The sequence below is a fragment of the Leuresthes tenuis genome, unplaced genomic scaffold (assembly GCF_036924035.1).
Source record: "Leuresthes tenuis unplaced genomic scaffold, fLeuTen1.0.hap1 SCAF_24, whole genome shotgun sequence".
Lineage (NCBI taxonomy): Eukaryota > Metazoa > Chordata > Actinopteri > Atheriniformes > Atherinopsidae > Leuresthes > Leuresthes tenuis.
The window spans coordinates 23912304-24041053 of NW_027325378.1; the positions used below are offsets into that span (position 1 = coordinate 23912304).

The following is a 128750-nucleotide window of genomic DNA, read 5'->3' on the forward strand; positions in this document are numbered from 1 at the left end:
GAGGTAATACAGATGTAGGTTGTTTGATCATAGGAGGGGTAAAAGTATACAGGAAGGGGGTTTTATGATATGCTCCAAGATCCTTCAATCAAAAATATCATTTTATGCACAAAAGTCTTAACTTTAGATGTATCATTCTGACATATGTAATTTAATTGCATGATTTATTACATTAGTCTATAACAGGGGTGGGCAAACTACGGCCCGCGGGCCACATCCGGCCCGTTGGTCTTTTTAATCCGGCCCGCCGAAGATTGGTACAGAATTAAGGTTTAATGTGAATGATTGCATTTATTTCATTTTGACTTGTAATGACAGGCATTTCAACACCAGGGAGCCTCATGCCCATATAAGTAGAATCCGTGTTCATTTTTTCCCGGTATGCACCTGAAATTTTCAAGATGGCGCTGCCTAGATTCAATACTATTGGCTTCCGAGCAGCAGTCCACAAACCAATGGATGAAGTCACGGATGTTTTATGATTTCCAGTGATCGTTCTTCTACTGGTCAGATCAGAACCCATCTACAGCAATGTCAAAGAAAAGAAAAGTCGACAGTGCCAAGAAACCGTAGTGGTTTTAAAAGAATACAACATCAGCCGTCACTTTTCCACCAAGCATGCTAATTACGCTAGCAACCTTTCACCACAAGAACGTACAGCTACCGCTGACAGGTTGGTAGCTAGCTTGCAGACTCAGCAAAACACATTTATTCGAGCAACTTCCATCCAAGAAGCAAGCACGAAGACAAGTTACTTACTGGCATTCAAACTAGCAAAGGCCAGCAAGCCTTTCTCAGAGTTTTTGGATATGGAATCCCTGAAAGGAAAAACACGTGGAGAGGATTTATTTAACAGCGTGTCAGCGGTCATACTGAAGCACAAGTTACCTTGGAGTACGCTCGCCAACGTTACCACAGATGGATCACCAAATCTGACAGGAAAAAACGTTGGGATGCTTAAGAGAATTCAGGACAGGGTGAAAGAGGAAAACCCTGAGCAGGAGGTAATTTTCCTACACTGCATAATTCACTAAGAGGCACTGTGTAAATCTGTGTTGCAGCTTGACCACGTAGTGAAGCCCGTTGTGAAACTCGTGAACTTTATTCGAGCAAGGGGACTTCACCATCGACAATTTATTCATTTTCTTGAAGAAACTGATGCTGATCACACGGACTTACTTTACTATTCTAATGTCCGCTGGTTAAGTTTGGGGAAAGTATGCCAACGTGTGTGGGAGCTCAAACAGGATATTATTTCATTTTTGGAGCTACTTGACAATACTGACAATTTTCCTGAGCTGAATGACACAGATTGGCTTTGTGATTTAGCTTTTACTGTGGACATACTGACACACATGAACGAGCTGAATGTGAAGCTACAAGGAAAAAAACAGTTTGTTCATGAAATGCAAGCAAACGTCAGAGCCTTCAAAACCAAGCTGGTTTTATTTTCGAAGCAAATGTCAGACAAGTCATTTGCTCATTTCCCCACACTAGCTACGTTAAAAGAGGCCCCGCACCATGTGAAATAATTTGGGAAATCACTGGATGACCTGCATGAGGAATTCTGCCGTCGGTTTCGTGATTTTGGAAAAATTGACAGGGCACTTCAGCTGGTGTCATGTCCCTTCTCACACGACCCGGAAACGGTGCCTCAGGAGTTTCAGTTGGAACTGATTGATCTCCAATGTGACATGGTGTTAAAGGACAAGTTCAACGCCCTGAAACTGGATGAGTTTTATGCTTCATTAAGTGCAGCCAAATTTTCAAACATTAAGAAGATAGCACAGAGGATGATGGTGTTGTTTGGCTCTACATATGTGTGTGAACAAACTTTTAGTGTGATGAACACCAATAAAGCACCCCACAGATCCCAGATGAGTGATGAACACCTCAGATCTGTTCTGAGAATTGCCACAACAGAATCACCACCAGACTTCAATGCACTAGCTAAAATGGGTGATCAACAACACTGTTCTCACTAAAAAAGTATGTTAATACTTCAATGCTTTTTTCTGTTAATGTTTGATGCAGTTTTTTTATATGTATTGTATCTTGTGCTGACCTGGCCCGTCTGTCAAATTTTAAAAGTCAATGTGGCCCCCAAGACAAAAAGTTTGCCCATCCCTGGTCTATAAGAAAGGTCAAAGCAGAATCTATCTGCTAAGGAGGTGGTCCCCTTTGCTGCACTCTGCAACCCCCTGCCCTTGTTTTAGTTACACCTTAGACATTACTACTTATGAGACACACACACACACATTAGGTCTTGGTAGCGCTAAGTGGTATCTGGTGGATGGGGCTCTCTGGGTATATAGGCTGCCCGGAGGGCCACGCTCCCAGTTCTACAAGGTTGCCTGCCCCTCAATTTTAATCGCTCACTATTAGAAAATATTGAAGAGCCAGAGGGGCGAGGGGAGGGGTCTTCCCACATCCCTGTTGCCTAGTTGCTGCCCGGGGCACGAGGGGCCAGGAGGAGGAGTTCTCTTGGTTTGGGGTCTGTGGTGGCTGGGGGGCTGCTGGCTGGACGTGTCCACTTCGCCACACCCCAGCGGAGCTGGGGGAGGGGGAACATGAGCGGATGCGTGTGCTGTGTGAGTGTGTTTATTTTTGTATATATATTTTTATTTATTGTCCTTATCTGATTTATGGGGTAACTGGTTCTGGGTCAGGGACTGGGACTTGCTGTCCTCAGGGCACTTGGCCAGGGGCACTGGGGCATGTGCTGGCCCACTGTGCTTGGCTGTCTGGGGCGCCTGGCCCTTTTGGATATTGGGCGCGGCCTCTGCCGGGGGGTTTGGGGGCAGAAAATAATAACGAAATACTGTGAAATAAGATAAAATGTGCAATGATTAATGTGCAATAATTAATGTGCAATAACCACTATTCCACTGCAATTCACTAGCCCATGTACAACCGCTGCTATTGTTTATGCTATCTGCGGTTGTGTGTTTCTATTGTTTTTCTTTATCTTTATCTTTCTCCTGGGCTAAGGATCTTTCTTGCTGCTGTAACAATGTGAACTTCCCTATTGTGGGACAATAAAGGGAAATCTAATCTAATATCTCAAATCTTTCCAGCTTTGTTTCATCAAGCTCTGGATCTGAGTAGAAGTGTAGTTATGAAAGTAGGTTAGAAAAGGCTGGCCACATTGAGTTGCTGTCATATCTCAGTCCATTAAAACTGCAGTAGCAAGATCTTGTTGTTTACTCAGAGGGAAACAAGTCAAATAAGTTATTTCTGGAAGAAGGCTTTTTATCCTTGGGCATTTGATCCTCTGCCTCAGGATTGCATAAAATTGTCTTGTCATGTTACTTCTATATCTTCCACAATATCTCTGAGGTTCATGAGAAAGACGAGGATCTTTGAGATTCAACAAATCCTTGTACGTGCTAAAAATAAGCAACAGGAAACTTCTCATGCAAGTCAAAATAAATGTTAGGACATACCTCCATTGAACTGAAAAACTAAATATAGTTAGAAGAATAAGAGAATTATTGATCCGTCAGAATTTGAAAAAAAGTCCTTTCATTGCTGATTCAGCAAAAATGGATCATTCTCCTGTTCAACTTCCTTATCAAAAAAGAAATAAAATAAAAAGAGATAAACTTATGGTGTGCCTCAGGAGAATGTAATTCATACTTATACTTACGTTGCACTTACGTTCTTCTATCGAATTTCTCAATAGTCTGTCATACATGAACCTTAAACCAGTAGCAATCATGTATTACCCTGATCCATGCATTTTCTGTACTTGTTTAATCATGTTCAGGCATAATGAGGAAAACCATGTCCATTAACCTACAGCTGCAGGATGTTTAGAATTGGTCTGACAAGCTCGTCTTTGGACTATGGAAGAAACCTGGAGCCCCTGGAGAGAACATGCAAACCCATGCAGAGACCAGAGAACCATTTAGATGTGAAGTTAGCAGTCTTTCAGCTGTGATCCCAGACAAACTGAGCTTCTCTCGAACTTTTCTGGGCAAATTATCTGCATAAAGGGCAAGTTACTTGTTGTTGCCCATGTTTGTTTTGGTATGTTACAAGTTTTCCAGAACTCATCTGGTTACTGTCAAGTGGTTATGTGAGTTGTGCTTTTTTCATTACTTGGATGTAAAGTTTACTATGTACTATGGAGCGTGTGAGTAAATTGGGGTTAACCTTTTATTTGTATTTTAATCTGAGGGTTTCAGCTGATTGTCAGATTTGTTGTCACATCACATGGAACGTATCGTTCCATCCATTTTTATATACCCGTTAAATCCAATTTAGGGTCATGGGGGAGCTGGAGCCTATCCCAGCTGTCATTGGGCGAGAAGCAGGGAACTCCCTGGACAGGTCACCAGTCCATCACAGGGCCACACAGAGACAAACGACCGCACGCTCACACTCACTCCAAGGGACAATTTAGTGTCATCAATTAATCTGACATGCATGTTTTTCGGTGGTGGGAGGAAGCCAGAGTACCCAGAGAGAACCCACGCATACACAGGAATAACATGCAACCTCCACACAGAAAGGTCTCAGCCGGAACCTGGAACCCTCTTGCTGTGAGGTGACGGTGCTTACCACCACACCACCGTGCAGCAGAACTTATCAATATGGGTAAAATTTCTTTCACATGCTGTTCTCTGGCTGAGATACAGTTTTTCCCAAACATCATTTGAAAAGGAGCTGCTGTAAAATGGTTAAAAATCTTTTTTCTGAGTGTTACAAACTGCAAATTACCCAGATCAGAATGTGAGTCCAAGAACATTTTTAAAATCAAGACAAAGTCTTTACTTGACATGAGATAGCATGAATGAGATATAAAGGCAATAATGATGATTTCTTAGGTGTCTACTTTAAAAAAGAAAGCCTAAACCTAGAAATGGAAAAATACCAATGTGCTCATTGTAATTATGATTTAAACAAGTTAACAAAAAGCTTATTTTCTTTTGTTTCATTAAAATATTAACTCAATTACTCTTATTATTGAAAAAAATGCAAGTGGGCAGAACAAAAATTATCTTTTACAAAGAAATAGTGCAAAATTTTTTTATAATTTAAGCCAGTATTGATGGGAAACATTTAATCCTGCGCATATTTTCAAGAGCAATGAAATGCTTAAAAAATAGATTATACCTGCACTAATAAGACAAGTGTTTGTTAGCTGCAGCTGAGAGTCACACAGAAAAGGCAGTTACCTTGAAATAAGTTTGAAAACTAAGTGTGTTTGAAGCATGACAAAGCTAGCAAAAATAGGATTTAATCACCCTGAAATGACATATTGCAAATTGTGTAACAGTTTTTATTTTTTGTTAATCAGTTTGTGCCTTTAAAATGACAATAAGGCCCTCACTTCAGGTCTGAACGTTAAAAGCATGCAGTGGATCAGGTCTGAGTGGGTTTATACAGGATTGTATTAGCATCACATACTGTGAAAAACAGTGGCTGGTCTCTTTGAATCAGGTATTCACTTCTTCAACTGTCTGGCATTTAGAAAAAAAACAATGAATCCCTGCAGCACTGTGTTACACCTATTGTGTAAGGTATTATTTTGCATTTAGCAGCGTATTTTAGCCTTGTCGAACAAACTGTTAAAACAAGAAGACACTCACTGGAACACACTCATACTCACATCGTTCTTGGCACAGGCATGCCAAAAGGGCATACAGCATAGGATATGTTCATAGACATCTTCACCTGTCAAGCAAACATTTATCAGACTGATAAATGCTCGCTTTCTCTATAAATACAGTCATAGATGGATATACCGAAATCACTAGCATCAACCCCCCCAAACAAAGAGGCTGGGGGTTGGGGTTACCTCTCCCATCTCCTCCTTAGTGAGCCATTTCTTTCATTGCTTCCCATCCTAATCGAGGATGTAATTAGTGCCTGTCAGACAAGTGGTTTGTGCTTTAACAGAAACAATAGCTAACGGTGATGTGAATGGACACTGGGTGAATGCTCTTCTCATCATGCATGTGGAGGTACAGAATAGGGGTCAAAGTGACAAGTAATTGGAATGCCAAGCAAAATACAGCATATCAGTGATTTTGGAAGCATGAGACAGGTATATAGTATGGCCTTTAACCACATCAATGTACAGCTGCATTACTATAAATTGTATACTTCACTGGAACATTTCTGTCTAATCAATATACCTGTGACTGATACTGGTGAGGAGTTACTCCCTATATGGAGCAAACTGCACTTTTTTTAAGGTATGTCCTGATTTTTAATGGGATGAAGATCCCAGTCACATTTTGTTAACTGTGTCCAGGATTCTATCTGATGAATATTTAACTTTTTCCTAAATCTTCATTCAATGTGTAATGAACCAGTTTAGATGAATGTGATTCATCATCCGTCTAATTGTTATGATGGTATGTGGTGATAGTGGTTGTAGTACTGTTGTATATCCTCCGATATGTGAATAATAAAACCTTGCTGTTGCAAAGACAGATTCCATTATTTTTTTATATAATTTTTATGAGTAGTTATGTGACCGACACGGTCTCTCTCTAAACAAAACCGAACATCACAAAAATAGCTGAAATTGCCAGGAATAATCTCAAGTTACTCTGTCACAAAATAAGAATAAACACGGTCTTTTTCAGGACAAAAATACATTCTATCCACATAACTGACCAATTCCAATAAATGGATCAAAGCAAACGGTAGACACCAATTTTTGTCTTTCCATCCTGTCATGCTTTTCAGCACTGCTGAGCTATTTCTTTGTGTATAAAGGCTTCCTTAGACCCTACCTCAGTGAGGGCAGTATCGGAGAGATTAAATGACTCAGTAAGTCATCAAGGCTGCTTCTTATAAAATTGATCTGGTATGCAGAGTGAAATAGGGTGATCATTGGAGAAGTAATTATAAAGGGCCTGGGCCCCTGTCCCCCTCCTTGTTGTTTATCAGCATGCTCATTAGAAGACATTGGAAGACAGCCGAGACCTATCTTTCCATTTGCCAGTCGACCACACCATAAAAGTCGGTGGGTCATGGCTCCCGGTGGTGCGATAAAAGCTAAGCACCAAATTGGAGGAGGACTGATTACATCCCTCAGGAGATATGTGATGAAGCTCTGAGCTCCATCAGAGCTGTCTACTCCTATTTCATCGAACACTCCATCTCTTTTAGCCCTCATTTATCACTGCTTAGTTAACAGCACCTTCTTCCTGTCTGCAGCTGGGTTTGGACATCAGTGTGACGTCTCTGTTCTAAACTGATTTGTTGCTTGATTAATTAAACTTGTGGCTGTGAATCAGTAGGACAAGTGCCAACATTTGCACTTGTTTGAGAGTTTTTAGAAACTACTTAGGGTATGATGAAAATTTACAACAGAAATCTATAAACACTCATAATTATTTTTTGTATGATTTTATGTAAGTCCACATGTGGAAGGTAGTCCGAGTAAACAGGTGAGCCACAGGATCACAATTTTTATTTTATTTCAACAGTCAATGATGTTTAGAATTGTGACATGATGGCTCTGTAACCATGCCGAAATACATTTTGTTTCATTTTTGTGTTCTTAGCATAATCACAGCCACAATTCTAACTGCATTGTTTCATGTCTAAACCTAACATGACTTTAACCACAACATTATTCTATCATGAAGAAAGGTATTTCCTTCAAAAAAAAAAAAGAAAAAAGCATGATGAAAACCATAATCATGAGTTATAATAATACATTTTATTTGTAAGCACCTTTCTGGACACTCAAGGACACTGTACACAATAATCAATCAAACAAACATGATAAAAATCTGCAAACAATAAGAGAAAAAAAGAAAATGTAGGACAGAGTAGTAACATCTACAATGGTTACAGTGGGTGATCTTGAACAGATGGGCTTTGAGTCTGGATTTGAAGACAGGGAGAAAGTCAATGTTTCGGAGGTGTGGTGATAGGGAATTCCAGAGCTGGGGAGCAGAGCAGCTGAAAGTCATCTGCAAAGCAATGGAAGTAGATATTGAATTTATGGAAAATATATTGCCAAGTGGGAGAAGGTAGATGATGAAGAGGAGGGGCCTCAGGACAGAGCCCTGGGGCACACCTGTAGTGACTGGGGAGGGATCGGATTTGATGTCAGATATATGAACTGAGTGCAGTGAAAGATAAGAATAGAGCTATGTGCACGTAATTTCTTTGATTTGTTGAGCTGTTAGATTTGTCAGTGTATAATTAGAGTGAAATATTGTATAACTAAACTGAAATTACTGTTTTGCTATCCTGAGCACTGACATCAGCTGTAAAACTCCACCTTCTTTCTTCAGAGCCCAGATTTTGCCACACTGATATGGTGTTTCCCTTGTGCATCTGATTCAACAATAGATGGCATGAGCAAATGCTCCATTGTCAATTTTTTTGCATATGAACAAAGTCACAATGAGGTTGGAGAGCAGGTAGCAGAAAATCTCAAGACTTAGAATCCTGAATTAAGGACCAGTTTTGTTTAGGCATTTAGCAGATGCTTTTATCCAAAGCAACTTACAGGTAGGGTAAGGGGGTCTTGCCTAAGGACCCCTACTGGAGGTAAGGTACCTTTCATCAGGTTTTGAACCCAGGTCTCCCACATGAAAGGTGGGAATAATACCACTACGCTATCCAATGCAATTTAAACAATGCCATTTTCCAGTTAGATTAAGGAATCAGACTGCATGGTTCGGTTAGAGCTGTTGTTGGTTTTATAATAAATTACACTTTACTTAGATCTGAAGCATTGGATAATTATGTAGAAATATAGACTTTCACAACATTTTGCTTCTGAATTAGTCATTATTGGCCCTGATTTACTGGTCTGTCAAGTAACTGGTGGGAAGTACACTTACAAAAAATTAAATGAGAGCTCAAAGCTGATATTTATAAATGCCACAGGTAACATAAAAGATTTTATCATGGCAGACTGATGTGCACTGATTAAGATATGTAGCTATTACTGAGTTAGTATAGATGTTGGTTTACATTGTATAACTGAATATTAAAACCTCACCCATGCCTAAAGCAAAGCCATTTTTGCTTCAATGGGTCATATTTACAATGGGTCATATTTAGTGGGTAGCGGCAAAAAATACTTTGTGTCACGGAGCAAAGTAGGACCCAAAAAGCAGAATGAGGAGTAAAAAGCCAACAGGTTTATTGGAACTTATGTATTTCTCTGAGTGTCCAAAGAAGGTTTCAAACAGAGTTCTCTCTTGTACGTTTTTTCTGGCGAGCAGGTAAATGGTAGAAGACAAGGATCAGAGGCAGGTCCGGTTGCGTGAGTGGCTACGGCAGGTACTGCAGAGTTCACGATAGTCAGGTTCACAGGAATGAGTTCTTCAGTGTGAGTGGGGGGTAGATAAGCAGTCAGGTGATGAGCCTTGATAGAAGACAGCTGTGCCGGGAGAACCTGCAGAAGCCCAGAGCAGCCACACCCACACCACTCATCACAGAGACTCACCAGCACAACAACAAATACACACACAGGAGGGAAAAGGGGAAAATGACACAAAAGGGAAAAAACACACCGGAACCCAGAGACGCATGACATTTTGGTTCCTCAGAAGGGGAGAAGCGTACAAAATGGATCTTGAATTGAGATTTGTTACATTAAAAACATATCTATATCTTTGAAACAAGATATATGGTCATGGAATGTGAAACTACATTCAGCCTCAGGAGGAGAAGTAAATGAGATTGGGGAGGACATCATACCAGGGCAGTAAAGGACAACAACAGCCATCTGAGCAAAGATGTATATTGAGATGTACAGTAAATAAATGACAAGGAATACGCATGATTGATCAGCACATTATGTTCATAGAACTTGAGCATACTGCAGTCATTTCCAATCCATTTCTCATCTGTCTCTAATAAAGAAGGCTAAGAAATCTTACCCTTACTAAACTTTCCTCAATGTGATTTGGGAAAAAAACACTTAAGCTTTATTCTCAGCTATAATCTATTTAGCCCATGAAATATACCTATCATTCTTTCTCTGTGCTCACTGTATTCTTTACAGAACTGGCCTCCCATAGAGTGCTACTTTTTTTCTTCCTTAAGTGCTTTGTTCTATAATGAGCCAAGTGAAAGACAATAGTCAGCTACACTTGTTTTCTATTCATAATATTAGTACAAACAATGTTCTCCTGGCTTGAGAGCACAGTGCAAACTGTGATACGGTCTATTTCAATTAAACAATCAATGTTTGTCACATCACTCCAGCTGAAAGGAAGCTGTGATCCGAAAAGGTTTGGCTGATTATAAGCAATCAGTGTTAATAATCTGAATTTTAATATGGACTTATGTGTTCAAAATATTGGCACTGATCCTTCTAGCCATCCAACCACCAATTTAATTTCCGCCACTTATCCAAGGTTGGGATGCAGAAACAACAGGTCCAGGAGGGAAAGCCAGACTTCTACCCAGCGACACTCTCCAACTTCTCCTGGAGGAGTGCAATGAAGTGCACATTGTATATATTATCGTTATGTTATCACTTACTAACAGCAACAGCGAAGCTATCTGTATGTCATTCTGTTTTTTCTCTGAGCTCTCTCTGGCAGTAAGATCCTCTATCATGTTTATTCTTGTCCAGTGTCTTGCTTGTACAATTCATCTCTTATTCCTCCCTTCCTCTTATAGTGTAGTCTTTGGTGTTGCTGCAACTGTTTTTTTACAACTTTATTTGTTGCAACATAGTCTTTTTTCTATCCCAAACTGTGTCTTTTTTTAAATTTTATTTATTTGTCATGGCAAAATTGTGTTGTTATTTACTTGCTGGTGTGTTATGTGTTACCGTAAACCAAAACAGCGTTGTCCCAGGCAATAAACCAAAGTTGCTTAGTGTGATATCTCAGCCCCCGGGTGCTCCAGGACAGTTTCAGGTGCTGAAATCTGCATAACAAAGGTTGGTGTAATTTAAAATGAGTCAGAAGAGCATAGTTCAAAGGTTCACAAATTTCTCCCGTGTTGCTTTATTGCAAGGAATGTAACACTTTTCATAGACATGTATTTAATCTGCAGCTAATTTTGATTTCTGCAATTAAATAAAAGCTTTCTTGTTTACTTATCTACTTCCACAGCAGCTTGTCACTTTTTGCTATTTCTTATAGTCCAACTGTTTCACCTTGAACATTTATAAGAAAATCAATAGAAATGATAATATCTCCTTATTATGATAAAAACAATTATCAGTAAATAACAGTAAAGTATTCGTAAAAATAGAAATAAAACAATACAAACGGGCAAAAATTTGTGAAAGAACATATAAAAGACCAAAAAATGACCTATTAAAACAAGTACTGTACAAAAGTTCAGTGAGTTAAGCAAAAGCTCTTTTGAATTGATGTTTTAAGCTTAGTCTTCAAAACAGACATGCTGTCGGTGTTTCTTATCCAGACTCACAGTTCGTGAAACCAGAGAAGAACTTTAGAATTGAAAGCTCTGCCTCCCATTTTGGATCTGGAAACCAATAAGTATGTAGTCAGAGTTCTTGAGAGGTTGTAGGAAACTTTGATATGAGATGAAGCAATGCTATTTAGAGGTTTATGTTAAGAGGGATTTAAAATAAAAAAGTATTCTAAATTTCACTGGGAGCCAAGTGAGAGACAGCAAAACAGGGGAAATAATCTCTCCTGAAGGTACAAATAAGTACCAGTAAGTCCGTAAATAATTTGTTGAGTGTGTTCACAGCATTGTCAGAAAGACACCTATGGACTTAAAAAGTATTTGTTTTCCAGATTCCAAATAGTCCTTGATTTTCATTTAAAATCTTTGTAAAAAAAATTGATTAGGTACTGTTGAGGAAAGTCCACCAATGACCTATTCTATTTCTAGGTTAAGACCAGATCAAATGTGAGTTTATGGCAGTGGGTAGTTTGTTTTTTTTTACTATTTGACAGAAAGTGCTAGATTCCAGTAAGGAATTAAATGCAGTACTGAGGTTGTCACTAAACATGAATGTTGAAATCACCAACTATAATGACTTTGTCCGCGTTTGTGGTCTTTGTCTGTGATTAAAACTAATTCAAATAAGAAATAAAAGAAGTCAGATAAAAGCTCAGTGCAAGGGCCAGGTGGAGGATAGAATACAATGAACAGGAGTAGTTCTGGGGTTTTCTGAGAGGTTGACTGTGACACTTTCTTGTGAGTTGCAACTGTTTTTGGCTTTTTCTATTTCCTGAGATGTTTGAATTAGCCATGGGTGCTACTCCTCCTCCTCTGAGTGTGGAGGGGGTGGAGTTATTCAAAGTGTCAAGGTCATCTTGGTGTAGCCAGGTGATGAGATTATTAAAGTAATGAGATTATTAAACAGTGCAGACATAGAAGAACAAGATCTTTTATTTAGGAGTCCACTTTTCATTATCTTTGAAGTTAGCTGCAAGTAAGTAGTGAGGGTGAATATTCACACTAATGACATTTTGAGAACATTTACTAAATTGTTAAGCTGGATGTTCTGGTGTCTCACAGAGGTTAAGACAGGAATATGGTAACTTTTAATGAGATGAGACAAGGCAAGTTTCTTTGAATCGTCAATAAATGGTTAGGATTTGCAACCACAGAGGAGGAAGAGGGCGTATCTTAATGATATGTGCAGGATGTAAATGGTTAGTCATGTGAGTAAATCATTACAGCATGCCTCAAATGAACAATTAACAATTATCAATCGGATTTATTGTGATGCATACCATCTCTGCTAAAAAAAACAAGGATAGGATTTCAAAAAAGGTTAGAATTATCAATGCAACCTTTTGTTCAAACTTGTAGATGGACTGCAACCAAGTGTTAAGACTAAGATGCCTGTTAATACAATCAGAACTAATTTAGGAGTATATTACCTTGACAGAATTACTGTTAGGCTGGACTATGACACGGACACTTAGAGATATAGTAAAACATAAATCATCCATCCATCCATCCATCCATCCATCATCTGCCGCTTATCCGGGGGTCGGGTCGCGGGGGCAGCAGCTTGAGCAGAGAAACCCAGACGTCTCTGTCCCCGGCCACTTCCTCCAGCTCTTCCGGGGGGACCCCGAGGCGTTCCCAGGCCAGCCGAGAGACATAGTCTCTCCAACGTGTCCTGGGTCTTCCCCGGGGTCTCCTCCCAGTGGGACGTGCCCGGAACACCTCCCCAGGGAGGCGTCCAGGAGGCATCCTAACCAGATGCCCGAGCCACCTCATCTGACTCCTCTCAATGCGGAGGAGCAGCGGTTCTACTCCGAGCCCCTCCCGGATGACTGAGCTTCTCACCCTATCTCTAAGGGAGAGCCCAGACACCCTGCGGAGGAAACCCATTTCAGCCGCTTGTATTCGTGATCTCGTTCTTTCGGTCACTACCCACAACTCGTGACCATAGGTGAGGATGGGAACGTAGATTGACCAGTAAATAGAGAGCTTCGCCTTCTGGCTCAGCTCCCTCTTCACAACGACGGGTCGGTGCAGAGCCCGCAATACTGCAGACGCCGCACCGATCCGCCCGTCAATCTCCCGCTCCATTCGTCCCTCACTCGTGAACAAGACCCCGAGATACTTGAACTCCTCCACTTGGGGAAGGATCTCATTCCCGACCCGGAGAGAGCATTCCACCCTTTTCCGGCTGAGAACCATGGTCTCGGATTTGGAGGAGCTGATTCTCATCCCAGCCGCTTCACACTCGGCTGCGAATCGCTCCAGTGAGAGCTGAAGGTCACGGCCTGACGACGCTAACAGAACCACATCGTCTGCAAAAAGCAGAGACCCGATTCTGAGGTCGCCAAATCGGACACCCTCAACGCCCTGGCTCCGCCTAGAAATTCTGTCCATAAAAGTTAGGAAAAGAATCGGTGACAAAGGGCAGCCCTGACGGAGTCCAACTCTCACCGGAAACGTATCCGACTTACTGCCGGCAATGCGGACCAAACTCTGGCACCGGTCATACAGAGACCGAACGGCCCCTATCAAGGGGTCCGGCATTCCATATTCCCGGAGCACCCCCCACAGGACTCCACGAGGGACACGGTCGAACGCTTTCTCCAAGTCCACAAAACACATGTAGACTGGTTGGGCGAACTCCCATGCACCCTCCAAGATCCTGCCGAGGGTATAGAGCTGGTCCACTGTTCCACGGCCAGGACGAAAGCCACACTGCATCTCCTGAATCCGAGGCTCGATTATCCGACGGATCCTCCTCTCCAATACCCCCGAATAGACCTTACCAGGGAGGCTGAGGAGTGTGATACCCCTATAGTTGGAACACACCCTCCGGTCCCCCTTTTTAAAGAGGGGGACCACCACCCCAATCTGCCAGTCCAGAGGCACTGTCCCCGATGTCCACGCGATGCTGCAGAGGCGTGTCAGCCAAGACAGCCCTACAACATCCAGAGCCTTGAGAAACTCAGGACGGACCTCATCCACCCCCGGGGCCTTGCCACCGAGGAGCTTTTTGACCACCTCGGCAACCTCAGCCCCAGAAATGGGAGGCCCCGTCTCCGAGCTCTCCGACTCTACCTCTTCCGAGCACGTGTTGGTAGGATTGAGGAGTTCCTCGAAGTACTCCCCCCACCGACACACAACATCCCTAGTTGAGGTCAGCAAAGCTCCGTCCCCACTGTAAACAGTGTTGACTGTGAGCCGCTTCCCCCCCCTGAGACGCCGGATGGTGGACCAGAATCTCTTCGAGGCCGTCCGGAAATCGTTCTCCATGGTCTCACCGAACTCCTCCCAGGTCCGAGTTTTTGCCTCAGCAACCGCCGAAGCCGCGGCCCGTCTGGCCTGTCGGTACCTATCAGCTGCTTCCAGGGTCCCACTGGCCAAAAAGGCCCGATAGGACTCCTTCTTCAGCTTGACGGCTTCCCTCACCACTGGTGTCCACCAGCAGGTTCGAGGGTTGCCGCCACGACAGGCACCGACCACCTTACGGCCACAACTCCGATCAGCTGCCTCGGCAATGGAGTCACGGAACATGGCCCATTCAGACTCAATGTCCCCCACCTCCCCCGGGATATGGTTGAAGCTCTGCCGGAGGTGGGAGTTAAAGCTCCTTCTGACGGGGGATGCTGACAAACGCTCCCAGCAGACCCTCACAATACGTTTGGGCCTGCCAGGTCTGATCGGCATCCTCCCCCACCAGCGGAGCCAACTCACCACCAGGTGGTGATCAGTTGACAGCTCCGCCCCTCTCTTCACCCGAGTGTCCAGGACATACGGCCGCAAGTCCGATGATACAACCACAAAGTCGATCATCGAACTGCGGCCAAGGGTGTCCTGGTGCCAAGTGCACATATGGACACCCTTATGCCTGAACACGGTGTTCGTTATGGACAGTCCATGACTGGCACAGAAGTCCAACAACATAACACCACTCTGGTTCAGATCGGGGGGGCCGTTCCTCCCAATCACACCCCTCCAGGTCTCACTGTCATTGCCCACGTGAGCATTGAAGTCCCCCAGCAGAACGAGGGAGTCTCCGGTAGGAGCACTCTCCAGTGCCTCCCCCAGAGACTCCAAAAAGGGTGGGTACTCTGAACTGCTGTTTGGCGCATAGGCACAAACAACAGTCAGGACTCGTCCCCCCACCCGAAGGCGGAGGGAGGCTACCCTCTCGTTCACTGGGGTAAACCCCAATGTACTGGCACACAGCCGGGGGGCAATAAGTATGCCCACACCTGCTCTGCGCCTCTCACCACGGGCAACTCCAGAGTGGAAGAGAGTCCAACCCCTCTCAAGAGGACTGGTTCCAGAGCCCAAGCCGTGCGTCGAGGTGAGTCCGACTATATCTAGCCGGAACCGCTCAGCCTCGCGCACCATCTCTGGCTCCTTCCCCAACAGAGAGGTGACATTCCACGTCCCAAGAGCTAGCTTCAGTAGCCGAGGATCAGACCGCCAAGGCCTCCGCCTTTGGCTGCTACCCAGCTCACATAGCACCCGACCCCCTTGGCCCCTCCCACGGGTGGTGAGCCCGTCGGAAGGGGGACCCACGTCATCATTTCGGGCTATGCCCGACCGAACCCCATGGGCACAGGCCCGGCCACCAGGCGCCCGCTGCCGGGCCCCACCCCCGGGCCTGGCTCCGGGGGGAGGCCCCGGTGTCCCATATCCGGGCAAGGGATCACGAGGTCCAAATTTTTTGTTCATCATGGGGGGTCTTTTGAGCTGTTCTTTGTCTGGTCCCTCATCTAGGATCTGTTTGCCTTGGGTGACCCTACCAGGGGCTTGAAGCCCCGGGCAACATAGCTCCCAGACTCATTGGGGCACGCAAACTCCCCCACCACGATAAGGTGACAGCTCAGGGGGGAGTAAAACATAAATCAATTAATAATAATAGTTTGTTAATAACTTCACAATAAGTAACTGTTGTCAGCCAATAAAAATTTGCTTTGTGAAGCTATAGGCAGTGTAGAAGGAACCTCCATGAAATAAGTTACACTATTTGGCAAAAAAGCCTCAAAGCCTAAAGAGAGGTATCAGACCCAAATCCATTCTGCTCTGTTTTTCTTGAAGTAATGTGCTGTAGGAGTTGTTGAAGGGCTCCAAGTTAGGTTTCACTTCCAATTGTGGCTCTTGTTTTGAACTGAGAGGAGACTGCTGCTCTAGTACCACCACAGATTTCACTTCAAAGACGAAAAAAGTGTGAAAAACAGTAAAGAAAAAGAAGCAAGGGTGAAAAACACTGCACTAATAAAAAACACACTCCTAATTATCTTTAATTCTAAGTGTCACTCCAGCGCAAAACAGCTCTTTGTCCCCTAAAGCCACTTTCACATATGCCCTGCTTCCATGCCTCCATTTGTGAAATACGTATGTGTGAAATACCTTCATGATGTTTTTCTGTCAGTAAGTAATGTAGATACATTACTCGATCTGACCTTTCAACATGGCACAAGTGTGAACTGCCACAGTCACACTAAGACAGATACGCATGAAAGAGGTTAATTTAACATATCATCATCTGACAGGTTGCAATATTAAATCAATAAATGACAGCGCTATTCAAATCTTCTCAGCCATGATTTGATCTACAGTAATTTAGCTACAGCTCATAGAATTTTTTTCAGTATATTGTAAAAAGAATTTAAGTTTTGACTTTCTGTTTGACTATATTCAATTCAGTTTTATTTATATAGTGCCAAAAAAAATCACAACAAATGAAAAAACTCACTTTTGACAGGAAGAACCCAACTCAGAAAAGGGCATCTGCCATCTGTCTCAACTGGTTGGGGGTTAAGAGGACAGGAAAGAGGGGACAACAAGCATCATAACACCAAAACAAGGTCATAAGAACATGGAGAGTTAGGAAAGGTGCATCATGGGAGGTTCCCCAGCAGTCTTGGCCTATAATGTCACGCTCATGCTTGGCTGTGCGGTTGTTGTGGTTTCTGGGCCTTGGGTGGGGGCTGAGCAGGTTTCCAGGAAGTCCGGGGCGGAGTCTGGATTGCTCCTGCTAGCACACTTGTTCCTTCTTTATCCTCATCAAGACACAGTCTTAAGGAGCTGCAGGAGCAACCAACCTTCGCCAGATTGTCTTACTTCACCAGTGGTAATTAGGCTGGCTCCTGTGTTCCATAGAGAGTTATTTTGTAGTACTTCCCTTGCCCTCTTGTTTATCTTCAGTGCCACTTCTGTCTTCTATTCTCCTATTTCTGGATTTCCATGCTAAGGACTTAGCATTCATTGTTGGATTCCTGTTTCCCCTGCTGCCGACTCACAACCACAGCACCACAGCCAGTATCCTCCCCTTACATTCTGGATTCCAACCTGGACCTACTAAGAACTGATCATTACCTTTGGCTGGACAAATAACCTTATCGGCTCCTCACTAACTGTATCCCTCTCTGAGTCCCAAGTTTACTCTTTCTTCTGGCTTCCAACACCACGCACCTGTAAATAAACTCTGTTCTAACTCTTAATCTCCCAGTGTTCTGCATCTGCTCTTGGGTCCCTTTTGGAAGTTGGCTAGGCAGCTAGCCGTGACATATAGCAGCATAACTATGGGATGTTTCAGGGTGACCTGAGCCATCCCTAACTAATGTCATTATCATTATCAAAAAGAAGGATTTTAAGCCTAATCTTAAAGGTAGAGAGGGTGTCTGCTTCCTGAACACAAACTGGAACCTGGTTACACAGCAAATGGCCTGATAACTGAAGGCCCTGCCTCCCATTCTACTTTTTAGAAACTCTAGAAACACAAGTAAACCTGCAGTTTGAAAGTGCTCCATCGGGAAAATATCGCACTTTGAGATCTTTAAGATATGATGGAGCTTGGTCATTAAGAGCTTTATATGTGAAAATAATTTAAAATTCTATTCTGAATTTAACAGGGAGCATCCCGCTTGTTCTCATCAGAACACGTGCCTTTATTTGATGTCTGATTTTTGGATCAGCTGGAGGCATTTCAGAGAATTTTTCGGACGGCCCAGTAATAAAGAATTACAGTCCAATCTTGAAGTAACAAATGCATGCAATTGTTTTTCTGCATCACTCTGAGACAGGATGCTAATAATTGTGGCAATAAAATGAAGGTGAAAGAAGGCAGTCCTAGAAACCTGTTTTATTATAGAGTCAAAGGACAGATCCTGGTCAAATGCAAGTCAAATTCAAGGTTCCTCACTGTAGCACTAGAAGCCAAGGAAATGCCATCTCAAGTAAGTATATTGGTACACAATTTCATCCTGAAGTGCTCAGGTCCAAAGACAACAAATTCAGTTTTTTCATCTGGTTTGATAGATAAGAACAGCTGAGTATCATCAGCATAGCAATATTAATTTATGCCATACAAGTCTAATAATATTACCTAATTAATCGGTCCAAGCACAGAACCCTGTGGAACTCCTTGACTTAATCTGGTGTGTGAGAAAGATTCTTCGTTTACAATAATAAACTGGAATCTATCAAACAAATATGACTTAAACCAGCCAAATGCAATTCCTTAAATCCCAATAACATGTTGAAGCCTCTGTAATAAAATGCTGTGATCGACCATATGAAATGCAGCACTGAGATCCAACAGGACAAGCACAGACACAAGTCTGCTACCAGAGGCTAAGAGGAGATCATTGGTAACTTTCACCAGTGCTATTTCTGTGCTATGCTGCATTTTGAATCCTGACTGAAACTGTTAAAAATAGATTATTTCTGTGTAAATGATCACAAAGTTGACCTGCAACATTTTTTCATAATTTTAAAGATAATAGGAAGCTCAAATGTAGGTCCATAATTAGCTAACACTCGTGAATCAATAGTATTTTTTTTAAGTCAGGGTTTCTTACAGCAACCTTAACAGTCTGCGGTACATAGTACGGATGTGTGCGGCTTATCGATTAGTCAATTAGTCAGAACGGCGCACACAGTCGACTACTTTTTTTAAGAGTTGACTAATTTTTGTTGGGGCAGGAGGAGACTTATGTTTCTCTATGTCGAGAACTAATGTTGACAGCGCTGTTACTGTCGGAGTTTGCAAGTCGAATGCACATTATGCAGGATGAAGCTAGTTTACCACGTTTCTACCAGCACGGTGATTGCTCAGTTACTCAACCATCACATCTTCAGGAGAAGAACAGCTAAAAGCTTGTGATAGCAAACAACAGGAATATATAGCTGCTTTGGTGATTGATGTTAGTTTAATGATGACGTCACAACTAATTGACTTTAATTGGCTTGATTAGTCGACCTCAAAATCACTTCAAATGTCCATCCCTAGTACATAGCCTGTCACTAAAGTAGATTGATTAAATCAAATATGGAAGTGTTGATTACAGTCCTTACAGATCCTTACAGTCGGTTGGGATTGGGTCTAAAAATACGTCAAAATCAGGTTCTAAAGATACTTTTAAAGCTGCTATACTTTATGATAGATCTGTGACAATAATGGGAAGGTATTCCATGAATTTTCTTTCTGATAGCCATATGAGTAGATTTGAAATGCTCCCATCCACCACTGTTTTGTTGAACAGAATGCTCAATGTTTGTTAGCTTGATAGGAATTTTAGTGTAATGTAAAGGGACTTAAAGAGTTATTTGTGATGATACAGATTCTCTTCTGACAGTGTGCTGTGATGGTGCATAGATGATGTCCTCAAGTTAATCAAACATCCCGTTTTTCTCCAGCTGATAATAGCTACACTGTTTATCAAGTGCAAGAAAACCTTAACGGGTATAACACTTACTTTTTCAACAATCCTAAACATGTGGAAGTATGGAAAGTGATATCTTCAGCTGGTTCTATCCGCAACATTTGGTACGCTAATATTCATTTGTTTTGTATGAAAACTGTTTATAGGACTATTATAGCATTATGGCCATAGTCAAAACACTTAATGAACAGTCTAATTTTATGTAAAACAGAAATATTGTGCTCTCACCGTTACTCTTTTCATCATTTTCACAGACAGATGTCTGAATGAAAAGTGAGGAAGATTTAGAGAAGTGACCAAGGACTGAATGCCATCGCCTTAACAGACTGATACAGCCAATGTTGCTATGTATCTCAAGTTTGAAAGGGGCTTAGGACTAGTTTTTGTGCAAAATACTAATTTATAATTTTACATCAGGTTGTTCCGCATTTCTGACACTGCCTCAATGGAACAGGCTAAAAAAAAAGGGTAATAGTACTAATGCAGACTGGAAGCACAGCCATGCTGGGACCCTCACTTAAAGGACAGTAGCGTGGTACTCACCAGAGCCAATAGCAGGCACTCAACACAATGCTTGTGGCTCAACCATGCACTTTGCTGGATCATCCTTTTTGAAAAAAAAAAAAACAAGATTATACTATTGCACAGTTCCCTATTGTATATTTTCATGCTTTCTAAATATACACTTAGTTATTTTCACTCAATCGCATAAATTGGGATGTGTGTCGGTAATCGTGAGGACAGGACAATGTGCACAACCATTCTTAAAGGAGACTTCTACCCTTTCTCACAAGCTGACACAATTTATTGAGGTCTTAAAATGTCTGTGGCATACAAAATAGCACACAGAGGCACTACAGACGCTCCATTTTCATCCCCTAATTGAAAAACTGAAACTTAAATTCGAAAGGATCTTTTTTAGGGTGTAGATTTCTGCGACCCGACCTTGGATAAGCGGATGAAAATGGATGGATGGATTTCACTCTACTCTGCTCCTCTTCTTCATGGTCTGACTCTTTTGAGATAGGTATTACTTAATAATCCTTGGAACACAATATTGTCGTATGAGAGAGAATATAGTAAATACCCTGAGAGCTTAGACTATGCACCAAACTGAAATAAGAAAAAAAGATACTTGACTGGCAAATTTATACTCAGATACTTAGAATTTGCACTTAGAGTGCATGACAGTTTACCTCTGTAAAGTGCTAGGCTCTAGCACTTCAGTATTTCCAACTAGATAGAAGAACTGTTAGTATTAATCTGCTAAATTCAAGTAAGCACAAAATTATAGGATTTCATGAATGAAATGTACAGCATGAGTTTACATCCAAAAATCATCAGACCCAGCAGAATCACACTGTCCCATATATTCACTAATGACATTGAAAACAAAACTCTAAGCAAACTATCAAGCAGTGACACCTGTAACCACCAGACAGTTTTTTTAAGTATATAACAGTATTTAGAAAAGAAATCAAGGAGATGAAACACTAGAGCATAGACTAATGAGGACTGAGGAACCCACAGAAGCATTGAAGAATGACTTGCTAGCACAAAATTATGCAACTGTGTGCAAAGAAATTGATATTGATATTGAACATATGCAATATAAAATGCCTGTAAAATACACAATAGCAGTCATACAATATACTGTAAAAATACACTACATGTGATAGCACTTGACAGACTCACTCTCTTTGTCACTAAGTGGCTAATAGAATGCTGGCTCAATATCCACAGACTGTTTGACCAGCTGGGAGCAACTGCAATCCAGGCTTGGAAACATGGATTTGCAATAAATACTCCTTTTTATAAGATTTCTGAGTAAATATGATAATTGTACAGTATTATGACAAAACAAAGATGTGAAAAGCTATTAAGCTTCCTCATTTATAGGCTGTGTAACTGAAATGTTTTTGCATTTGATGGGGAAAAGAGTGGGCAACAACACTTGCTTTGGTTTTCATTCTGGATAAGATTGATATGTTAGCAATTGAGTTTGGAGGAACAATAAAAGATCTATTCAGGAAGTTAATTTTGTACAGAAAGTGCCTTATTTGTGTATTCTCATTTCTGTGTCACCACAGCAATTGATCCTGCCCATGTTGAAGGATTACTATAAGAGCCGTTCAAAGTCAAACTGTATTCTGTGGTACTTCTAACGTGCAACTTAATGGAAAAATACCTTAGTCTCCAGTGTAAAGTTACGGAGCCCCCTAAGGAACAGGCTTTTCCCTTGCAATACTTTTGTGTTCCCTCGCATCAACTTTGTGTTACCTTGCTCTACATTTTATATTATCCTGCAATAATTATGTATTTCCTGGATCAGTTCAAATGGCTTCTGATTCACAGCTTCCAATTCGAAAATTAAAGGGTTATGGGCTACTACTGATGGGAGCCACCACGGACAATATTCAGGAATAGCTTACACATCAAACTCTCTAACATGCTATGCTGAAAACTTTACACACAGACTAATAAAATGCTCTCGTACATGTAACCGAAAAAAATTCGGCTCTCACACTGGTGAAAACATTTCATATAAACTACTGAAAACCTTTCAAATAAACTAGTAAAAAGCTATTGTATATACTTGTAAATACAAAAACTTTCATACACACCAGGGAAATTGCTTTGACATACTAATGAAATATTTTCAGATTATTTCATTTAAAATGGAAGGCATTTAAGTTCAATAGGAGGGCATTTCACCTAAACCGGATGATATTGTTTGAAACAGAAGTTGGTATGGTTAGTTAAGCGCATGCTTTATATTAAAGAGTCACGGCGTGTTTTTCCAATCAGAATACTGATGACTGCTCAGCAATCTGCAGATGTGCTTTTCCAATCAGAGCACAGAAGACGATGTTTAGTGAGCAGTATGTCCACAGTTGGAGCTGTAGTGGTCAGTTGCTGTCAGACTGCTGTTGCATTTGACAGGGCTCTGATAATCTCTGCTGAAGCCAAAATATTATTGCGTAAGGCCGCTGCTTCTGTAACACACTGCTGAGCAGCATAGCTAACCATACCACCTTCCAATTCAACATACGCATTACAGATTGTTGCTTGGACAACTAAATACAGTCAAAAAATGTTTGTGGAACTACAGCAACTGATTTCTTATCATGAAAATGTGGGCTAGATCATCTTATTAAAGTTTTTCCTGTTTGTGTATGAAAACATTTGAGAGCTGACCTTGGGAAGCAACACTCCCGAGGTCAGTGTTGGGAGTGGTAATTAATCATCTAATTGGTGTACCACAATGTGGCCACTGCTGTAACACTTTTCCCTTTTTCAGGGTTCCAAGTGGTCCACACACCATTGTGAGGCCATTAGCTTAATGTACGCACACACACACACACTTACACAGACCTCTGAAAGATTACATGCTACACAGTGAAAAGCTGATATGCCTTTCAATTCAGACAGAGCAGTATTCTCTAACAAGATGATTACTGATAGCTGGTGGACATGTGGACAGAGCTGGGTAATGGGTGGGTTAGTGGGTGGCTGGTGGCAGACAGAGAGGTAGAAAGGCCCTACTTTGGTATGGAAATGGAAACTGCTGAGAGAGGATATGATAAAATATCTGACTTTCACGCAGATAGCCAGGGGCTGTTTGGGCATCTGCTGCGCGTTGTGCTGCTACCTGGCCTCCCTGAAACACATGGGAAATCAACATGCACACATTACTTCTGGCAGCATACACAGTTTCACTGCGGTGAATTTACACATTTATGTATTTAAAGGGCAGAATTCCATCAAAAAAAGCATGTCATTGATCCCAGATCCATTTTGTTCATATTTCTTCATATGACTGTCCAATTACAGCCAAAGAGACATGGCGTTGAACCACCATGTTGCCTTCAACATAAATCGCAAGGATGTCAGGTGTCAGTCTGATTTATTTTTAACGAAGGCTGCTGACATTTAACAATAATACAGACAAGAATTAATCAGTCAGTCAGAAGGCAGAAAGACTAACTTCTCCGCTGACATGAGCCTTAATAGATGGGAATAAAATTCAGCAACCAAAAGTCATGTTGTGTTCACCACACGCTGTGCTTGAAGCTCTTGCTCTATCCGCCCACATGAATGACCCAGAGGTGATCAAAAATACACCATGGCCATATGTTCACTGTGGACTGAAAGCATTAAGTGGGTGCTCATTTCATATATTCAAGAGTTGTCTTAAGGCATTGGAGGACAGAGAGAAATGCATTTGATGTAGAAATGCACTAAAAAAGATGGTGAATAGTTAAGAGCAGTTAAGAATTCTGCACACCGCCAAATGGTTTGAATTTCATTCACTTTTCATTTTGAAGAATTTCATCATTTAAAGGTCACAGAAGCATCAGTGAATAGATTTTCTATGTTTTTATTTTTGAAAAGCAATAAAAGCAAGACACAAGTGATGCAGAAGCTTTTCATTAATTCAATATTCAATACTGTGACTCTGGCTCCGTTCACTGTCTCTGCCCTCACAACCAGATATCTGTCTGTCAGAAGCTGAGAGGAGAGCAGCTGAACAAACTGTGTTCATCAGGATGACTGACATACTCTGAATAAAAGCAGCCTCGTTGCAATGTACCTTCAGCAGTAGAAAAAAAAATTAATTGATTTCACTGCCTGCCTCAGTTATACCAGAACTCAGAATTCCCTAGATATGAGCAGCATTAGTTTTGTGTGATTTACATGTTTATCTTATATAAACAACTGCACGGTTACAATCACAGTGACAAGCGACAAAGTCACACAAATATTTATGAAAGTTCGAATTTAATGGTAATACTCTCAGAAGTTCTAGTTGATTGGATAGTTCAATATGAAATGGTGAATGGCATCTGAAAGATATACACAGTGAAATGTGTCTCTATATTCTTGCAAAACAGCTGCAGGAAGCTTGTTGATGTCTCTTGTAAAAGGCAGGGTTTTGTATTCTTTGACGGTGATATTTCCATCAGCCTCTCCTTTTTTTAATCCATAAAAAATTGAGCAAAAAGCATAAATATCTATTTCTTATTTCTGTGATGCACAGAGCGAAGCTATCACTGACCAGTTGGCAGTAGAAACTCCTTCAACCTGCCCCTTTGCTAAAATGTCTGCAAGTCAGATCACATTCCAACTCTTTTGAAACACCTCCCTCTTGTGTCTAGCTTGAGAACTGCACTGCAAAAAGGTAGGAAAAAGTCATCTAATTGGTGGTTTACCAGAATGTCGCCACTGCTGCACACTTCCCTTAGAAAAAATCTTCTTTTTCTGGGTTCCAAGTGGTCCACGCCGCCATTGTGAGGCTTTTGGCCTAATATACAGGTCTGATAATCCAACAGTTTCTGTCTCTCCACTGGCTGTCTTAAGACAAGGTCACAGTTCAGTATCATCTGAATGTTGTGTTGTTCATGCTCCATGTTGTGTTTTATGGAAAGCCAAAAGATTCTCATTTCAATTACTTTTCCACACCGCCTTGTTTCTATTTATGGCCTCTTGGCTTTAAATAAACACTGTGACAGTTTCCATTAGCCATTAAATAAGTGCGACCATCTGGTGAAAGACCTAGTGGTAATTTTGAAATGCCAGGTGGCACTCATTTAATGCCTGATTGCATTTGTAACAACACTTTTGATAAACACCAAGTGGCCTTAAGGTGGAGGAAAGAGAGGACTAAGAGGCATAGGGTGCCATTTGAATGAATACATGACAAATATAGACACACAACTAGAGTTCTGGATCTTGCCGAGTAAAATTAAAAAGGAAAAAATCCTCACTGCATTGTTGAACAAAACCAAAAAACATCAACAAGTAGCACTCTTAAACCTAGAATTTCTCAACAGTAACACTGGTTTTCTGTTGAGATATAAGAGGAGAAATACAAATACAAATGCAAAGTAAACTAAACTAAATTCTGGTCGATCTAGTCAACATTACCTTCAGTTTGAGAGAACTATACAAACTAAACATGAACAAAAGGGCAGATATATTTCTCAGAATGACTAAGAAAAGGCAACTGCTCTAAAACTCATTACAGAGAACAAAGCAAGGTTATTATAGATACGAGCTGCAGCGTTATACACCGACAGAGAGCTTACAGAGGTGAACCGCACAAACCAATTCACAGCTGCCCCAAATGATGATTTTGCTGAGCAGGAGACGGCTCAGCAGCCACTGTTTCAAATGGGACCTGAGAGCTGGATACCTGTCCAGTCAGTCTTGAAGTGCTATAGGCTGAAGGAAGAAAGCACTCCAGATGCCAGGCCAGTAATTAGTCTCAGCCGAGCAGTCAACTGCTCGTCCTTAAGTATCAAGAAAACACAATAACTGTACGGACAGTGGTCACTATGAAGAAGCGAGAGAAGGTAAGAAGGAGGACTGAAAGCTGCTTAAACCAAGTCAGTTTCAATTCAGATAGCTGGAATAATGAAATCACTACTGTAATTTCATATGTTCATATCTCAGCATATTGCCTTCATGGACCACTGTGCTTTACATTATTTAAACGCTACATATCTCTTTGTACAGTACTTTATGTTTCATGTAGCTGTGTGTGAACTTGTCTGCTTTGATTCCAAGCTACTAAATAATAATTTATACTGCAGCAATATAAGCTCCCTACAGGATTTATTAAAGTAATGTAATGTAAAGTAAAGTAAAAATTATGCTTTGACAGCAATTTTTTAGGTCATATTAAGTTGAGTCAAGTTTATTGCTAAAGCACATTTAAAAACCCAAGACATCATTGCTCAAAGTGATGAGCAAGCATCATATCACACAAACAGAACACATTTAAAACAATTAATAAAGAAAAGAGAAGAACATTTTTTAAAAAACAGTGTCAAAACAGATAATAATGCCAAAGAGCTGAAGAGAACTCACAGGTAACAGCATAACGTAAGACTAACATCATATTTCTCCAGTTTTAGCTTCTCTTCACTGGTTCTCTGTTAAATTAAGAATAAAGATTGAAATTCTTCTCCTCACATATATAGCTCTTAATGACCAAGCTCCATCAAATCTTAAAGATTTCGTAGCTGGATCTTTTCCCAACAGAGCGCTTTGTTCTCGGTCTGTAGGTTTACTTTTGGTACTTTCCTAGAATTTCTAAAATCTGTTGGATTGAAATCGGACAGGAAAGAAAGGCAACACTTCTGTTTAGATCTACAGGTAGTAGCTGTGGGGCTTTGGACCTCACAGAGTAAGATCACAAATTTTTCATAATCATTGCTGTCACTTATTATCATGAAATCCTAAACAAGGTGAAATGCCCTTCAATAAAGGCAAGAGACTTCAATGTTCATGATTGCAAAAATAACAGAAGATGGGTTGGATAAGTATTATTTGGTTATAATTAATGATGGAGGACAAACAAGGTATAGTTAGTTAAAAATCTAACTAAGTCTGGGTTGGAGAATGGGATACGATGGATGGAAACACACTTATAAGTGACCATCCTCTAATCTTAAAGCACGTTTGGAAAACATGTAAGAATAGAGATAGAGAAGAAACCAAATAGATATAACTTTGCCCCCGATAAATGGGCTGAATCTACAGAGAAATGATTATGTTTGGCTGATATGCTTGTTTTCTTCATTGGAAGGAAATCAAATTCATTCAAAAAAATTTGGGAAATTATTTATTCATTCCAAAGGAAAATTATATTGTTGCAGTATTTATTTTTTTCTCCACTGTCATTATAAGCTGCCGTTGCATGTGGTGGTTCCTGCTGGCAGGAGTGACCAGAAACTGTTCTTTAGACAAAGGAACAGAAAGAATTAGAGAGAGGAAGGAATTATCATCACAGGTAAAGTGGAAATTAGATGCGTATTTGGATATTGACCTAGTAAACGTGTTTTTTTTGGTTTCTATCTAAGATGTTAAGGATGCTGTTTTATGGTCTATCTTATGAGCTCTTTAAAAAAGTAGATGATATGGTGTTATTCTTTATTGTTATCTTTATCAATACATCTATCCATTTTCTACACACACTTAATCCAATTTAAGTCCCAAACAGGCTTGTTTAGTTTCATTAGTGTCATTAATATCTAACAGGAGGGAGATCCTCATGTCGATCTGACCTTATTCGTGAGATTTTCATTCTTTGTTCAGAATCGTTAGAATGGGTGGTTGTTCGGTTCTGTGGGTATCTGGGTGCTCTGCAGTTCAAGGAAATTAACTGGCAGACAGTATTGCAAAATTTAGTTTGAAAAAGTTGATGTAGATATTAATATTTCATGGGAAAGTTGTATCCCAGTGAGAATTAAAAAAAATATAGCTGCAAGCAGCGATACGGGGTCTAGCAGAATAGCAGGTAAGCTTATTGCTGCTCAGGAAGGCATCATGAGTCCTTACACCCAGTTTGGTGTTTCAGATTAACTCGTCTTCATCCAGGGATTCCAACGGTAACTCATTTGTCCAATTTGAACCAACAGCTCCAAAGCTATGAGCAAAATGCAGTTTTTGTACTTATAGCGTGCCCTCTGGGTGGAAGTTCCCCAGACTTCTTGGGCCTCTTACAGAGTTGGTCATGAGTCCTTGTTATAAGTTTGATGTCAAACGATCAAATGGTTGCTGAGATATGGCTTACGTCCTGTTTGGCGCGTCATCGCTGAGTTTGATTGGCTGCTACGGCAAAAAGGAAGCAAATTTAATAATACCACTTGATAACTTTTATGAGGCTTGCTCTGAAGATTCTGTGTGTCAAGTCCCGTGGAAATCAGACAATCCGGGTGACCTGTAATGCGTTTTGAAGGTTTTTGATATAATTCAAAATGGCGAAAAATCCAAGATGGCGCGAATGACGTCATGACGTTGCTTGACATCGGCTATATCCAGGGATTCCAACGATACCCCATTTGTGAAATTTGAACCAAGGGGTCGACAGATATGATTAAAAATGCATTTTTGCTAATTATAGCGCCCCCTACAGGTCAATAATCACCAATATTCTTGGGCCTGTTAGGGATTGAGTTATGAGTCCATGGTATAAGTTTGATGTCAAAAGACCAACCGGTTGCTGAGATATGGCCTCACGTCCTTTTTGGCGTGGTCGCCGCTGACTTTGATTGGTTGTAGTGGGTGAACAAAGTCGAAATTGAAGAAAAAAACGAGCAACTTTTGTGCGGATTGGTCCAAAGATACTCTGTGCCAATTTTCATGAGAATTGGTCAAAATTTGTGACCAACCTTTTTTAAGGTTTTCAACAAAATCCAAAATGGCGGAAAATCTAGTTAGACGGAAAATGACGTCATAGGGCGCGTTCGACTCGTCGTGATCCAAGGATTCCAAGGATACCTTGTTCTGCAGCTTCGCTGCTAGACCCCTAATAAGAAAAGCTACTAAAACAATAGGGTTCTGCAGCTTCGCTGCTAGACCCCTAATTAAAAAACTTTCCAGCATTGTGGATTATATTAATAGTTAAAGACATAGATTAAAGTTACTGTTTTATTCTGTTAAATCTGTGTTCGGGCAACATCAGAACCACCAGAGGATTGCAAATGCAATAATTCAACTTCTGAGGCAGAGTTATTTCCAAGACCATAATATGTGAACTAGTTTTTCTTCTTCTTCACCTGCAGAGGGCGGTAATGCGCCGTGATGCGTTCAAAGTGCCTTAACTCAAAGAAGAAGAAGATTCAGAATTGAACTTGAAATAGGATGGTTACAACTATGTGTTCTATTATTTTGTGTACAGGGATCAACCACACCAACTCCAGTCTCATATGAACACACATTACTACTCCTCATAACCAATGGATAAACATTTCTGTGAGAAAACAAAAGAATGACAACTTTGAATGTGTTTGAAGATGATAGTAGATGGTTGTGACCGGTACAGCAGCTCATAGAACCCACTGTTTACAGCTCCATTATGGACACACTGTTGAACGGATTTGGGACTGTTGTCATCATCATTAGAAAGGGCCAAAGAAGGAGCATGTGCTCAGGTTGTGTGTTCTCTGGTGTATGAACTACATTCTTGTGCCTTCATCCTACACTTAGACACACAGGACTGGATTCAGTGTGCTGTCGCTCATGACTGCAGAGCAATTTGACCTCTTGCTCGGTCTGGTTGAACCTCACATCAGAAGGCGGAACACCAAACTGAGACTGCCGATCACCCCAAGGGTTATCCCAATAAATAATTTTAAGCGTCTGCCTTTGTATATTTTCTCATTTCTATCCCTTGCGTAGGAAAAACATTCAGGTTCCTCAGGTCTCAATATAAAATTGGAGAAAGCACAATTTCACAGATAGTTATGGAGACCTGTGCTGTTCGTCATGACAAAAGCCTTCCTGAAAGTAAGGCGTTATGGCGAGATGTAAATATTAATAATAATCATGTTTTAATATCATACAGATGATAAATGATATGATCCACAATTTAGATGACGAGTAGAAACAACTCTTAATGCTAACCTCTAACCTTTCTGTTGTCAGACACCATCAACAGAGGCAGATTGGAGCACGATAGCTCGGGGCTTTCAGTTGAAGGGGTAATTCCCTCACTGTGTCGGGGTGCTAGATGGCCGGCGTATTGACATTCAGCCTCTTGTAAAGAGTTCAAGCCTTTACCACAAAGACAAAGGAAGGTCCTCTGTGGTTGTGATGGTTTCTGTTGACGCAAGCTACAAGTTCACCTATGCCAGTGTTGGATAGCGTTTCAGATGCTGGACCGTTTGCCCACTTAGACCTGCGCAAAGCAATGGACCGGAGACTGTTGAACTTCCCTCCACCTGAACCGCTTGCCAATTCCATCATAACGGTGCCATACATGTTTGTGGGTGATAAGACTTCCCTTTGAGACACATGGACCGCGGTTACAGGGTGCTCAATGACCGTCTCCCCAGGTCTCGGAGGGTGGCAGAAAATGCATTTGGCTCTCTGGCAAACAGACTCAGAGTTTTCAGGTCCACCATATGAATGCACTGCTTTCCATTAGTCTAGTGACAACTGAATGCCTCAGTGTCACGTCTGAATGAGCATCCTGGTGCATTTCCGACCCTTGGGTCTAGTAACACACTTCATTTGACAGATCACATTAAAAAACAAATGGGTAGCAAAGGTGTTCACATGTTGCCCCATCATGATCCACCTGTGATGATAAAAACAGTATTTTCTCGTCTTTTCTCATTATATTTGTGCCAAATAAACAAGAGAACTGTGTCAAAGTCACAGTCTGATTTAAATAATATATTTCAAATGCTCCCATCTACTGCAGTTCTCATTATTGCTAAATATAGTGGACTTACATCTATATATGAGAGATGTTGTACTATAGACAGTGTTGTATTAATCGGTTATGTGAAATTTTATGTGACATGACAAGTGTCAGCAGTGAAGTGTTGAAGAGAAGATGTCAAGGATGCAGAGCAGGAACCAAATAGAGAAAAATGTGAAGGAAGTTCAAACCATTTCTTCCCTTGATCATCATGGGAAGAGTGAGCTCACTGGCAGATGAAAATGGATAATGGATGTGTTTGGAGCCCTGATGGGGACACAGCAGGAGTTTCAGGAAGGCCTTTTTTTTTTTTTTACACACCAGGAACAACTTAAAACCTCTCTGCTCATCTCTGTTAACAGTGAAGAAGGAAGGATTTCGGTGCTCGTTAACAACAGGTGTAATCCTGGACGTAGCATTTCTGCACCCTGGTTGTTGAATTGTTGGCAGAGTTCACCTGTGTTACCTGCTGATGCTGTGTATGACATCATCAGCTAAGTTGTTGCCACCATAACAACACCCCAACCACACCTCTCTTCCGTACTTCGACTTTCTTTATCAGCTGGTTTTATTTTTTGTGTATCCATAACAACAGCACATCTCCTATAACAATTTACACGGCAGCAATATTATAATTTCCTTCTGAAATTAATAAAGTATTTTTGAATTGCTGAACCGAGTGTTTAGGAGACTGATGGCCTGAATAAAAACACGTGGTGTGGTCCTTGCAACCGCTCATCGGCTGCCAGACAATTCGTCGATGATTAAACATTTCCAGAACGACAAGATATTTAGATGTTTTTAATTGAATTCAAAACTTTATTTGAAAAGAATTCAAACAAAAAATACACAATGTGAAGAGAGGACTGATGAAAACATTTTTTAGTCTTCACACAATGGGCAGCATGTGGTCAGGCCTTTCAGGAGGCTGCCTCAGATGCTCAAAGGGGACCGTGGGAAGCTTTTGATTTATGCGATTTCATCTGTCATTAAGAAATTCTTAAGTGATCCCCATCAAATTAACACATTTATAAAGCATCTTAAACTTTTCCACCAGCTGGGATCAGACGTGCTCACCGTTCACCTTTTGTCAAGTGTACCTAAAGAATGTAAATCTCCAGGAAAGACATTATTCAGAGGCAGAAAAGGACCAGCTTTATTAATCAACTTAAAACCAGTTAGATATTGCCACTTCACACAAGAATGTTTTCTGGGAACAGAAGCATGGAGGCTGTGTCAGTGCACAGAAACTGCACACTTCATCACACATTCAAACAATAAATAAAACTGAGCACATGCAGAAAGTTCGAAGAGGATGATGCTGAAATGTGACGCTAAATATTTTTTAAAAATCCAACTAAATGCAGGACTTTTATCAGAGATTAAGTGTAATCTCTGGGCTCATACAGTACGATAACTATGATGGTACTCTACTTACAGGGTTGTGTAATGAACTTTGTCAGGGTATAACTGCAGAGCTGACTTCCATCCTGATGCCTTTTAAGTTAAATACCCCCCCATTACAGAGCTCCAACAAAAAGCCGTCTGCCCCATCTCACCAACATGCAGCTTACACGGCAAGTCATTACAACGGCTCAGATGACGGCTGGATCGCTGCATTGCACGCCGACTTTATGCCTACAGAGAAAAAACATGTTCACGTAATAACCACCAGTGGGATTCTGAATTTTGGTTAGGGACCAATGTTGAGGAGGTCAACGGGTTCAAAGCCTGTTAGAGGGAGCAACAATCTAAACACGAATCGCTGCGATTAAAAACCTCTTTAGACACCAAAACCTCTTTGTCTTTACTGGTGCACTTTAAGGGGTCTGCAATTCATTTCAAAATTAATCTTAGTCAATGAAAAAAGTTTTAAAAAGTCTCCAGTACACATTCCCAAAGCCCTACATTTCCCATAATGCAACCTGACAGATCTTTCAGAATGCTCAGTCTTCGTCAAGACACCTGCGGTTTATACAGTCAAATTCCCCGTTTGTCATCTAACTGGTTTCAATCACAGACTGTGGTACACTAGGATCAATAGTTCTGGTCCTGGCAGGTCAACCAGTAAGAGCTGCGTGAACAAGGTGATCGCAGACAGATGATTTTAATCCACTCAATGCGACAAAAACCCACTTTAGACATAGAAAGCCAATTAAAAGACTGGAGTGCATTCTTTAAATCCTTTGACATCAGTGCTATTAGGATTCTGCCATTAACCCTGATTATGTCACTGTGACATCACCAGCATCGTCTCTTAAAACTCGAGGACACTCCTTCCAATACAAACAGGATATTTCAGTAGCAGCGAGTGATTATTGTTGAGATTTTTTAATAAGAAAGCTGTTTTTGCATGTGAGCCTCACTGAACTGAGTCACACAGGACGAGGCATGTGACCGGTGGGACAAACACTAACCTATGACGCGTTGCGAAGAGCTAACGACTGCAAAGCATGAAATTACATGAGCACATTACATGAGTTTCATACAGTATAACTGAGATTCTGCTAAAGTTAATCGTTTAGATTTTTCCTCTTTTTGCTGACTTTTTTCACAGCATCCGACATGATGCTCCCAGTTTGCAGTCCTTGTATGTTTGAGTTTATGAGCTCTGTATATATCTGTCAGTCTTAGGAGGTCCAACGCCACCAGGTCACCTTCATGCGGTCCCACACAGCATCTAAAGAGTCAAAGGCGGGGCGCACATCCAGGATGGAGAACTGGTAGTTTTCTTTGTTGATTTCGCCATCATAGTAGTCGATGACATAGCGCACCTCTTTCCCACAGCGGTCAATGATCCAGTCGTGACGGTCAAATGGAAGCTCATACCTACAAAGAAGAGACATTCAGTTACCAAGGTTTAGGCAGCTCTGTACACTGAAACACTGAGACTTAAGCACAAACCACCTTCCAACTACTGAGTTGAATGGGTGCAACTCTGGTAGAGACATTGTCTTGTTTAATCCATGCATTTTTCTTCCTTCTAAAAAGCTGGGGCTCACAATCGATGCACTGCGACTCAACCTCCAACTTATAATAATCTCACTTCCTTCTAATTCTCCAACTTGCAGACACTGACATTCTGGTTTTGTTCAGGTACTCCTGCTCTGATAGGAGTCATGAGCTAAATGGAATACCCCACAAATCTAAAAGCTGCAACATTTCACACTCTAATGGTATTTTGGGGTTGATACTTTCACTTTCCTTCTTTATTGATGAATCCCACATGATCTTTATCCTCTACCTTCAACACCAACGCACAAAGCAGTGACAAAGCATAGCCAGCTTACCCCATCCAGTGACGGAAGCGGGCCCTGGGTGAGTACTCTTTGGCCTTCCCCCCAAACCGCTTCAATGCGGGCCCACATGGACACTCACTGCCAGAGAACCGGAAGCAAAATATTCAAGCAACTTTCCAAGACCGACTAAAATTCATCAAGAATTTGTTTGATGCTAATGTTGCAGTCATCGTCACTTACCCAGCATGCAAAGCCTCCCACTTCAGGATCTCCTGCCACGCCTGCTCATTGTTCTTATTGTGGATTTTAATGATGTTGGTCATGTCATCAGCGGCGAGGTCATCATCACGCCAGCGCCACCTGGTACACATGAAAATACACGCATGTAAGAGATCTATAAGTGACAACACCTAGTTTTCTACTGACATCAAACCTGTGAGCTCTCAGGGTAGTTACGGTATACTCTCATACAGGAATAACACACTTCAGGGGTTATTGGATGTACCTTGAGTTGACATTTACATGTACAAGCTGGAGCTAATCTGTTGAGTGGCTCACTCAACTCCCTAAAACAGGCTGCTATGAACAGAGCTGTGTTTTCGTGGTTCAGAAAAGTGCTGGAGTACTTTAATCCTGCATTTTTACCAAAGGATGTCAAAGACAGCTCAGAACAACAGGACACTGGACATCAGCTCGGTGTGCACTGACCCCTTTCGCAGCATGGCATTCCAGAACATCTGCTCAGATGGATAAACCCAGTTCTTCTCTGTACCATGTCGGGGAATGGTAGACTCCTCCCTGGAGATGGACAGTCTAAAGGGCTGATCTGCAGCTGGCACTTGGTTAGGAGGCGGCATCTTTCCACAGAGAGAAAGGGGATAAAAGCAAAAGTCAACCGTGAATATTTCAAAAATTAGAACAGAGTGAATTTATGACAAAAACAGAAAAAATACATCAGCTGCAGAGTGTGAAACAGTGAATAACAGCTCTAAGTCTGTATACAACACACTGACAGTCAGCCATCACTCTTAAGACAGACAGCCAACTTTACCATATCGCAACCAATCTCTTTTCATTTGTAATGGTCTACAACTATGCCCCCCCCACACCCTTCTTTAAATTGATCTGGTTTTTCTCACTGTATTGTGTACTTCTTACTGTCTTCTTGAGCAGACTCAGACAGTACATCCTGCCCAGCACTTGGTGGTCGCCTTTGTGATGTGTCATTGTGCTAATTTGCTTGTTTAGATGCAAATAGGTGCCTCTCATTGATGGTGGCTTGGTATGCAAGACTTTTACAATGACAAGTGGCATTTTACACTGCTCGTTTTGAGGTTCTAGAATCAATAAATGCATTTCTAAAATAAAAAGGTCTTATTTGTTGTTCCCATCGTAGGCAGAAGGTGGAACCGTTTCATCTGAGATAGAAACTGTTTTAACTTCAACTCTAAATATTTCTGATAATTTCTTCTATGTCTTCATCACATCAACGATGTAAATGTTCTCTCTTTGCTTGTTTTGTGAAGCTAGCTGTCAATTTTGGATTTTTTTTATTTTTTAAAGAGGCCTTTACGACTTCTTTTAACCATCTAAATTCACATGACTTCCTCACTCCCTTTATCCTACATGTCGAAGAGTCCTTGGGCAAGACACTGAACCCCACGTTGCCTCCCAGTGTATATGAATGTGTATGAATGATTAGAAAAAGCACGTAGTTAAGTAGTTAAGACGCGCTGTATGAATGTGTGTGAGTGCGGTGAATGCGGCATGTAGTGAAGCGCTTTGAGCGGTCAGTTAGACTAGAAAAGCGCTATACAAGTACAAGTTACCATCTTTTCTCTCTAAAGTGTTGCTGATACCATGTTTGCTGGATCAATGTCACTTTTCATGCCGGCTGCAGCTTTCATGGGACATTCCACAAACTCGTAGGCCCGGTCCTGGTGGACTGGACCTGCCTGTGCTTGCTGCTTCGGGAAGTCTGACGAAGGAGCCACTGGAGACAAAAACAGATAATTGAGGTTTGTTGCACGATACTCATACACTTCCACTCCACAATTACTGGCGTACCTTTGACAGGTTGAGCTTGATGCATGGGACACTCCGAGGGTGGAGACACTAGAAGAAGATTTAGCCAAATTACAATATGTGGACACAGTTCCACAACATAGTTCAAACACGGCATTCCATAATGATAATTATAATAGTGCATTACATACCCTTGACAGGCTGGACTTCCTGGTGCATAGGACAGCCTTGAGGTGGGGCCATCATGGCCTCTGCCTTGACTGTCGGAGCAGTAGGTGTAGACATGGAGGCTCCCATCCTGCCCTTTCTAGACGAATAAGACAGCCAGAAAATTACACCTCACAAGCCTACGCCTCTTTCCAAACAAGTCAACCTATCACGTGCACCGCAGCTCAGCCACTTCAGAGGAAGAGTAGAACTAAAACTTTTGTTCGTTTTTGCCATAGAACACTTAAGCAAACTAATGTCAGCCCAAGATTTACAAATGAAATATTGTCTGTTTTAATATCGGGACTACACTCACTCCCCCCCTCATTTACTTCTGTACAGTAAACTGAAGAACTTCGTTGAAGAAAGTCTTTATTTACATGACTAACAGCACAGAGCAGAAGTCTAACAGGGGGCACTTTTCCCTGTGCACTAAAACCGTCCTCGGTTCTTTTAGAATGCAGAAGAACCGGTTTTTAGTTTGGGGCGTTGTCCATTTTACCCGTAGCTTTGTGTGGGTCTTTATGTTAGTGATCTGACCTCGGTGGGTTGTGCTTCATCCTGTTCCTAGTAATGACTTTCCTACATGTGACTAAGAATCCTGAAGATGCACCGATCCCCTCTTTAAAGAATACTGCCAATCCAAGTAGCACTATTCTCGGGTCCTTTTGGGATCGTGTATCCTAAAATGCCATCCAGATTTAAAATGTTATATCATCCCAAAATGTTTTAAGCGTTCCACATGACCAAAAGATGTAAAAGTTATTGGCATTCTCCTGAGTACGTTGCCTCCAGCACTGTTGCAGAGTATCCAAACATTTAGATTTAATTTGAGGCGTGATAAAGAAACGTATTACGGTCTTCCGGACTAATTCTGTCCATCTTTTGGAGCGGATCAAGAACAGCCGTGTCCTGCACGCAGAATGCTAATCCCCTCTGACATTTCAAGGTTTAGCTCTTTTTCCCCACAGCAGTTTAACATGCAGTGTATTGTAGCCAATGGAGAAGTTTAGAAGCAGTTTTACTGCAATAACCGTGTCTATAGCGTCATTACCTCCTTAATTTCGGTACTGTGGAAATGTCTTAACAGCAGATATCTACCCAGATCCTTCTGTGCGCAGCTATCATTTCTTTTTCTTCTCATCTTATGGATGCATTATCTACTCCAGGTTTAAATTTTGCATGATAAGATGACCACATCAGAAGTTAACCAACAAACCAAAACCAGTGATTTTTCATGCAGTGGTCAATTTTGAGAGTTTGGGCCAGTTTACTCCTTCAATGTGTTCTTTCCACCTGCTATAAAGAAAACATTGAAAACATACATTAAAATGTTTATTTTATTGCATCTTGTTTTCTCGCACCAGTAAGTTTCTTCCGAATTTACCAAGAAGTTAGAATTCCAACACTCCATGCCGATCTTCGTCTATTTACTAAAGTCTGTCACGAGTCTCCTGCATAATGATGTGTTACACAAATAATGGCACTTTCTTTCTATCAGTAACCAATCGTGAATGTCTAAAGGCGGATTTATAGGTAACGACGAGATCTCATTAGCTACTGCTGGTTTCGCTCAGACGCATCACGTGGTGGACACTTCTGTGTTTAGCTTTCGTGGAATCTCCGAAAATGCCCTTTACACCGCAACTTTCAAAGGAAAGAAAGCAACAATTGCACTTTGCAAGATGCAATAAAAGAAAATCTATTAGATTAGCTGATGAACCAAGGAAGCAGCACATCTGACCGCAAACTGTCGTTAGGAAACCGAGGGGGGGTTAATGACAGTGCCACTGACTGTCATACAGGTCTCAATGAATTGATACGCAATCTTGTATTGAGCCTGATTTCTATATTATTATTATTATTATTATTATTATTATTATTAAGGGCCTGAGCATTTATTCTGTTTTTGAGCAATTGTTTCCAAAACAAATGTATTAAATTCCCCTATTTAAATCTTTAAATGCCGTTTTTGTCTAAATCAGTTTTTTGTATTTTCCAGTATCAATGTCTCAGCCTATGTAGCACCTACTCACTCAGAAAAATACACTTGGCATTCTGAAGATATTTACAGAAGGATGTGTTAATAAATAATTTCTGGTCTGATTTATGTGACTATATATTTAGAAAATATGGCGAAAATCTATGTTTTTAAGGCTATGGACGGTATATTTTGATTTCCTTGCAGATATTCTGAAATCTTCCTGTAATTTTCTTTTCATCTTGTGTGTAAACAAAACTAAACTGCACCTGGCTTTATCATGTGTTCAGATCTATCTACCAGAAATATATGCACATTTGCTCATATTTAATGAGATAATGCCTAATTTGCATAATTAAACATGCAAATTGAATTTTTAAAAATAATTTTATTTTTCATACTTGCGTAAGTCATTAACTGCAGAAGTTTCATGGTGATATCTATTGTTATAAAATGTTCACCTGTAGTGTCTAGCCTTAAGTTGCAAACTTTTTTCATCTCGAGCGCATTACTCAAGTGATTTGGTCATAAACGTACAACAAAGAAAGCGTGACACTTCTTATTATTATTTATTTTAGAGAGAAAATGTTAAAGTTTTACTTTACAAGACAAAAAAAAAGTTTAAGTTTGTTTCTTTTTAAACACATACCATTTAAATACACAGATCAGTTCCTGAAAAATCTGGGGTAATTCTTGTAGTGTCTTTTTCTTTTCAAAAAACAGAAATCGTGTTAAGATGAAATAAATAACGTCTTATACTGCATGCTGACTTCAGTGTTTGGCTTTCAATAAGCTGCACAAACGCTGTGTTCTTTCTTAAGAGTCAGATATCTACTTGAGTTTGTCGTTTGTTTGTTTTAAACTTTGCATAATTAAATCTGACCTGTATGCCTTCAATGGCAGCTCTTCCTTTACAACCAAGCTACTTAACTTAATGTTCACTCGGCAGACCGATGAGTAAATCCCTGCCTTTACAATGCTGTACAGACCACCTGCAGTTCAGAGCATCGCTTTCTGCAGTTTACAGACATTTGTTGTCGAACCACCAAATGAGTTATTCCCTGCAGATGTTGGGGCAACACCAACAGCAGAACACGAAATTTGCAAAGCTTTGCTTCTTTGCATTATTTTTTACCTTTTAACTGTAGGAAGAAACTGATCTACTTGTCTGCTGATTCAACATCTTGTCCTCATCATTAACTTGCCCCCCTCCATAATTCAAAGGACCAAGTGAGGCTCGGACAGTGACTGAACACTTGCTTTATTACTGTACGACTGTTTTTTATTTATTTAATTAAATGTGTTTGTGCAGAGGGGCGTAAATGCTCCTTAGGTGCAACTAATGTAAGATGTTTCAGTGTAGTTAGATGTCGGTTAAACTAAGTGACAGATTTTAGTATCTGTACTCACTGAAGATCTCTCCTCTACATCTTAGCTTTCACTGGGTGCATTGGAAATTAAAGGTGTTTCGCGCTTTTATCGTTTCAATTTCAAGATAACATGATTGTAAGTGTTATCAGACAAAAAAAAGGGATTCTGGCTGGGGTTTAAATTAACGTGGGATCCGAAATAGCCGTTAGCGTCAGAACACATAACAGTTACAGAGCCGGGCACACACAGGCATTTCAAGGTGCCTTACGTAATGATAGCTGGACCAGTTGGAAGAAAATACAGTAACATTTGCAATGTAGATTTGTGCAAAGAAAACAATGTTAGTAGAACAGGTGTATTATTAAGGAATGACAGCAGCCAGAGCAGCTGACTGTTAAGCTGACATAACACTAGACCATAGTGAAACTAACCTTCAGCTGGCTACGCTAACATAGCCTGACCCCAGAGCTCCGTATCGATGTCACGTCTACCGTTTATTCTCCGACTGTACCAGAACTAAAAGACTACAATGAAACGCAATAGAAGTGTCTGGTACATGTTTTCTACATATTAACATAGTGCTACTTTCCGCAACTACCTCCGTTAAACGTTAGCTAAGCCACCTAGCTTTTCAGGGGATGTGACCACTTTCTAGAAACTTCCTTTTAACGCATTCTTATCGAGGCATGTATTCATCTCTCAGAGCGCCTCTTTTGGTTTCAGGACAAACAAACAAACAAACAAACAAATAAATAAATAAATAATATGCGATACAAGAGAAATAACTAACCTGTGGATGTCAGCTCAGATGCGCTCTCTCGTCTTATCTGGTTTGTTTCCCAATGTCAGCGTGCTGGACGCAGCCAGACCAGTTGTGCAACTATGCACGTGCTTTACGCATATCATTCACGTCATGACGCAATTATACGCCGCTGCATTCGAAGGCAACTACGAACTCTGAAATTCAGTTCTTCGTTAATAAAAAAGAAAGAACAAAAAAATATTCGACAATAACATGGGTAAACTTTCTCAGCTACGAGTTTTGGAATGTGCGGAATTCCAAAAAGAGGGGGACATAAACTGTAAACGTAAATAATGTATTTTTCAATTAAATTTTTCAAATATTTTTCAATACAGCGATGAAATACCATAATTGTCAGAACTGTTGTTGATTATCATCATTAGCTAAGCATCAAAGCAAACCCGGAGGCGGCCACATGAATTTTTACACTTTGTGAAGGAAAGTACGGAGCTCGAAAATGATTTAATTAAATTTCTCAATTCCGAGGTTCTTCGAATACAATCTAGAGATGCACCATTAAATTGCAATGAATTACCGTTCTTTTTGTAATGCAGCCGGTTGCATGTCAGTGGGGTTTGTTTACGAAAGCAGTAATTTCAGATTATCTCAAACATGTCCCCAGCAACTAACAACGGGGCTATTAAAATTGAAATATTGATTACTTGAATTTAACGGCTCATACTTGCTATTTTTTAATGCATATCAATCTAAAAGTTTGTTATCAAAAGTTTGTTGTCAAAATGCCATAATTCAACAGCCCTAATCTTTTAAAATGAACATGTAAGTTTTTTATCAGTCACGACAGGACATAAAGTTGTGACTGACCAGTAGAAGGCAGCAAAGGGCCATCTATGTCTTGTGATCATTTCATAATTGTAAACAGCTCAGAAAATTCATACAAAATGGCCAAATCTTCATTCACTGCACTATAGAAGTTTTTAATTCACCCGAGTAGTTATGACTCATAGAGGACAATCCACAAATGTAATATACAAAATATGTAACAATCCAAAAACATTTATGTTGGTTTGTTTTTCAGTTTCTGGGCCACTTAATTCTTTTTTTAATTTTGTATTTGACTTTTTGGTACACATATATTCCACAGCTGATCGTTACAGAATCTTCACAAACGCCAGGTGCAGTTACTAGCTGCACCATCAGGTGACGACGTCGTCTCTCAAGAGCCGAGGAATTACTGTCTGCGGTTGGAAGGGAAGAGGAGCTTCCTCCATCCTTACAAGATGTACAAAAACGAAGGACAGCTTCAACCAGTAAGTGACACATAAAAGTGGTGCATTTTTGTTTCAGGGGATAGTTCTCTATCTCTTTGTGAACACTATTATCATTATTATTTCTCTTTATTTATTCATTCTTTTATCATACACAGACACACACACGCATGGTGGACCTTGCGTCTACGAGGGCCCTGCATCGGGTGCTATTGATGCTGCAGCTCATATACACACAAGTCATGAGCTCGCCCCAGATGGCTAAGTTATGTAGCTGTGAAAATGGAGGTGGACATGGTCAGGGGTGACTATTCTTATTGTGCCACCCCGTCTTAGTTTAACATCAGCTGGAGAAATGGACTTATCGTGGACTCCCCACATCTATAACATCCCTCCCTGTCAGGGGTGCACCAGCGGCTGACAGTTTACCTCTTCATTATCACTCTCCTCATAGTCTGCTTGACGGGCTCTGCGTCTCACACTGGGAGGCCGCTCGCTCTGGAACTGGAACACTTGCTCTGAAACCTCCCGCAGTGATCACACACTGCTGACTGAGGATCAACGGCTCCATCACAGAAAGGCTGTCTGGTCCTTCTCTGAGGGGCTTCCTCATCATCAGCCCATCTAAATTCTTTTTCGCCAAAGCTTTAACTTTGCATAACACAATCTTAAACTGAACACCAAGTACCCAGAATAAGGCCGGGCACTAACTAACTGGATTTATCATGGTGCGATTGTTTTCTCCCGTAAAATCAACAGTAATCTAACAAAACAGGTATGAAACAGTCTAACAATTTATCGGCTGTGCCGCTGAACATTTCAACATCATATGTTTCATGAGAAGACTGCTGTGGTGCTTGAAAGTTTGTGAAACTGTTGGATTTTTACACAAGCCTTTGTTTTCCTCTCATTTGATTAGGTGTCTTTTTCTCCGATGGTTAGATCCTAGATTTCAGTGGATACCAAAAATAATTCCTTGATGCTCATCAGGCTGAGAGAAGCCAATAAAAAACATCTGAAACATTTAGACTCCAGCAATTTACAGTTAGACAAACGGAGTAAAAATTTAGAAAATTCAAAAGCATCTTTATCTTTACCAACAGTGCCCGACAGGTTATGTTAATGAAATTCTATAGCTCTCCTGTTTTAAAATGTGATCATACATCTACAGTAGTTACCACTAATAGAATTACTAATCAAATTAAATATTTTCATATTTTCACGAGTCTTCATTTTCTTGCAACCACACATTAAAATTATCTTGACCTACATAACGAAAAATAGATGAAATAATAATTCAAAGCCTCAAATCTTAATGAATATGACCCAACAATAAAACATTTTTAAAAAACAGCTTTTAAAGATTGATACCTTGACTATATATTTATCCAAAAAAAGATTATCTTAAGTTTCTGGAGATATTTGATGACAAAAGGTTGTCCTTCATGTAAAAAGTAAAAGGTCTTGCGTTGCTCCATTACTTTTCAGCTTTAGTGTTGGGAAATAAGTGTTTCTTTGCTGAGACTGCCGCTGCCGGGATGCTGTCCCAGGTCCTCAGACAAACCTCAGTTGACAGGGCAGCCGTCCACTGACAGCATTCAAACTGTAATTTAGCTAAAATGGGATCATACAAACCAAAGAGGAAAAAAACTTCATTTGTGGCGTGAAGTTGTTTCCAGACTGCGCTATCCCTGAACTAACGCAAAGACTCCTTCTGAACTCGGTTTTTTTGTCGGCTAAGAGAATTTCATTCGATCAGCTCACAGCCTTTAAATTGCTTTGCCTTTTTTAAGGCAGCCAGGGGTTTCTGTTTCTGGCCCCAACACAGAGGTTCAGCCCAAACAGCAGCTTTACTGCTAGCTACAGGTGGAAATAGGTGTGATGATGGTCGACAATGTCGGCTACTATTTATTGATTAGTTCTGCTTGTTATACTTTGTTCTTGCAGATGGTCTAAAGTGTCATTTGATCACATGCTAAAAAGAAAGATAAAAAAGTACCTTCTCTCTCCAAAGATTTCTTTAGAGGTCACCCCTGATGGTGATGGTGTCAACTGTTTCACTCTTCAGGTGAGCATTTAGATAAAACCATGATTGCCTCTTGCAACAGAGGAATTGTTGTGGGAAGAAACAGTTGGTATTAAACTCCATATGCATCTCCATTGTACTCTGAGAAAACTAAAACAAATGTCTGCCTCTGACCGTGGACTTCATGCTGTTGTCACAGAGCTGTATTTATGCTGATTTTGTCCAAAAACATCAAAATCCAGCAAGTTAATTTGGTAAACTGGGCTGTCTGTCCTCACCAGATGCTGCCTGTGATACAATCTGGCTGAAGGGAAGGCAAAGAAAGATCTAAAATAAATACAAATAAATAACAGACATGGAAACGCACACATATGGACACAAAGATAACATTTAGTTCAAGCTACAATCCACACGCTGTAATGAGTTTGAATGGTTTCCACATAGACATACAGCATCTGCATCCCTCTATTTATACAGTGGCAAGTTAAATATAGCCACACACAGAGCAGAAAACTGGTAATTGTGGTCTTAGAAGTGAGTTTTTTTTAGATGTTTTTCAAGCAGAGGGTAAAGACTGTGGCTAAATGTATGATTTACAGAGCTGAACAGATTTAACAGACAGGCTGCTAAAGTAATTTTTCATTAACTACATTTTATCCTTCTATGAACAGCCTGTATTGTTTACTGCTGGCAGTAAAGATTAACTGATGGGGGATTTTTCGTTAGTTACTATTGGAAACTGAATTCCTATTTAGAGGCAGCTGTCAGTGTCTGTTTGCTTTTGTTTCGGTTATATCAAATTGGCAACAATAGAATTTTGGCCTGTATTGGGGTAATAGAAGATGTGAACACTTTACCACCTCAGACATTTATTTGGGGGAAGTTGTTGGCTAATGGTTGCTTATTTAGACAGACTGGTATTATGGACTGCGTTTTTAAAGCACATTTCTAATCTTGTTGACCACTCAAAGTGCTTTATTGTACACATTAGATTCACTCACTCACACAAACTACCTTACCTTACCTTTACCTTACATTGAGCATATATCCCCATCATGCACATAAACGTACAAACTTGCACACAAATTGACAAGTTTCTCATGTAATATGTTGTACTTTTGTTTCATTTTGGTTATTGATCTTCAGTCTTCTTGTTTCCTGTCTTCCTGTTTTTTTCCTGAGTAATTTGTTACTTTGCTTCCACTCTTCTATGTTGCACCTGGGTTTAGTTACTGATGATACTCACCTGTTTTCCATTCCCTCATTACGCCCTCTGTGTGTTTATACTCCTGGTTTTCTGTTACTCATTGTTGGATCATTGCCTGTAGTTTCTTTTCCACGCCGTTGCCATCGTACGCTCTTTATTCTTGGACTTAGTAAAATCTCTAGATAAGCCAGCCTTGGTCTTGTCTCTTTTAGTCTGCATTTGGGTCCACTTTCTCCACGCTTTCTCATGACAGTTTCACTATAGATGTACTTGAGCAAGATTAAGTTATTGACTGAATTAAGTGTGATGCTGCACTGTCATGGACATTGTGAGAAAATGTTCAAGACGTTTTGATACTTCTAACTTTCTCTATGGGAGGTCATTGTATATGTATGTATAACCAAATTCACTGCAGAAGTTACTATAATGGGATTGCTGTTGGATTAAGCTGTGTTTATAAAATTGGGATTTTATTAGAGCAGAGTGACAGTCTGGAAATGCTTTAAATGACCATGAGTTGACTCAGTTTCTGACATGTTTAGCTGTCTGACAAAAGAAACAGAAAAATATGTGAATGAGAGCAGCTTTACTGGTAATTCAGTTGTATGAATATACATATCCTTTTTAGCATTTTTAATAAAAAACATGGTACTTTGGGGAATATGCAGGGTACCCATTTGAGTCTTGTGTGTACATGTGAGAGTGATGCTTTTCAAGTGCTTTGGTTACAGTAATACAATATGTCTTTATTTTTGTGTTGTGTAAACATCTTTGCTGTGGCATCAGTTGACCTTCAGGCTTCCAGATCCTCATCTTGAGACAGAGCAGAGTAAATGGGAGAGTATTGGGAAGATTCCTCAAATGACGGGGAACACAGAATACTTCTTGACCTATAACTTGTCAGGGGCCGTTTTGGCAAATTCAGAATTGTAGACAGTAATAGCATTTGTTCTTGAATATGGTAATTGAGGCAATTGTAGTAGGCACAAGGATGATTCGAGGAAGTAGGTCAGGCTACAGGAAGGTTTTCTCTGATTAGACCGAGTATTTTCTGTATTAAGCGTCCATGAGGAGTGGAATTATAAAGAATCTTCGAGGTGCTGGAGGTACTGGTCCTTAAAAGTGACTGGTTATGAGGCCCCCCCCCCAGGAGGTGGAGAAACGCCTGCCAACCCCTACCTGAACTCAAGGTGTTAATGTTTCAGACAACAAAACAAACCTGTTCCAGACTATGACAATAGGTTTACAGTTTGGCCTGCCATGTAGCTGGGTTGAACTGGCACACTGGCAATGAGCGTAGAGGAGCCCTCCTTTCTGGAAAAAAAATTATACTTGAATCTACAAAAATTTTCCAAATTAGTGAAGTGAAATGAAAAACTGGATGAATAAAAAATTCAAGAAATGAAACTAACTGAAAATGGTGCTGTATTTTGTAGAACCACCTTTTTGCAGCAACTGTAAGTTTCTTAAAGTATCTTTCTCTAGCCTCTTTTATGTAAGCCTTTTCAAGCCAAGACCGATGTATCCTTATTGTGTCATATGTGAGCGTACAGAGGCGGAGTGGACATGGAAACTGATCTGTTGCTGATACACCTCTGAGGGAGGCAGTAACCGAGGCGAAACTTCCACATAAAGCCAGCATTGTGGAACTCGCCACTCTAGACATTGGTGCTATCGTCACTCAGCTGATTCTGCATCGCTGGCTTGATGTGTGGAAGGACACATTGATGTGGGACTGATCCGCCTCTGTTTCTCATGTGTGAACTATGAGGAGAAACAGCAGCGGGTGAACGTGCACGTCTTTTTTGCACTGATATGGCACAACAGATGTGGCTTATGACATTGTCACATTGAGCCTCTGGGATTTTTTTCCCATTCCTCAAAGCGAAGAGGCTTCAGCTCCTTCAAATTGGATGGTTCCCGCCGGTTTACGGCAATCTTTAAGTTATGCCACAAATTCTTAATTAGATTGAGGTCTGGGCTTAGGCTGAGCCATTCCAACACATTTAAACATCCCAGCAACAGACTGCGATTAAGATGGGCAGTCGGTGGTGGAGACATGATTTGGATGTCCAGCTCTCTGTGGCTAATGAACAGAGTGTGGTTGTAAGCAACAATATTACTGCTTAAGACAAAGTGTCCACTTCTGAGGTAAGTTTGCACTTTTTGGTACCTGTCATGCTGTTGTGATCCTTAGTCTTTGGTCCTAAAGTATATTGTAGCTTCATGATGAATGGCCAGCATTCACAGCCAACAAACTCGTGATTAAAACAAAGTCAAAGAGGCTAAACTTTAACTAAAGTTTTGATATGTTTGAAAATAAAAAGCAAGCAACCAGTCACTATTAGATATGGCCATGTAGTTACTCGTAGTAAATCTGTCTTTAAGCTGCATGATTTACTTGAAATTGTCTCTACATGCTGTGTGTGAAAGGTTGTCATGCTGTGTGGATGTTATCAACAAACTGTGAGATTTACCATCTCTTGTACAAAACTCGCATGCAAAAAGACAAACAAACTGTGGAGTGTCTGATCCCAGGACTGGCTGCAGTATGACTGTGTGTAAACGTATGCATGTCTGCATTGTTGTTATGGTGTACTGCACGACATGTGAGGAGGAATTTGTCAAGCGTGCATACCACACACACGCAGCAGATGTGGGCCTCAGAACATTCAATCCATCTACATCATGTTCTGCGTGCCATGAGGTTTCCTGACACTTCTAATATCTTAGACCTTCTGGAACCACTCAAAAGTGTCTTTAATTTTTCTGTATCGTGTGGATTTTAGGGCTCCTTCTGCCACCGTTGAGCCCACAGAACTGTAAGCTGTGATCCGTTTGTTTTACTTGAAGCTGAATGAAACAATGTTTTGTGTAATGTGATGGCTGCCATATTAGTTCAATGATTAATTTATCTCGCTAAATTGTTGCTGCTGCCTCCAAGTTGTCTCAACACAACAAATACATGTTTAACTAATATCTGTTTTTTTTTTTATAGCTATTTGCTATATATTTAAAGGTGCCTACAAAAAGTTTTGCTGCATGATTCCTTGTTAATCAGTTCTCAACATATAACAAATGCTTACGAACCAAACCAAATGTCCATACAAATATCTGCTGTATTATAAATATATTTTATACTAGAGGGGTGCTGTGGTATAAGCCACATCTTTCCTTTCTTTGGTCAGTGCATTGCATTTATAGTTGATGTCAGTTTTGATTGATGTCCCGCTATTGATATAAATTATTTAAGCTGGTGAAACCAGGTAGGTTTGACTGCTTCATGTAAAAAATAAAAATAAAAAAACACCATTTTGGAAAGTTTGAAACATACATTACAGACACAAAATTAAGATGTGAAAAAGTGGGTTGTAAATGGAGACAGATCTCGCTGTGTTTTTTCTCTGTGATCAGCTAAATGTGAACTGACAAGTCACACAAAGAAAGTGGACTTGTTTGTCTGTTCCTAGTTAATATAAAACATGGTTTGAATTTTGCATGGCGTTTAAGAGTCTGTGGTATTCTCTGGTACCCAGCCTGGTGGTTTAAAAAAAACAAACAAGAAAAATAACATATCTGACAGACTTACAATTGTTTAGTATCTGCAACATTATGTCCTGTTTAATATATGAAATTCTGTTTGTTTGATGATTATTACAACATAAACGGACATCCTTGCATCACTAATATATTTCGAGGAAGGTGTTAACCGCCCGTTGGGATGTCACAGCAGGTGTTTAATGGAAAACTTTTGCTGCAACATCATGAACTGGCACATTGCCAGAAATAAAGGCCTCTGGCTTTTTATAGGGAGCAGTGCAACAGCACTTATAAACTGAGCTTTAGGCAGCTGCCGTGGGTAAAAGTCACATTTGTGAGCAGCTTCTTCCTTTCATGTCAGTGCCATAGATATTCAGGAGAAAAGAAGACATGAAACGAAACCTTTTTTTATGGAAGACATTTTGCTGTGTCACAGCTGAGGCAAACCGAAATGATGGCTTGGCTCTATTACATAGGCCAGTAAGGCTCCGATTACATAATACATGGATCTTTGGGGTTGCTCATGCACACTGAGTACAATTGTTTCAAACAGTACGAATAACACTTGACAAGTCAAAATGATAAGTCATTATGCCTGCTGTGAAGAAAGGTCTATATGGCTGATGATAAAAACCATTCCCTGTAAACAAATGACAGTCGTAGCCATTGCACCTGAAAGATAGGCTTTAAGGCAATGTGCAAGAGCTGCTTTTCTAAAATGCTTTTGTCACTTCCTGGTTTCTTTTCTCAACATGACCGTCACCATCATGGACGTGTGTGGTTGTTCCCTTGACCACTAGAGGTCACATGTGCTTTGAATGTAATTGTTGCCACTATAAACGTCACAGAGGCACATTTTGGGAAGAACAATCTCCTGTCTTACTACTTCTGTGCCAGGTGGTTGTTTCTGGGCTTAACTGAAAAAGCAAGTATAAAAATGCAGGAAATTGGTTTTTGGGAGGATTTCCAGACACCACTCCTCACCAATATTAACCAATCTTTCCAAGTTTGTGTTCCACGTTTTAAAGCATAAAGCAATCTCAAAATCTTGCTTTAAAGAACATGCAGATCAGGCTTGTTTCCATGACTTGGTTTAAAGTGAATATACTTCGCCACTTCATACTGTCTATGAGATAAATGCCAGATAAACTGTACATGTTTAAACCACAGCCAACAAGATAACACTATAAATTCAAATATAGGAGAGTTTATGACTTCATGCTACATTTCAGGCATCAGGTTTCCATGAAAGGGTAATAGTATTTAAAAAACTTTATATTTCGAAGGTGTGCTATCAAGCAATGCTGATCATTTACCCAGCTGCGTGATACATCAAGTAATGGTACCAAATTTGTACTGTCAAGTAGTGCTTTCTTGTGCCAATCTTATGAACTTTTCCTCCAGCCAGGAATAACTGCACCCCTGGCAGAGCATATTTATATGGTTGAAAGTAACAGAAGACTCATGTCAGTTTTATCTTATACAATCCCAAGAGAAACATCACATACTTTGGTATTCAGATGTAATGCAAATATGGCAAGATAGACCTAGAGGCCAGAATCCTTTTTTAGAGGGTATTTCTTCAACAAAGACTTTTCTTTGATGTTTTTTCATGCGCTGCTTTGTTGTACTGATTGATGGTGTTTGTGAATGATAAATAGTGAAAGACAAATGGGTTATTACCTGGTTCTGTGTATCAAACTGTGCTGCGTCAGGTTACAGCTGACTTTGAAAATCCCCCCCAAGATAACAGAAGCCAAGCAAGATGCCTTGTGAAACTTACAGCCAATGGCAGGATTATACCAACCTCTGGTAAATCAGGCTCCTGCTCCCCAATCTGTTGAGGCCTCTGGTGGGCCTCCTGGGTCCCCTGTTCCCCAGCAGTCAAGTTTCCCTTTAACTCCTCCTTCCTCAGTCACATGATTATTTATTATATGGTTCTTCCTTTGCACATGCCTCTCATATACCACTCCACCAAGATTAATGAAATTTGACCAGAAAGTTTTGATATAATCTGGCTGATGCCTGACACGACTTCACAGATGCTGGATCAAAGAGTGTCATTCCAGTGTGAGCCTTCAAATGTAACTGCTAATCAGCATGTTGCTTTGGAATGCTTTGGAAGCAAAGAGAAGAAACAGAGATTGATCCATAGACTCGCATAAGCCAACGAAGAGGAAGTTGGAGCATCTGTGAGTAGACCTCAACTTACTCTGATGTCAAATTAAATGAGACTTAGTCACGTAGTTTAACCTCATTTATTGACATCCTGTTAGCACAGAAGTGTAGTTATGGTCTGTGGTTTAAGTTTTACTTGTTTGCTTGTGTGAGAAAGTTGTTTTTTTTTCCTCTTTCTTTTCATGTGGTGTGCCTGAACGCATTCGTTTCACATGTGGCCTCAAGGTGCATTTTACTGTGACACAACCCACCAAATGCCCTCTCACTTTACTCCCCTCCTACACACACACACACACACGCACACACACACACACACACATACACACACACACACACACACACATCTCTGAAAATAAACCCTTTTCAGTCGCTTGCAATCACAAACTCAATAAGCCTATTTCTAACTTAAAAGAACCTTTATTAATACCTTGTTAGGAATAGGGAAAAGTTTTTTGTTTGCGCAGTTATTTAGATGCACCCGCAGCCAGTACACTTGTGTGAGCAGTAAATTGCTTAGAATCAGAACCAGAGAGACTTTTTTTTCCCCAAATGTTCAATACCGGATCCAAAAACCTTGTTGAAAAGCTGCAGAACCCAATTTAGAGATGGAAAACGGAAGAAGCAAAGGACTGATTACTGAAATGACACCCATGAGGGACCAGGACATCTGACTCTTATTGAGTAAAAAGTTGCATCATGTCTGCTGGATATGTAATGAACAAACAAGCATGTGCACCATAGCCACATTAGAAATTCCAACTATATGAATATGCTGCGTGTCAAGATGTGAATCGTGTCAATCATTTTGAGAACCAGATGGCGACTTTGTGCAAACTTAACTTGTGACCACTTGTTATTTCAGGCATGAATACGAGCTCACTTTGTTTGTTCAGCTCGTTAACACAGGTTTTCACTGTCACTGTTGCCTAAAAGCTGCATGCGTGCAGGTAAGGACTGCACACAGTTCTAAAGAAATAATGAGGGCAATGTTTGAATACGAATAATTCTATTAATTTTCATCTATGAAAATAGTTGTGCAAGTTACAAGCTGAACAAAAGAAGATGAATGAGGTTTCCTGTAAATGCTTTAGCAACCCCACCAGTAGTCTCCACCAGCATCAGACACTTGCAGGAAAAAAACAGAGGCTGACCGTGTCAACAAAGTGCATTTTATCTACAGACGAGCTAATGTAGATGCAGAGGCCACTTGCTGAGTTGCACAGCAGAAGTACAACATCTAATTAGATTATGCAACGATCAGTCACAGCGCTGTCTAATTAAAAGTAGGTTGTCCTCATTCTGTCCAAAGATCAGTCAGGGTGTGGACAGAGAACATCTAATGGTGTCCTGAAGTGTGTGGTACTGGGATGTCAGCATGAACCTTTGAGAACTGTGGGTTGTGAAGTGGGGTCTTTGTGGATTGGGCTTGCTTCCTGTAAATCCCATCATATCCCATCAGACTGGTCATTTGTGAAGTTCGGAGACGCTGCGAATATCTCAGACTCTGCTGTGCTCTTTAAGGCCTTCATGAGCAGTTTTTTGCAGGGCCTACTGTTGTCTTGCTGGGGGAGGGTGCTACTGTAAATTAGTGCTGTGGTCAACTTGGCTGTTCTGCAAAAATGCTTCACTGTCATTACTGATCTGTGTACTCTTAAAATGCATTCATTAGATGTGCTTTCTTTACTACCTTGTTGAAATCATTTGCATGAATTTTTTGCACTGAAATGGCTGAAAACAGCTACTGCCACAAGGTCAAATTACAGAATGGCTGAGGTCAGTCCCATAAGCATTGAATGAAGGACATCAGTCTGGGGGCCAAATTTTGTACACCACATAATCTCTCTGTGGATTTTAATCCTAACTTAATTGTTTGTCAATCTGAAAATGAACCGTAACTCTAATGTTTTACTGTCATTATGAGAGTATTTGGGTTTCATTTTTCATTTTTCCATTTACCTGGATATTGAGTGCAATGGAAAAGTGTTTAGTGGCGTTCAGTCTGGCATCAGTTGACTGCAGTAGTTGTGTGCATCTATCACTGATATATGAATACAGTCCATTTACCATTTAAATTTGTTGCCATCATGTTGTCGTAACTTACAGGACTGTACACTGAGAAGGAAGAGTAGTTACTGGAAATAATCCTGGTTCTGTGAGGGCAGTGTAGCCCTCTGGAGTAAACGTGCCATGCTATTGCAGGTAATGGAAACTGGGTTCAACCAGCTTCTTATTGCAGGTGGAGCCACATTAAACTTTACTCTCAGTGGAAAAACAATATGAGAAGAGAAACAACAGCACACGAAGTGGTTTCAGTTGACAGTGCAGGCTCCAGCAGACCATGACATGAGACTCATGATATTTTCATGATATTTGGCTCATGATGGCTCATGATATTTTCTTTTATTCCACTTGCAGCAGTTAGGTGAGGGATGGCGTTTCTCAAGTCATGTCAGACTGAGCACCTGGAGAACAAGCAAATAGCTCAAAAGTAAAAGAGGGATTTACCGGCTGACAATAGCAAACCATATGTTTCTGTTCACCATCCATCATGGCTGACACCAAACACTAACCCCACCATCTCTTTTTCTTTCTGTCTGACACACACATGGTACAATGCAGGGAACATAGGGGTTTGTGTATGTATGTGTGCATGCGTCATGTTAACTACCAAGCTTGTACAAACATATAGTACATGAGTAGCTAGTGTGGACTTGATCGCTGTTGTTTGCTTTGAGAAATGCAGGGTTTTCATTCACACCTTCACTGTAACCTCAGACAGAGTCCAACCATGTGTGTTTCCACACGCTGACAGGTGGTGAAAGGCCATGGAGTGCTGCCTGAGGGACATGTACAAAGAAATTATATGGTGGTCTACACGCGCACACACATCGATACTTCCAATCATCTTGCTGACTGCATAGTGGAAAAACTCATACAAACAAGTCACGTGTCATGTCTCATGTCATGGCATCTCTTTTAGCTCAGACAAGCCTTCACTAGTCTTGGACTCTGTTTTAACCAATCACAAGTAGTACTGACAAAGGGCGTTCGACTTTACCAATAGATTTGCTTACAACAGTGTTTCCTTTCACAGGCCATATTTGAGAATTTCAGCTTTGTATGTATATCTATATAACATAATGCATCTGTTTCACGGGCAGAATAATGTTCGAAGTTTGAATTGCACTTTGTCTGAGTTACCGGCACCCTGATTAGTGGGTACATAATTAGGACTATGCTACTGTTTAAAATAGCATTAATCCAATGTGGCATATTTTTCTCAGTGTGTTGCTTTATACCCAGAATTAAAATGGATTTTTTTTTATCATTTGATGAATACAACATCAACAAGAAAAAACAAAAATTTTATGCATCTTGTCTAAATTCATACATCTCAGTTCAATGCCTTTCTTTCCTGGTCCATTATTTTCAGCGGTCTGTCCTTTCTTGGCAGGTTTCACATGGTGCCATATTTATGCCAAATACATACATATATATATTTATATAATATAGTGCATACTGAGATGATGCAACTCTTTTTGACTGCTCACAAATGAACTTAATTGAACTAATTGTTTGACTTCTGACAGTAATTGGCATTGTCAGATAATAATTTAGGACTTCAAAGCGAATGGGGGTGAATACACATGCATTCAATGCTTTTTAGGTTTCAGATAACGTTTGTTTTTTTCCTCTTAATTCCACTTCACCATCTTGGGATGTTTTTTGTTGTTTCATAGAAGACTCGAAGCATATTGATGTTGCAAGTTAGTAAGTCGAGTGAATTCTTTTTCAAGGCAATGTATTCAAGTAACTCTGCTGCGTCTCAGTATTTTGACTTAAGGTCAAATGTTATTAGACGTTAAGAACAAAAGAGAGCTGTCAGATAGTAAAATGTTTTTAGAGAATTGACAAGTCCAAAAATAAAACATGAAGGAATAATCACGGTTCTTTATTGAGAGTAATTCCTGAAATTTTCCTTCCCGCCTTATTGATCATATTCTGATATTATTTAACGACTTCAACTCTGTTTTTATAGCCATATGTCAAGTAACTTATACTGCCACCTGCTGACAACACTATAAAGACAAAGTGTTTCAAAATATATCAGTGAAATGAGCCTCGTAGTTATTGTCTTGGCGTGTAAAGCAACATTTCAAAAGTCCATTGACACCTCGCCTGACATTTGAGGTGAGACACAGCGGAAGCTTAGCTCTAAAGGTTTTTCTGTAAGTATCCAGAAGCCCTGGCATCTATCTGCTACCCCTGTTTTGCAGTGGCATATTTCATCTTTCAGATTTCGGTCAGGACTCATTGCTGGCCAGTCGATAATTTACTTTATAAACATTCTGAAGCGCTGTTCAGTGTGCTCTGTGGGACGTTGTCCTAAAAGATCCAAAACCTTTTCCCCAAGTGTTCTTACACTGGATAAAATATAGTATCCAAAACTTAGCAGGTAGTCATCCGTTGCTGAAATGCAGCAAAGTAGTCCCTCTGCATGATGGAACCTCCACCATGTTTCGATAGGGTGATCTTTTCTTTTCTTTTCATTTAATTTTTGCCTGTGTCTGTCTATTTTTTATAGTGTCGATAGCTTTTTCTCTCCCTAAGTGAACATCTAGAGCATGTCCTTAGCTCATTGTAAAATGACTGTGGTTCAGCCATGAGCCTGAGTCTGGTCTTCTCCCCCCACTTAGTCCAGCCTTTCCTCTTTCCTCTTTCTTCCCTCTCCATCTAATTCATCATGTAACTGCATGTATTTAGCCCTTCTATTGCATCTCCTTTAATTAAAAAAATGTCCTCATTGTCTCACCTGTTTTGCAGGGACCCACCACAACGTCTCAGAACTCCAAGTTGGGACCGACTCAGATGTCCACCTGCACTCTGCTCTGCTTCAGTCTCAGTTTAACTGTCCATGGATTCTGTGTCTGTGCAAACACTTTGTTCATGTTTCAATAAATGATTTCATCACATAGCACTGGCAACATCTATTCTAGTTGAAACAAGCCTAGTCTAATTGTTATTTCAAAGGTGGCCAACGGTGAATAGATCAGATCAAAGCTTTCATAAAAGGCTGATATCTGGCTCATATATTGGTTTAATTCACACCCACATATATTTCTACACACACCTATTTCCAGGCATATTTCTATGAATTTGTGTTCTAACTGAAATCAAACAACATCTGGTAAGCAGAGACAGCAGCAGAGCAAATGGAAAACAACAACACTGGATTCATCAACTGCACTGACCACGACAATGAAACTTTGTGTTGAAACAGGGAGCCAGTTGGCCAGCAACTGATGAATGGAGGATCTTGCCTCAAGGTTTGGACTGTAGGTCTGACTGCAAACAAGAGAGTCTCTTTAACAGAGCCTTTATTCTGTCAGACTGCTGCTCAGAGGACAGACACCATTGTAAGTGTTTCAGTTGATTTTCAAAAAAAAGGCAGGAAATGCATGATAACATAGATTTATACAGTAGTATTGTATTCACTTACCATAGGTTAGGAGAAGATCTTTCATCTCATACATTTTTTTATCTCAGTTTTTGTATGAAAAAGGAAGAAGTTCAATTTGTCAAATCTAATGGAAGCATATTGATACCGTCATACACTACGGGCCTATTTGGTAAATCAATACAAGAAAAATGAAAGCCATCAGGGACAGACATGAGCTGAAAATACAACCAGCCATTCCCTATAATTTAAACCTCTTTTTTACTGAGACTGAAATTTCTAAGTGGACTTTAATTCTCATTACTTTGCTTCCTGTTTCTGTCATAGTTTTCTATCAACAGATTGTATTCTGTAATTTGACAAAGTTTAGTTCAGCATCATGAGTGGAATTGCCAGGGACCACACTGAATGTGGGTTTTTTTGTATCCCTCACCTCCCATGCAGTGTTGTTCCACGAAAGCAACTCCCTGAGTTGTATTTCTCCAATTTTGGACACACCAAATGGACATCAGCCAGTAGAGCAGGACATTGAGTCTCATTCAAGTGGTCTATTTAAAACACAGCTAATAACGGTGATGATACAGACTAAGATCAGTTGTGTCCTCCGCCATCCAAACCTAAAGCAGTGTTAGAGCGGTGGCATTCCGTTTGAAAACTATATATCTGGCGATATGTCAGGAGAAAGTCATGGACAGTTTACCACTTTACCACAAGACTCCCAGTGATCCCATTCAGGATGAGGCTCTTAGAGTGCATTGTTGTAAAATTTAGAAATTTTAGAGTTTATTTCTTGGACAACCACAGTTCCAACTGACTTTAATGAAATTTCCTGAAAGCTCTCCCTAAAAACAGTGTCGCCCTTGTGTTGCAGTTTACTAAAGAAATTGTTACTTTTAGTTACAAAATAACATTTTGATAGGAATTCATCTAATATTCAGTGGAAGTAGTAAGATATGGTTTTTCAGTAAGGATTTAATGATATATTATAGAAATAATCATAGTGATGTGGCATTTTTTTACCTCGAAGGACTCCCTATCTCAAAGAATGTCAGTACATCTAAATGAACGCATGATTGATTCACCTCCCTGCTTCCAGTGGGCCCTTTCTCTGTGCCCCCATCTCTATTCATGCCTGTCAACAGCATGATGTAGCCACATGGGGCCAATGTGCTGACTCCAGCCCCTGACATACTCCTCACTCACGACCTTTGATCCCTCACAAAAGATGGTGTCTCCCTGGACAGAGAATTCCCTGGTGTTTGACGGCTGTGCAGCACAAAAAACCGCCTGGCCCTGTTGATACGGGCATTAATAGGGACAATGAGGGGACAGACTGGGAGGCCCCCGTGGAAAACAGCACTTCCTGTCGCTGGACGGGTATATTGGAAAATCACCAAATCTGTCCGAAACCGAGATTATACTGTTATGTTGAAAAGTTTACTTGGATAACATTACTAAAAATGTTATTGTAAAAAAGAGGATAGGAGGTAAAAAAGTTTTCATACATTTCAGACTTTGGTTATGTGTTATTAGATGGTTATAAAGTATTACTGGTACTAATAAAAAGGGAAAACTCACAAAAGCATGTTCAGTTGTCACAGATGTGTGCATGATTTTGCCGGGTTGGCTGTGAATGAAGTGATCAGTTGTTCAGTGTTTCCCTGCTATAATGTATCTGATGCTCCAACAATGTGAATTTCCCCAGTGTGGGACAAAGAAAGGTTTTTCTCTCATCTCAATTATTTCCAAAAAAATTTTTTGTTTGTTTTCGCAAACAACTGTTATATTGCTGACGTAGATTCTCAGACACTCAGGTCATGCTAATCATAAGAGCTCGAATAAGGGCAGCTGGACTTCTTGAAGACGTTTCACCTCTCATCTGAAAGGCTTCTTCAGTTCGGAGCTAGATGGTGGGGGGTATCAGCTTATAAGCAGACAGGGCCGTTACAGTCACAGTGTCACTGAACCCACTGACCAAAGTGCATGTCGTTAGAGTCATTATCAGCTCTGAACTGTCTACCTGCCCCACCATCGAGTTCAGAACTGAAGAAGCCTTTCGGAAGAGGGGTGAAACGTCCTTATTCAAGCTCTTATGACAAATGTTAGATTATTTCTGTGTGTGGGACCTTTCTTCATCTGAAGTCTAATATGGCGTACAACTGCTTCTCTATTGTATTACTTGCATCTCCAGTCTCGCAGAGGGACTCGGTGTCAAAAATATGCTTTTGAGACCTTTATTGTATTAAATCATATACAAATCGTTAGTTGCAAAGTTTTTAAACAGCGTGTGTTGCCTTGACAACTGACACACAAAGCCCCTGAAGCAGCACCCAGCAACTGTTTTCTTTATCAATGCATCTTACAGTTGTTTTCTTAATTGTGCGTTGATTGTTGAAAGCATAAAACCTTCGGAAACAAGCGAATGCGCTCACGTGTATTCCCCCGAATCACACAATATTTGAGTTGCTTTGTTATCTAAGACGTTGCTATCAGGGAATACTGGTAGAATAAATCACATCTGAGTCCCTGCAGCACAAAATCCCCAAAAATATCTTCTTAAATGACATAATAATTCAATTACATAATTGAATGAAAATGCCACAGGAGGCAAATCAGTCATTTTCACCTCTCAGATGGTGGAAGTCTGAACTGCTGATCTTCCAACCACTCTTTCTTCCTGAGCTACAGCTGGCCCAAATGTGAGTGGAAAAACCAAAAGGGATAAAATGGCTTCAAAGGAACTGCTTCTTTGTCTCAGGTTTCCAGCATGGGTTTTGACTGGTGTTCTGGTTTGACTTTATAAAGACCAGTGTAGGACATGCAGAGTTTTTGGAAGCACTGGCTTCAAAAAATATCTGTTCAAGAGAAGTGAAATTGGAAAAAGGTTAACTTATGTCATCAAATGCTTCGTCAGTGCATTTTTCACACTCATCGTTGTGGTCTTGTTAGTGAGATTCATTCATTCTGATCATTGAATTGGTGACAGTTCTGAAAAAAACTCCAACTTCAGTAGAAAGGAGGTCTCACGGAATACATACTTTTTGTCCACTCTGGTTTCACGTATCCCTCTCTATATCCACCTCCTCGTCCACGTATGGTCGCTTTTGGCTCTAAAACATTGACATGGCCACTGCTGAACACTGAACTCTGGGCTTCTCTACGGCAGCTCATAAACCAGTGGGTGATGACTTTCAGCATCTTTCATCTCCACAGTTACTGATTGTATGAACACAGTTCCAAGCACTCCACTTTCAGGCACTTCCACACAAGCTTCCTTTTTGAGAGGCAGTGAATACATCCATCTGTCATACATTTTTTTTCCTCTTAAAATCAAACTTAGGAGCTGTGAAACAATCCTTAGGTGCTTAAGTTATAATGACACAAGACTTGTACCAAGCGTACACCCTGCCATTCAATCTGGGATAATAATGATTTATGATTAATGAACAAAGACACATGTAAACACAACAGGCAACATCAAAGTCAGCAAAATGGTGTCAATATATGAGGTGAAATGTTGATACCAGTTCTTTTCTCTTAACCTGAAGTGACCGTTGTTGCTCGACATAAATGCCTGTTACTGCCGCCACTTTAAAAATGCTTTGTCTTCTAAAGTTAGAAAAATGGCTCTGATATTACCGTTGTTGTGAAGACTGTTTGACAGGGGTGAACCTCATGGTAACACCTGAGGAGGAAACAGCAGCAGCCTTTAGAGAACTTTTCAGCTTTGTCATACAGGTATCCAAAACTACTACTAATTACTTCTATACTAATTACGAGTTTGCAATATAACAATCCCTTTACTGTAACAAAATAACGAAAAGTATGACTGAAACATGCTTTACTATGTATTGCTTCCTAACAGAGAAGTCAGACTCCTTTTCTCATGACCCCAATATACCGTTTTTTCTTACTGGGTATTAGATGCAAATAAAAAAAAGAAGAAAGGTTAGGATCAGCCTGATATACCTAGCCAGTCGTTTCCCATTTAAAGTACAACATCTTGACAATTACAGAAAGAACAGCACGTCAGAAAACCAGTGGATAAATGAGTTTTGAACATCTGCTTTTGGACCGGGCTGTGCTCCGATCTGCGCATGCCCTCTGCGGTCCGTATGCAACACAGGGGGCTGTGGACTCAAAGAGAGAGTTAACGGGGATCCATGGAGCGGCATGTCACTGCACCAGTGTTTTCTGTCTCTTCTTGTTCACGATGCACTTTAGGATTTCAATAAGATGCGTGTGTGTTTCCAGATAACAAGTTTCCTCCTCGCTTTAAACTTTTACTGCCAGCCGCTGCGAGCTCAGGGTGAGTATGACTGTTTTTTTTTTAACTCCACAACTGTTTCTCATATGTCCATGTTGTTTGTGGCGGCTTTTTATTTAGCTCAAAATGCTGAATGGTACATAACTGAATCTTGAAGCTATACGTGTAGATTGAGACTAACTTGGTGATTTAGTGACAGTTGGCATCGTCGGCATGATAGCTCTCCCTCATAAGCAGGACTCTTGGCCAAACTTAATTCACACATCTTCCAATTTGATATTGCATCGCATCCTGGTGAACATGAACTCCTTACAGGCTATTCAGTGAGTCGCATTTTAAATAATTAAAGTTCTGTATTAAATTCGGGCCACTAAAAAGCCTCGGAATCAGTCCCCCCCGCCACCCCCATAAACCCAACGGGGTCTATTAGTTACATTGCTAACTACCGCCCACCACAGACCCGAGTTATTAAGATATTGCGTTTAATAATAGGCAAAAGCATTTTTTTGGGAAAGTGGGTATGTAATTGTATTAGGTCATTTGACTAGGGCAAAACTGAAAACGTATCTAGACATTTTGCTAAAGATTTCAGTGCCGTATTGTAGTTGAATACCTTTTGGCGAATGTCAAAGCGAGCGTAATTGTGTTTGTCCGTTATCGGGACGTGTGTTAGCATGATGACGCCAGGGGGACGCAACTTCTGGAGTTAGCATCCTGTGAAGCGTTTCAAGAGCTTCGAAGTTCTTGAAAGTTTGAAAGACAAATGGCGAACTTAACGAATGCTTTCCTCACTGGAGTCTCTGTCGGTGTGTGTGGCTGCCGGTTGAATATTATGGTGTGTTTGTTCGGTCCCTTGCCTGAGAAAAGGGGGAGAGGAAGGAAGGAAGCACAGCGGGCTGGAAAAAAGTAAAAGGGGACCGTGAAGGCGACACCAAGCGAATGAACGTTATCAGCAGTTTAACACGAAAACACACAGTCAACAAACAATTTTTCAAATAAAAGTGAATAATTCTTCAGATGAGCATCCACAAAATATCTAAAAGATGTATGCATTGATTGCACGTTAATAACGTAGTTGTATTTAGTGACATTTTTGTCCAGAAGACTCTCACTTATGGAATGTTGTTGAAGTTAAAGCTGTTATTTATAAGGCGGGTTATATTATTTTTACTTTTAAATGTGTGCCAAACAGCTTTCAATGCGAGGGAGAGTGCGAAGTATGGATTAGCACTGCCAGCTGTTTTGAATGGAATGAGTCACTTGTGCTGAAACTAAATCGAAAAATAAGCTTGATGAATTTATTAGGACCTGCTAAATCAGGCGGGACCGTGTACTGGTGCCGTAAAAGCAACTGGCCTTGAATTCGCTCTCACTTGTTAATTGCCTGAGTCAACGTGGAGCTGTTACTTTGCACTTTGTTGTTACATTTTTTAGCCGTTTGGCGCGACGTCCTCTCAGGAGACCTTCAGCCGTTATCACAGCTCCCCACGGTCCGTGCTGCGCAGCTCCGTGGCATTCCTCTGAGGGTTTTATCTGAAGGCAGGGTTAGAAACTGGTCTAACATGCTGGTGGGTCGGTCTTTGATGTTCAGCGCACATGGGTGCAGGATGTGGATTTGCTCGGGATAAATATCACTTTGTACAGTCCTTTTTTTTTCTTTCTCCCTGACACATCTGGAACATGAAAGGAACGAAACTCTCGAATCCTCATTTTGAGTGCACATTGTCTTCCAGAGGTTTTTAAAAAGCTAGAAATGCTCCCAAAACATTCACAGAACGCTTTTGGTGTGATGAATAACCCCATGTGGAAACCCCCCCCTCATTTTGGTGTAGAAATTCCATACATTTCTGTCCTCTTCACAGATTTGCAAAAACTTCTCCCCTTTGTTTCTTTCATGTACCGATTTGGTTATGAAGCCTAGCCGTGAGAGAATGCATCTGGAACCAATTTGAGTCTACAAAGCAAAAGGGGAACAGGGAGGGAGGGAAGTGTACGCAGCTCTTTGCTTTCCTTGTCCACTGCGAGCAGACATAGCCCTGAGTCCCACAATCCTAATTATAGTATGCTGAACACAGGATTAAAATGCAGCATATGGAACTGAACGTCTTGGCTGTTGCTCAGCAGAATGTTGAATCAACGCCGAAAGTTCACAGTTTTTTCGACCTTCAACCCATCGCCTGACGATCATTTGAACACGTCGTGACAGATGAGGTTGATGTGGTGAAAAAAGGAAAAGTAACAATTTAAAAAAAGGGATGAGTGGGAATTTTACGCTGATCTCTTAAAGCTGTTTTGGAAAGGGCATGCGAGTCATTTACTCTTATCGTGAAAGCTCGGCGTTGATTGTTCCAGCTTTGACTTAGACTGCTGACCCCACCGCGTTCCCCAGAGACTCCACGTTCAAAGCACTTTTGCTATCGACTGCAGCATCAGCAGTCCCCTCAGAGTTGAGGCTCACATTCAAGTAAACAGACATTTTCAGAGCAACAGGAAGGCTTTCTGTGTGTAGATTTGGTTGGAGACGCACCAGGTACTCACCAGGTTCTATCCTGACTTTGAAAGTATCGCAAACAGCGAGTTTCTTAACTTTTAAAATCGACTTCGGACTTTGGTCAAATCAGGGCAACTGGTCCTCCAATCACAAGAGGGACATCTGGTCAATTTAGTTGTGGCCACAGACTTTTCCAGTATTAACAAGATCCTTTAATGTGTTAATTTTTGTGATTTTTGTGAATCACATGTCTTGTTATTTTACAGCATACACCATATATTTGTCAGTATTACAGCATACGCTGATATTAGCAATCAACAACAAAAATTAAGCTTTAGCTTTAGCTGTCGGACAGATGGCCTCACATTTAACCCTGCGCCCTTTTGGTAGACTGAGGAGTTTGTGGTGGACTCAGTGACTGCAAGGTGCCCAGGTCCTGTGGCTGCAGAACAAGCCCAGATCATCAGCCCCCCACAGATGGTATGAGGTGTTTGTGCTGACATGCTGTGTTTGGTTTTCTCCAAACCTGCTGCTGTGCTTTACGACCAAATTATCTCCACTTTGGTCTCATCAGTCCAAACGACAGATCGTTCCAGAAGTCTTGTAAGCGTCTGGATGTCGCTCTTGTTTTTTTTTTGTTGCAGTTTCTCTGAGCATTACACGGTCAGACTTTGGGGTGGGACGTCCACTCCTGGGAAGATTGACAGCTGTCTAGGAAATGTTCCACTTTTGAATGATTTTTACTCAGTTCTGTAGAATGATGGACTCCAAATGGCCTTATAACCCTTCCCAGATTGGTGGGCAGCAACAATTGCATCTCATTGCTGATGTCTTTCCTCCTTGGCACTGTGTCAACAGGCACCTGAATGCTCCAGACCAGCAAACTGACAAAACGTCTGTTTTTTATAAAGGTGCTCACACTGACTGATGATCAGTTCATTAAATGCATTTGACCAGCAGCACCTGGCTGCTTCTCACCTTCTTAACCCTAATGCACGCAGCAACGATGGACTTCTAATGACACAGTGTGATATGTCGTGTGTTGCGGTCCATCTGAGCTTGCACTTACCTCATTTTATGACCCGGTAAGGACCTCACAGTTTTTATTGTGTTCATATAAAACCTTACAGATGAGAGAGGGTGCACTTTCTTTTGCAGTCAGTGACTTGCAGCGTCTGTGTCGCACCAGACCGCAGCTCCTGATATATTTCCAGTTCGGTCTTTACCGGAATGATGTTTTAACATCACAGTGTTCACCAGACTTCCCTGTTGCTCGCACCACATGGCTAATTAACATAAATGACACCAAGCAAATGGCCCTGCCATGGACTGACCCCTCCAGGGTGTATCTCTCGCCCATTGGCAGCTGGGATAGGCTCCAGCCCCCCTGCGACCCTGAACTGGATTAAGTGGGTATAGAAGATGGGCAAATGGCTCAGCAACATGTGAGAAAAGCTTGTTGGTATAGTGAGAATGGGACAAAAATCTACCTCTGGAAATGTTTAGAATACACTTAGTCGTTAACCGTCTTAGACACAACATGTAAACCACCTTTCTTCTATTGTGCAGAACGCGTTCACACAGCCACAGCAGCTCTGACTGATGAATGCAGGGACCCATCACATCTGTGGGTGTCCTGTGGTGTCTGGTTCCAAGACTTTATGTCCCGTGGTTTGCAGGGTGGGGCCTCTGTGGATTGGACTTGTGCCGGTGAATCCCAGGAATGCTCAATTGCATTGTGATCCGGGGAGGTTGATAGCCAGATTAACACGTAACACTCTCTGTCATCTTTCCTTCCTGAAAGATTATCATCTTTCCTGAGCAGGTTTTTTTTTCCGGTGAAATGAGACACAGTTTTCCTGTTGGAAGAAGCTGCTGCCATCTGGGAATATTGTATCAGCACTGCCTGCAGTTTATTTCACTGAACAGAATTCTAAAATGATAGTAGCTGAGAAGCATCTACTTGCATTTTGTTGTAGAAATCGTCCTGAAATGTTCGAATTTCTGTCAGTTTAGCAGTGAAGTAGCAGTGCGAAGTGTGTTGATGGCACAAGGACAGGCACAGAAATGAAATTCAAGAGATATTGAGACAGTAACCAGATGGTTACTTTCATTTGTGAAAGTGAGAAGCTGCCTTTTGCCTTAAAAGCTGGATGAAAGAAAAATATTCTATTTTTAGCAGCAGGTCTTTGTGCATTTGCTCAGAAGCACTTTTTAGTCATAGACAAGGGTTTGTTAGTAGCAAATGTCAAGAAAAAAAAAAGTCATTTATTTAAAAAAACTGATTTGTCAGGTTGTTAAAAACTGGATTCAGTTTTGACCCTTTAGTCACTTACTATAAATAACTAGTGATAGATAAAAGACTATTGGAATATAATTACATTTTCTGCTCATTTCCTGTAGGTTTTCTGCTAATCCCCTTATCATGCTCTGTTTAGTATATGCATGTCTGTGTTCACATTAAATTAAATGTTGAGAAACCAATGCTTTCCCAGAAGCTCTTGGAGCTGAAATTGAATCAAGCTCTAATTGTTTACAATCAAGCTCTATTTTCCTTTTAATATAATATGCCTCAGCTGAATATCTGTTGACTTGGCTGGGCTGTGAGTCACAGAGGACATATTCCAACCACAGGGAATGTTGTGTGTCACTTAATGGTTTCAGAGATGGACGCGTAAAAATTAAAGGGTAATTACGCCCTAAAATTCACCTACTAGTCCCCAGTTTTTTTCCAGGTTTTCCCACGGAATGGGATCTGGTGGAGGTTTGGCCGTTATATTGTAACAACATAGCAAGTGAACAGTATTTTCTGCTGCTGGATCGAACGTATTTCAGATGCGATCTGATTCCATTATTCCTTTAGTGAAATAAAATGAACATCTGTGGGCAGTGATTTTGTTTGCAGGAATGGTATTTGTTGTACTTTTGATATTAGAAGCCGACCACAATAACTGCCCTAAAACTTTGATACGCCAGAGCTGGTGTGCGTGTTTGTGGAAGAACTACCAGAACCTCTTGAGGCTCCGCTGATTGATGTTAGAGCAACACAGAGCAGTCTGAACAAGACTGCTCCACATAGTGGACGGATGTCGTTGTTTGTTTTCTTAGCCTCTCTTTTTTCTCTGCCATCCCTTCATTCAGCACTCAGCCCGCTTCTGTCTCGACTTGTTGTCAGCCTCAGTTTATTCGTGCAGAGTAGCAGCTGTTTGCCAGCAACAAACTGCTTTACATCCACACGTGCTCTGTTCACCCCGCCAGTTCAGGGGGTGACCGTCTGGGGTGACTGTGGCTCGGCTGGTGGAGTGATCGGCTTCCTTCTGGAGGGCTGGCAGCGGGGGCCTCGCAGGTTCAAACTTTTCATCCACACTATAAAGGAGTTGATCTGGTTAAATCAACTGTGCCGCTGGCAAAGCTGTCGCAGCTTCGCCGTTGTGCCACTTACTTAATAACTCTTACTTTGATGCCACATAGGTGATTGTATTCATGATATGAGCATAGAGAACACTGAATTGTCATTAATTACATGGAGACGTGCACACAGGCAGTAGATTAAGATTTTAACATTAATCACTAAATGTTGGTGCTTCTCCAGTTGGTGGTGCTGTGGATACTTTAATTATTATGCAGCAGACTGAAATGTTGTGGAAATGTTTGTTTTTCCATTGTGTGTGCCTGTCACACACACACACACACACACACACACACACACACACCCCTCCCCCTTCCCTTCTCTCCTAATTTTCCTTGCTCCACATGGCCATATGTGGCTCATTATGTCATTTCCCATTACACACACACAGGATACAGTGTCAGGTCTACATCCTCTTTGATTCTTCTAATTGAATATGAAATGAGGGGGCAGTACCCAGTCCACTACACGCGCGCGCGTGTGTGTGTGTGTGTGTGTGTGTCAGTGTTGGACATCTGCTCGTACTGTAATGAGATCCAGGTGCAGCAGAGCTTTCATGAATGCGTGGCTGATGTGTATCGCCACATGTTCCCGCGGCTGGATTGATCACTCATTTGGATCGATCACACAAATGCATTTGGAGCCTTTGCTAACTTTTTAAAAAAGTTTATTGTGTTCTATCTGATATATTATCTTTATAATATACAATAAATTGCACGAGTATCATCTAACCACCTATAGCTGGTTAGATAGTCTTCTGCAATGAGTCTGAAGCACGTCTTCTGACTACATTTACATCACACGGAACACTATAAATCTGCGAGATTTAACATCCAAGTGATGAAAGAAAAATGGACATAAAAAAATGAACAACTGACACAAACACACACTGTTGTCGAAATAAAAGATGTACACATATTGAGGAGTTCAGGCATCGTATCTGCACACAAATGGACGGCACCAAATGCAGGTGTGAACACTCACAGGTGGTCGAGAGCATTTTTCACCACATTTTTTATCCCAGTTTTCTGTAGAAGTTGCCCTCACAGCTCATCCTCTGTAACATCTGCCCAGGACAGTGAGCACAGAAGTTGTGAGTTCAGTGCCAGAGTCTGTCCGGTCAGTCCTGTGAGTGATCTTTTGAGCAAGGAAGATCAGAAGCGCCGCTGTCAATGCTGCACACCCCTCAGTCTTAAACACAAGGTGGAATGTTGCATTGGAGGACACACAGCTCGTGGATTTATTACAGACGGTAAAATTGATGTTTATTGTTTACATATTTTCTATTTTTTTGTTCCATCAGAGTGGTTCAGTGTTGAAGCTGCAGAGAGTTTAAAATCTTTGGTTTGTGTGTCTTCAGCGAGCTGAGCCGTAGTGAGAAACAGCTGTAAACGCAGCACCAGAACTCCACATCTGTCCCGTCGTCCAGTCTGCATTTCACCAGTCTATGCCCCAAAGGTGTAGTGAGCTGCACATTGTTCTGTTTGGAAGAAAACACGCCACAGAATGAAATATCAAACTTTGTAATAAGCCAGGAAGATGTCACAACCAACACACACAAGCCATAGATGTGTCAGAGGCCTTCGACTTGTCGTTTAATGTGGGCAGACATCTTTTCTCATGTTTCTCTTCAGAGACTGGTTCAGCATGACAACTGCAGAGAGTTAAAAAGCTTTGCTTTGTGTTTCTCTGCTCAGCAGAGGTGCACTGACCCTGAGCATCACTAATCGGTAGTTTTATTCTCCCTTTTACTTCCCTGTTGTCACATCTGGTACACGAGTGTGTAAGATGAACATTGTTAGCATAACAAGGTTGTCGTTGCTTCAAAATAACTCAACGTTTTGCTGGAATTTGAGCATGTGATAATCTGACAGCTTAATGGGGCCGTGAAAGTCTCACATCTCTGTGACACAAAACTCTGACTTTAATTGCTTTACAAAGTCAGGAATGCCTCGAATTCCATGTCTGAGAAGAGCTTACTTCGTGCAATTAATCACCCAAAAGTGTCTGGACTTTGTTGCGTCTTCTGTTGAAAGTGAAGCATGGATGTAAACTGCGGATTTATTTTTATGTCTGAGAGCAAAAATGACACACATACAGTAACATAAACAAGATTAATAGACATTGATATATTGTCATGAGCGCCTGAAGGTTTTTGCATGGTTTAGCTAAATGAGCCAAACAGAAAAAAAACAACTCAATTACACTTGTTAAACTAAGACAAAGTCATTTGTATGACTTTATCTTGCCTAAGGACCCCTACTGGAGGTAGTACCTTTCATGCAGGAGATTTGAACCCAGGTTGCCCTGAAAGGTGGCAATAGTACCACTACACTATCCAGTCCTAACTGAATAGGCATATTAATGGATGAAGTGGTCCCAGTAGAGTGCCTGTGTAGAACTCATAGCCACATTACAGCACCTATGAGCTAACAGAGCTATAGTACACGTTCGTTCATTCATTCTTCTTAAAGTATTGGTGAGATAAAGACAGATAATGTCTTATTTAGAGGCTGCATCGTCCCTGCCCCATTAACTCCGTTATATGGATATACACCGATCGCGAGTTTTCTAAATAGCTTTCGAAAGGACGCTGACTTTCGCCAAACTGTTCTCGTTGAGTACATAAACGTATTTCATGCCAGAACTAAGGTCTAGGTTTGAAAATACCGGAGTTGCCCTTTAAAGGCCACCTTGTATGTATTGTACTTTCTAATGCAGATAACAAACGAAGTCTGAATGAAGCCGCCAGAAGTATGTATGAAAAAGCGTCTTGATGACTGAATGCAGGCACAATAACAGACTGATTAAGCCATCGCTGCAAGACATCCGATATGAAAGAGCTCCAGTTTTTGTCGACTTCATCACTGGAAATTCTCACTCACACTGAGGATTCTGCCAGACGTTCATGGATCAGTATCAGGAAGTGTAAGCTTCCTTCAACATCGTGTCACCAAATGGCACCACATTTTCTCTCCCGTCGATCTGTGGGGCAGGAATATCTGTCACATCTGATCAGTAATACGCAAACAAATTCCAAATAGTTTATCAAGAGTTTCTAATAACTATTAAGGCCACTTTTTTTTTTTAAGCCATTCGTTTCGGCTGAAGTCGTCTGTGCTGGAAAATGTTTGTGTTGAGAAAATGCTGATTTTTATCCGCTTCATTCAGAAAACGAGCAAACGACAGCGTTCTAAAGCAGGAAAAGAAACAACTTCACTTTTGGGGTTTTTTTTTGGTTTCTAAATGCCAAGCTCCATATGGAAAATGTCAATTAATCAATGCACAGGAAGTGACCCCCGGCCTTCATCCGTTAAGCTCTCCCCTCAGTGTCTGCAGCGGCTAAATGAACGCAGCTCTGCTCTGCAGCTGTTTGACTGCACGCTCGCACCAGTTGCATTTGCTCAAACACCAAACATTTTGGTGTGTTGTTCATCAATGAGACATTTTTCTGCTGCTCTTTGCAAAAAGAAGGGGATTTGATTATTCTTCCTTTCTCCTCATAATGTAAATGACTTCTGTTAGAATCAGGCAACAGAGCAGGATGGTCCCCATCTGAAGGGTTTGTCAGCCTGGGCAACATTTGGAAACCCTCTTATTGCCTTCGATATGCTCATCGATGGGCGAATATATCAGAAAAAGAGCCGCATGCATAGTGCATACTTTACTGCATAATAAGAAGCCCTGTATGAGTGTCTGTGTGTATGCTGAGTAATTGAGAAATACGATCAGTTACATGCACAGCTGAGCTGAGCTAGTTACAGCTCGACCTGGCCATTTATCTGAGTACTGTAACAGTTTACATGCTCGGGAGCGGCATCGAGGGTCTGATGCTGCTACAGAATGTGGAGGCTGAGCTGTTGTGTGTGAACTGTTACAACACTGATGTTGCTGTGAGTTTGACTGTTTTGCGAAGTCGAAACCGAAGCGGTTCTGCCTGTCTTCCTCTGTCTGGAGTTGTTCTGGCATGGTGGTCTCTGTCACAGCAAACACAGAGTAGCCCATCTGTAGGAGCAGACTGCTCAGACGCTGAGTTCCATTGCCGTGTTTTGTGCTTTCATTACTTTGAAAGCTTGTTGTAAGCTGTGTGGTCAACGCCGACATGTTTGGGAGGGCTTTTTAACGCTGACGGGGCCGTGTCAGCACGCAGGAATTTACAGTCTGACCCACACTCTGTCAAATTGTTTTACTCTATCATGTACAAATCAAACATTTGAGGTGGGAACATTTTGGAAGTGTTGAGTTGACGGGGACGGAGCCATTGGTGTGTTTGTGCACGAGTCCAGCTCACGCCTGATGGAACAGAATCTCTGCTGGAGTTTGAAAGGACGTTTGGAGTCAGTGCTTTAAATGAACCTTTACCCGAACAATGATAGAAGTACACGTTTTGTTCCATGTCATGTACTGATCTGCTTCTAGAAAGTATAAAGTCACTGCACACACACATATATTGGGATTTAAGGTCATGCCAAATGTAGTCGTTTCCTAGCTCGTGTTCCTTTGATTCCTCCCAGCGCTTTTAGTTTTATTTAGTAAAGTTTAACACTGTCCTCTGCCTGTTTGCCTCTGGAGCCTGAGCCTGCTTTTGGGTCCTCTCCAACACAACTCTGTGACAGTTGTTTTAAATCTCATACGGACTGTAAACCGAAAAACAAAGACAAACAGAAAGCGCATTAAACAACACACGTGACTTGATAGCGTAAAACAACAGTATTTCCTCGGTCTTCTGGTAAAAACACCAGTGCTGCTTTTAATTAGTTTGACTGTGCTTAGAATGCTTTAAACCTGATAGCGAAACAGAAGTTTGAGCTGTAAATTCTGTATATTTGATACGTTTGCTGTAGTTTGGGGCTTTTTTCTGTCTCTGGTTGGTACTATAATTGTATTAAATAATGAATGACACTAAATGCCTTTTTTAACCTTAAAGGGCCTTAAGCAAATTGTGAAACCCGCAGTTGGACTTTGTGAATAAGCCCTAAGCTGTAGTGCTTTGCCCACTCCGTCCTTCCATGCAAACATACACACAGGAAACTGGCTGGCAGGAAACCCAGACTAATGTTACATTTTAATAGAAGGGTCGGTGCTGAAATTCCTCTACTTATCGTCCCAGCAGCTGGCCTCTGAGCATGGCTGCTATTTCCAGATTGTTTGTCTTAGCTAAAATCTGGCTTTTTCTTTTTTTTTCCAGTCCATTTAAAGTGCAGTGGCTCTGATGACTGGCAATACTGACCATAGGAAAGCTTTCTATTGTTGTCCAGCTGGGCTGTTAACACACACGACTCATATAAGGACAATCATTTATGCTCAAGGATTCCCTTCACAGATGCATGTATATTTCACTGTGCACTTTAGTCCAAAGCAGAGAGGAAGAAAACCAGTCCAGTTGGAAGAAATGGTCTGGATTTATGTAGCACAGATGAGAACATGCACGTAAACAGAGATGGGTGTGTGATTGTCATGGTTTGAAGATTTAAATGCATTCTCAGCTGAAAAGAGAAAAAACAACAATGCTAATGTGATTTGCAGGTGGGGCTTGTCGCCTGCTGCCCTGTGAGTGATAGCCTCTCTCGGGGTTGTTAACCCCCACCGCATCGTTTTGTTTTCCTCTACCATCACACACACACACACACACACACACACACACACACACACACACACACACACACACACACACACACACACGTGTTCTCAGTAACCCCCACAGATGGGCCACATGTTCTGCCTGGAGAGGTCTCAGACCTCATGCTGGTGCGTCTCTTATCTGTGGGATTAGGTTGTGTTTTCAAAGGTGTTTGATTTGCTCGGGTTTCAGAAACTCAGCCCAGATGTGGCAAAGGTGGCATTTCTGCCATCATTTGACAGATGTTTTCTGTCACTTTGAGGCAGGATAGGGCTCCTTCGTGTAGAAACGACGCGACCATCACAGAGACAGCCAGGAAATTGGTTTGAAATATGCAAAGTCATATCTGGTTCACTACTCCCTGATGAGTAAATGCCCCAGTTAGTTCTCTGTAAAGCGTAGTATGAGCAGCGCAGTTGATTAATGTGTTTGTCTGAATGAAGCGCTTTGGCCATGCTGTCCTTCATTCCAGCCACTGTGAGCGGAACAGTTTGGCTGACAGGAGAGTTCTTGTTCCTGTTGTGCGTATGCTGAGCCAGAATGGGGCCAGTGCTCATTAGCAGCCAGCCAGGGGCCTCATACTGCACATGTCTGAATGGCCTCCATCATCCCTTCCCCTCCCTCCAGTTATTATGTCACCTGCCATTGTTTGAAAAAGTTCAGCATGTGTGTGTCCGTGTGCGGGACAGAGCGGGAGCCCATTTGTTCTTTGTTCTTTCAGGTCAAAGCACAGGCAATGGGCCATAAAAAATAACACAATGTAGATTAAACATATCAAAAGAAATATAATATCGCACTAATTTAGATATTTTACAAGCTGGGGAGGAGACAAATAGACAATCCGTCCACTCAGCAAGTGCAATAACTTTCACTTTGTTATATCTCCATGACGACATCCCATTAGAGGCATGCTCTGTGCTCTTTACATCACATGGCACATTTGATACTATTACCAAACAGACATATGCACCCACACAGTCAAAGTCTGGTTGTCCTCATAGACGAAAAGATGAATGTAACAGACCCACAGAAGGGATCCAGAAACACCGGCGTCAGGCAGCTGGAGACATAGCAGTGGAAGCCTCACAGACACACACTTGAATGCTTTAATAAACAAACTGATAAGAGCGTGTTGTGGTTTTCATCAGCCCGCATCAGACCTGTCAAGTGGACACTCTTCTCTTTTAAGTTTCATAATGGCTGCCAGCAATGATCAGACGGAGGCTGCTGGCTGGCTGATGTGGGTACGAGGGGCTGGAAGAGAAAGCTCCAAATAAGGACAGGACCACAGCAGACCTTACGGCCCCCTCCTCAGTATCTTCTCTGACTGATAATCTTTTAAACTGAACTGACAACAATTTCAGGTTCTTTCATTTCAACCTAAATAGATGTCTCCATAACAATACCATTACTTTATGGCTGCCTCCACTAAATCAACATACTGTAAAGAAGATCAAAGCAAGTTGAGGCTGTACCGCGCTGACTTTCAGTGGAGCGTATAATCTGTCATATCTATCAAAACAGTTTCTGATGTCGGGTGTGCAGTCGGCTGGGCGACGTGGACAGAAAATCGTATTTCATTCTTCTTTAAGCTGAACGGTTACATATCCCCGCATGTTCTTCGAGGTGGGCTAAAAGTGCTGTCTTTAAAAAACTTTAGACGACCACAATGAAATGGAAAGTTCCTTCAGTGTTTGGACATGTGTTGGAATAACACAATAATAAGGGATATAGAATCGGATCCAACATGCCAGATTTGGACATCCTTGGCCCTAATACTTGCATAAAAAAGAACAATCAAATTTGATTAATTTCTTCAACCAGCTCAGCTTCTTTATAGTGGGAATTTATTATGTAACTGATTAATTTTCCTGCAACTGGTTTATAAAATGCCTCCGTATGTCTCATAAGTTAACATACTGCTCAGACCAAGAGGTAAACCGTCTTCAAACCCATTAAGCTGTCCGCTCGTCATGGTGAATAAACTGATCTGGAACATCTCACCAAAGGCACTCTTTATTTTCAGAGCTCCGAATTAGACAGTTGCAGTCGAATTTTCTTAAGTGTTGGTTCCAGGTGTCAGGCGTATGCAAGGGATTTTACAAAGTCTGTGGTATCTCCAGACAGAACGGCAGGAAGTCCTTGAGTGTTGGCTGGATATAGACGCTGCAAGTTTGAAAAATCAAACGATACGTTAGCTGCTGGAAGCCTGATTGAGACGAATCTTTTACCAAACTTGTGGGGATCAGCTTGGAACGTCAGAGAGAATGGATATCCTGCTACCCCACACACTGGAGTGCATGGGTTCAGTCAAATAGTCCAAAAAATGACCTCCTATGGTCTTTTACAAAGTTATTTTTCTTGACCTCATTGGACAACATCATAGGGTTAAGGAAAGATGGCCAAAGAGTCTTAAGGGGTTAGGAACCACGGTGCCATGAGAATTTTATCACACTTACACTAAGCAGTTATGTGGGTCTGCAGCAGTGTGCATGTGCATGTGCATGTGCTGGCCATGTTAATGACCAAATATATGATGTACTGTAGGCCCAAGTGTCCCAAGCTTTTTTCCTGAACGCACCCTCTATCCTCCCCGCTGTGGACGCATGTTTGCACACAAGCAAAGAACATAATTGTCTCCCAAACTTGTCCGACACCCCGTTCCAGAACTTTTGCTTTGATAAAGAAAAAAAAAGTAGGTGCCGTGTATTGTCAGTGGCGTGTAAATATAGACACAGCGGTTGAGAAATGCCTGTGTGTAGCGGGATGCTAATTAGCCTTTACCTTAACTATATATATGTATAACTGGCCCGCCTCGTACAAAGGATTGGGGACTGGTGTTTTTTCATTTCAGCTGGAGGACAAAAAAGCCCTCCACCAGCCCTCCACCAGCACTCCATCCGCACTGAAACTACAGCTGTTCAATAAATATTCCACAAAAAGTGTTTTTTGATACTTAGTCTAATGCAGTGTTACACAGTGGTAATTTGACATATGTATCATATTAGTATCAGAGATAATCTGGGAAAACAATATAGTGAAATATAGTGCTGTCACAGGCTGCTCACAGTTATTACGACAGGATGAAAACAATCCTGCCTCAGTGTGACATTTGTGGCCACCAAGAATTGCCAGACAGAATTTGTTCCTTTCCTATATAAGAAATGGCCCAGTTCTCCTTAGCAGATAGTAAAGTAAGCATTTAAGCTCCTTTCGGTGGTTTAAAGACATTTTGAACAACTCTTATTATAGCTGCTGCTAAGAAGCTTTCAGGTCATTTGGTTTCCTAAGGTATCTATCGAGTGAAAAAGACTATTCAGTCCAGCTTTGCATCACCATCTTGAGGTACTACGAAGTCAACACACAAGGAAGCACAAGCAGTTTGTTGACAGCAAACTGAGCCAAGTCAGTTACTGGAAGCCTGGGCAGGGCTGTGGTTTGAAGCTCTGCTGCCAGCCAACACCCACCATCTGTGTTATTTCTCCTGCCTACCAGCTATTAGACATGTAGCTGTTATCCATATGGATGGTATAAATGGCACCTTTTAACTCTGAATGTGCAGAATGGTTCTTCCTCCAGGTGTCATCTGTGGGAAGAGAGAGTGGTTCATGCAGGCCAAAATATCTCAATCCAAGAAGGACACAAGCATACAAGCTTTGCTGTAGTACTAGACGTTTCTGGCCAGAGCAGATAAAGTTACAGCAGTCTAAATTAGATATATGGTGCAGTCTTTTTTCTTTCAGGAGAAACCCAGTTTTTACACTCAAATCAATATTTTTGTGTCAGTCACACAGATTTAAATGAATGTTCATGCTCTGACAGTGATTGCACTGCTAACTGGGTGCTTCTGTGTCCACAGATCCCTCCTGTTGCCAACATGCTGCCCAGTTGCCAACTTGCAAAGAAGCTTGTGACCAGGTATGAGCTTATATGCATGCACACCCAAGCACACGTGCTCACAAACTCAATCCATTACACTTAGCCTGTGAATAGAGGTTTCTGAAGGGGTGCTGTAGAAAGTCTTTTTTTGTCTAAAGGGCCTTTGAAGTGAAGAATAAAAGTTGTGTCGGCAGTTTCAGCAGGTAGCAGGTGACACACGGCTCTCAGTGCCGCTCTCTCTGTAGCCCTCAAGTCCTTTCTTTACTGAAGAAAACTATAGGAAATGTGAAAGAGGCTCGTCTCTGGAAGAGAAAAGGTGAAGATCTCAAACCTTCTAAACCTTCTCCCGGGTTGAGGGAGAGAAAGGGGGGAGGGACCTAATACAAAACCTATTTTGCTCTTATTGGCTGACGTCTGTGTTTCGAAAAAGAGAGCAGAAAAAACTTTGAAAGATGAAGATTAACACAACAGAGAAAAGAGAAAACACACAGTCGGGGTCTTGATTAGACCCGGGAGTGTTGCTGTTTGCTGGGGTCTTGAGTGTGAGTGTGTGTTGGTTGTATTGTTTTGACGTGGGAGGTGAATGTCAGACAAATGAAGCTGCCTTGTGGCTGGTTTTACCTAGAAAATCAGCAGCTCTCCAATTAGTCTTATTACAAATAGATATCTGAAATATTTTTATTTTAATAAATTAACCAGAAGACCTTAAAGATCTTAAATTCCTTCGTCATTTCCTTTTGGTTTGGTACGTTTTGCGCTGTGAAAGGGAAATGAAAGTAAGTATGAAAGTCTCAATCAGTCGAGCACCTGGCCACACAGGTATTTGTCTCTATGTCTTGGTATGGAGTTGAATATTATTTTAGTGTTTTCAGAACTTGGCACAGTTATGTATCTTCATGTCTTCGAAGATTAGAGGAGCTTCTAACTACCGGATAATTGGTTTTGCATAAAATAGAAAAAAATAGCATAATATTTCGCACAGATAGTCAGAGACATCTTAAATCCTAAGCTAACAATCGGCAGTCGGGCAGGTTTGAAGTGTCGGTGCATGTCTCTCTCTTTTGTGTTTTCAGTATATTACACGCTGTCAGCATTGGCAGATTCTGTTGAGTTTTTTTAAGCCAGTCGGACATGTTGAATCAGCGTAAGGTCTGTTGGTTCAGCTGACTGTTCAGCTTAACAAATGAGTGCACATAAAGAGACAGAGCGAATGGCTAACTTAACATGTCACACAATCTCTGCGTAACCTTTTTCTTAATTTATCAAAATCAAGTAACACTTTTCAAAATATCAAGGCCATGTGATGGTCACAGGATATATAGATGGTCATTATTCAAGCTAACCACTATAGAATATTATAATTACATTATGTAATTATATTATATTGGAATGTAATGCACTGTCACTGTAGCATAATAGCAGCAAGCTGCAGTAACTCTCATCATAATGTGTTTTTTTTTATGTTGTGTCTTTGCACCATGCTTTTGAACATTTATTTTTGAGGGATTTTTTGTTTCTACACTGGTTTAAAAGCTTGGCAACTTGAGTGGTTGCTTCTTGTACTTCTGACTTTTTTCAGCATCTTTTATGAGAAAATCCCATGCCAACAGTTGGTTACAATCAGGAACAACTGATTGAGCTTTACAAAAGCCAAAAAAACACCAACTAAACCTTAATAAGTTGAAAAGAGACACTATGGATGTGTGTAGGACAGAAAATCTTCCTTTTATCCTCATGGGTCTTGTGAGATTACTAGAAAATGAAATGGAAGAACGAGGAGCCATCGGAGGAATATCGAGAATGCAGTATTGTGTGTTTCCCTGAGACAAGACTGCAGGAGTACCGGACCCCAATGCTTTCAGACAATATGCTCAGACAGTGTCTCAGCAAAGGTGGATATTTCAGTGGTGTGTCAGTGCTTGTCAACAACGGATGGTGTAATCCTGGACATGTCACTGTAAAGGAGAGGATCTGTGTTTGAGACATTTAACTGTTTGCTGTACGTATTCGTTTATATTATTTATTGAGAGACTTCACCTTTGTTCTTTAAGTATAGTATAATCTTACCCTGCTCTACTGCAGAAACTGTCTCTGATGTCATCAGCTCAGTTGTTCCCAGCTTACAATCGCAACACTCGATCTGTGGAGATTTCAGTCACAACTCCCTCGTAGCATAAAGCATTCGATTTATTTAGTTCCTCCTGTGCATCCACAGTTCAGCAGCAACCTGTGATCACAAAGACTAAAAAGATGGTCTAAGGAAGCTGAAGAAACCATAAAGGGATCCTCTGAGGCAACACACTGGAATGCACTCTGCGAGGCACATGAAGAAGACAATGCCATGAGTGAGTGTGTGAAAGGCTGTATCAACTTCTCTGTGGAGACTTATCATTCCCACAAGGATGGCATAAGCCCTCGATCACCAGTGACCTGAAAAAGCTGATGAACACGAAGAAGCAAGCTCCAGGGACGTTAGGGAGTTACTGTGGCGTGTACAGAAACAATTGAAAAAGAAGAGAAGATAGACCAAGGACATGTACAGAAAGAAGATGGAAAGCAAACTCCAGGGGAAAAAGCATCAAGGATGTTTGGTCAGGGATAAATAAGATTACATGCTTTGAGGTTGATCAGACTGATAGAGCTCTTGGCAGAGCCAATAACCTGGACATCTCTTTTCATGGTTTCTTTTTGGAACAACGCACAGTAATATATTGCTGCAATAAAAAACATTGCAAAACATCAGTCCTGCCCATAGCAGTAACTCTTTGCTATGACTTTTTTGCAATGACTAATGACTTATAAATATTATGATAAATTTCCCATTTCGGTATTAATAACGTATTATTCAATTTAGATCAAATTTTTCAACCTTCCGGTTTACAAACTACTGTTCCCCCTTTCACTGGTGAGTTACAGCTTCTTGCACAGTTGAATATTGTTCTTGAATGGCTGTTGGAAGTCATCGTTGTAGTGTATTCATGCGCTGTTTTGTTTACACAGACAGCAGGAGGCCTCTCGTTGCCTCTGCTTTCCCTCGTTGGCAAAGCTGAATCAAACAACAGCAAAAGTTACTCACTTTTAAGTTGGGTCGAAGTGTAAATTGCCCTTTTTTTCGCCCTGCACATCTGTCCAAAACATGCCAGATATACAGAGCAAATGCATAACCTTCTTTGAGGTTAAATGATGTGCTGATTGTATGGTGTTGTCTGTCTTAAACAGGGATGCACATGCAAGTGCAGCCCTCCTTCTGAAATTGTAATATGTTCTCTGTCTTTCCCACTCTCATTCTTCCTTGAGACTTCTTCTTTTTTTTTTGCTTTGTTTTGGTCATATATCTTCTCCAGTTTGTCTCTCTTTAGCTGTCCTTCAGTCCCAGTGAAAACTTCCCTGCATGCTTTCCTTCCTCCTGTCATTAGTGTTTTTTTTTTTACATTTATATTCAAACTTGGGCATCGGTTCTAGGAAAATCCATTTCTGTCTTTACGTGCTGGTTGATATCAGTGTATTGATTTCCATCAGCAAATGCTTTTGTCCAAAGTGCCCTCAGTTACTAAAAGTCTAAATGACCTTTCTTTGCCTTTCGTTTGCTCATCAGTGTGGAAGAATGTCACTTGATTCTTAAACTTCTGTGGTTGTTTTTAAATGTTAGAACAGAAGAGAAAGATGATCAGAAAGAGTGAAGCCAAGAAATCCATAAGTCTTGAGTATTTTCTTCCAAGTACCACAGAATGTGTTCCGCAGCTTGACATACTTTCATACATCTGAGCAGATCTTACTGTGGAACCAGCTGTTTTCGACTTTTCGTGGAATGAAAACCTGCTCTTTAGTCTTGATGGCACACAACTGGAAGCTGTTGTGCTGAACCATTTTTTCTTGGGTTCGCCTGGATCCCATCTGTGAAAGCGAGCATTCACCTTCCATCAGTACTGAGAGTCTCGGCTTGATATTTTTTTATTGTTGTTCTTTGCATTGGCGAGAGTCAACAACAACCAACTGCACAGTGTACAGATAAAAATATTCATGCTCAAATATGTGAAATAAAAGAAGAACAGAATTATAAATTAAAAACAGAATTATAATGGATTTTAATGACCTCTTGCAGGTGATGGAAATAACCTTCTAAAGTTCTTATCAGTCAACTCAGGGCCCTGTTTTTCACTGGAACAGTTGGCATTTCTCACAAATTCATCATAGGTGAGCGCTGCGAGTCAGTGAAGTGGAAGGGGAGAACTTCAGAGTGGTACAGTCTTAAGTTCCCTCCATATATTTGTTCCATTTTAGCAAAACAGCAGCAATTGTATCCCGATTTGCTGTAGTTACCAGCCTGTGCATCATGTGTAGAGAGAACTGGATCAGTTTGAACACAGAATGATAGATGGTGGTAATCATACAGTGAAAAAATGGTAACAACAGAAGTTGTAAATCTTATGTAATGAAATCTTTCAAAAGAAGGCTGAAGAGGACTAAATTGGTAGCGTAACTTCAGTAAGAAAGTTTCAGTTTCTTAAAAAATCCCAGCACTCTGCCCTCATATTCTGTGTTTACCAAACTGCCACGTCTCTTCCTCTGTGTCTCCTTCATCCGCATCTCAGTTTGACGGCACAGACCAAACAATACGCAGTTAGACTGGAGAGCAGCCAGTTTAGCACATCAGCGCCTTGATTCTTTTCCTTTATCTTAAGTCATTATTTTCTAACAAGAGCCAACAGATAACGAGTGTCGGTGCTCAGTCTGGGGCAGAACGAACCATTAAGCATCTTCGCTATTCCTCGCCTATCAGTTTTCAAAGACAGCGCTTGGAATCGCTGTCTCTAATAGCTGTGGATAGAAAGAGATGATCGACAAAAACAACGGCTCCTGCCAGCAGCTGTAAATCTCCTTCGGTTTCCTGACTTCACACTTCAGCCAGAGGCTATTGGCAGCAGCTGTATTCTCCCAGGCTCTCGCCTTGTTTGTTCGCTCACTGAATGTGTCGATGCTCACCTAAAAACAAAAATGTTTAAATGAGTATTACTCAGAGATGTTGCGATAAACTATATTAGCCATCACTTGCCCTTAGCTTTTACTGTCTCATGGACCAAAGGGATCGTTATACATCCCATTTATAGAGCATCAGCTCTTAGGAGCCACAAGGCCTACTTGTGAACAAGGTTCATTCACAAAAATCCCCCTTAGGACTCAGACTCTTTACCTGGGTGAGAAGTTGGCACTCTTGTTTTTGTAGAGGAAGAGGGTGGAATAGTTTAACTTCACTTTCCATTACATGCTTATTGGTAACGTTAAATGGAATTCACACACATCAACACCCCACAAATCCTTTGATCTATAAGGCTTTAACGTATAAGCCTTTCACCGCTCACTTTTACTCTCACATTCATGGATTTGGAATGTTTGATAACACGGAAAAAATCATTTGCTCTTGTCTTACAGCTCGCCACCATCAAGAGTGAGTCACATCTGAAGCATCTTCTCCAGAGGTTACCCAGTTACTGCCCAGAGTCGATGGTGAGTCACTTTCTTATATGGCACAGATGTTCAAAGACAACTCCATTCCTAACCTGATCGGGTCGTTGATTGGATGCTTTAGCATCTATATCCAGAATGATTTGAATAGAAAAACACTGACATTTTGTCCTTTGATAGAAGTAATTACAGTGTCAGCTGAGGCAGGCTCCAGCCCCTTGCCGCCCTGAAAAGGGTAAAGCGGGTGTCCGGTGCTGCACGTTATAAAAACCGTGGGAATCGGATGTGTCGTTTAGATGTTAAACATGTTTGTTTTGCTTTTTTCCTTTTGATAGAATAAATTACAGTGTCAGGACAAAACCAGCATCAACACCTTCATTCAACTTAAAAAAGAAAAAGTGGTTTGTGGTTATGGTGATCAGAGTACTCTGGCACCTGGATTAAACCACACACACACACACACATCGGTTCAGTTATTTCTCCAACCATGGCTAATTACAAAGCAAAGAGGCTTGTTTGATGCGTGTCTTGGTCCTTTTTAAGCAGCAAACACATCTACATGTGCATACTGATGTTAAAGCTTTGACAAAAATCACTTTACGGACGGATTCTGTAAATGAACACATGCAAAGGACCCAAAACCACCCTTATGGAGCTTGCGTGTAGCTTTTCAAACATGAAGCCTTGTCATGCACATAATATTCGAAGTCTAACACAGTGTAGGCAGAGACCCTGATGTTCCTGTTAAGCTCCTGCTTATCTCATTTTTGGTGTGAAGGGAGAGCAGATTTCAGATCTTTGCGTCAGATCTGTTGCACTTGTGTCATTATGTAACACCTGGAGTGACGCCTGGTGTCAGGTTGCTGTTTAGTCAGTGTCACATGTTCAGCTGTCACGAGTGATGGGACACGGAAACTGCCCACAACAATAGATCTTATGAAAGACTATTTTGTGGGGCTGAAAAAAAATGCTTCATCTGACTTGAAGGTAAACTGATGTCATGTTTTTTCTCTCAAAACAAAAAGAAAAGATAGTGTGGTCCTCGCCAGGTCCTAGAATGAGGTCACTGCAGCTTCTCGTGAACAACGACGCATTGGTTGAGGTTTGCAGCGTTGGTTTATGCACAGCTGTGGCTGGACCACCTTGATTCTTTCCTTTTCTCAGACGTTCTGTTGTAGATTTGCTGCTGTGTTTGGGATCATTGTCCTGTTGACGACCCAGTTTCACAAACACTGCACTTGACGTTTTTATGAGGCGTTATGCTGACATACTTTATTGTGGTTTTATCCAAACGTGGTCGCTGAGCATTACGAGCAAACAGTCTCATCTGATCTTGAAGTGAACTTGCTGGGATGTCCGCTCCTCGGAAGACTTCCCACTAGTGACCAGCCTTTCTCACTGCAGAATGATCGACTCCAAAATAGTTCATAAATCTTCCCAGACTAATGAGCAGCAACAATTGCTTCTCTCAGATCATTGTTGGTGTCTTTCCTCCTTGGCATCGTGCTTATCCACACCTTAATGCTCCAGACCAACAAACAAAGTCCAATCAAATCAAATATGCTTGATTCATCCCAGAGGAGGAATTCTATTGCTGCATTATAAATTATTGATTAAAACAAACAACTAAAGAAATAGAAAGTGGAAGAGTAGCAGAGGGGTGGGGTTGAGATTTTCAGAGCTCAACATGAATGGATTGGTGTCGTGACATTGAAGAGAAGAAATGGCTTAAACCTTCTCCTCCTTCCTCTCGTTTTGTTTCTGACCTGCATCGTAGACGTCTCCTCTCCATCTCATCTGGTTTTGGGGTGTTATTCCTGGCACTGGGCTTTGAAAAGCTCAATCAGCTGTTTCCACATATTCACTTCCACACCCTGCTTGTGTCTTTTCTTCTTCTTTTCAGTGACACAGTCTGATTTGTCACTTGCTGTTATTCATCTAACTTTGAAAGCTGGTAAGGATCAGACATACATGAAACCTCTACTCCTCATGACTGAGTCATTTTCATGAAAGTATGAAAACAACAAAGCGGGAGTCACGTGGTGGGCCATAGGCCCCTTTAATCATGGATTGTGTGTCATTAACTCCAGCAGACACACAAAGGCACTGACTCTGGAGAGAGGAGGGAGTTCTGCTTTGCCTTATTCAGACTTCAGTATTTCTCATCTTCTCAGGTTCTGTCCTCATTGACCCCTGCTTCATCGCAGTCCTGTTTATGCTTTATGTGGAGACACTCTTACTCCCCAGTCCAGCTCATAAACGCTCGCTCTCTGCACTGATAGAAAAACACTCTCACAGATTCTTCGCTGGCTTTTTTTTTTCTCCAACAGTCATTTAGAATTTTTCTAAATCTTTTGAAGCCAAGGATTATTGGATCTAGTTTGTCCTTTGGCCCTCGCTCCAAGACTTTCTCATCACAAACCAGACTTATTATATATCCCCCAAACCTAACACCAAGTATGTGTATTAAAGATTTTAGATTGCAAAAAAAAACGAGGCCAGCACAATCTGACGTCTATGGGATGTGTGCAGCATCCAAACCCGCTGATATTTACGGTCTACACACGACACAGTATTATTCTGTGTGACCAGTTAATTCTCGTTAATTCTGTTTGTCACACAAATCATGAATCTCACATCAAAACTGAGCTGTCCACAGCGAGCCACACTGCATCAGCACACTATTTTATAATTATGTAATTGCAGGAAGTTTGTGGATGAACATCCAGAATCATGTGAGGCTGTTAAAATGCAGAAGAACCGACTAACTATGTTGTTGGTTTTCAGTCGTGTCCTCATTGTGGAAAAAACCATGGAAACTGCTTCTTTTCTCACAAATTGTCAGGATAACGCTTCATGATAGAAAAAGTATCACGATTTTAAAAAGCAATGACACAACATATAGTCTTTTTCTCCAGAGATGGCTAAGTTCAGTTTACTTCCACAGTATGTGATAAGTTACAGTATAATGACTCCAAAATATGCTCCACCCACTACTGCTACTGTTGTTTCCTTGCCATGACGCGTAAAGACACTGGCATTGAGGATACCAAGCGACATTTGTCACATTTGAGGTTTCAGAACTCTCCTCCCGCCACATTAGGGACAGGTCAGGACTACAGACAGGCCAGTAGAATACCCTCCCTTAAGCAACCAAAGGTTCAGCCTGTCATGGATGCTGCTTTTGCACCAGATCATGATGAATATTCACCACTCTGAAAGAACATTATTATTTGCCGTAGCTCATTTCTAGAGGTGTTGCATAAGTTCTAAACAAACAAGCACATGAACAAATAAATGCAGACAGAGTTCAGGGGTGTTTGTTTTTGGCTCACTCAGCTAACCTCTGACATAAGCTTTTTTTCTCTACTTTGTTTCCTAGAATGAACTTTGGATGTGCATCAACTCTACACTTCCCGGTAAGGCGAGAGGGCTCATGAAGCCCATCTATGTATTTGAAGATTTCCCACTTTGGTTCCCTCTAGTGGTAATATTATAAGTATATGTTTTAATAGACACAACCTTTAGAGATCACTATACCCTCCCAGCATCAGATGTCAGGCTGGTTTGATTAGCTGTTTGCTCAAATGTAAAAAGCCAGACATGTTCCTAAGACATCAAGAACAGAAAACTGAGCTGACTTTCACCAGATGACCCGACACAGGACAATTTTTTCATTTTGGCGTCAACTTGCAGCCAACAATTATTTTCATCGCTGATTGTTTTCTGAACATTCAGTCCTCAGCTTCTGTTGTCTGATAAAGTTTCTGCTCTTTTATCTGAGCATACTTCCCTCTGATTGAGTATTCCAAAAGATGCACTTTGACTCCAGAGATCCATGACACCCAGCAGCCTGTGTGTCTGGCTGCTGGTGAAGCTGTTAAAGTTGTAAGGAGAGCTGGCTCTGAGCACAGAACAGCTGAGCAGAAAACAGGCACTGGATCAAAGGCCTGAATCCTGCTGTTTGTGCTTTGAAACAAATCTGCCTCTCAGAGGCTTAATCGCCTCCAGATTGGGGAGCATTGTTATTCTTACCTTTTATACCTGCAAAACACTGGCGTCCAGACAGCCCCGGGAGTCTGAAAAGATTTAACCCGTTAAGGAAAAAGCCGCCCTTAGTTCCTGTCAAGCTGTGAGATACGATCGATTCGCTGTCCACTGCATTCCAGCAGCTTCTATGAATTTATCTTTGACTCTGTGGGCATAAATACTTCTGGCCAACATGTCAGCTTCAATTAATGGGTTCCTTTATCTTTCCGAATATGATGTCCCTAACACTCACAGAATGCTCTTAATGTGCTCTAACAAACTCAAACACAATGAGCATTCCCAGATGGAGCATTGATTTTGTGTTTAAATTTGTCTCCAGGAGTATCCAAAAAGTCAGATGGCTGGGTGGGGCTTGGATGCTGTGAGCTGGCCATCTCATCAGAGTGTCGCAGGGAATGCAGACAGGTGAAGCACGGCTTTTCAGACCTTAACTGTTAAGGTTACACAGTGTTTTCTGTACCATACCCATTCATTTTCCTGATTTTAATTAAAATATGTTTCCCTCGCAGGCGTCATCTAAAAATGACATAACTAAAGTGTGTAAAAAAGTCACAGAGGTAAGTCCAAGTGTGAAAGTAAGACTAGTTTAAAAGCTGCAGCTGTGCAATGTATTTCTCAGCTGTAGTATTTCAGAAAGAAGAATGATCCTGCTGTCTTTTTCTTCAATAGACGTAACTTCATTAAAAAAGCTGTGGTGGTTTCAGTATTATTGGAAAAGTCACAGATTGGTATTTGGATTATACAAAATCATTTCCTTTGGGCAAAATCATTATATTAAATTTAAATTGTACAATTTTTTCTGTGTTTCCGTGATACTTTGACCTCATGTGACCTCAAGGGCATGTGTGTTTGATGTCCTGATGTGTTGAAACAGTGAGTTATCTGAGCAGCTTTCTCTTCTCTCTCCAGAACTCCCTCTACAGCTGCATCACCAAAAATGAAAGTAAGTTTTTACTCACACAACAGATGATCGGTCAAGAAGTCAGCAAACATAGACACTGAGCTCATCTCCCTGCCCAGCTAATGCATCCCAGATCCTGCTGGAACATCACTCTCCTCTTGGACTAATGGCTGGACTTGTTTTTGTTCTGTCGCACACAGCAGAGCCCAGTTACTTACCTGGAATGCTGTCATTAGCATTTCTCGTGGATTAGGAGAACATCACAGTTTAGTTCAGGTCCAGTCCAGTACCTCTCCTGTACCCTACACTTCAATTCTGACTCTGATTTCTCTCTCCCCAAAAAAATTCACATATTATTCCTGCAAAATTGATGGATTTGGCCTTGGTGAGATACTGGGATTGGGCCTCAGTCATCAATAAACATGCAGCAGAGCACTCTATCATACTGGCCCAGTCATGAAGAATGAAATACTATTACCTGTATACTGATAGAGGGCCTTTTATTTCCTACACACTCCTTTAAAATGTCTTCTCACTTTTAAACTTAACTGATTACTGACGAGCTCTGTTTGTCTCTCTTGTGTGTGTGTGTGTGTGTGTGTGTGCGTGTGTGTGTTCCTCCAGTGGGTTCGTCATGCTGCAGCTTTGCAGGCCGTCACACCACCTGCAGGGAGTACTGCGAGGCCATCTTCAGGACAGACTCGACCCCCGCTGAGTCCCAGATCAAGGCTGTCAAAGAGTACTGCCAAAGTCACAGCCATAAGGTGGTCGACTGTGTCAACAACTTCACCATGTCCTACCCCCCCCGCAGCCCGATAGACAGTACGTCCATCTGCACCTTCCACTCTGTACACACGCTACAACTTGAACATTACAGCTGACTGTAACAGTCAACTAGCAGGCGCATCGTTTCCCGTTATTAAAGGAACAACACCAACAACTATAGAATAATAATCTCTGTAAAATCACTCAAATTGGCATGAATACTTCCTGTTTGCTGGACAGATGTTTAATCGTGTTACTTGCGACTTGATTTGATCATTTGATATTGAATGCTTACATCTGTAAGGACCCTTTATTGAAGGATTAAGTGTTACCTCTGTATGAGCTCGAAGAAACTCTACTCTTTCACTTGTTTGACGTCTTTTTGACGCGTCCTCTCCATCCACCCATTGCTTCACTAACACGATGGATCAAGCTTCTTCTTAAACATCAAATGCAAGTTGTCATATATTCATGTAAAAGAATGAGCTGCTCATACACTCTCAGAAGCAGGTCTATTTATAGTTCCTTTTATAATATTCTGCCACAGAATGTGTCGTTTTATGTCAAAGTGAGCACATTAGTCACGATAAACAAACTTTCCAGCACTGCTGAGTCGATGTGACCTTCACCTGCAGGTTTGTACTGCTGTGACCGGGCAGAGGCGACCCATTGCCAGGTTGCCTGTCGACGAATACTCCGCACCATGACTACAGAGCACGAGATCATGGATGGTCTGATCAGAGAGTGTGGCTCCCAGCCCCTCCCTCAGGACCCCATGTGGCAGTGTTTTCTGGGCAGCGCTCACCCTCCTTCCCCACCTGAGGAGGAGACCCCTCATCCCGTCAAGATGGACTGTGCCAAGCTTCACTGCTGCTCCAAGGCCAACACCTCATTATGCAGGTACATGTTCAAATTCATGATATCAGCCAGGACCGGAGAGAGTGTGTGTGTTCTGCCTGAGTTCAACGCAGTCTCTGCTCTGTGTGGTGACAGGGACATGTGTCACGGGATCAGTACTCACTGGGGGAGGCAGACGTGGCAAGACTTTGATCAGCTCTGTGAGTACAACTCAGTGGAGACAGAGCTCATCAACTGCCTGGCTGATGTCAGTGAGCCCTGCCAGTTGGGCTGCAAGGACCTCGGCTACTGCACCAACTTCAACAACAGGTCAGACTCCTGCGTCTTACTGAGGTTTAACTGATGGCAGGTGGTTATCTGTGAAGTTTTTGTACTGATGCTGGGATGTGCACAAAGTCTGCCCCAGCACATCTTCCAGAGCATCTAAAAAAAATCTAATTACATGTAAAAACCAGTGTTTTTGTTTGCATTTTCCAAACCATTCTAATTATGTGTGCCAATCACTCTCCTAAAGTGGAGATTCATAAGTACGCTGTGTGTCACCCATTCTTGATTCTTCTGAGGTCCTTGTTTTTTTACTCTTCCATGTTAACCAGCAAGTAACTGAACTAATCGTGTTGTTTATTGGAAGGGTCCATATTTTAAAATGAACATGATCGCGTAAGCATCTTCACAATCGTGGTGCTCTCTGCAGTATGTGTGGAGGAGCGTTCGGATGCCTTGAGCTTTCCTGGAGTGTGGTGATGGGCTGCTAAACAACAACACACCTGATGCGCATGACATCTCAACTATTTTGCATACATAATTGACATTTCAGCTGCATTTAGCACCACGCACAGTGGCAACCCCACAGCATGCAGCTGTGGCCACCTTCCTGTTGGAGTAGTTGTAGCTGTCCCATATGGCAGTTTGAGACAAAAGAAAAAGTGAGTTGGACGTTTGCTTTTTCATGTAGAAACCTAGCTAATACCTTTCTGTTGTTATCCCAAGTCATACTATTGCAATCCATGTCGTTAATTATTCCACCATCTCAATCTCCTCTTCGTGTTTATCAAGAAATGCATGCTCAGGACTGGGGGGGGATTGGACTGAAGAGAAGTTTTGGTGCAATCTGTTGATTTCCTCAGCTAGGAAATAGTTTTTAATTGGCTTTGTATGTAAGAATTGGACTCATTCAGTTCAGTTAATTATGATTACAATGAATTGGACTCTAATAGGCTTGAATCGGACTTGAGATTTGGCGCTATACAAATAAACTGAATTGAATTGAATTGAAATTCCAGCTGGCTTCACTTTCAGTTCCTTTAGGATCGTGATCGAATTTCCCAAAATGTCCTCTTTTTAGGTTTTTGTTGGCTACTCCTGACTAAATGTGTACCGCCATAATCTCAGGGGAAATCCTGGGGGGGGGGGGGGGGGGTGAGATTTATTAAACACAGCTGTCTCAGTTCCCAGTTACCTGCGAGAGCTGTTTTTTTTTTTTTTGTGCTCATTTTCTCTGGAAAAGATGCAAGAACAAGATCAATCTTTGAGCATGTTCAAGGAAACTCAAAGAGCGGTGTTCTTTCACATTTCCCCAAAAAAATTACACACAATCAGATTACAGAGCTGGAGACCGAGTCTCAAGTAACAGCTGAAGATCAAATAGAGGCCCTTTCAAACTCAATATCTCAATAACAGACACTGAGGTCTTCAGGGGTTTGAAGCTGTGGCAAATCTTCTGCTTTTCTTCAGTTTTCTGCTCTTAGTTAGAGAGAAATCAATGCGACAATGTGCTTTTAGGTCACGAGGCCTCGTGGGGCTTGAAGTTGACCAAGCTGCTCGCGTAAAGATGTTTGGGTTTCTTTAATGGACTGCAGGGGGGAGTCTTGGGCGGCTCTCTCCTCCCCTGAGGGGTTCAAACGGTGAACTGTGTTGCCAGGAGCAGCAAGAAAGACAAACGCTGGCCTGGAGGTGGTGTTTCCTGGCGAGGGTGTGCATGGGGCTCTTCACTGCTTGTGTAGGTGTGAGACACACTTGAATTTGAGAAAACTCCCCAAATCCATTCTGCCAAACCCTGATCAATACTGTGGCCTAAACTGCGTGTTTTATAGACACAATTTACCCTGCAGAACTTCACTCACTGACGTAATTATTAGATTATTATTGTATCAGGTCACTAATGGTCCCCTGTCTGATTGTACGTACTATAAGATTTTGTGCAACATAAATGCAGCCACAAGGTTTCTACCCTTTTCCGGTGGCCTCACAGGAAGGCAGGGACATAACATAAGCCTGTTATTACTCCCTCATCCTGACTGCATACCTCTGCCTCCTTGATCTTTTTCACCAAGGAGTCTGTCCTCTCTGTTTCTTTCTGACCTTGATGCAATCAGATGTAAGAATGGAGTCTGTTCCAGGTTATCTGTCTTGATTTGATTTTTTTTTTACCTTCCAACATGTGGTCGGTCAGATTGCCGAATGATTTGGGATAGTCTGTTTCACAAAGTTACAGTCGTTGGAAAGCGTCGGTTTCGATGTCTTGTAAAAACTTTATGCTTTGTTTTGCTTTCTTTTTGAGACCGTGGTTGCTTATTAGTGGAAATCACCTGACCTTTCCTAGTGATAAATGTGAACAAGCCAAAAGGTCTGAGACCTTATTAAAGCCATCCAGAGGGAATTCGGAGTAGAGCCACTGCTCCTCCGCATCGAAACGAGTCAGTTGAGGTGCTTCATCTGATTAGGATGCCTCCTGGTTGCCTCCCTTTTTTGGGAACCGCCGAGAGGGAGGAGGGACAGACATAGAACATGCTGCAGAGGTTATAAATCCCTTCTGGTCTGGGAAAGTTTCAGGATGCCCCAAGAGGAGCTTAAGATGGCAGCTGGGTAGAGCGAAGTCTGGGTTTCCCTCTTGGACCTGTTGTCTCCATGACCTGTTCTACTGATAAGCAAAAGTATAACGCACCTTAATAAAACTTATCCGAGACCTTAAATCTCTTAGAATGCTTTCATTCCACGAAATTAAACTTTAAAAGCTGCTATACTGAATTAAAAAAGCCAATAAAAACAGAATACCATGGTTTGCAAATGTCCTGAGCCAATATTTCATTCACAGTAGAACATAGAAAACATTGATTGCTGAGATGAAAAATTGAAATCTTTTAAGAAACACATTAACTCACCTTGAATTTGATGGCAGCAAAAAGTTCAATTCAGATCATCTGGAGACACAAAATCAGCATTTGATGGCCGTCGTCCTCGAGCTGTCAGGCGCCACTGCATTAGAAACGGGCATCATCGTGTCCTAGAAATCCCTGCATGGGCTCAGGAACACAGGAGGTCACTGTGCCATCCACAAAAACATAAAACCAGGTTAAAGGCCCATCATGCAAAGAGGAAGCTATATGTGAACCTGAATCAGAAATGCTGCTGTCTTCCCTGGACCAAAGGTCTTTTAAAATGGACTGAGGATTGTTATGACGCTCAGTTCAAAAGCCTACATAGGGGTGCATTAGTGCCTGTGAAACTGGCTTCTTGCACATTTGGAAAGGCACCATCGATGCTGGCAGATACATAAAGGTTTTAGAGCGACTTATGCTCCCATCCAGATTTTGGTCTTTTTCAGAGAAGGCCTTGCATTTTTCTAGGTGCTGCTACACCCATAGTCCAGTGCTGGACTGACCTGCCTCGCAGTCCAAACCCTTTGACAATTGAAACATTTGGAGCATCGTGACGCTCAAAATGCAACCAAGAAAACACAGTGGAGCAAGAATCTTCCCATCAGTTAAAGTGGATGTGGTATTCATTGGGATTATAAAACAAATTAGTTTCAAGCAAGGTCATTACCCATTTCTTGATGTGAACAAATCAAAACAGGCTGCTGACACAGTGAGAGGAAAAAGCTGTGATAGATGAGTTTCCCTTTTTCTCCTCCGAGCTTGAATGAGAGTAGAGTTCTCTTCTGCTCCACCTCTGGGACTCAGACTAAGTGCTATGGAAGCACTGATTAAACCGGCATTCTCCATCACCACCCTGAACACAGCAAAGTGTTTTAGTGAGTTTTTCCTAATAAGAATCACCTGACTGCCACATTTAGTCGTGATTTAGGAGGAAAACCACTGTTTACCACAGTGGGGTTGAGGAAAATTAAAGATCCGGGATTACACACATTTACCACAAGACAAACAAAGAAGACACTCATCAAGTGCAAATGGAATGATGGAGCCACACCCAGAACTTCTCCTCAGAGCCTTTCTTATTTGTAAACCAACAATTAGCGGACTCACTTGAGCCCTAACCCAGACATCAAAGGAGGAAAATAACTCGCTTTTTCTCACAGGGGAACGCGCATTGCTTCTTTTTTTGTGTCTAATCTCAAATCAACCGTCCCTTCGTCTTAACTTATTCCAGTGTTATCTGTGTGTGTGTGTGCGTGTTTGTGTTTGTGTGTGTGTGTTTGTGTACAGGCCTACAGAGTTGTTCCGCAGCTGTAACGTTCAGTCAGACCAGGGTGCCATGAATGACATTAAGCTGTGGTCCAATGGGACGATCAAGATGCCGTTCATGAACATCCCTGTGCTGGACATCAGGAAGTGTCTGCCAGACATGTGGAAGGCTGTGGCCTGTTCCCTGCAGATCAAACCCTGCCACAGCAAGTCCAGAGGCAGCGTCATCTGCAAGTAGGTCCACCACCAAAATCACCTGGTTCCTAAAGAGTTCCCTTTACATGTATTTACAGTATGATTTGTGCTCCATTTCCTCTTGTCCGGGCTCAGGTCTGACTGTGTGGACATCCTGACCCAGTGTGGAGACAGGAAACGTTTTCATGAAGGACAAACCCCTGAGAGGATCTGTGAGCTGCTGTCGCCTATCGATGACCCTGAACGCTGCATCCCCCTTCGCACATACCTCAGTGAGTTAAGTGTACTGTACGTACTCCTCAGGGACAATTGAAATTCGTTTCTTCTGAAATTCGTGTTCAGAAGAAACTATCCTTTACTTGACTGCTGTCCAGAGAGACGAGGTCTTTGATGAAAATTCTGACAACTCATGGCCCCGAGAGGGCGGGGAGTCAAGATTTTTAGTAACCAATCCTGTAATGTCAACATATATTGTAGCTGTCTGCATGCTACAGAAGGAATGCAATGTGCAGTATCAGGATGTCCCAGTATAGTGCAGCCCTGCTCCAAAGTTTTGTCTGTGACTACCTGGAGTCTAACTGATTTTATCTGCATTTCAGGAGGAAGGTTTTTTTATTTTTTATTTAATCCACTATATCTGTCAAGAAAGCTCAAATTCCAGATGGATTCTTATCACATCCATGGTCCCCAGAGGATGAAATGATCCATTTTCCACAGAGCCATCCTTATTTTGCAAAAGTCTTCTTACTGTAGGGATTTATTTAACAGCTTGTGGATTCAAAGGACATAAAATTTGTTTCATGATTGTGACTTTAGGCCTGAGAAACTAGTGCTATTCCATCCATCCATCCATCCATCATCTGCCGCTTATCCGGGGGTCGGGTCTCGGGGGCAGCAGCTTGAGCAGAGAAACCCAGACGTCCCTGTCCCCGGCCACTTCCTCCAGCTCTTCCGGGGGGACCCCGAGGCGTTCCCAGGCCAGCCGAGAGACATAGTCTCTCCAACGTGTCCTGGGTCTTCCCCGGGGTCTCCTCCCAGTGGGACGTGCCCGGAACACCTCCCCAGGGAGGCGTCCAGGAGGCATCCTAACCAGATGCCCGAGCCACCTCATCTGACTCCTCTCAATGCGGAGGAGCAGCGGTTCTACTCCGAGCCCCTCCCGGATGACTGAGCTTCTCACCCTATCTCTAAGGGAGAGCCCAGACACCCTGCGGAGGAAACCCATTTTGGCCGCTTGTATTCGCAATCTTGTTCTTTCGGTCACTACCCACAACTCGTGACCATAGGTGAGGATGGGAACGTAGATTGACCAGTAAGTAGAGAGCTTCGCCTTCTGGCTCAGCTCCTTCTTCACAACGACGGGTCGGTGCAGAGCCTGAAACACTGCAGACGCCGCACCGATCCGCCCGTCAATCTCCCGCTCCATTCGTCCCTCACTCATGAACAAGACCCCGAGATACTTGAACTATTGCTATTCCAATAAGTCTCAATTGTCTCAGTGAGCTAGGGTTGGTCACTATATCTGTGGCATGGGCACAGAAGGAAAGGGAGCTCATCAACAGCTGTAAGCAATGCTAACAGCGTTAAAAAGATCCGGCGGTCGGAAAGCACTTAAAGTCAAGTCAAAAGTTTCTAGCATATGAGTGAAAGTTGAGTTTCATCTTTTGACTTGAGTTATCGCATTGACACAAGACACATTACCAGAAGTAACAGAGTAAAAAGGGCAAATCAGCGAATAATTTTTCCCTCTCTCCTGAAACACACTCAGTGCCCAGTCCCCTCGGCAACGCCATTATTGAGGAGGTCATCCATCCGTGTAACCCCAACCCATGTCCCAGCAACCACTTATGCCAGGTCAACAGAAAGGGCTGCCTGGATAAATTCAACTGTCAGCCATATCTCTGCATGCCAGGTAGGACCGGCTCCTGCTTGTTCAGCAGCTTTACGGTCTTCACTTCAGAGTCTCACATCCGTGTGTGTACTTTCAGGCTGTAAACTGGGCGAGGCCTCTGACTTTCTGGTGCAGCAGGACTCTCGTATTCAAGTGCCAACTCGCGCTGGTTGCTATGAAGTATGCAGTTGTGGTCCCAGTGGGCGCCTGGAGAACTGCGTTGACATGCCCTGTGTGGACACCAACAAGCCCTGCATCGTGGAAGGGCAGAGGAAGAGTAAGACGTGTTTTCTTTCAATTCAGATTGTCTATACAAGTGTTGTTTTTAACAAGATCTTCAGTCCACCTCGCAGCCAATACGCTGCTGTGGGTCCCGCTTGTTGCCCAGTTTCTTCCATGACTTCGATGCCCACATGCTCATGGGCAGTGATCCTCGACTGGATGAAGTCGAGCCTTCAGGTCCTCCTCGATTTGCTTTATCCTTGTTTTCTTGGGTGCAGTAGGTTGTATTCTCCAGCAGGTGGATCGTTGTCACCAAAGGAGCCGACGCAGTAGCCATCTGTTATAAGCACCTTCTTGCCCACATTGATCTTCATTCTATATGGCTTTGCATTACGGGCAATGTCACATAAGATGTCTGTGACCTGAGCATCATCGTTCGCTGAGATGACACCGTCGTCAGCGAACACCACCTGTCGTAATTCAAGAGTTACGACAGGTGGTGGCACAGCTGAGTCATGGTTATCAAGTCCTGTAAAGAATTCTTGCCAGCGCTGCAGGCCTTCGACAGATGACTGATCAAAAGTACTGTCCACGTTCTTAATATTGTCACTGGTGGACCTCACCTTTCCACTCAGTCTCCGAAGAGTGTGGAAGAGGGTATGATATTCATGTCTCGATGACGCTTCTTCAAGTTTGCCTGCAACTTGATTCCTACATTCTTCTCTCTCCCCTTTTATCTTCTGACAGACATTTTGATTGGCAGACTGGCAGACAGGGTTATTTCGCTGTCTCCAGTCCAATCTGACTGGTAGGGATGATGTCCACTTGACGTGTCGTAGCATAAGCTGCAGTTTAGCCTGGACAAGATGGTGCGTCCTTGAGTGCAGATCAGAACCATTTATCAATCAGAATGTAGCCCAGCATCGCAGAGTCCTTTCCTGCTGGATTGCTCCATGTGAGACGAAGACTAAATCCATTGTCAATAATGTTGACATGTTTGACATTCCCCATCGTTGATTGGGAGCCAGATCTATCTGCACAAAGATGGTCATTAAAGTGGCCAGCCAGGATGATAACCTCACTTTTTGGGATTGAGTCCAGCACGTAACTGAGCTGGTCGAAGAATTCGTCCTTTCCTTGGTCAGTGCTGATCTTAACTGGTATGTAAATGGAGACGATGTGACACTGAGAACTGCCAGACTGTGCGAGATTGGTTAAAGTGCCACAACACAACTCGCGGCCTGATTATCCATCATGAATCTGACTCCTGCTTCTCTTTCTCACCTACAGAGTGCTCATGTCCTGTAAGTGATTATGTCCTTAAACATGAACATGAATTATTACCAGCAAATTGGTCCAGGTAATCTACAGGGTGCCTGTGAGAGGGCACCCGGGGCAAAAACGACTGCAGGAGTTTTTGTGCTGCTTGTTATTTGTGTGAGCAGATTAATATTCTTATGTTTCACTGTTTACATCAAGCTTACACATAAACTGTATAATGATGGCATTACACTGTGTGGAAATGGGACATCAAGGTTGTTCTTAAGCTTAAGAAGAACAGATAACATCATTTATTCAACATTTATTTTAAATATTGAAGTGAGCAATGAATGTGCAAGTATTTAATGTGTCTGCCTGGCCTAGAGAACTCAGAGCACTGATTTACATTCCATTAGTCTGATGCATCTGTTTTTCTCTTTGTTGCTTATTGTTTCAGTCAATACAAGCAAGCCTCATCTTTGCACTCATGAGACGTAGGAGTTATCCTTCCTCAAGTGGAACATGAGAAATGGGAGGTTTTCATATTAAAAAGAGCAGCCAGCGTTACCGTGCTGACTAAATGAATAATCATTCTCCACTCCTCTTTACCTGAACACCATCAATCATCCACTGCTGCACTCATCAAACAATCATTCAAGCCTCGTGGTCGATGCAGGTCTCATCAGACCAATCAGTGTGGATCAAAATGACAAAGTGGGAGAAGCATGAGTTGTTATCCTGAACAGTTGTGTCAGGTGGGCAAACAGAAGCTTTGCTGTAAAGCGTTTAAACCCGGCGTTGTTCACGTCTCTGTTACCTGTGTGTGCTCTAATTCTTTCATGCCTTATAGTGTATTACTGCACTCCTGCATCACAAATGAAGACTCACGGACAGAAAAACATCTTCATAGTCCTGGTAGAGGTCTAAAAATTCCCCCTTTTATCAGACATTGAGCTTCTTCTTCTCTCATGCATCCAACAAAAGTCCTCAAATACATCAGAATTGTTTGGGTTCAAATTTGACTTAACTAAACTAGTCTTACTCTGTCTGTTTGTTCTTGTTTTGAGTGACGCTGGAATGTAAACCATGACGTGTTACATATTCATTTCAGTCTTTTGTTTATGTCTTGGTGTGTTTTACCATCAGATCACGGCACATCCTTCAGGACTGACTGCCACACCTGTTCCTGCTTCGCTGGTGAAACAATCTGCTCGACCAGAAAATGCGCCAGCGGCGGCTACTCTGATGATGACCATCGGCACTTCACTGGTCTGTCTCTCTCTGATTGTTTGGCCATTACAAATAAACACAGAAAAGATTTCCCAACTGTAAGGCTGTAAAATAGATGATATTTCATTTAGCCATATTTCATTGCTACATTAGTTGTATGTGTGTCCTCATCCTATATAGATCATAAAGAAATGACTTAAGTGTGGTATCCGTGCCAGAAATGAGCCTGCAGAAAGGACAAATCAGCATTGAAAGTATTTTGCAGATAACACACACTCAAAATGTGAAGAAATGATGTAGATGCAGCGTTGCTAAAACCAAAAGGCAAACTGAAGTGTTGTCTGACTGCGCTGCTAACCACTGGACAGCAGAAAAATGGGCTAAGACTTCTTCTTCTGCACTGGAGTCCTTGTTATATTCATTTTAAAAAGCTTAAAAAAAGTTACTATGAGTTCTGGTATTCTGTTTTAACCAGCGTGGATGGTCTGGTCTGCTTTCCAGATGATGTCCCAAGACCAGACAACAAGCAGACTTAATTTGTGTTAACAGGGACAGAAAAAGGGAGAAAATGAAAAATGAAAAGTAAAAAATGGCATCCTTGTCAAAGCCAGCTACTCATTTGCCAAATGATAAGCCAGAACCTGAGAGTGACGACAAGCAATGTGAAATGAGAAGACTGTTAGTCACTAACTGCATCAGCTACTGGTCATTAGCACGTCTCTGCTAAACACTGTTACACTGAGGCCAGGAACCTACTGGATGGAACTGACCAGTCAGCTGATCTTCTCATTGATGGAAGTCAAATGAATTTACTGACCCATATTGAGGCCTTTTATACTGGCTGCGCACCTGCTTGCATACTCTATATATTCTCATGAAGGAGTCTGCGAATGGAAATATATCTCACTAGAAGTAATGCCTTTTATTCATTGAAGGTTTCGATTGTACTCAAAATAATCAAATGGTTTAAACAAAACCACTCGCTTTGGTTAGTAAACCAATAGCCAGTGTTTCCAGAGCTTCTCTGGCCAAAACGAGACTGCACCTCAGCGTTCACAGTTCACTGTGATCCCTTCACCCTGCCCAGTAAAGAAGTGCATCCTCCCTACTTTTTTTACCACCTCCATGTCTCCCCCTGCCCTCCCTCAGGTCCTCCCTGTAACTGTCCGGATCGCTTCATCCCAGTGTGTGCCTCAAACGGCCGGACCTATCCCAGCGGCTGTGTGGCACGCTGCATGGGATTCAAAGATAATCAATACGTCTTCGGCCAGTGCCACCTCAGCAACCCCTGCGCAAACAAGACCTGCCCGAGAAACCAGAGGTATGCTCAGAAAACAATCAGGGCATGGATGTATGACCTATCAAGATCTGTCCCATTTTCCTCTCTACTTTTTTTCCCACCGCTTCTTTTTGACTGACAAGCAGGTTGTTGTTTTAGGTGCATCTGGTTCTGCTAAGCAGGCCTCGTGATTCCGTTTCAGTAACAGATCTTCATCTCCCCCAGCCTCCGCTCCTCAGCCTCCCTGCATTCCAACCATGTGCTCTTCTGCTTTGGAGGTTTTTATAGTCAGACAGGAATTAAAATCTAAAAGAATACAGATGACTTGTGTTTCATCTCGAAAGTGTTCTGTGTCAAACTTCGATTTGAAACAGGTCGAAATGCCGACGTTTTACTGGAAGGACAGACTTCAGTCGCTGAGACATTGCTCTAAAGCGCATTAAGTAACTGACACCTACAGGTTTGATGGCTGACAGGGTGATGAGACAGAGACAGGTAAAGTTCAACAAGACTTGGGCCATGAAGCAACAAGTTGAAAGTCTAAATGGTAAAATTCTCAAGGAGTTTATCAAGGTTGTCAGTGGTCAGGCATAGGTAACAAGTGACATTACAAACAAGCTGCTGGAAGAACTTTAGCTTCAGAAATGAACTCCGGTTCTCTGAAACATGAGTGAGGTATCTCACAATGGGACACGGCCCAGAAGCTCCTTTACATCGCGCCAGTTCTGACTGACAGACAGAAGTAACGTCCGCTCCTTAGAGGAGGGACTTCCTCCTACGATAAGAGCGTGAGGTGACCTTCTATCTTCGGTCTGGGCCAGCACACCTTTTCCTCGCTCCAGGAAAGGTACCTCACTCGTGTTTCTGAGAACTCTTTCAACGTTTGTTTCGATTTATGGGATGTAGAGACTCCCGTATTGCCAGACCAGCCATTTCTCCCTGGGCCTGTGATTGTAATATTGCGTTGAAACGGGGAGGAACCCTTGATTATAGTCTTTATTACCCAATCTGATGCCCCGACACTGCTTTGCTAGCAGACAGAGAGGCGTTTGTTTTTGCGTCCTCGGGTTGCATGGTGAGCTGAGTGGCTGCAGCGTTCTCCGTGCCCGTTCCAGTAAGAGGGCTGACCTGGTGACGCCACGGCGCCCCCGTGTGGCCTCATACGCAGCCGCTCAGCCCCGTCCTGTCTGACACTTTTAGGGCAAGCTTACCCCACGACACTTACTTAAAAAAAAAAATTTTAAACAGACATGGAGCCCTTGGCTCACAGAACAGAACATTTCTTAGTCTCCCCGAGAGCTTCAGGCCACTCAGTGCCCAGCTTTGCAGCTGCCTTTAAACAAACTTCATGCAGGTCCGTTGTCGCAGGTGATTTGGGGAGTCGCTGCACGTGCCACCCGTAGTAACTGACTTTGCACGAAGGGCTCGTCTACCTCGTCTTCTTCAGACCCAAGGCTGATGGACCGATGAATCAGATTCAAGACCCATGCCACCGAGCTTCAGATAGCTGTCAGTGGTTGCCTCAGCCAGTTCCCGTAGGGATGGCGTCTCCCTGGACGCTCTGCGTCAGCTCCTGTGGGGGGGGGGATGGCTACCCCACAGGGTCCGCTGCTGACAGACTAGCTTGGCAAGCCAGTCTGCATTTGAGGCCCGTATAATGCTCACAACTAGCTGGGGATGCTAACGCATCCGGGTGGTGTTGCAGCCCTAAACACGTAGCTCCAGCAGCTTGGGTATCTGCTCACACATGCATGCTTTCTCTGGCATTTTGAATTGCCTCGTGTACAAATTGTGCTCCATATAAACTTGCCTTGCCTAGATTTTCCTGTTTCATGGTGAGGGAAGGTTCAAGCTCCATGTTTTTTTTCAGTTCCAGTGAAAGCATTGAGCAGCCAATATGGTGGCTTGCTGTAGCAGCTGATGTTTAGTGACAGCCCAGCTATTGAGACTCAGAGTGACTGTTCAGTTAGCTCGCTCTGTGAAAGATTTAGCTGGTGCTTTAGCCGTTCCTGCCGGTGTTAGAAGTGCTAAGAGGTGTGAGACAGAAGAGGAGAGGTCACTTCTCAGTCAGAACTGGCGTGATGTAAAGGAGCTTCTGGGGACAACACATAGTGTCCTGTAGTGAGATATGAAAGTTGAAAGACTTTACGTTACCAACCGCATTGTTCCAATCTGATTTAAAACAGTACAGGTGCACTAACTACCTTCTTGTGTGAGTCATTTGTATAGCCAATAACAACAAAAAACGTCCCATTTCTGAGACGACTCGGAAGGTTAAATTCAGACACAAGAATAGTTCTGAAATGGAAGCTGTTGCAGCAAATTTGTGGATGACATTTAGCCCTTGAGGACAACAAACATTATTCAAACTATATAGGACTAGTTTGAGAAGGACAAGAAAAGTTAGACAATTTTAGATGGGTTTTGCTGTTTTAGTGGCATCCTCACTCATGTTGTGTATCCACATATCAGAATTATATCCAGTCAAAACCATATTTTGAAGTGAAATGAATTGGATTTCTGTGTCAACACATCCCTAAACATTTGCCTCTTTCAACACACACACACACACACACTTCTCTGTAAACTCTCTTGGCTATCTGTTCAAAGGCTCAACACTAACACTAATAAGTGGAGGTATTGGAACACACATTATTTTAAAGTCCTTTGCTTAACTCTGAGCAGAAAGATGCAGCAAGTGGGCCAGCCAACTCAGATGTGCTCAATACCTGATTGGTCTGGAGACCTGGTGGTTACTATGGAGACAAGAGCAGGTTTTTGTACTCCTTTGAAAGGAGAAAGTTTGCTGCGGTTGCTTTGCTCTCTTATTGCAGTATTTTTTTCAAAATAATTATTTCTGTGTGCATGTGTACGGCAGAGTGGTAGATATGTGAACATAAAGCTTCTTAGTTAAATACACAGCGTGAAGTTGGATTTTTTTTGTACATACACATGGAATACATGAGAATGTTTGTGTCTGTGTATGTTTTCAGGTGCATCCCAAGGCACCGTGTATGCCTGAGCAACCTGTCAGACTGTCCCCAGTACAAGTGTGTTGGCCGGCCGGCAGCCTGCGATAGGAACAGTTTGGAGCCGGTCTGTGATGCCGATGGCCTAACTCACCCCAGCCTGTGCCACCTGCAGCAGGCTGGGAAGACGCTGGCTTACACGGGACAATGTCAGGTAGAGAGTGCAGGCAGACGGGCTCAGAGACTGCTTTCTTTATCTTGGCAATGACTAATTACTGAGTTCTAACCTACACCTTTTCTGTGCTCCACCAACCCAGAGGCAAATTTTCTGCAAATAGGCAGACAAATAATCATGGTGATTTTGTCTCAACTTGTCCATACCAAACTATCTTGACAGTCAGAGTATTGTGTCAGGAGTTCATAATTGATATTATCATTCAGTCTACAGATACTGATCACAGCCATAACATTACAGCCACTAACGAATAAAGCCAGTAACACTTCTCATCTGGTTACTTTGGGGGATGCTATCTGTACTAAACTTAAATTTCAGGCAAGAGTTACCAAAGTGGCATGACACCTTTTCATTTTAGATGACTTTGCAGCAGATATTCTAAACTGTATTTTTTCTTGGGCGGTTAAACGTAAACCGGTGGAGGACAATGCTTTATGTGGAACTGAATGTACAGCACAGTGTGTAAAAAAACATGCTCTAAGAGTGCGTTTTTTCTCAGAGCAATGCACATGAATTAAAAACTGTCCACAGGAGGCCTGCAGGAAGCCGCAGAAAGTTTGTGGACATAACGGTGAGACCTACAACACCGTGTGTGAAGCCTTCTCTGACCGCGTGGCTGTTGACTATGAGGGCTCTTGCCGCGCTGTCGGGTCTTTGTCTGACATGGCTCCTGAATCGGCGTGCAGTTCGGTTTCCTGTCCACCAGTAACAACACCAGGCTGTCGCCCCATCACCCCACCTGGTGAGTGAAGGAGCGCCACACTGTATATAAAAAGGTTCTAGAAACGCTGCCTAAACTGTGACCTCTGACTCTTTTCCAGGGGCCTGCTGTCCCATATGTGCCAGCATCCTCCAGATCCTGTGGAGCAAAAAGCAGATGAACACGTTCTCAAAGGTATGAAGGAGTCACAGTTCAGCTGTCGTGTTTATGGCACACTGTCCACTTCCGAATCTGGTGATGTTTCACCATGTATCACATGGTGGGGTGTAAATTCCTCAAAGTTCAACTATATGTTTTTGTTCAGAGCTTAAGTCGATGATGTTATCAGAGAATATACTTCATTGAGATGACCATGATAGGTTTTTACTCTGTATCTGGAGGATGTAATTGCGTGAGCGTTCCACTTGAGGGGGCTACAAATCCAAAAAGCCCACAGTACCCTCACATGTGGACTGTAAATCTGGTGTAAAGGAAAAACAGCATTTTATTCACGTAGAAAAAGAAGAAAAACTGAATTTAAGCAGGAACTGTTTACTGTTGGGGAGTAAAAGCAGGACTGGGAGTGTCCCAATCAACAGTATTTTTACACCATGCTGACGATGAAGGTGAATAAAAAGCTATTGAAGGTATGAAAATATACCCAAACACTGTAAATATGTGTTATTCCTGTGTAACTAAGAAATGTTCAGCAAAGTTTGTTATCAATGACAACAATCAAGATTCAGGTTTTCATGATACAGCCACCGACGATGGTAGTTTAGCCACCGCACCGTGGCAAAAGCTCTACTCTGGAAACAAAAATTACATAGAACATTAGTTCTGTCTTATGTCTGTCTTCTATTTGCATATTCTTGAAATAGCCAACATATTGCAGTTCTGTAGTTCTTAACCAAATTTCTTAGCGGGGCAGTACATTCATCTGACTACGACTTGGGATTTTCTTGCAGACTTTTGGTTTTTATGCAGCAGAGCCTCTTAAAATGTTTGAAATCTGATTTTCTTATTTTTTTTCCAACCAAAAGCAGCTACGGTATGTAAATTTTTTAAAAGATTTCCACCAATGTTTTTGTTAGAAGCAAGGATGCCTTTGTGGTAATCAAAATGTGACTTTATTTATATACTTTTTCAGCCTCTTTAGATGTAAGCCCCCTATTGGGTGATAGTCAACTTGAAAATAATCCTCTGCATAAGCACATCATAGTAAGACTTAGCATTAAGCCTTTTGATACCAAATACAAGCAGAGTTGACTTGATCTCCTGCCAGTAGATGTGGGAGAGGAACTGTTACTGGAGTAAAGTGCCACCATAGCTCAGCCTGCTAAGAGAACCACAGCACTCTGTGATCCTGCACCTGCTGATTTTAGAATCCCACTTTCCTAATTTATCTTTCACTTTGTCTTTCTCTGTTGAATTCAGTCACCAACAAAAACTTTACAGTTGTGATGAAAGCCCCCGAATGAGAAAAAGACAGAATCGAAGCCACATTAGGTGACAACTCCAAACACTAGCAAGCAGCTTTGGTCACCAGTGGAAAACAGAAACAAACCTTCGTTTAAGGCTGAAGCATGAGCAGTTTGTTGCAGAGATCACCTGTTTATAATGGTAAATCATGAACATTCACAACCTGGTTTTCTGCATATACACCAGCATGCTGTCTGATGTCAGCCTCAGTGACAGCATCATGTCGGCTCTGTTTTGTTCTGGGTGAGCAGTACTAACCGCTGCTACCAACTCTTCTTATCAGTCTGGTACTTTAACAACACTCAGATCAATTATTTGCAATTATTAAGTGCTCAAAGATATATAAAGATTTAAAGCTCCAGCTCAGACCACTTAAAACTTCTTTGGACTACTACAAAAATGCAGACAACCAACAGTTCCTAAAAAGAACTCGGGACTAACTTTATAAGCTCAAGGTTTTTGAAAGGGCAACAACTTTATGGAAAAAGTCCAACACCCTGCTGGCTAATCAGTGATGTGGTGTCATTGTTCAGCCAGTATTACCCACAGCTGAAGTGCTGCACCATTATACGGTCTGACCAAAAGAAAATGGTATCATGTAATTCACAAGGTGTCGAAGGACAAACTTTGTGGAAAAAGGTGTCAAATGGGTGTCAAGCCAGAGTGTCCACAATAAATAAGCTTCGACCTATTCCATTATCCATTCTATGCACCTTCTTATGTGGCTTTTGGTCATAAGGAACAATTTGTGGCAGCGCATCATAGCACCCAACAACAACAGCAGTTTTTGACACCAAAGGGATTATCGATGGCATGGCCCGGATTTGTTTTAACACAGGGGGAAATCACATAAATGTATGGAGATTTTAGGGTGAGCATGTTAAAACATAACTACAAATGCACGTTTAGAAAATGCACGAAAGCTCTTTTAGCCCCCACGACTGGTAAAACTGAACGAACTGATTCAAAACATGATTACATCATTCAATAATACAAGAGTATGACATCCCTCCAGGAACTTCCAGACTTCATATAGCCAGAAGCATATGATAGTTCTCAGTAGTGGCTTGCACTGAAACTGGCCCCAACCCCACCTGCTACTTGTAATTTGTTACTAAACAAATTGATTTTCTTCCATTTTTCTTCCATGTATTGAGAAGCTGGGCTCGGTTGGTAGCTGTTTTCACATTTCACATCCATTTGTGCTTGTAAAGGCTTCCTGTTTTGATAGAATGGAGAATTCCGGAGGACCAATCTCGTTGTTGCTCTCTCCTTATCTAGTTCAGAGTTCCAGTGAAACTTGTTATGTTACAACAGAAAAAAAAAAGCGTCTGCAGCTTGATAATTACCATCAAAAATATTTTGGTCATGCTCGCTGCTCATTTGCATTCCACCCCAAATGTCTGGGCAGATAAGTGCTTTGGTTAAACATCTCAGTTGATGCACATTTCTGTCTCTTGGTCCAGCTCAGTCTGTCTTTCTGTTTTTTATGATTCCCATGGAAAGAGGAAAAGTTTACTTTGTAGCTGATAGATATATATGCATCGATGTGTCCATATTGTGTTGGTTGTAAATAGGTATGTGTTCATTTTGAGCTTAATATTTCTAACTCGAAACCAACTCAGTTTAAATGCAAATTATAATAGAATAATTTTGATCATTTTAATTGATGCGCAGCTGTGTAATGAGGGTTGAATTGACAGGTGTCAAGTGCCTCAGGTGTGGAGAGTTTGTTGTGTTTCTCAGGTTATTTCCTCTTCATTGCACCTCTCTGAAGCTCTGAATCTCCCTCCTTGCTGCCTTGCTCTTAGCCTTCAACCTTTACTTTTCCTTGTGTTGTTTATCTTGTTGCCAAGCATCTCTAGGACCACTGCAGCTGTGTTGTACATCAGCTTATTGGTCTCTGTGATGGTCCCAGTAGTTATAGTATGTTGTGCTACTTTCGCATCTTCAGAAGGTATGTTGCCTCTTAGCCTCCCAGTAACCAGGTTATTCATTATCTTCCATCTCAGATCAGCTGCCCTTGTGCTAAGGCTATCGGGGCTTTTTAATGGGGCTTGGTACTCATTCTCCCCCTGACCTGTTGTCCTGGCTCCCCCTTGCCGTAGCATCTTTGTTGTACCTCATCTCTAGTTGTGATGGAAGATTCCGTTTCCGAACATTAGAACACTGGGTCAGAAGTTGTTTCTTGGATAGTTTAGATGTTGTGTTTTTTAATAGTATCCATTGGTCCCACATCCTCTGCATATATCCCCTCTCACTGGGATTGCTGGAGTAGTAGAGTTCCAGCAATGTGAGATTGTCCACTCTTTTTGATGAATGTCTTGTTCCAGTAGCCTACTCACCATCAGTACATCCTGTCACCTGTCTGAGGTTCTGTCATGGCTTCAGTTCTGTCTCTCGCTCATATTAATATTGAGGTTGCTGAAGGCATGCCTTGTTACATATATACATTTACAATACATGTAAAATATACCTCTTGATTCTTAGATTTAAAAAAACATCACCTTGGTTGAGCAAACGCTGACACTTGGAGCATGAAAGAGCTGTTTTTTCAGTGTACTTGACATTCAGTACTTGTTAGTTGAGATTTTTAAATGGTACTTGAGAGTAAGACAGCATCATTTATGTAACTTTTCCTGTCTTTGGTGTTCTGTGTGCAGCTGAATAAGAACCAGCCGGTGACCATCCACAACATCCTTCAGATCCTGCGGCTTCATGTCTCTGTACCACAGTGTGACGTCTTTGGCTACCTAAGTATTGACCACCAGCTGGTGGTCCTCATCGTCCCAGTGGACCACCAGCCGACACCATTGCAGGTAACGCACACTTGTGATTTTAAAAGCCCACACAAATAGATGGATTATTTTGTTTTTTTTTGTTCTCTTATAACTTTTGCTCTTCACTGCAGTGTGTTACGTCTCAGTTTCTTAAGTGTGTGTGAACATTTAGTTCATGGTCATGCTGGGAAAAGCTCATTTTATCTGTCTGTTGCATAGACGCATTGGCGTTCTATTGAAAAGGAGTTGAGCTGTTTATGAATGTGTTCCATAAACTATAAAATATAACAGAGGCTACAGCAGCGCAGTCATCATAAGCAACACAGGCTTGGAGATTTGGCCAATTATAAGACGGGCTCACCACCCATGGGAGGGGCCAAGGGGGTCGGGTGCGATGTGAGCTGGATAGCAGCCGAAGGCAGAGGCCTTGGCGGTCTGATCCTCGGCTACTGAAGCTAGCTCTTGGGACGTGGAATGTCACCTCTCTGTTGGGGAAGGAGCCGGAGCTGGTGCGCGAGGCTGAGCGGTTCCGGCTAGATATAGTCGGACTCACCTCGACGCACGGCTTGGGCTCTGGAACCAGTCCTCTTGAGAGGGGTTGGACTCTCTTCCACTCTGGAGTTGCCCGTGGTGAGAGGCGCAGAGCAGGTGTGGGCATACTTATTGCCCCCCGGCTGTGTGCCAGTACATTGGGGTTTACCCCAGTGAACGAGAGGGTAGCCTCCCTCCGCCTTCGGGTGGGGGGACGAGTCCTGACTGTTGTTTGTGCCTATGCGCCAAACAGCAGTTCAGAGTACCCACCCTTTTTGGAGTCTCTGGGGGAGGCACTGGAGAATGCTCCTACCGGAGACTCCCTCATTCTGCTGGGGGACTTCAATGCTCACGTGGGCAATGACAGTGAGACCTGAAGGGGTGTGATTGGGAGGAACGGTCCCCCCGATCTGAAACAGAGTGGTGTTATGTTGTTGGACTTCTGTGCTGGTCATGGACTGTCCATAACGAACACCATGTTCAGACATAAGGGTGTCCATATGTGCACTTGGCACCAGGACACCCTTGGCCGCAGTTCGATGATCGACTTTGTGGTTGTATCATCGGACTTGCGGCCATATGTCCTGGACACTCGGGTGAAGAGAGGGGCGGAGCTGTCAACTGATCACCACCTGGTGGTGAGTTGGCTCCGCTGGTGGGGGAGGATGCCGATCAGACCTGGCAGGCCCAAACGTATTGTGAGGGTCTGCTGGGAGCGTTTGTCAGAATCCCCCGTCAGAAGGAGCTTTAACTCCCACCTCCGGCAGAGCTTCAACCATATCCCGGGGGAGGTGGGGGACATTGAGTCTGAATGGGCCATGTTCCGTGACTCCATTGCCGAGGCAGCTGATCGGAGTTGTGGCCGTAAGGTGGTCGGTGCCTGTCGTGGCGGCAACCCTCGAACCTGCTGGTGGACACCAGTGGTGAGGGAAGCCGTCAAGCTGAAGAAGGAGTCCTATCGGGCCTTTTTGGCCAGTGGGACCCTGGAAGCAGCTGATAGGTTCCGACAGGCCAGACAGGCCGCGGCTTCGGCGGTTGCTGAGGCAAAAACTCGGGCCTGGGAGGAGTTCGGTGAGACCATGGAGAACGATTTCCGGACGGCCTCGAAGAGATTCTGGTCCACCATCCGGCGTCTCAGGGGGGGGAAGCGGCTCACAGTCAACACTGTTTACAGTGGGGACGGGGCTTTGCTGACCTCAACTAGGGATGTTGTGAGTCGGTGGGGGGAGTACTTCGAGGAACTCCTCAATCCTACCAACACGTGCTCGGAAGAGGCAGAGTCGGAGAGCTCGGAGACGGGGCCTCCCATTTCTGGGGCTGAGGTTGCCGAGGTGGTCAAAAAGCTCCTCGGTGGCAAGGCCCCGGGGGTGGATGAGGTCCGTCCTTAGTTTCTCAAGGCTCTGGATGTTGTAGGGCTGTCTTGGCTGACACGCCTCTGCAGCATCGCGTGGACATCGGGGACAGTGCCTCTGGACTGGCAGATTGGGGTGGTGGTCCCCCTCTTTAAAAAGGGGGACCGGAGGGTGTGTTCCAACTATAGGGGTATCACACTCCTCAGCCTCCCTGGTAAGGTCTATTCGGGGGTATTGGAGAGGAGGATCCGTCGGATAATCGAGCCTCGGATTCAGGAGATGCAGTGTGGCTTTCGTCCTGGCCGTGGAACAGTGGACCAGCTCTATACCCTCGGCAGGATCCTGGAGGGTGCATGGGAGTTCGCCCAACCAGTCTACATGTGTCTTGTGGACTTGGAGAAAGCGTTCGACCGTGTCCCTCGTGGAGTCCTGTGGGGGGTGCTCCGGGAATATGGAGTGCCGGACCCCTTGATAGGGGCCGTTCGGTCTCTGTATGACCGGTGCCAGAGTTTGGTCCGCATTGCCGGCAGTAAGTCGGATACGTTTCCGGTGAGAGTTGGACTCCGTCAGGGCTGCCCTTTGTCACCGATTCTGTTCCTAACTTTTATGGACAGAATTTCTAGGCGCAGCCAGGGCGTTGAGGGTGTCCGATTTGGCGACCTCAGAATCGGGTCTCTGCTTTTTGCAGATGATGTGGTTCTGTTAGCGTCGTCAGGCCGTGACCTTCAGCTCTCACTGGAGCGATTCGCAGCCGAGTGTGAAGCGGCTGGGATGAGAATCAGCACCTCCAAATCCGAGACTATGGTTCTCAGCCGGAAAAGGGTGGAATGCTCTCTCCGGGTCGGGAATGAGATCCTTCCCCAAGTGGAGGAGTTCAAGTATCTCGGGGTCTTGTTCACGAGTGAGGGACGAATGGAGCGGGAGATTGACGGGTGGATCGGTGCGGCGTCTGCAGTGTTGCGCGCTCTGCACCGACCCGTCGTTGTGAAGAGGGAGCTGAGCCAGAAGGCGAAGCTCTCTACTTACTGGTCAATCTACGTTCCCATCCTCACCTATGGTCACGAGTTGTGGGTAGTGACCGAAAGAACAAGATCGCGAATACAAGCGGCCGAAATGGGTTTCCTCCGCAGGGTGTCTGGGCTCTCCCTTAGAGATAGGGTGAGAAGCTCAGTCATCCGGGAGGGGCTCGGAGTAGAACCGCTGCTCCTCCGCATTGAGAGGAGTCAGATGAGGTGGCTCGGGCATCTGGTTAGGATGCCCCCTGGGCGCCTCCCTGGGGAGGTGTTCCGGGCATGTCCCACTGGGAGGAGACCCCGAGGGAGACCCAGGACACGCTGGAGAGACTATGTCTCTAGGCTGGCCTGGGAACGCCTCGGGGTCCCCCCGGAAGAGCTGGAGGAAGTGGCCGGGGACAGGGACGTCTGGGTTTCTCTACTCAAGCTGCTGCCCCCGCGACCCGACCCCCGGATAAGCGGCAGATGATGGATGGATGGATGGATGATAAGACAGTTTCCATATCAGCAATCATGTGACAGTGGAATTGTGTGGGATCATACCCTCTTTCTGGCATAAGAGCGCAAGAAACTTTGTCATCAGTTTTTAAGATTGGAGACTGAATTTGTTAAACAAGATAAAATCAGGCGGTGGCATCAAATTCTAGGTTTGTTTATATTCTCTAAATACAATAAAGTTGGTATGTGAAGATGCTGAAAATAATTTTCCTCTGGCTTTTGTCTGTTAAAGGTTTGAACATTTGAACAAATGACAGATTTATGTTTTAATGCAGTTTACAAGATTTCCCAACAACTCACTGTGTTCTGAGCTCAGGGGACGCTCATTTCTCTCCATGTTCAGTGTTTTATCTTCAGCCTCCGATTTCTTTTCTCACTCACACTTTAAACACACGAGTGCAAACAAATCTGTGTTCAGCTCTGCTAATTATGTTTCTGAACATAAATATTCATGATTGGAGTGATTGTGGTAAACTGTGGGGGACGATGCATCTGTCTCCTTTACTGTCTTACTGAGCCTCGCTCTGATCTTGCCCTCAGTTTGTTGTCATGATATTCTGCTGTTTATGTGGCTGTCAAAAGCCACAGATATGTTTAAGAAGCAGCAGCAGCAGGTCAGTGGCTCATGGGACGCGGTTGGGACCCCCCTTTGGACATGAAATCTTCATCAGAAGATTTTTCACGCCTGGTGGCTTGCACTGAAACGAGGCACCTGATTGGCGTATTGAAACTTTTGGCTTCAGGGCTACAAAATGATATTTTCATTCAAAATGTTTGTTCCATCTGTTTTCTATGTAATTAATAGCTCTGCAGGTACTAAGAGACTGAACGCAGAGACACTCGCATCACTTGGTAAAGTAAAGTGGTAAAGTCATCTTGTAAAACATCATCTTGTCCCCACCAGGTGCTAAAATTAGATTAAAAAAGAAAAAAAAACTGAAAAGTACAGTAATGCATGAAAACTGACTCTTAGTTATTATTCATTTATTTGAATGAACTCAAAATGCACAGGGAGTATGTGGAAAAACTAAATGTGCTCCATGATTCAGCAGCTTGGAGAAACGCCATGAGCGGCAACACATTAAAGCAATCATTATCTTGGACTGTTCTTCCTGTCAACGTGGCTTCAGTTCAGAGACGTTTGCAGCATTTGTTTATTCACTGCTCTCCCCTCAAGCATTTGGCATGGAGCCTATCCCGGCTGTCATTGGGCGAGAGGCAGGGAACACCCTGGGTACCCTGGGTCCCCAGTCCATCACAGAGACAAACCAGACTCACTCTTAGGGACAATCAACTTAACATCCATTTAAAAAAAGTAAAACTACTGTATGCTTCTAATCTTTGGTACATCCATCCATTTTCTATACCTGCTTAATCAAACTGTAGGGTCGCAGGGGGGCTGGAGCCTATCCCAGCTGTCATTGGGCATAAGGCAGGGTACACCCTGGACAGGCGGGCAGTCCATCACAGGGCCCCACAGAGACAAACGACCACACACACACACTCTTTGGGACAATTTAGAGACGCTGATTAAACTACCATGCATGCTTTTCGACAGTGGGAGGAGGTCAGGGTACCCAGAGAGAACCCACGCATACACGGGGAGAACATGCAAACTCCACACGGAAAGGTGCTAACCACCACACCATAATGAGAATAAACAGCATGAACCTTGAGAGAGTAAAATCACACACACTCCAAACAGCATCACTGTTGGTGTCAAATAAAAAGTACATATTTTAGGGACCTTCGTGAAGAGAGCGATGAATGAATGTTCTATTCAAACTGAGACAGATTGGATTTTGTTTTGCAAAATCCAGCAGAGTTTGCTAAGGCAACTATTTAGTGGCAGGCATGTCTCACCAGTTATCCCTTCCCAGTCACCAACCAACACAAACGTGTTCTTTTCATTCTTCTTTTTGGATAACATTTCTTTATTTTGTGTTCATTTCCACTCATTCAGGGGAGAGAAGAAATTTAATACTTTTAGTGGTTTTCAGGTGATATTTTGTCCTTAACCTAGCAACGTTTTTACTTACACCTTTCTTCACTTATTTACTTAGCCTACAACTAGTTGCAGTTGCAGTAGTTTGGAAATGTCACTTAGGACAAGTATTCCCAAAGAATTCCCAATCATGTAATTGTAATAGGCGGTTGTCCAATAACCGGAAGGTTGGCGGTTCGATTCTTCTGCAGCTAACCAGCATGCACGTGCTCTTGTTGATACACCCGAGTTTGTCCTAGTTCAATCCAGTGTATAATCCAGTGATTGGGTTTAAAAACACCAAAGCACAGCTGTGCTCCATGCGGGTGTTTACTGGCTGACTTTTAGCTGATGCTGCTGGTCGCAGTCTGACTTAATCCGACACCAGAATCAGTTCAGTGCAGTAAAAAGGACGAGGGTTGAAAAGAAAACAATAGAATGAAGAGGACAGTGAAAAACCAACATCTGATTTAAAAGAGGCCATAAATGTCTTTTATGCATGTATTTACCTGAACCGAGAAAGAGAATGCCTCTAAATCATCAAACCCCTCCATCAGCTGTGTTATCAGCAGCCCCACTTGACTCAACAACAGAAACACGAAGAAAAGACGTTATCTCTAAACTTTAGAGATAACGTCTTTTCTTTAGAGTCTTTAGAGTCTTTTCTTTAGAATCTAAAGTATTCTTACAGCTGAAGAAAGAAGCTTTAGAACAACTGTGTGAATGGGGATTTTTTTTGCAGAGGAAGCTGTTAAACAATTTGGTACAGCAGGGGAACATAACGTTGCCATGGGATGTACGTATCAGCGCTCTCGTTCTTTTTTTACTTCCAGCTCATCTTGTCCAGGTGAGCAAAACAACAAACTCTGTGACCTCAACGCAACAGTGCTTTTGAAGATGAAAATGGACGAGGTATAAATACTCTGAATAAACCATTTACCACGATCGAAGTGAGAGGACCGGCTGTGAGGTTCTCCCTGTCTGGTGCCTCATTCCCAGTCCAAACTTTGGAACAGGAATCCAAACACGGTGCAGCATATTCTGCAGCAGTGATAGTGACACACTTCATCTCTTTTGGTTCCAGTGCATATATGCATATGATTTTTAAGGAGCACATTAACAAAATGATTTTTCATCGTCTTTAAATCACCACATTTCCACTGGACGACCTTAACCTTTGCACAGTTACTGCTTTCTCCTTGATGCCCCAGCAGACCAGAGTCTAACCCCCCCCCATGTGTGACCTGTATGCTTTTAACCTAATAACAGGTTGAGCGCAGTGTCTGCATGCCTCTTGTAACTCGGGGGCTCAGGCCAGTATTAACATTGTGGTCACAGCTGGGTCAAATAGCAAAAAGCAGAAAAAAAAGAGCTGATGGTTGTAATGAGTTGATTTAAAGAATACGATTAAAAGTTCACGATGTCTGAAAAAACATCATTTGTACTGTCAGAGACATTAGAGAGAGAAAGGGAGTCGTGTAGCATAGTTTCCTCTCAGTATTTCATTGTGCCAGGAATGATTGTGCCTCTGCAGGCTTCCACTTCAGAGTATGCGAATGCTGCCTTTGTGTGATGCTTTTGAAATAGTCGACAACAAAAGCTTTATTTTCATTGATCAGTCAGAACGAAAACAAATGCATTCGGTATTCCATTCCAAGCATCGTGTCTACTCCCTCAAGGTTGATTCAAACCCATTTCAATCAGTTCCTCTTGTCTAGTTTCCGTCTTTTGAGGACTATAATGCGCCAAAACGTGAGGAACTGAGTTTTCTGTTAATCGTTAATGCTGATTAACAGAGTAAAAAAATTAAAATTAAGATAATAATCCTGACTGCGGCTTAGTGAGGACAACAGTAAACAGTCGGCGTGTAATTTAATGGAACAGATGCACTTCACGGGTGCCGTCTTTTCTTTCTGAGAAGTCCTCAGGTCCTTCGATGTCTGCAGTGACACGATGTGCACGTTTTATCACACTATCATTGAGAGTGCACTGTTCTATGCTGCTGTCTGCTGGGGGAGTTGCACTATAGACAAAAACTGTAGGCGCCTGGACAAACTGGTGTAAAAGGCTGGTTCTGTGGTAGGCAGAAGGCTAGACCCTCTCTGTGCTGTGGTGGAGCAACGGAGGAGGAGGAAATTATATTCTGTTTTGGAGAACAATAAACACCCTGTCCACAGCATCCTGGCAGGACAGAGGAGCAGCTGCAGTGAGAGGCTCATCTCACTGCCCCGCAGGACTGAGAGGTTCAGGAGGTCCTTTGTCCCCACAGCCATAAGGCTTTTTAACAGTCAGTGGGGTTACATGTGGGCCATTGGATCGGATTAATGGCTAAATTACAATAAGATTGAGTTATTCAGTTCATGTAGACACCTTAATCTGACAAAATCAGATCGGGTTACTCGTGATCAAATTAAGACCCTGAGATAACTCGATCCAAATGCCCATTGAACATGCATGTAGACGACAGTGGATAGGATCGAGCGCTCTGCGTATGCTTGAGATTTTTTCCCGGGATCGTCACTTGGAAGTCGAAGGAGACGATATTACTGTTGTTGTCGCTGCCATCGGAAAGAAACAAACAACGCGATGGAGAATGCGCCGTTGTGCATCGTGTTTGTGCCATAAACAGCTCATCACAAATTAAATGTAGAGGGACGTAGCTTCATCTCGCTCTTCTTTCGCCATCTTTCTTGAATACCTTAGTTTTGTTGTTGGTGGTGGTAGTGGTGAAAACGTCAAATGTGACTTTATTAGCGATAGTTGAAATGGACACAGCGCCACCTATTGTACTGGAGTATGACATGCTTTGTGCCAGTGATTCCATTCATTCACCGCCATATATCCAAGGATAATTACCCTTGCTCAGATAAGGAGCATAACCCAACTATAGCTATCATTGAGTTAATGCCATCATGTGAAGTCACTGAGTGACTGCTGACATCTTTTTCTCTAATTTAATGAATGAAATACCAAATTTATATATTCATTTATTATTATTTTTAGTAGTAGTTAGGGGTGCAACGGATCAAAAAAACTCACGGTTCGGATCGTTTCGCGGATCGGATCAGCAAAAAAAAAAGACAAGACAAATAAACATAAGTTTGGTCTTTTTGTTTATTAACACTTTTAAATGATTAAATTAGAATATGTAAAATCATCTTAATGTGCACAAGGCATAATATCTTATTTTAATATAATTAATGAAAAACAACTTAAGGCATATTTCCGTCCTTTAACCGAATTTGGCCTTATGTCTGCACCTATAAACACACCCATAGCGTTTCTGATGGCTTTAACCCGATTGTGCAACAAGGGGCTGCATAATTGCCGCGGTGATATGCGGTTGTTGAGCAGCCTTCGTTTTCACTCCTGTCAGTGAAACACCGGGGTGATGTTGCTTCAAATATATGGCCATGCTTGATGTGTTTCCACTGTCATTTGATGTGCCACAGTGCCTACACACCGTCACGGTTTTATCCGCTAACCTCTTTTCCCCATACAGAGGACGTAAATGACAGGGCGTTCAAACTGTTCCTCCGCTCGCCATGAGTGGACTGAGCATGCGCAGAACTTTTTTTTTTTTTCATAAATCAATCCGCGGATCACGTGCGTACCGAACCGAAGATATTGATCCGAACGATCACGGATCAATGATGATCCGTTGCACCACTAGTAGCAGTAGTAGTAATATTCTTCTAATATACAATCATTGTAAATAGTTAAAAAAAAAAATTGATCTACTTGACTAATTTGAATTTCCCCCAGTGGGGCATGAACAAAGTATTTTTCTATTCTACTTTATTCTATTCTTTTCTATATACCACCACAGCAAACTATTATGAAGTGTTTCTGTGCTGGTTGACAGAAACGGTTGATAGAAACGTTCAAGGCAGCATAGCCAAACAACATCTGGATATTTTGTCCTATATTACTGTTCATTGATATATACTCTTTGTAGAACAGGTGTATAAAAGCTTATATCACACTCGATGAGAATGACACGTGATTTATTTCTTCTTTTTTTTTTTTTTTAAGCACATGTATCATGCCCAAAAAAACCTCAGTTCTGAATAATAACCAGTTCAGTTAACGAGTCGTGACATGTTTGGAACAACCAGTGGACAAGAAGACTGAAAAAGAGGCAGATGATTTCAGGCGCAAGAACAATTAAAGAAAGAGAGAAAGAAAGAGCATTCAAAACCCACAACAATGAGCAGTCTTAGCAGTTGAGACAAGCTTCCTCTGCAAGGCTATTAGTTTGGACTGTTACTTAGCAACAGCCTCTCAGCTCCTAATTAACAGATTCTGAGATGGGCTTACATACTTTAAATATTCCTAACCACGTCTGAATGTTGTTCATTTTGCACTTATTGTTTGAATTGTAAATAGAAATAATGATAATGATGATGATATTTCAAAAGCACAGCCGATAAACTTCATCCTAAAGTACAGAGCGACGTTTCGCCGGCTCTCTGCGAATTCTGAATACGATTTAAAGAAATTACAACAAAAGGCAGCTTATTGGTAAAGTGAAGGACTTGTCAAACACTCAGAGAGGACTCTGTCTGAAAGAGAAGAGCTGACTGAGGGTGCGTCTGAAACATCTCTTTTTTTTGTGATTTATCTTCCTCACAGTGTTTGCTTCCACTGCACACGTCAGCTTTATTATGCCAGGGTGCTGTGATCAAAATAACTACATTATAATGGGGTCATTACAAAGTACATTCCTTTAAACGTGTACGACGACCTCCTCTCCGTGTCTGTTTTCTCTTGGCTAACCATTTTCTAGTCAGCAGACACATTTTTTTGAGGTGAGGTGCAAAGATGGATCTGTGGGATGACACTAAAGTTGGCAACTGCATGACAAATGTTCTCAACTTTAGTGTCATCCCACAGATCCATCTTTGCTGCTCTTTCAGTAGCAGGTCTCTGCTGAAACATTTCCCAACCTCAAACCTCTTGGTCATCGGCTCTGACGGTCCACATGCCAGTACACTGAGGTGCTGAGGTTCTTTTTAAGGTATTTCTTTGATAACAATGACATGTACTGTTAGTCCTCTTTGAACCAGGTCCAAATCCACATGACACCGTGTCAAGATTGCTGACTCATAGAGAGTAACAAAGGCCCAGTTTGACTTTAACGTGGGCGCGATTCTTCCCTGAATTCCTTTTGTTTGTGAAAATGTGAGGCTTGGAAGTAATACGTATCTTGACATTTCAGATTTTCTGTGTTCAGCTGTGACAAGCAGGAGTCTGTGATTACTTTAAGGAAGCAGAGCCTGCTTCCTGAAGCATTTTTTTTCATAATAGCTTCCATGTTGGTGGTCGGATTGGGCGTGTAATTTCGATATTGGGTGTTTTAGGTTTTGTTCTAAAAAAAAGTGCATAAAACAGATGTTTTAGAAATGTTTTAGGGTTTCTGGTGATGGCTTTAGGGGTCCCATACAACAGGAAATTTTACTCCAAGCAATAAAGTGCATTTGCAGTCGTCCTAAATAAACACTGTTATCTGTTCAAAATGAGGTAGGCTGCATCACACACAGCCAAATGTGGGCAACATACAGGACGGTGACATTCCTGCAGAAGCCTAAGTTAGATTAGATTCTCTGTGCCAGAAAGCTCTGTTTGTGCACACCTGCTGATTTACTTTGAGTCTGTGTCACATTCCCTCCAACGCTTTAAGTTCATTTCTGTGTTGCAGTGACTGCATCTGAGCACTGAGCTGTCCACGTTTGACGCCATCACTTTTGATTTATGGCAGCTGCTGTGTGTTTTCTGTTTGATGGAGATGAAACCATTGCGTCATTACTTTGTCCACATAATGAAAATTTGCTTTGGCATTTTCTAAGATGATTCTGCAGTCAGCTCTGCAACAAACAGCTCTCTGTGAGCTTCATCTGGTCAGCATAACGGGGAGAACACTCTCACCCCCTTCGGTTACTCACCTCCACCCTTTATGAAGCTGTAGTGTTTTAATATCTGAGGTCATTGGTTTTGAACATGTGACTCATCCAAAACACGTAACCAACCACTTGTGCGCAGAATAAGATGTGCACATCAATTTGCTTGGATCCAAATGTTTAATGTGAATTGATTGAAACTCGAATTCTCAAATGAGTTTTGAAAAAAGACAAAGAAACTGGGGAGTGCTGCAGTGAAAGTCAGATCGTTCTTCTTGTGTTTTCCAGATTGAAGCCTGCAGTAAGGAGGCTGAGAAAATCGATTCCCTCATCAACTATGCCAGCCCCACTTTGGTCTCCCATGTGCCCCTGTCTGCCTTCCTCACCTCCGACATCAAAACTTCCTCCATCCAGTCCTCCGGGGGCTCACTGCCCTCGCCTCTGCCCCCTGGCCTGTGCGTCCTGCTGGCTCTCCTGATTTCAGCAGTCCCGGGACTCCACCAGCTTTAAGTGCCTACTATTCGGACCCAGGTTCTCCTCAACGCCATCCAGGCAGCGATGTTGACAATCATTCCCTCTGAATCACCTGCGTTTTAAACAATCAAGCTGGTGGAAAAGCTGTTATTATGGAAAGCTTTTGTATGAACAGTATTAATTAGTGATAATTTACTCACTGGGTTTCCCTCCAGTGAAGTGTGTGAGTGTACATGTGTGTGTTTGACCTTTTAAGAAGCATTTGGCTTCATACCAACAGTGTTTATTGAGCAGTGCCAGCAGCAAACTCACCTCTGAAAACTGTTAAGTGGGAATGTAAATTTGATGACTCATTCTCTCTGGTGCCCAGGCTGTGGATGTGTGCGTCCAGTTGGAGGTCCAAGAGAGACGAGGGCAAAATATCCTCAATTGGCAGCACGGGTGTGGGATAAATTACTTGTAATTGTCTTTGCTGCACAGACACACACAACTGGTGTCACTACATCAACATGTCTCTGTTCACTGCGAACCAGACATCAGTTTGAGCCAGATTAGCATTTAAGTGAAGCCTCTTGTACATGAACGTACACAGTCTATACTCCAGTGTTTATGTGAGGTGTATATGGACCAAAAGGTATGAACCTCAAACCTCATCAGTGTTAGTGCCATGCTCGTGGACTGAGCCAGTTCCGGTGGAATTAATCCAGCCTCCAAAGTCAGCTCTAACTACTGACCAAAGTGCCCCACATCTGAACACATCAAAAGTCTAACACACATTTAAAATACTGACAAAATTTGGGTTCTGCCTTGTTTCACGCAGCAGTGCAGTGAAGCAGGTCAACCTGTGACTTTCCCTGCTGACATGAAGGTTTTTTTGCCAAAGCAACTGTGATAACGCTTCATCTGATGCGGCGCTCATATAGCGACATTAACACAAGCACATCCTGAGTGCTTGAAAGAATAGCAGCACCGACGGTTGTTTTTGCTCATGATGTGTCTTGTCACACAAACTCATCTGGACGTGTTTAAAAAAAGAGTGAGATTTAAGGTGATTTCCAAAACGAGCACAAAGTCATTCCCTCTGATTCTTACACTTCTACGGTCAATTAATGGGAAGATTATCCTCTCCGGGCATCTTGATGAAGATAATATCACTTATTTTAGTGGATAAAAATTTATGTTTTCCCTTCAAATTGGGAACTTGTTTTTGTCCTGATGAAAATTTGTTATACATCAGTCAGAAAACTGACTAACTAATGTATCATTTGATGAAGGCTCGCTCATGGAGTCTTGTACGCTGTTTAGCAGCCAAAGCTCGAGTCTGTGAGATCGGTGGTTAGAGCTAAATACCTGGAAATGTCACGATGAATTAAGATAGACATATCTGACCTTTTAATGAATAATCTGACCTTGATGATTGAATTTGGGAAAGTGCTACTTTATTGAGCTTAAACGATGGCCACGATTGGATACTCTTCAGTGAGCTTTATTGTTTATATTTTTTAATGTATTTTACTGCCATTATTATTGTAACAGGATTACAATCTGCAAGACGGATAATATATAGTGATATGTGTTGGTGCCTTCCTTAGTTAGTGTTCAGAGTGTGAATGAGGCACTGAAAGACGGTATTTTACGAGCACCACTTCTAACAAAGCGCTACACAGACGTTTCTCATCAGCCAGTGAATGGTCCATTCTGATATAAGGACGTGGTGAAGCCTGGACCATCAGTCCCTTTTTGTGAGTCCAGTAGTACTGAAAAGCATTAAAAGGGATGTGTTCTGTCAGTTCATGTGAGAAAGAAGCCATTAAACAACAAAGACAATCATTTTATCGCTGCCGACAGTCCACTTGAGGTAGAGAAGATTTTTCCACAGTATGCCTTGCATATAGTGTCTTATATGAAGTATTAATGAAAAGCAATAACTTGTTAAATGTCTGTTTGATATTGATCTAATAATGAATTTAAATACTGATCACCTATGTGCCATGTTTTTTAAACAAATAATTGTTATTCTTTTTTGCATGATGACAATTATGAAGTGTCTTTATTCCAGAATGTAGTACAGTGTGTGTTGTTCTGTCGTGTGTGTGTGTGTGTGTTTGTCTGTCTGCCTGTACAGCACAACATGTCCCCATCTCTAACAGTATTACTGTGCTAGGCAGCTCTGTAGCAGGGAATCCCCCCCACAGCTCCTCCTATCTATTACTATTTGTATTATTATTATCATTATTATTATTAATGTGAATATGGTTATAATTGTTTGTATTGTCTCTTGAGCTCAAATGGATTTTAATTATATTTCAAGATTTTGTATGAGGTCAATAAAATTCATCTTACATCAACAAAAAACTAAATGAAACTGAGACTTCACTTGCACTGCTTTACAGAAACATCTGCTCCTGATCAGTTATTTCTCAACGGAGAAGTAAGTCCACTTATTCACTTTCTCTCACTGAATAATTAACAATCCTCTGCGCATAGCCTGTAGAGCTTGTAGCTAGCTGGACATGTTAGCATATTTTTAGCCTAGCTTAAACACTAGCATCTGGGGAAATGCTAGCCTGCCTCATACAGAACTACACCATGGAGCGTCTCCTAACTTATTATTTTTCTTTGCTTTTTTTTTTTTGTTTTACGTAGACCTACAGTTTCTGGTTCAGAATTTTATACTGTCTTCTGTACATACTGGTATATATAGCATGGCAGTAAAGATTGGAAAGGAAAGGCTAATGCTACATGTCTGACAAAAAGTTAGTGTTCTCACTTTTTATTAAAACCTGCAGAAAAAAAGACAATATTCTTATTTTGCAGGACAGAGAGAGAGATTCGTGCTATAATATAGAAATAAAGAAAATGATTTTGCTCTCAAATGGAACGTGAGCTTGGGATCATGTTATGTGAAGCATATGAAATGCCCAGCATTTCAGTCTGAGGCCAAACTGGATCAGCTCTGTGAAAGAAAGATAGAAAGAAAAGTTTTTTTCTGAGTTTTTTATTAAATTTTATTTATTTATTATTTTTCTCTTTAATTTTTCTTTTTTTAACCACACTTTGATACATGGGACTCTCACTCATGGTGGCTTATTGCCAGTTATCTTAAAACTTTGTTGGCCACAGAAACGCTGCGAACCACCTCTCATATTGTCAGACTTCATGGCTTTCCTTTCGGCCCTCTTCATGTAAGGACAAAAAGTTTATTTGTTCGGATGTAGAAAATGGATGAAATTACTTATTTTTTCATTTGCCCTTCAGGGCTTGTAAAATGAGACAAAAAAAGATGATCGCAATTTGCTGTTTCCTCCACTAGCTGCTAAAGTGAAGTAAAAAAGTTAATTTGGTCAGACTTAGAAAACAGATTTTCTTCGCTAGTTTCTAAGGGCTTCTATAGAAACAGGAGCATGCAGTCAAAATGTCAGTAAAGATGCTGCACAGTGGGGGCAGTAAAGCCAAGATCACCATGTTCAGATCACCATGTTCAGTCTCATCTGATTTTTTTTTATTGTGCACATGACATTTTGTGCTACTCTTGTCATTTGGAGTTTGAAATCCTAATGTGTTTGCACCACACGGCTGATCCGTGACAGTGAGTCACACAGAGTTTTTGCCAGACAAGTCCATGACTTGTGTATTTGATCTTCATCAAGCACATCCAGCTGTCATGCAGACTAATCTGTCGAGTCTGACGTCGCTATTGCACATTGGCAACATGGGTGTGGGTGCTCTCACCAACATCTCACCAAAATCTGCACACATCTAAACAGACAATAGTCTGCACCATTTCTCTGTGTCATGTTTGCTGCATATCTGTTATTTTCCTTTTCACCCTGTCTTGTCCCCTGACCCTGTCTCTTGTCGGCGTTTGCACATCACTCACCAACTCTTCCCCAGCTAACTGCCCCGGAGCATCAAGCACACCAGATATCCTGTTGGAGACTGGGACGAAAGCTTTACAAATCACATCTATGTAGTATTCACACACACTAATTGATAACTGCTCATGGAAGCACAGATTTGCCTCACATCTGAGCAAATTGTATATGACATTAAGATCTATCCTAAAATCTTGTGTGAACTGGGCTTCTCTCATTAGTAGGTGGATGGCTAATTTTTTCTTGTGAAGGAAGAATTTCCCTATTAATTTACCAATTTAAAAAATGAGATAAGTTTGAGTAATTGTCAGTGAGCTGTAGAGATGTCGGTAGGTGTATTTTTTGTTTTTGGACAGAACTAGGTTTTTTTCCCCTTGCTATGCCTCTGTGAAACTGATCAATCTTAGCATCTCAGCCCTAAAATGAAAGGGTAGAGACACTATTACCAAAAATAACCTAATAAGGAGGTTCCTAACTGAGTGAATGAAGTTTCAAAGTGACATAAAAGCTGATTAAATATTGTATGGTTGGATACATGATTTATGTGTCTGCTGACTCTCATGCAGTCCTACATTTTTGTCAACTGTACTAAAGCTTCCCAATTATGGGCTTTCAATTGGTCCACTGTATATTGTAGAGGTGGGAATAACAAAGTCTCACCCCAAAACAAGCATCCATGTTATTTTACTCGATATTTTAGTCTCCATTTGTCTAATTCCAGCCTCCTCTTCTTCTGCTTCCTCTGTCCTCCTCCTTGTGACCCAGAAATCATCCACAGCCAAACATTTTGAAGGCTATCTCGGTTCCTAAAATACACCTGGAGGAGTGAGGTTCCAGGAGAGAGGAGGCTTAAGTGAGCTGTAAGAGAGGATATGACTGCATATCCTTTTCAAGCTTTGTCGGCACATGTGACATCTGATATGGGTGTCAAACTTTCATTATACAGTACCAGCTGAATTACTGGTAAAATTTTGTTAAATGCCAGACACATCCACTCCTCTTAAGTAGATGCAGTAACAATGAATTGCTTATAAAGAATTTCCACTCATTCTTATTCTCACTGAAAACTATGCCACACGTAGCCTAATGGTCTCACCTCTTCAGGTCTCAGATAATTACTCACAGTTCACTGTTGGCCGAGCATTACCACCGACCATTTTACCGGTGTCATTCAGGTCCAACTTTCAAGACATGTCACCCAACCCCACTTTATCATTCCTCAGCTCATTTTCCTACGCTGAGCTGATTTCTGGATAGTCTGTATCCTCTGTACAACAAACCTGCCCGATCTAACCCGCCTCATCCTTGACTGACCAAAATCATCTGAAAACTGTTCAAATCTCAGAGCTGCTGACAGAAAATGGCAGAGATATGGCAAATCAGCTTATCTCATGGGCTATCAAAGCAGCAGCTCTGTAGCACTCAGTATTAGGCCATATTATATTCGAGAGAGTTTTCACCCGTGATTGTGTTTATTGTGTACATTCCTCCCTCTGCCGATGCCGCCATTCCACGTGGGCACCTTCACAATGCCATGACTCAGCTACAGACACAACATTCAGAAGCCCTCATCTCATTTTAGGGGATTTCAACCACGCCACCTCCTTTTCTGCCACCTGCACCACACTCTCTCTCTCAATGGACCAGGTGAGAAGGGGGTTAAAGAAACTGAAGACCATAAAAGCCACCAACCCCCGACTGCATCAGCTCCAGACTTCTCGGGTGTATGCAGACCAGTTCTGTGAGGTGATCACTTACCTGTTTAACCTGAGCCTCAGACTGGAGAGAGGCCTGGCCCTGTGGAAGACTTCCTGTGTGGTTCGGGTTCCAAAAATGTCCCACCCCAGAGACCTACTGGTCAACAAGAACTACTTCAGACCTGTTACCCTTAACTTCCCACCTGATGAAGACTTTGTCGAGGATCATCCTGAGCCACCTCCGACCCCAAGTGACTACTGTGCTGGACCCGCTGCAGTTCGCCTATCGACCTGGCAGTGACGTGGATATGCCGTCATCTACTTCTGCATTGGGCCCCGTCTCATCTAAAGGATACTGGGAACGCTGTGAGAGTATACAGGACTACCGGAATACAGGACAGTCATCTCAGATCTTGTTGACTGGTGTGAGCAGAACCACCTGCACCTGAACACCAGTAAGTCAAAAGAGATGATGATTGACTTCTGCCAGTCAGCCCAGCAACATCCACCATTGAATATCCAAGGTTCTGCAAGGAGATGGTGGTGTAAATGGTAAACTGCACTTGTCTGATACCACTCAGGTTCTGCACAAGAAGGGCCAATGTCACCTCCACCTTATTGTTTCTAATATGATGTATACAACCTAATTTTCATGTAATAATGTGTTAAGATTGTAAATTAAGTATTTAAAGCTCTATTTATAGAATATTTATTGAACATTTGTAGTTTTAGTGTTGCAGAATAACATAACCGCTTAGTATAGATGTGGTTGAAATTTCATTTCAGTACAGATGTTTTCCACGAGGTCAGAGAAAAGAGTAAGAAAAAAGACAATAGGAGGTCATTTTTTTTTTACTATTCAACTGGAACTATCATGATGTCACTATACGGCAATAGCCTCCCCTGTTGGACAACAGTGGGTCCCACAAAAACTGCTAAGCAAGGGCTCAAAGAACATGACAAGCAAACTAAGGTGTTTACTTGCTCCCAAACAATCCAGATTACAGTATAATGACATTTGATGGGAGATTTGGAAAAGAAAACACAATCCACAAGTCCCACCCACAACCCACAGAGCCCAAAGGATCTATTGCTATGGCCCAGGTACTAGACATTCCAGGATATTCCCAGATTGTTCGGGTTTACGGATTAGCAGGATCCAAAAGGGGACTGAAGAGAACAGGTGAGTAAAAGGTAAGTGACTTCCTTTAAAGAAGATAAAATAATGAACGTGAATTCGCTGGTAAACACTGACAATGCTGGTCCAAATATTTCACAGTGAGTAGTCTGTAGTTCTGAGAGAGGAGAGGTGGGTTAGAGATAGTCTCAATATTCCAGCAAGGTCCAAGATGAAAGTACTGACTGGTGACTTGTAAGACTGAACATGGAATGACTTCCCAATGAATGTCACATCTGGTGGAGATCAGGTGGTCGTTATGGCAGAGATGGCGCAGAGTGACTTCTCTTTTGAGCTGTTTGAAGGTAAATTCGCCCCCAGTCTTTTTGGAAGGTAAACAGGGACAGTCTTAGCAACAATGCACAAAAACTTGACATGACAATGAAAACTTGTGAGAACTTGGCCAGTGGAGGAAAACTAAATAATCTGGCACCAAGCAGAGGGAAGATCGGCAGTTTAAGAGCAGCAGGATCAGCCACAGGTGGAGGTAATGAGTGCAATGGGGCTACTAGCACCGCTACACCCCTCAGGAACAGGAAAACCCATATACAGACATACATGGAGAAATCCAACAAAAGAAACAACACAGAACCTGACACAGATATTCTCTGTCGACACCCGAACTGGTAAAAGCTCTTTTGGCAGTATGAAGAGGACCCACTTAATAGTAGGCAGGTGGCCTAATGTTATGGTAGACCAGTGAACTTCCCTTTTTTTCTCTTTTTGAAATGACCAACCTTGATAATGATGAAGTAGTTATAAAATTTCATATCAGGTTAATATGATGTAATACGTCCTCCATGAAACAACATGATATGAATACATGAAGCCATGTAACTAAAGTGTTTTTTGAAGAACATTTCTTAAAAGCTGTTATTTCACCACAGCAATCCGACATCACAGCTTAGTGTAAGCGTGGTCAGATTGTCTTTGTAACATGACATGTCTTTTCCTAAGTAAGCTATAACCTTATTATGCTTTGCATTGAGGTCAAGGAAACATGTTTATGAAAAGACAAAAGTAATATATTTGATAATTCACCTATAACCTTTTATCACTGAAAATCCTTTTTACAGAACTCGCTTAGAAGTTTGTTTTCTTAATTCAAATGCTCCATTGTTGGTCATGTCATGGATGCATTTTGAAGACATTCAAACTTTAAATTTCTTCCATTTTTAGCACAAAAATCCAGCTGTATTAGTCATAGCAGACTAAGACTGTGGGTGAAGCTCACCAATCATCTGTCCTGGATTTCATTTAAAGTGGCAGGTTATTCATTATTTTTGAGTATTCGTTAACTTGTACTTATATTTCCTGCATTTTGAGCTGTTTATCTCTTCTAAATTAAGAACGTCTGTAAAGTCACATTAGCTCAGATGAGACATGCTCAGCATAGCAATATGACAACAGATGTACATAAACAAACTGAGGGCGGACGGTAAAGAAGTACTGCCAGAGCTGATTGGATTGGATATTAAAATCCAAATAGTGGACAAATATCTTGATAATAATATTTTTTATTATCGTTATTATGGAAACAGGAGCAGAGTAATGTTGAAAGGAACACAACAATTCTGAATCACAGACTGAAGGTGAGGTATCATCTGACCCCTGCACCATAGAGACAACTGTCAACAAAAGCCAGAAGAAGCAGACATGAAAATCCAAATGCTGGATGACATAAATTCCCCAAAAAATAAAGAAACTGTAATATTCCCGCTGTGGTGTGAGAAATATACTATATTTTGGTTTTTTTTGGCTTTTTGTTTAATAAAGGATGATAACACATGTTATAGCAATTAAACGACCTATAATCAAGGTCAAAATCTATTAGAATATAAGATATTTGAAATTGGAGCATGCTGTTATTATTTGGGTTTTGGTATGTAATAAAAGGTCGCCAGTCCATCACAGGGCCTCGTATAGACAAATGAGACAAGCAACCATCTACGCTCACACTCACTCCTCGGGAAAATTTAGAGACACCAATTAACCTGACATGAACGTTTGTGGGAGCAGAAAGCTGGTGCACCAAACTCCATCCCACCGGGATTTGAGCCAGGAACTCTCTTGCTGTGATGGTGCGACAATGCTAACTATCTCACCACTGTGCATCCCTTGGTGGATTCCATCCATCCATCCATCCATTTTTGTCCGCTTATCCAAGGTTGGGTCACGGAGGCAACAGGTCCAGGAGAAAAACCCAGACATCCTTTTCGATTCTTCTTTTAGCATTTTATTTGTTAGCTCTCTGGTTTCCGGTTCAACACATTTTGTTTTTAAAACGTAGTTTGGGTGTTTTTCACATTAGTCTAATTTCTTTTGATTATGTGTGTGTGGGGATATTTTAGTTTTGAGTTGTTTATGTGGAAGTGGCACAAAATCTCATTTTGGACTTCTTTGGATGAACTGGAAGGCAGTCTGAGCACTTCCGAAAGACTCAGAGAAACTGCAAAGTCACCGTGTACCACAAGTTTAAGCTAACTCCACAATGGAAAATGCTAACATTTTAGAGGGACCTCATCAACCAACCAGCTTCAATTTTCTTGGAAGACAATTTGGAAAATAACCTTTTTCTTATTCTTTCAATGCAAGCTGCTTCAAGAAATGGAGATAACTGCACTATATGAAAGATGGTGACTGCATGGTCTGTTTTAGTTGAGTGAAACAGAGGAGAAAGTCCTAATCAATGCACAGTGCAAGGTTTGACAGCATTTGCTTGCGCAAGGCAAAAACAAAATTATTTCCTGCCATGCTATTCTAAAAATCCCTGCTCTCAAAAATAAACCAATTAATGCTCTTTTATCTGATGCTGCTTGCCAAGCTCAGAATACAGTTAGGCATGTTTCTGAGCTGTTGTTCAGTTCAGTGCTTTTCCCTGGAAAGAAGGGGTTGGCTAGGCGTGGTGACATATTGTAAGAACTAATGCAGAGAGAAAAGTTTCCCTCGCTTTGCCTCCTGAAGACACTGAAAAGAGTCACATACCTTGCTCTAATGCATGTTCACGGAGATATTTTCGACAGTCCAGACATTAATGCCCTAATGAGGACCCTCATCAGTGCTAATCCAGAAGAAAAGGCACTTTTGTGATGCTGGAGATAAGACTTTTTCTTTTTGAACACTTTTTGAACGCAGTTTTCATCTATATATGATATTAAATTTTGCCTGTATGTGGCGCAAAACGATAACCGACAATATGCAGTAGTTCCCTGTGGGTCAAAGTTTGATGTAATGGGGTACTGTGTGTTCAAAACTGAAGTAAAGGGCACTGGATTATGCATCCATATGTGGCAAGATTGGAATCAGAACATATT

General features: G+C 42.0%; 2 protein-coding genes and 1 pseudogene across 2 annotated transcripts; 2 read left to right on the forward strand and 1 right to left on the reverse strand.

Moving 5' to 3' along the window:
- Positions 1-1532, forward strand: part of LOC140284430 (general transcription factor II-I repeat domain-containing protein 2B-like) — a 1629-nt pseudogene extending 97 nt beyond the window's left edge.
- Positions 1533-32084: 30552 nt separating this feature from the next.
- Positions 32085-41025, reverse strand: hccsb (holocytochrome c synthase b). The gene is made up of 8 exons (XM_072378619.1): positions 40916-41025; positions 36758-36873; positions 36609-36656; positions 36401-36534; positions 35250-35398; positions 34782-34901; positions 34593-34679; positions 32085-34131 (listed from the first exon to the last, which is right to left on the reverse strand). Exons 2-8 carry the CDS (start codon positions 36861-36863, stop codon positions 33933-33935), a joined length of 843 nt encoding a protein of 280 aa, XP_072234720.1. The 5' UTR covers positions 36864-36873; positions 40916-41025; the 3' UTR covers positions 32085-33932.
- Positions 41026-60673: 19648 nt separating this feature from the next.
- reck (reversion-inducing-cysteine-rich protein with kazal motifs) lies at positions 60674-119698 on the forward strand. The gene is made up of 21 exons (XM_072378134.1): positions 60674-60874; positions 76212-76270; positions 81662-81736; positions 85077-85113; positions 86064-86149; positions 86254-86301; positions 86654-86687; positions 87270-87467; positions 88046-88310; positions 88404-88577; positions 92714-92926; positions 93023-93159; positions 94656-94799; positions 94876-95055; positions 97407-97529; positions 98640-98811; positions 101763-101952; positions 102505-102715; positions 102795-102868; positions 106819-106974; positions 118502-119698. Exons 1-21 carry the CDS (start codon positions 60802-60804, stop codon positions 118721-118723), a joined length of 2871 nt encoding a protein of 956 aa, XP_072234235.1. The 5' UTR covers positions 60674-60801; the 3' UTR covers positions 118724-119698.
- Positions 119699-128750: the final 9052 nt, after the last annotated feature.

What these genes read in the sequence shown, in the direction of transcription:
- hccsb (XM_072378619.1), bottom strand. Translation starts at nt 36,863, where the DNA reads ATGGGAGCCTCCATGTCTACACCTACTGCTCCGACAGTCAAGGCAGAG. An exon ending in GGAAGTCCAGCCTGTCAAGG is followed by an intron (nt 36,657 to 36,757) that starts GTATGTAATGCA and finishes ATCTTCTTCTAG; the next exon opens with TGTCTCCACCCTCGGAGTGT. An exon ending in TCAAGCTCAACCTGTCAAAG is followed by an intron (nt 36,535 to 36,608) that starts GTACGCCAGTAA and finishes TTTTGTCTCCAG; the next exon opens with TGGCTCCTTCGTCAGACTTC.
- reck (XM_072378134.1), top strand. Translation starts at nt 60,802, where the DNA reads ATGCGTGTGTGTTTCCAGATAACAAGTTTCCTCCTCGCTTTAAACTTT. An exon ending in TGCACCAACTTCAACAACAG is followed by an intron (nt 88,578 to 92,713) that starts GTCAGACTCCTG and finishes GTTTGTGTACAG; the next exon opens with GCCTACAGAGTTGTTCCGCA. An exon ending in CCCCCTTCGCACATACCTCA is followed by an intron (nt 93,160 to 94,655) that starts GTGAGTTAAGTG and finishes AAACACACTCAG; the next exon opens with TGCCCAGTCCCCTCGGCAAC.